Source organism: Ictalurus furcatus, chromosome 28 (genome assembly GCF_023375685.1).
Source record: "Ictalurus furcatus strain D&B chromosome 28, Billie_1.0, whole genome shotgun sequence".
Classification (NCBI taxonomy): domain Eukaryota; kingdom Metazoa; phylum Chordata; class Actinopteri; order Siluriformes; family Ictaluridae; genus Ictalurus; species Ictalurus furcatus.
Window position 1 is genome coordinate 8,630,448 of NC_071282.1, and position 144,179 is coordinate 8,774,626.

General features: G+C 40.7%; 4 protein-coding genes across 9 annotated transcripts; 2 read left to right on the forward strand and 2 right to left on the reverse strand.

The window, feature by feature from the left end:
- Positions 1–1,625: 1,625 nt before the first annotated feature.
- LOC128603287 (uncharacterized) lies at positions 1,626–5,047 on the reverse strand. Its single transcript, XM_053617597.1, has 5 exons — positions 5,006–5,047; positions 2,611–2,692; positions 2,477–2,524; positions 2,196–2,381; positions 1,626–2,086 (listed from the first exon to the last, which is right to left on the reverse strand). Exons 1-5 carry the CDS (start codon positions 5,045–5,047, stop codon positions 1,626–1,628), a joined length of 819 nt encoding a protein of 272 aa, XP_053473572.1.
- A 23,455-nt stretch (positions 5,048–28,502) lies between these two features.
- Positions 28,503–40,843, reverse strand: LOC128603262 (uncharacterized). 3 transcript variants are annotated; one of them, XM_053617574.1, is made up of 4 exons: positions 40,419–40,843; positions 30,991–31,136; positions 30,449–30,928; positions 30,250–30,346 (listed from the first exon to the last, which is right to left on the reverse strand). In XM_053617574.1, the coding sequence occupies exons 1-4, from the start codon at positions 40,512–40,514 to the stop codon at positions 30,259–30,261; spliced, it is 810 nt and encodes a 269-aa protein (XP_053473549.1). In that variant the 5' UTR covers positions 40,515–40,843; the 3' UTR covers positions 30,250–30,258. The 3 variants fall into 3 exon arrangements, with proteins under 3 accessions (XP_053473548.1, XP_053473549.1, XP_053473547.1); XM_053617572.1 differs by having other exon boundaries at positions 30,259–30,928; positions 40,419–40,835; XM_053617573.1 differs by lacking the exon at positions 40,419–40,843 and having other exon boundaries at positions 28,503–30,928; positions 30,991–31,209.
- Positions 31,266–99,919, forward strand: coro1cb (coronin, actin binding protein, 1Cb). Of its 3 annotated transcripts, XM_053617565.1 has the most exons (14): positions 31,266–32,156; positions 32,398–32,613; positions 33,067–33,228; positions 33,370–34,182; positions 48,350–48,549; positions 63,822–63,944; positions 64,072–64,201; positions 75,716–75,897; positions 76,359–76,478; positions 80,925–81,029; positions 84,780–84,925; positions 90,825–90,882; positions 98,255–98,497; positions 98,748–99,919. In XM_053617565.1, exons 1-14 carry the CDS (start codon positions 32,132–32,134, stop codon positions 98,865–98,867), a joined length of 2,643 nt encoding a protein of 880 aa, XP_053473540.1. In that variant the 5' UTR covers positions 31,266–32,131; the 3' UTR covers positions 98,868–99,919. The 3 variants fall into 3 exon arrangements, with proteins under 3 accessions (XP_053473540.1, XP_053473539.1, XP_053473541.1); XM_053617564.1 differs by having other exon boundaries at positions 31,266–32,613; XM_053617566.1 differs by lacking the exons at positions 31,266–32,156; positions 32,398–32,613; positions 33,067–33,228; positions 33,370–34,182 and adding an exon at positions 41,527–41,618.
- A 36,360-nt stretch (positions 99,920–136,279) lies between these two features.
- ungb (uracil DNA glycosylase b) lies at positions 136,280–143,680 on the forward strand. Of its 2 annotated transcripts, none has more exons than XM_053617576.1 (7): positions 136,280–138,806; positions 140,836–141,005; positions 141,112–141,207; positions 141,292–141,389; positions 141,528–141,616; positions 141,911–142,089; positions 142,990–143,680. In XM_053617576.1, the coding sequence occupies exons 2-7, from the start codon at positions 140,910–140,912 to the stop codon at positions 143,128–143,130; spliced, it is 699 nt and encodes a 232-aa protein (XP_053473551.1). In that variant the 5' UTR covers positions 136,280–138,806; positions 140,836–140,909; the 3' UTR covers positions 143,131–143,680. The 2 variants fall into 2 exon arrangements, with proteins under 2 accessions (XP_053473551.1, XP_053473550.1); XM_053617575.1 differs by lacking the exon at positions 136,280–138,806 and adding an exon at positions 140,656–140,689.
- The last annotated feature ends 499 nt before the right edge of the window (positions 143,681–144,179 follow it).

Genomic DNA, 144,179 nt, shown 5'->3' on the forward strand with positions numbered 1-144,179 from the left:
CCAACTCAGCTTTACAATGGATACAGTGTTCTGCAGGGCACACATGTTTTTTTTGGTACTGCTCCGTTGACGTGATATCGCCTATTACATTTCTGACAGTATTTAGTGACATCACACTGAGCGTACTGTTGTCCTGTTTGCGTTTGTTTATGCGCGTTGTAACAGTAGGTTGATCTGCAGTACCGCAAACAATCGTGACATTGCCTCGTTTTGCCAGCGTATTTATGACAATCAGGTGCATTACATACATCGCAAACGTATTTACACCTGTGGTCTCTGCGGCTAGTAAAACCACGATAGCAGTATTCGCACACGTATGGTGTACCGATGAATGCTTTTAGGTTCTTAATCAAGAAATAATGTTCGTTGTGTAAATACAAGAACACGGTCTTATTATGAGGCTCGTCATTGTTCGTAAAGTGTTCCAACAGACCAGAACATGTCCTATGGAACACCACTATTTTAACATGTAACAACCGTTCAAACCGTGTGATGTCATTAAACCCTATCTTTTGTTGTACAGAATACCCTGCAGTTTTCTGTAGAGACGCTGCTAACGACTCGAGTTCACCACATGACGCATGCGGTTGTAGAAAATGGGACAGACAGATCGCAAAACACAGATTGTTAGATATGTTGTTGGGACAGAACAGATTCATTCTGTTTCTGGCAATCACCTCGTTATGAGCTAAATCACGTATCTTTCGATAAGCGCCACCGTGTTTACCGCGAGCTATAGACACGTACAGATCTAGACATTCATCAGCCCGTACGTCAGAATTACTCTGCATAATGTTCTCTAGTTGTTGTGTGAATATGTGCAAATCGTAATCGTTATCAGGTGACAAGACAGCGTTAACGTCAGAGGGTAGACTAGGGCCTCTCAAGGTAATGTTGATTAAGCCCCCATCGCCGGCCAGCAGTCTGGAAAACGACACTATTTCAGACATGATATCATGCAGAAATATAGCGTACGCTGCCAGGTCTGGAGCGGTTATCACACGCATGTTTATACGACGCCGTATCTCCAAACCATTAAATCTGCGTCTCGGTACCACCGTATAATCACCAACAGACCCACCCTCTCTTACGATAGACTCAATAGCGGCTTCGGATAACCCAAAATTTGGTTCCGAAGGATTAAACGATTGACTGTCCGACCCGCACCCCACCTGCTGTGAATTTGAATCGCTGTCTAACAACGAATTTGAACGTATGTCTAACAACGAATTAGGCAGCGGCTCTGTTTGAACCTCAGCCATTGATCTAACAATGTTTAATAAGTCCAACAAAGTATCGGTGGTAGACTGCTGTCTATTCAGATCCTCCATTGTCCGAATTAAACCCTGTAACGTCTCTGTATTGCAACGCTGTTCAAAAGTACACAGACCATCGTCGTCGCATCTTCTAAATTTAATTGCAGCTCCCAGATTACACGAGTTTTCACCACACCGCTTTGACATTTTTATTATTGAAACAAAAACTAGTAAAAATCACACACAGTAAACCAGATACACACCAGCAAATAAACGCACCACACACACACACACACACACACACACACACACACACACACACACACACACACACACACACACAGGGGTATAAAATACTTATTGTACAACTCACCCGAGTTTCTTGTTTTTAACTAACTGTACAAACTGTTTTAACAATTCCGCCGTCAGGTGTTGATTGTGATCAACGCGACGAATCTCCCCAATAAGATGCCTCTGGTTTGCTATGATTTCTTTATGTGTGATGGTATGTTTTTGTAAAGTTTCCACAAGACTTTGATTATAAAGACGCTGATTCTTCTCTATAATGTCCAGACGCTCGGTGACGCTGGCAAAAGTCTTTTCAAAACCAGCAATACGGTCCTCGATGGCCTTGAACCCGGTTCGTATCACCTCCGCCGAGTCTCTGTTATTGTCTATAACATCAGTAGCATCGCGACCAAATGCTTCTTGGTTTGAAGGCAGATCGTCTCCGGGAACCGGGGTAAATACACATGCGTCCCACGAATCTAACAGCTCCTGATTCCAGTTCAAACAAGAGTCTATAGTGCTCGGTTCATTCACAGCTGACTCTGTTTGGGGAAAAAAACACAAAACATTGCTTAGGATACCGGCACTAATTAGGATGATGAAACACTCTTTAAAAAATAAAATAAAAAAATTAAAATACATGCTACACACCGTCTGTCGATCGTGGGGGAGATCTTGATCGTTTACGTTTAGACGTAGCGACACCCGCGCTGTGGACCTGAGCGACTGTTTTACGCTTGGCTTTTCCAGAGCTCGTTGGTATACCGCGTTCAGTGGAAACCGCAGCACTATTTTTGAACTCGGGTGCAGCGATCTTGTCTACAAGATTTGACAAGCCTTGAACAGTAAACAAACGAACACAATACGTAAGAAAACATCTTAAACCACTTTTTAAACATATCAGATAAATATCTCGCTATTACAGATCTTACCCAGCACGGGGTTTTCAAACCTGACTCGCGGGACTTCTGTGTTCGACCCTTTGTGAAAAAAAGAAGTAAAATCATTAAACACATACACATCATACATAGGATCGAACAATTATAAAGAATAACAACGCACGTACCGCTTGCCTTGTTCAGAAACCTGATTTCGTCTACGATGTCCGGGATAGACACAATATCATCATCACCTGTAGCGTTAGATACCTGTTTTATTCACCACAATAAACCATAAATTCGTTTATAAATAAAAACATTCTTAACTATGTGTAATAATAACAATAATAATAATAATAATAATAATAAAAACAAAACACTTACTGTTACGACAGACAGCCATCTCCTCTTTGAAGTATTCTCAAAAATAAAATATAAAGCTTTAAAGGTGAGTTAAAACGAGAATCGACGATTCGCCTAAAATTACACAGCGCTCTGATACACGGCCGCGATCTTAGAGACTTCTGCGTAACTGACCCTACTTTTAAACATAAAGCATACCTATTGTAGGGTGTGTCGTAAAGCAATTAACACCCCCGCAGACACTCATTATCATAAACAATCTGTAGGATCACACCACGACCCCCCTAGTCATAAAAAACTCTTTGGTCAGGAAGAAACAAAGAGCCATAAATTAAGCACTCCTAGAGAAACGCAGGCCTGACAAGGACGAGGCCATAAATTAGCCCTCTAGTTCTACCGCCGTGATTGACATTTTGACAGAACGTACTGGCTACGATGAAAACATGTGAATGGGTGTGTTTAGAGAGAGAGAGAGAGGCGTGTCTGAAAACGCGTATGTGTGGGCGGGGTTTAGCGAGAGTGAGGCGTCTCCGTTTAATTTCATTACTGCTTAACACAGCGACTGGAAGACATCTCTGGAAAATACTTCTCTCCTAGTTTAAACATTACGGAGATTCTTTTAGCCAGCACTTTAACATTTTTACCTCGTAAGGATCTTTGTTTAGAAGCCGTGTAATAGGTGCTATTGTTTTTAAACAGCTCTTTTAACCATTTTTACCTCCTAAAGTTTTTATGTGTTTTTTTTTTTTGGAAACCTAGTAATACGGATTCTTTTTAAACAGCTCTTTTGATCATTTTTTACATCCTAAAGGGTTGTGTTTAGAATGTATGTAATACAAACGATTATTTTAAACAGATTCTTTTTTAAACAGATTCTTTTTTTAAAAAAGACGCTTTAACTCCTAAACTTTTTATTCAAAGGTAAACCGGGATCCCTAAAAAACATAATCAACATTTGTTTTCATTTATTTCACAAAACAAATATTCTACTCATATATGTACACATTCAAACATCATGCTTTTCTAACAATGTGTTTACACAAACGAAATAACGCCACAAAGTAACACAAACACAGCCCCATATTAAAAACATTATTTCTTTTCAGACGTATTTCACCCCACCAAAAACCAAACTCATTAACATAAACACCTTTTGTTGGGAGGGGGGCTATTCCCCCCAACACACACCTCTCCACAACACCCCCAGACACAAAGGAGCCAGATTGACCAGCTGATAAACTCCATAGGGTTACCCCCCCTCACCACCCCTACAGACCTGCCAGTCAGGGAAGCACAGAGGGTCATAAATTATCACACACAACACTTTGATTGACAGTTTGACAGAAAGTGTATGATATAACTACTCCTATACCTAGCTGATTTTGCTGCATTCTGAAACTTAAACAGACAATCTTAAAAAAATCTCAAAGGACACAGTTAAATGATCATGCTTCCATTACAAAATTCAGTAACCAAGGGTTGACCAGGGCAGCAGACATGTATGTTAAAATCACCTAATAATAACATATGATCCTACAAAGGAACAACAGAAGTTAAAAATCCACAAAAATCACTTAAAAAATCACTGTCCAGGTTAGGTGGCCTATAGATCAAAGAACATTATAGCGTGGAAGAGGTGGACTCTAACGCAACAAACTGTACCTCAAACGACGGGTAAATCCCAGCAGAAACTGTCCATACATTAAGTAATTGTTTAAAGACCATAGCAACACCACTGCCCATGCCAGCAGACCTTGGATTACTAATAAAACAACAGTTCGGCAGATAGAGCTCCTCGAAGACTGTTGACTCACCAGTACTAACCCAGGTCTCCGTAAGGAATAAAATATTCAAGTAACGTCTGGCAGAAAAGTCACTTAAGATAAAAGTTTTGTTGCACACGGACCCTAACCCTAGCATTAACTAGGGCCATACGCAGAGGAGACTGAGGTAACGACTCCAGATCCGGTTGAACGAAATCCAGTTGGCAGAGATTTAAACAGTTCACTCCTCTATGACAGCCGTAATCGTGGAGGAGCAAAGCAATTAGATGAGTGTAGGAAGTCCGCGAAAATAGGCAGATGAAAAACATATCTGTAATCCCATGAGCGTCGCGTCAAGTAGAGTCCCTCCAAGCTCATAGTAACCAAGGGAAACTCCATCGATTGTATGGAGGATGCAATTGTCCGTCTGATTCTCACCCGAACACCACCATGATACCCTCTCTTCCTGCGGCGCTTCCTTAGAGGAGGAAAGCAGCATGGTAGCCGGTGAGCGCACTCCACCACGGGTTGGCTGGACGATGATTGAAAACGAGAATGCAGAGCAGGACAAAATTGCAGATGAGCTCCTATACAGCTTTTGATGTTGAGCAAAGCTTGACAAACATAGGTCAACACTGAGTCTACACGATACCAGTGTGGCACGATACAAAGTAAACACAGCACAGATGCCAGACGAATAGACATAACAGATACAGCAGACTGTAACAAACGTGAAAGACAAGGGAGATGGCATGCCTACAGATACACTTGTACCATCTTGGATCAAAGGAGTTAAAACACTTTACCAACAGTGAAGTTTGGAGGTGGAAGCATCATGGTGTGGCTGTTTTTCATCGCGTGGTACTGGCAGACTTCATATAATTGAAGGAAGGATGAATGGAGCCATTTACCGGACGATTCTTGAGAAGAATCTGCTGCCATCCACCAGAATGATGAAGATGAGACGTGGGTGGACCTTCCAGCAGGACAACGATCCAAAGCATACAGTAAAGGAAAATTTCAATTGGTTTCAGAGAAAAAAAATCAAGGCGTTATAATGGCCCAGTCAATCACCTGACTTGAATCAAATTAAACAAGATTTAAAGACAATATGTTTAGAAGAATAGGTCAAAATCACACCTGAATACTGTGGCCGATTAATTTCTTCATACAGGAAGCGTCTTAAAGCTGTCATTACAAACAAAGGCTCCTCCACTAAGTATTAAATAAATTTCACTTAGCGTGTTCAATGCTTTTTTCTGTGTCATTCCACTTTATTACACATAACTTTATTTATGGACTTTACTGTTGTGAACTCTTTATATTTCCGGATTTCTTGAGTTAATACTGATGTCTAGTGAAAATTTCATGTGAATAGCCTCATTGGAAATATATTTACTAAAAAAAATGTTGACACGTCCAGTACTTATTTCCCCCACTGTATATTATTTAAAAACCAATAAAGTGGGATCTATATTTTTTATCAGTTTTATTTTGATAAACATGACAAAATATAACATTAAGATTACATTAAAAGGGTTTTACTGTTATCAAAATACAGATGTGTGAGTGTTAGCGGAACTGAAGGTGTGAGAATAAACATGAAAAGCACGTCAATGTTGTCGTTAGTGAGTCTGGCCAATCATAAAATAGCTGTGTCGTCATCAAAGCTCGTGCAGTCGCTCTGGTGGTCAAGTGTCGGCTGTGGATGGAGAGGAGGCAGGTCGAACCGGCAGGTTGGATGATTCTCACCCGCGTGTAATTGGAGAGTTGATTTGTTTGTGTCTCTTTGTGCTTTCAGTTGCCTCCGGTAGAAGCAAGAGTGAGGCCGTTTCTCAGTATCTGCTCTTATGCATTCTTGTGAACTCGTTCTATGTCATCATCCACCGCCAAAGTTCAATTCCAATGCTCAAGACCACAAGTACAGGGGATGCATGAAATTACCGGTTGTGTTCAATTCAATTCAATTCACTTTTATTTGTATAGCGCTTTTATATATAAATTCAGGATATAGATTTTAAATGTATGAATTTGTCCCTAATGAGCAAGTCAGAGGCAACGTATTCTCAATATACTCATATTCTCAGTATGACCTGAAGGTCATACTGCTGATTAAACCTACCAACTCATTACAATTGACCAACGTATGGCCGAGAAACATCCTCTGGTCCAATATAGGGTCAACATAGTTAAATTTGCAACATTTTGACTTTTGAAGAAATATGAATATCAAAAAACTGTTCAGTTGGTTTTGTGCAGCTCTGTCCATTGATGATATGACACAATTTTGATTAAAAAAAAACTGGACAAAATTTGAATGAGGAGTAGTGAAAAAACTGAATACTGTACATTTCAAAATGGGGACTACTGTAATGAGTGGAGTCTTACTGTAAGACATGCATTGTGATCACCATGAGGAGAGTAATCTGTTGAACTAAATTTCTTTTCTCTAGGACAAAATTTACAACAATTCTAACCTTTTGAAACCATATTTTACTGGATCATAACTTTTAAACAAATATGAATATAAAAATTCTGTTCACCTCTGTCCAATGATCATCTGAGTCAATTTTGGTAAGAATGGGACAAAATTTGAACAATGAGTAGCAAAAAAAATCTGATCTTAATGTAAGGCGGCTGTGGCTCAGGTGGTAGAGCGGGTTGTCCACTAATCATAGGGTTGGTGGTTCGATCAACAATACACCAGTCGTAGGGTTGGCGGATCGATTCCCGGCTCACATGCTGAAGTCTCCTTGGGCAAGACATTGAACCCCAAGTTGCTCCCGATGGCAAGCTAGTGCCTTGCATAGCAGCTCTGCTACCATTGGTGTGTGTGTGTGTGTGTGTGTGTGTGTATGTGAATGGGTGAATGCAAACCAGTGTAAAGTGCTTTGGAACTGCTGTTAAAAAAGCGCTATATAAGTTGCGACCATTTACCATTGTGGTCACCATGAAGATAATCAGATTTTCTTTTAAACTAAATTTCTTTTCTTTTCTTTGAACCAAGTGTTCAACAATTCAAACCATTTCACATATTTACTGGATCATAACTTTTAAACAAATATGAATATCAAAATTCTGTTAAGTGATTTTTGTGTGGCTCTATCCCTTGATGATCTGAGCCATTTTTTGTAATAAATGGACAAAATTTGAATGAGGAGTAGCAAAAAACTGAATACTGTACATTTGTACATGAATGAATAAAAGATAGGTTCAGAAGCACAGCTGAGAATAAAACTGAACAGGAAATTAACAGAACAGAGGTATTTATGTGCATGCCAAGATTTTGAAATGTTAGTGCCATGGTAAGCCAAAAGGACACAACATAGAAAATATAACATAGGGAAATAGAATATATTTAGTATAATGAAAATAGTACAGAAGTTGTGGCACAGCTGATATAAACACTAAACCTTCTACACAGTGTGCTACATAGAGAACATTCCATGTCAACCTGTAAGATTTTTCATGTGTGCTACTATTAAAGGACATACGAGTATGTAATTAATGAATGAGCACCTGAGCTTAATATGCAGTATTTAAGGGAGAGAAAATGGTCATTCTTCTGCATTTCCACAGCAAGTAAGTTTGTTTCAGAGCTGGTCTTGAATTTACTATTATTTCTATCTTTATTTATTTATTTTTTTTAGGTAAATGTGATTTGACAAACCATTACCATACAGTAGCATTAAAATACACATTATACTATCGAACTAAAGTAGTTATGTTGCTGAAAGCATTTAGAACAGCTTAATTTGGTCTGTTGTTGGCAATGAGCATGTGGTCAAAATGGTTGTTCCTTTGAACTCTTTGCTCTTTACACTAATTAAAAGTTTAGACACAGACTTGTAGTAATTCTGGTGTAATGTTTGATGCGTGGTGTCATTCTGCAGCTTATTTGAGGATATTTTAATATATGTTAATCCACTTTAGGGTTAGCAGCATTTATTACAAGTTTTTTTTAGTTTTGTTGTAATAAATTCATGTACAACACCCCTGATTCAAATTGTTTGCATTTTTAATATACTGAATAAATGTTAAAATTGAGGATGTAACAGAGCACATAATCATCAGATCAGTAAATAAGTTATCATTACCTCTGCCTTGTAAATGATTTATGTAAATATGTTTACATTGCTGCTGATAAAATGGGATATTGTAATGAAATATATTTTCTCATTCAGTTTTTCTTACTTGTATGTTAATGTCATTTATGGGATCACTTGTTGTGTATGAATTCCTAGAGTGTGTTATCTGCTTGTGCTGTCTTAAGTTGTTTTAACTTCAGTCTCCTAAGTATATTTTATTTTTGTATTTGTGTGTTACAGATGCCATGACCAAAGAAGAGGTCTCGGCTTGCCAAGAGGCTGTATGCAGAGTGTTGTGCCCCCTCCTTTCAAAAAAAAAAAAAGGGGTGGAAACTCTAAAATTTCAGAAGAAAGTTGCTCTCTAGATTACTCAAGTCTCTCTACAACCTGACTAAAAGTTGCTCTACAATTTCACAACAACCTTGTTCTATACAAACTTCTAAAGTCTTTCAACAACCTTGCTCTCGAAGATACCCTGACTCTGAGCTGAATTCTGTGAATAAAAAGGTTCCTACATAATGTAAAGGGAATTGTATGCCTAATATATCTCTTGAGGGGAATTGTATGCCTATTATATCTCATGAGGAGAACAAATAGCTGTTTTGGGGAGAAAATGCATCACACTGGGGTATGTACATGCATGTGATAAAGTGTAAACATTCTTCTAGTTATTCTCCAGGGTGCAAATTGTGGATATGTTTAACATGTCATCAAAAAATCCTTTGTGGAAAATTTCCTGAAGTGTGTTGCCAACAATATACATTTGGTGGACATTCCAAATCAACTGATATCTTAACACATTGGAACAACATCTTGTTGCATGTAATGTTCCTTTTAAGTTACTGTCTTCCTTGTAGAAAACAACATGGATGCCATAGACCTGTAGTTTGTGTTCCTGTAAATACAACAGCCGTCAAATATTCTTCCATGAAATGAATGTGATGACAAGATTATAAGGATCCAACTGAAATGCAAGTTAACCTATAAAGGGCATTATGAGTACAAGTATGTATACACTGACCATGCTACAAATGCTCTGAAATATTTGATGTCGTGGAAATTAGACAACACTCACAGACTCATCCTCTGAGGTGAAAAGGTTTATTACAGAAAGATAAATACAGGATAGAAGAATGCAGGATAAAATAATGAGAGCACTCTGAGGCACTTGTGCTGAACATCTACTATATATATGAAGCGCAGGGCACAATACACTTCTATGTACCGATAAGGAGCAGGTTGAGGCAGCTCAAACAGGCTTTGTTTCAGGGTCGAACCCTTAACAGAAAAACATGTTTCTGTCTCTGTAAGCAGGTAAACATTCTGTACTAATCTAAATGATATGACATGACCACCTTAGGTGTTATTCTCTGATGAACATGAACAAGAACAAAACTATTACAAAGTAAAAATTTAAAATTTCCCTCACATTTCCCCCTTTTATCATTACAAAATATGCTAACTAAAATTAACAGAGAAATTACTATGCTGTGAATACATCAGAACTTCAGAATCCTTTCACAGTTCAACTGAATTCATCATAAAACAGACATAATGAAGTAAGGTTGTTTTTGCGGATATAAAGTATCCTGTCGGTAAGCAAGCTCATTTAGGATGAAATGAGAGTCATCATGTTCAAAGGAATATTTACAATAGGCATGAAATGGATGTCAATGGGTTGTCAGTGTCGCTGGGAGGATCTAGTACCCAGTCAGGTTTAGGAAGTCAGGTTGGTCATCATAGGGATCATAATCGGTCAACATCAGCGCTTGGTCATTAGTGATTTAAACGAGCATGAGAGACTGCTCCGAACGAGAGAAAAAAATACAAGGCAAAATGAGCAAAACAAGAAGAATCATTGCACCTATTGGTAGACAGACGGTTAATATCCACGAGCCCCATCCCCCCCATGCCAATCAGCCAATCAAAACCCCGTCTCGCTAGTCTGCGGAGGATTGCGTATCACAGACCGCATGTGTTCAATGATAGAATAACCATTATGTGTCTGCGTGACGAGGGGACGTGTTACGTTGTGTGGGTAGCACTGTTGGTAATGATTCTCATGACCAAAGGTGATGCAGAATGGTTTACAGAGGCGATACAGAGGCAGCCAAAATCTTGGCATACAGGCTTTTAACTACTAATTGTCGTCCAATCTGCAGCAATAGTCTACTAAAAAACTTTGCGGGGTTATGTGGAACCTATAGAAATCACGTCGCCTTAGGCACTTAGTCCCAGCACCATGATCAGCTAAATACCAAATTTGGGTAAAAGTGTGTACATCATGCACTCTTTCTGCTGCAATGATGTGATTGGAGTGATTGATCAATAAGTCTTAAACCAATAAACTCCAATATTGTGCTTTGGTTTATCTTTCCAGCTTAAGGGTCTACCCCCGGACCCCCAGTGTTGTCGGGAACGGTCCCAATCATTTGTGAGTTTATTTCTGTGACAGGGCTTACTAACAGATACCACCTGTACCAGGAGAAGGGTGCACGATTAGGAATAGGTTTGTATGTATGAGGGGATGTGCAGGTTGACATCTAATGATTTAGTTGACAGGTTGACATCTAATGATTGATCTAGTGTCTAGCCTGCAACAGTAGTATGGTAGCTTTGGGGCATAAGAGGTGAGGTAGCAAAGTAAGGTCAACTAACCTAAACTTGGAGGAAACTTGGTATGGGTCATCACCATTATGCCCTGAGGTTACCTGCTGTGTTTTGGAACAGCACCACCTACTGGTCACGAGATATGATAAAAGCACATTTTTGCTTATAACTTCTGAACAGTTTGTCATAAAATTAGATTCAGTGGGGCATACCGAGTGCATCGATATGAAAAATTCCTATGTCAGCCATTTTGGATGTCCGCCATTTTGAATGTAATCATACAATGCTGTATTTTATGAATGACTTGCCTAACTCGGGATGTTTCTTTGGCAAGATGCTCTGAAGGGACTCAAAAGGTTTTGTGACAGTGCCAACATGTAGTCAAAAATTATAATGCTATTTCTAAAAATACTAAGAGCTATTGACTCCTTTTTTCTACCGTCATGAGACTGGTCTTGATAGATTCCGTGGTTCAGGCCAAGAACAATGATACCAAACTCCTCCCAGAGATTTAATCAGATCAACATCATAAACAGTCAGTCTAACGTAAAGGCCTTGGCAATGTTAAATTGCAAAGCTTTTGAGTTTTCACTGAAGGGCATGTCTGTGGCGGCCTGACAAATTTCGATATGAAATGAATCACATTTTTGAGGCCTAAACATGCTCGAAAACTCATGCAAATTTGGACACACCTCAAAAGTGGCGATCATTTACATCGGATACAGGTGATACAATGGAGTATGGCAAAATGGCTCGATAGGGCCACCTACAAAATTTCAATGATGTGAGTCTCACGCTACCTTTTACCTACATGTACGAAAATCGGTACACGTGTAATCTGCCAATACGTACAAAAAGTGTCTTAAACTAATACCCTAAACTCAACAGGAAGTCAGCCATTTTGATTTTTCTCTTAAATCTTTGCTCAGATTTAGCTATTTCCAGGCCTCGTATTTTAATGGACTCCTCCTAGAGATTTCATTGGATCGACACCATATTCAGTCAGTCTCATCTAGAGGCCTTGATGATGCTAATTTGCGAAGCTTTTGGGTTTTCGTTGCACAGCGTGGGTGTGGCGGTTTCACAAATTTCTGTTTCATCAAGAAACAGGGAGTTGTTATAACTCATACATGCACTGTCCAATCTGCTCCAAACTTCACAGGTTTGATAAAAGTCCCAGCCTGAAGACATCTTCATGCCAATAATCAGTTATAGATATAGTGCCACCTACTGGCAACATATATAGTGGGGGAAATAAGTATTGAATGCGTCAACATTTTTTTCAGTAAATATATTTCCAATGAGGCTATTCACATTAAATTTTCACCAGACTTTGGTATTACCTCAAGAAATCCACACATAAAAAAAAAATCAAAACATTAAAGTCCATAAATGAAATTATGTGTAATAAAGAGGAATGACACAGGAAAAAGTATTGAACACACTAACTGAAATTTATTTAACACTTAGTGGAGAAAGCTTTGTTTGTAATGACAGCTTCAAGATGCTTCCTTTATGAAGAAATTAATCCACCGCAGTATTCAGGTATGATTTTGGCCCATTCTAAATATATTGTCTTTAAATCTTGTTCAATTGGATTCAAGTCAGGTGATTGACTGGGCCATTCTAACACCATAATTTTTTTCTCTGAAACCAATTGAGAGCTTCCTTCACTGTATGCTTTGGTACGAATCCTGGCCTGAAGACATCTACATGCCAATATTCAGTTATAATCATAGCACCACCTGCTGGCAACAGGAAGTGATATGTTTTACACTGTAATGCACTCTTATCAACATATTAAAATATGCCAGCAAGTGGTAAATATCCTAGCAACATGCTAGAAACATGTTACACCATGCTAGCAACAACTGGCAAAGTGCTAAAGCATGCCATTACTGCCATGAAACAGGAAATTGTTATAACTCAAACAAACAATGTTCAATCTGCACCCAACTTCACATATTTGACACGAATCCGGCCCTTAGGACATCTACAGGCCAATATTCAGTTATAGTCATAGTGTCACCAACTGCCAACAGGAAATAAAATTTTGTACATGGTGATACACTCCTAACAACATATAAGTGCTAAACAGTGCTCACACATTAACATATTTGACACAATTCCTGGCTTGAGGATATCTACATTGTGAATGTTCAGTTATATTCATAGTGCCACCTGCTGCTAACATTACCTGACATGTGAGGGCAGCTGTGGCTCAGGTGGTAGAGCGGGTTGTCTGCTAATCGTAGGGTTGGCGGTTCGATTCCCGCCCCACATGACTCTACATACGAAAGCGTCCTTGGGCAAGACACTGAACCCCAAGTTGCTGGCAAGCTAGCATCTTTCATGGCAGCTCTGCTACCATGGGTGAATGAGAACCAGTGTAAAAAGCTTTGGAACCGCTAAGCTTAAAAAAAGCACTATAGAAGTGATCATTTACATGAACTCAGACATACAATGTTCAATCTGCACCAAACTTCACATATTTTATATGAATCCAGCCCTGAGGACATCTACGTGCCAGTATTTAGTTATATGCCACTTTTTTAAGCATTTGTCATACATGAAAACTTGGCACACACATCAGACCTGCGCAAAATCAAAAAATGATGTGGTGCTTTGGTGTGGTCGAGGAGCTCTACAGTGCCACCAAATGCAGGTTGGGATGAACTTGCTCAGAGGTGCACAAGATTTGTTATGGTTTTTGATCTCATCGTGTAAGACAAAGTTCACTTGGTTAACTTGTCCTGAAAAATGTCAAGACAATGTCGATGCAAAATTGGTAAGGATTTATTGGTATCTTTTATAATGTCGCCATGGCAACCATTGAATGTTATTGTTACTTTCTTTATATATTAGGTGTGTTCTGAGGCACTTGGAGTGTTCAAATTGAATTTATTTTAAGGGGGGTGTGGGGGGGGCCTCTTTTTTGCAATCTTCAAATATGCAGTTTTGGGATGCTCTACAGCACATCCCTTCTACTACAGCCACCTTGGTAATATATAGATTTATATATTTTATCAAGCCGGACAACTTTGTGATTTGCCTGAAGAGTAGTCACCAAACTATACAAATTAAGGTGCAATATTAATCTGAATACGGTCTGTTGATGTGTCATTAAGGGGTTGCTATGGCAATGAATGATGGCATGCCAAATATGAAGTGGTGATTTTGTGACACAATCAAATGGGCTTTATTTTGCCCCCTTTAAAATATGCATTTTTGGTATGCCCCCTTTTCAGCTGCAGTCAACAAACTCTGTACATATATAGTGAGTATAACTTGGTCATGCTTGATCTGATCAGCTTCAAATTGTGTTACCAATGGGCCATTCCTGATTACACCAACATGGCAACTACAAGTCATAGTTATATTATATGGAATATACTGTAAAACATTATATAGTATGAGCTAAATTACTGTAAATTAGCTGGGCTAAGTTGAGTGGGGGACAGAGGGGGGTGATTCTGGGACACCAGAATCACCGTCGAGCCCTCTTGAGGTGTCATGGGCTAGTCGACGAAACACCGAGGATGGAAGGTGCCCACTTGAAGACCCCAAAGATGTACCCTACTTAGCTCAATCCAGACGTTGTATGTGCTGATGCGCTAGGCAGAATAAGCTGATCCCTGGAGCCAGCATTACACTTCAGCCATCAACACCAGACAGAAGAACATTATATGGAAGGAAGCGTAAATGGATGGAGACACATAAGGATCACATTAGTTTACTGTGAAGCTACGTCTTAGTTGGTGCTTATCTTGGCGAGAGCCAAGTTCGCCGGCCTAAAATCAGCATGAAGTTTAACATCTACTCTCATGTAATGGAAATCATGAAGATCTGGATACGTCCAGTGACTGCTGTGAATAGTGCAGCTGGCATCAAGGGAAAGACCTCGTGACAGCCTGGAGAGACAGCTGACTGGAGGAAAGAGACCCCATTGGGGCTGGCAAGGGTTAGCTACCCTTGTTGGCAGTATCCAGCTCTGTGTTTACAGGATGCTGGATACACCCGCCCAAGGCTTCAAAGAAATTAAAGAAAATACCCCTAGAGTCTGCGAGAGCGGGGGCAGGGGCGTAAGATGACTCAACATTGGACAACATGGTTAAGGACTTAGGAACGGAAATGGATATGAGTATGGAGAGTACTTCACAAAAGACTAGTTCAAGATCTGCAGTTAGCAAAGACATGGAACTCCAGGTTTGTGTCTGCGGCTGGAGTAAGGCGACAACGGTCAGGGGTTTGAAGATTCATCAAGGGAGAATGAAATGCTTGAGGGAGAAGGGACAAGGGCCTCGCATTGATCAGTACTTCTTACGAAGTCAGTCAAGTCAGTTGAATGAAACCCAGCGACAGGAAGCAAACCACAGTTCGCAGGATATCAGCACCCCTGTCATAGATGTGAGGAGGACTTGCATGGACACAGTTAGTGATGAACCTAATGATCCTTGTGAACCCGGTCAGACAAACCAGCGTAAGAGAGAAAAGAACCTCAACGGGCACAAGCCTGGAATTAAATGGCCAAGAGCTTGTGAGAAAACTGCATGGGACACAGTAAACACAGATCTCCGTTTTGCATTTTGGAACAGTTGAAAAGAAACTGGATAAATTTGGGGACATCATTTACACATATGGAAGCGAGAGGTTTGGAGTTGAAAAAAAGAAGGAAAAAGTACAAACTATTCCTGGAAAGTCTAGACGGCAGCAGGAGATTGAACGTTTAGATAGAGAAAGGAAACAGCTAAGGAAGCAATGGAGAAGAGCAGAAGAAAGTCAGAAGGAAGGACTTGATCTCTGACAAAGGGTTATAAAAGATAAGCTTGCAACATTGCGTAGAGCTGAGTGCCTATGGAAACGCTACAAAAAGAAGGAGCATGCGAGAACTAACTTTTATAAAGACCCATTCAAATTTGTAAAGAAGTTATTTACCAGTGAGAAGAATGGCGTACTAAAGGCATCTAAGTTTAAGCCGGTGAGATATTTGGAGGAAACGCATACAGATTCAAAAAATCAGGAGCCTATGTCAATTCCTTCAGACATTCCACCTATCAATCCACCAGAATACCAAATGGAGGACTGTATACCTAAGTGGAAAGAAGTAGAGCAAGCTGTGAAAAAAGCAAGGGCTTCATCATCTCCAGGGCCTAATGGAGTTCCGTACAGAGTCTACAAGAGTGCTTCAGGAGTTCTACGAATCTTGTGGAATCTGATGAAAGTAGCATGGAAAAAGCAGGTTGTAACAAGAGCATGGCGCCGAGCAGGTGGAGTCTTTATACCTAAAGAAAAAGATTCTAGCAGCATCAGTCAGTTTCGACCTATCTCCCTATTAAATGTAGAAAGCAAGATTTTCTTCAGCATTATTGCTCAGAGATTGTCAATTTACCTATTAAAGAACTGCTTCATTGACCCTTCAGTACAAAAAGCGGGCATTCCAGGTTTCCCAGGATGCTTAGAACACATCAATGTGATCTGGCAACATATTCAATCAGCTAAAAAGGAGAGGAAGGAGCTCCATGTGACATTTCTGGATTTGGCTAATGCATATGGTTCAGTGCCACATGAACTTCTTTGGGCAGCATTTGATTTTTTCAGTGTACCAATGACAATAACAAATCTAGTGAAAGCCTATTTTGGAGATTTGCAATTTAGTTTTTGAACTTCAGAATTCAGCACTACGTGGCAATGCCTAGAAGTTGGAATAATGGCAGGATGCACCATTTCTCCACTGGCTTTTACCATGGCAATGGAAGTAATTAGGGCATCAAAATGGGTAGTTGGAGGAGAGCGCTTAGCTTCTGGAATACGACTACCACCAATTCGAGCATACAAGGATGGCATGACAACCATGACTACAACAGTAGCCTGCACTAATCGGTTATTGGGCAAATTAACCAATAACATTGAATGGGCACGAATGCAATTCAAGCCCACTAAATCAAGGAGCATCTCTATAATTAAAGGTAAAGTAGTAGATAAAACATTCTTCATTAATGGTGAGGCAATCCCAACAGTGTCTGAGAAGCCAGTGAAGAGCCTTGGGAGATGGTACGACGGGGATCTAAAGGACACAGTTTGTGTGGGAGAAGTTAGACAACAAGTGGTGGAAGGGTTGAAGAGCATAGACAGCAGCACTTTACCAGGTAAATTAAAACTCCGGTGCTTTCAGTTTGGCCTACTGCCAAGGTTGCTGTGGCCACTGACCATGTACAAGGTTTCTTTGACAACAGTAGAGAAGCTGGAAGCTTTAATCAGTACATACATCAGGACATTTCCACGCTACCTCAGCAGAGTGGGACTTTATGGTAAAGGAATACTGCAGCTACCTGTCTCCACTCTAACCGAGGAGTTTAAGTGTGCCAAGGTGTAAGGGAGGCAGCACCTGTTTTGAAAACTGGAAGAAAGTGGGTGGCAAAGAAAGCTGTGCAGGATGCAAAGGCTGCCCTTCAAATTGGTGATATCAAGGAGCAAGTTCAGCATGGAAGAGGGGGTCTTGGTTTCAGTTCAGCTCCTCCTACATGGCACAAGGCAGCCCCAGCGCAACGGAGGAAGCTTGTAATCAACAAGGTGCAAAAGCAGGAGAGGATGAGGTGTATAAAGGCCATTTCCCAGGGCAAGCAGGGAGAATGGATGAGATGGGAGAGTGTTGAACATCGCAAGATTGGCTGGCAAGACCTATGGTCAATGGAACAGAGCAAGATCAGTTTCCTTTTAAGGTCAACGTATGATGTTCTCCCATCACCACAGAACCTAAACCTTTGGGTAGGAGAGGATCCCTCATGTCCTTTGTGTTCATCACCTGCAACATTAAGGTACATTTTGACAGGATGCAAGGTGGCTCCTAGCCAAGGATGGTTTACTTGGCGCCATGACCAGGTGCTGCAATGTTTGGCCTTAGCATTGGAAGACAAGCGTAACATGACCAATAAGTTGCCACCTATTCCAACAAAACAGTACATACAAAAGACAATATTCCTCCGTCCAGGAGAGCAACCACCAAGAAAAGGTGTTAAAACCAATCCTCATCCAGGACAACTGGAAGCTGCTAGAGACTGGAAAATGCTGGCAGATGTTGATCAATGGCTTATTTTTCCACCTGAGATTGCCACCACAAACCTTCAACCAGATATTGTCTTGTGGTCTGGGTCAGCACGCCTTGTTCACCTGGTAGAGTTAACAGTGCCACAATTACAGTACACAATTACAATTACATACACCAGTATTTCTCTCTCTCTCACACACACACACACAGGCACACACACACATGCATAGGCAGGGACACACACAGGGCCCTGTCATTCACTCACATACACTCACACAGTTGCTCATGTTTTCATGCAATTAAAAAAAAAGTTCATGGGTTATTCAACAGAGATCAGGTCTTTTTTATCTAGGTCACAGCAATGACAATTAGGAGAATGTCCAAATAATGTACACAACCAGCTTCGAGATGAGCATTTAGACACAGGCTCTTGTTATAGATCACAACAGCAACAGTTTGGTACTCCAAGTTCGATAGCTATCCCCTCCCCGGGTGGACGACCTCGTGGAGCGACTGGGGATTGCCCGGTTCATATCTACCCTGGACCTAACGACAGGCTACTGGCAAGTGGCGCTGGCACCAGATGCGAGACTGAAGGCGGCCTCAGCACGGCCACCGGTCACTGCCAGTACCGGGTTCTCCCCTTCGGGCTACACAGAGCCTCAACGTTCCAGCGGCTGATGGATATTGTCCTGCGACCCCATCATATGTTTGCGGCCGCCTATTTGGATGATGTGGTCATCCACTCCTCCACTTGGTCGGACCACCTATTCCACCTGGGGGAGGTTCTGAAGGAACTCCGGAAGGCCGGGCTGACAGCCAATCCCAAGAAGTGCCACCTAGGGCTGACCGAGGCACAGTACCTGGGCTACTGTATTGGCCGGGTGTGCTGAAGCCACAGGAGAAGAAAGTCGAGGCAGTGAAGGACTACCCTGAGTCCGCTTCAAAGAAACAGGTACGTGCCTTCTTGGGGTTGGCGGAGTATTACCGCAGGTTAGTGCCTAAATTCTCCTCTGTAGCCACCCCCTTCGAAGACCTTACGAAGAAGGGCCAGCTGGACCGGGTGAAATGGTCTGCGGAGCCGGAGCAGGCATTGCAAGCCCAAAAGGAAGCTCTCGCCCGAGTATTGTGGAACCCGGACTTCACCCTTCCCTTCTCCGTGCACACCGACGCATCCGAGACTGAGCTGGGCGCTGTCCTCTCGCAGACCTTCAACGAAGAAGAACACCCGGTAATCTACATCAACAGGAATGCATATTGTATCTCACCTGCTGAGAGGAGATATGCTGATGTGGAAAGAGAGGCACTAGCTATAAAATGGGCCATCGAAGAGCTCCGTTACTACCTGGCCAGTCAGCACTTCACGCTCGTGACGGACCACGCTCCCTTGCAGCGGATGGCCAAAGCAAAGGACACCAACGCCAGGGTAATGCTATGCTTCCTTGCATTACAAGATTTCTCTTTCCAGGTCCAGAACCAGGCGAGAGCCCAAGACGGGAATGCAGATGGCCTCTCACAACGGGATGCACTCTGGGCCCGACATGCAGCGGCAGTAGGCTCGGAGCTCGGGGGGGGGGGGGGGGGGGTACTGTGGTGACAGGCCGGGTGCCAGGTGACAGGTTTCTGGCACACAAAAAGGAAAGAGCGCTCCTCTCGTGACTGTCACTGGGTGCTGAAGAGACAGCTCTGCTTCAGCTTTGGACAGCTGGCAAGTGTGTGGCGGCGGGGCGGAGCCGCAGAAATACACATGGCTGGCGGCCGATGAGCAGTGCATCCACTCTTCACCATCCAGCAGCCGAGAGGGGAGTACAAAAGGGAGATCCTCCGCTAGCAAAGGGAGAGAGGACTCTCCCGGTGCGTTTACTAACGTGGTTAGTACAAGTTAGTACGCCCTTGGCTGTATCCGCAATGAGGCTGAACGATACACTTTATAAGTGAGGAATGTGTGCTCAGTGATTTCATAAGTTAGAATCACATCAGTTTGTCTAACTTTGATTTTAGTTTCTTTGATTAATATACTGATTACTCTCTTACACATCATACATGACTTTGTTTTCTTATCATATACCAATTGCTTAAAAATATAGCATAATAGTAGATACCTCCATTCGTTTCATACATCTCAATGTTATATGTGTCAAATGCCTGCTTAAAATTTTAAGTAATTAGGTTATTATCAAAAATTCACTTACAGGTTACCACATTGATGCATACTGGTGCTTGATCGGATTTACAGTTGCTGAAAAACAGCTATTTGACCATTGTTTTGCCCCCTTTGTATGACCACGCTCCAGACTGTGCACATGGCCTTTTGAGTCTCATGCAAATCCGTGTATGCACTAATGAGTCATACCACTGAGAAAATTAAGCTCTACCTCATTAGAATTGATTTATGAATCAATGGAAACATGAATTTTGATTGTAGGACTCATGGGTCATGAGATATGGATCAACACATAAAACCCTGCACAATAGCTCCACTATTGGGCCAATTTGGAGTATCTACCGAGTATCTATTAAGTTTCTATTAAGTTTCATGTCTCTAGGACATACAGTTTGGTCTGCACAATTTGTTATAAGGTATAAAAATAAATAAATTAATTAATTTAAAAAAATAATAATAATAAGTTCACTAGGTCAAGGACTAAGAGTACCATCGGCCTAGAAATGCTGTTGGGAATTTATTATTGTTACGATACCTGGTTGGAGGCAAGCGCAGACGAACAGGACTAGAGTGCGAGGATCAGGCGGAAGATGAAACACGGAAAATAGCAGTAGGTCAGGCAATCGGGCGAACAATCCAGACTGTGCTAGGCAGGGAAACCTAATCCAAATACAGATAGTAAATCCAAAAAAACGTAGAAATCTGAAACACAGACAAAGGCTTGGTGAACGACAGAGGTAAGACTGCTGAGCGTTTACTTCACGAGGTTCTGAAGTTAACGAGGCCTTTTATAACCTATGATGAAGTACAGGTGTTTGCACTCAGTACTCTGGCGAACGTGAGCGTGGCCGGGAAGTGTAGTTCTCGTCGGCCATGTTTGTAGTTGGCACTGCATTCTGGAAACTGTAGTTGCGAGTACGCCGCGATGTGACAGAGCCCCCCCACAAAGAGCTCACTCCGGGAGCCGAATCCTTCCAAGGCCTCCCTCTCCTCCGTGGTCTCGGTTTAGTTGGGTGAGCGGCGTGGAAGTCCCTGCGCAGGTTTGGGTCCAGAATGTCCTGAAACGGGATCCAGCACTGCAAGGAGTTCTGTGCGTACTCCGCCCATGGGAGGAATTGGCCCCAGTCCCCCGGGTTGGTGGCACAAAAGGTTTGGAGGAATCTAGCAACTTCTTGGTTAGCCCATTCTACCTGTCCGTTGGCCTGGGGGAGGTAACAGGAGGTGAGATTAACGGTGACACCCATCTTCTCCATGAAGCTGGTCCAGACTTGAGACGTGAATTATGGCCCCCTGTCACTCATGATCTCTTCCGGGATACCGAAGTATCTGAACACATGTTGGAATAGCAGTTTGGCCGTGGCAAAGGCAGACGGGATGGCGGGCAGTGGAATGAGGCGCAGGGACTTTGAAAAACAATCGATGATCACTAGTATTGTGGTTTCCCCCTGCGACTCCGGCAAGTCAGTGATGAAGTCTAGGGCCAATTGGGACCATGGCCGTACGGGGATAGGTAGGAGCACCAGCTTAACGGCTGGGAGAGTATGCGGTACCTTAGCCTGGGCGCGTGTGGAGCACGAGGATACGACGCGCTATACTTCCCTAGACATGTGGGGCCACCAGTATTTCTCGGCCAGTAGTCGGTGGGTGCGATGCATTCCCGGGTGGCCCGTCGCTAGTGCCGTGTGGGTCCAGGTGATGAGCTCCAGTCGGTATCGCTTCAGGACAAATTGCTTGCCGGGAGGACATGCGGCCGGGATTCGTGACCTGGGGAAGCGTGCTAAGGCCTGGTCCAGAGTCCACCCTATGGTGCTAACAATACAGCAGGATACAGCAGGGGCAGGATATAATCTCTGTGGTCCGCTCAGCTCTCAGGGCAGTGGATTTGTGACAGAGCATCGGCCATAGTGTTCTTTGCTCCTGGACTATACGATCAGGTAAACTGGAACCTGGAGAATAACAGGGACCAGCGGGTCTGGCGGGGCGTGAGATGTTTGGCCGTCCTCAGGTACTCAAGGTTTTTATGGTCTGTATAGATAACGAACGGGTGGGTGGCACCCTCCAGCCAGTGCCTCCACTCCTCCAGGGCCAGTTTAACTGCCAGGAGTTCTCGGTTCCCCACATCATAATTGCATTCTGCTGGCAACAACTTGCGGGAGAAGAACGCTATGGGGTGCAGCTTGGGCTTAATTCCGAACCTCTGTGAGAGAATGGCCCCTACCCCTGCCTCAGAGGCATCAACCTCCATGACAAAGGGTCTGGAGGGATCCGGGTGTCTAAGGATGGGAACTGTGGTGAAGGCCCGCTTGAGCTTGTCCAGCGCCTCCTGGGCGGCTGGGGTCCAAAGGAGCCACCTGGGCTTGCCACGAAGAGGGATGTCAGGGGTTGTGCTATCTTACTGAAGTCTCGAATGAACCGTCGGTAAAAGTTCGCGAAGCCAAGGAACCGTTGCAACTCCCTGACGGTTCGGGGCGTGGGCCATTCCACCACCGCTTGGATCTTGCGCTGGTCCATGGTGACCCCCTTCTGGCTGATGATGTATCCTAGGAAGGAGATCGTGTGTTGGTGGAACTCACACTTCTCGGCCTTTACATAAAGCTGATGTTGCAACAGGCGGTGGTGCTAAACGCAGTCTTGCACTCATCCTCCTCCCGAATGCGTATGCATAAATATAACCTAAAACATCAGATTTTCACACAAGTCCTAAAAGTAGATAAAGAGAACCCAATTGAGACAACAGTAGTATACTTGAGGAAAATTACATATCTGTGATTGGCAAAAGTATCTGAACCTCTAGGATTAGCAGTTAATTTGAGGGTGAAATTAGAGTCAGGTTTTTTCAATCAGTGGGATGACAATCAGGTGTGAGTGAGCACCCTGTTTTATTTACAGTGTTGGGTAAGTTACTCAAAAAAAGGAATCCACTACAGATTACTAATTACTACTTTAAAATTAATTGTAATTAATTCACATTACTGATTACTGCATGTAAAAAAGTAATCAGATTACTAATTACTTTACTTTCAAAACATATCAAACATACAAAAATACACTACAAAGTGAAATTCGTAGTTCGTAAAGTAATTTTAGTGCACGTCAATGTATGACATGATCAGAAAAAGTTGTATTTATCATAAAACTTGCCTAGGGTGATGTCACTGTTTGTAGGACTACTAGTCTTTTCTAACTAGACTAGTTTGGTGTCGCTAGCTAAGCGGAGGCACAACTAAGCTATGGGTTCAGGTTATGCCCCTGGCAGCTGGGCAAAATGTGATTTATTTTAAAAATGCATTTACTTAATATTGTTTTTTTAACAATAAATTTCTAACACAAGTAACATAATTTTATTGACATCAGTAACTGTAATCAAATGACATACATTTAAAATGTAATGTGTTACGTTAATGCATTATCAGAAAAAGCAATAAGAATATAGTAATGTGTTACTTTGTAACATATTATACCCAAAAAACAAGGATTTATCAAGTCAGATCTTCATGTTTGGGGAAGTGCATCATTGCATGAACAAAGGAGATTTCTGAGGCCCATAGAAAAAGGGTTGTTGATACTCATCAGGCTGGAAAAGAAATTCAAGACTGTAGCTGCTCCCAAACTTATTCTTCTGGTCAGACTAAAACGTACGCTTCAACTGATGTTTGTCGTTTCTTTTATTGCATTCCTTCACAACTTAAGCGCATTCAATCACCATCAAACACCGTCAAACACCATGAAAAACTGAAATAAAGTACATAACACACTCTCACATGAGCATATTGTACATAAGCATGTTCTTAAGTGTCCATGACTATTCAGTCATCTTGCTCACATATTAAACTAGCATTAATGGCCTTAGGAAACATTTGCACTATTACATTACAATACAAACGTGAAACGCACGACATCACAAACCAACATACCGTGTGCGCCTTCCGACCAGATATCTAGGAGTAGCTGTAACGCTTTACTGTTTAATTATTCTCTTCTTTAGCACCTAACTCCATGTACAGCGTAGCACCAAAAACTGCATGCACATTTTTGCACTGCTATTAGTTAGGCTAATCACATGACCACAGTAACTTAAATTAAATGCACCTCACTAGTTTAACCTGTAGGTGTCACTATTTCTGCAACCCTTGTAAAACAAAACTCACATAGGCAAATTATTATTAATATTTACATTGCATTATTGTAATAACAACAACATAACAAATAAATACTTTAAAGGCTTAAAGAAAGAAAAGACCCATACATGTTTTCAGCGACAGCTACAAAGACCATTCTTACACTCCCCAAGAGTGGTTGACCAACAAAGATCACTCCAAGAGCAAGACATGTAATAGTCCTCAAGGTCAGAAAGGAGCCCAGGGTAACTTCTAAGCAACCAAAGTCCTCTCTCATATTGGCTAATGTTAATGTTCATGAGCCTACTATAAAGAGAATACTGAACAACAATTGTGTGCATGGCAGGTTTGCAAGGAGAAAGTCACTGCAAAAAGAACATTGCTGCCTAGCTGCATTTGCTAAAAATCATGTGGACAAGCCAGGACCACATTGATAAATTATTTTGTAGATGGCATTATGTTTGGAGAAAACACTGCATTCTAGCATAAGAACCTTATCCCATCTATGAAACCTGGTGGTGGTGGTATCATGGTTTGGGCCTGTTTTGCTGAATCTGGGCCAGGATGACTTGCCATCTATGACTGCGTTTACATGGACAACAATAATCCACTCTTAATCTAATTAAGACCATAATTTGATTAAGAAACTACCATGTAAACAGCAATCCTAATCTAATTAAGGTCATAATCTAATTAAGCTCTAATCGAATTAAGACAGGTGGATTACTCCTGTTTTAATCGTATTATGGACATGCATTATAGACATGTAAACACCTTAATCACATTATGAACGTCGTGTGAGCGTTTTCACTGCATTTTGCAACAGGACACGATCACACATGGCTGTTTTACGTTTTACGGCGAACAAGAGAGTTCGGCTATGTCCCAAACTGCATACTTGCCTACTATAGGCCTGTAGTGGGGAAAAATACATGTATCTCGGCTACTATACAGTAGGTAAGTATGCGATTTGAGATGCAGCCCACGGCTTCAAGCAGTCGTCTATTTGCACGTATAGCAGGACTAATAATTAAATGCACTTAAAGCGTTCGTAAAAAATTAAATAAAAACACCCAAAACTGTATACTGTACAATAACGAAGACGAACTGTATGTTGATACGTGAAATTCTGGAGGGACGTCGGACGGCGTGGTGCGGTGACGTAATGACGCGGGCTCTTAATCTAATTATGATCTATAACATGTAAATCGGGTACATGACAGGAGTATTCTAAAAGCGACTCATGTAAACACCTTAATCACATTATTACCTTACTTAGATTAAGGTCAATAATTAGATTACTGCTGTCCATGTAAACGTAGTCACTGATGGAACAATTAATTCTGAAGTATACCCACAAATTCTAAAGGAAAATTTCAATACATCTGTTCATGGACTGAATCTCAAGAGAAAGTGGGTAATGCAGCAAGTAAATGACCCTAAGCACACAAGTTGTTCCACCAAAGAATGGATAAAAAGAATAAAGTTAATGTTTTGGAATGGCCAAGTCTAAGGCCTGACCTTAATCCAGTAAAAAAAATTGTGGAAGGAATGGAAGCAAGCAGTTTATGTGAGTAAAACCACTAACATCCTTGAGTTGAATCTGTTCTGTACTAAGGAATGGGTTACAATTCCTCCAAGCCTCCAGTGTGTAGGACTGTTCAACAGTTACCAGAAAAGTTTAGTTGCAGTTATTGCTACACGAAGGGGTCACACCAGATACTGAAAGCAATGCTTCTCATGCTTTTGCCACTCACAGATATTTAATACTGGATAATTTTCCTCAATAAATAAACAACCGAGTGTAATATTTTTGTCTCATTTGTTTAATTGGGGTTTCTTTGCCTACTTTTAGGACTTGTTTGAAAATCTGATGATGATTTAGGTCATATTCATGTAAAAATATAGAAAAATTAGAAAGCATTCAGAAACTTTCAAGCATCATAGTAATATATGCCTGAGACTTCATTCTTTCATTTAGTATGACATTTATTCAAGTGTAATGTATCCCACCCAAGACATGTAAGAAACAGTGAAAAGTGTGATAACATGGCCCACTCTCTCCTATGCAGTAAAATATCTGTATTTTTATTGTCTTCATTTATCATAAAAGCCTGAATAAGAAACCTTAGGGTAAAACTGGTAAATGATCGCTTTAAGTTCAATTTTAATTTTAATTTTATTTATTTTTGTATAGCGCTTTTTACAATAGACATTGTCTCAAAGCAGCTTTACAGAAATATCAACATGGTATACAGATATTAAAGGTGCGAATTTATCCCAACTGAGCAAGCCACTGAGTGGCGACGGTGGCAAGGAAAAACTCCCTAAGATGTTTTAAGAGGAAGAAACCTTGAGAGGAACCCGACTCAGAAGGGAACCCATCCTCATCTGGGTAACAACAGATAGTGTGAAAAAGTTCATTATGGATTTATATGAAGTCTGTATGGCCTTAGGAGCAGCCGTAGTCCCAGCAGTCTGGAATTAGAGAAGATTTGAGCTCCATCCAGAGGCAGAAAGGATCTGGATCTCTAGTATCTCCATAAATTCATGTGGGGCTCGGCGAAAGGAGAGAGGGAGAAAAAAGATTATTATGACTGCGAAGTAGTAGAACAGAATCTAGTCAGGGTAGGCTTGAGTAAACAAATACGTTTTAAGCCTAGACTTAAACACTGAGACTGTGTCTGAGTCCCGAACACTAATAGGAAGACTGTTCCATAACTGTGGGGCTCTATAAGAGAAAGCTCTTCCCCCTGCTGTAGCCTTCACTATTCGAGGTACCGTCAAATAGCCTGCATCTTTTGATCTAAGTAGGCGTGGCGGATTATATAAAACCAAAAGGTCGCTTAGATATTGTGGCGCGAGACCATTTAGTGCTTTATAGGTTAATAAAAGTATTTTATAGTTAATGCGAGATTTTACTGGGAGCCAATGCAGTATTGATAATATCGGTGTGATATGGTCGTACCTTCTAGTTCTAGTTAGGACTCTAGCAGCTGCATTCTGGACTAACTGGAGCTTATTTATATTCCTACTGGAACATCCAGACAGTAAGGCATTACAGTAATCTAATCTAGAGGTGACGAATGCATGAACTAGTATTTCCGCATCATGTAGTGACAATATGTTTCTTATTTTAGAAATATTTCTGAGATGAAAGAAGGCTATCCTAGTAATATTATCTACATGAGCATCAAATGATAGGCTGGAGTCAATAATCACTCCAAGGTCTTTAACTGCTGCACATGATGAAACAGAAAGACCATCCAGAGTAACCATGTGATCAGAAAGATTACTTCTAGCTACACGTGGGCCTAATAAAAGTATTTCTGTTTTATCAGAATTAAGTAGAAGGAAGTTAGTTAACATCCAATGTCTAATGTCCTTTACACAATCCTCAGCTTTACTAAGCTTCTGTCTGTCCTCTGGCTTCGCTGAAACATACAACTGTGTATCATCAGCATAACAGTGGAAGCTAATTCCATGTTTACGAATAATTTGACCTAGGGGTAGCATATATAAAGTAAAGAGCAGTGGGCCTAAAACAGAACCCTGTGGAACTCCAAAAGTAACCTCAGTACGCATGGAGAATTCACCATTTACATCTACGAACTGATAACGATCGGTCAGATAAGACCTGAGCCAGGAGAGGACTGTTCCCTTAATACCAACAACATTTTCTAATCTATCAAGGAGAATAGTGTGATCTATAGTATCAAAAGCTGCACTAAGGTCGAGTAACACAAGCAGAGAGACACAACCCTGATCGTAGGTCAGTAGAAGGTCATTTACTACTTTAACTAATGCTGTCTCTGTGCTATGATGAGGTCTAAACCCTGACTGATACATTTCATGAATGTTATTCCTATCTAAGTACGAGCATAACTGCTTTGCTACAACCTTTTCTAAAATCTTAGAGATGAAGGGGAGATTTGATATTGGTCTATAGCTGGACAATTGAGACGGGTCAAGATCAGGTTTTTTAATCAAGGGTTTAATAACTGCTAATTTAAGTGATTTAGGTACATAGCCAGTGCTTAGGGAAGAATTGATTATATTTAGAAGTGGTTCAATTACTCCTGGACAAATCTGTTTAAACAAACATATAGGTACGGGATCTAGTATGCAAGTTGATGAATTGGCTGAAGAGATTAATGTAGCTAGTTCGGTCTCTCTAAGCGAAGCAAAATACTCTAAACATTGATCTGATATTGCTACATTGTCATGTAATGGGTTTGTTACAGTACTGTCCGGTTTTAATTTAATGGCCTGTATTTCACGTCTAATATTTTCAACCTTATCGATGAAAAATTTCATGAAATCTTCACTGCTATGTAATGATTGAGTGTTTCTCTCTGTAGTGGTTTTATTCCTAGTTAATTTTGCTACTGTGTTGAAAAGGAATCTAGAATTGTTTTTGTTGTCTCCTATTAAGGCGGAGAAATAGATTTTTCTAGCATCGCCAAGAGATTTCCTATATTTCAGTAGGCTCTCCTTCCATGCTGTTTGAAATATCACCAGTTTGGTTTGATGCCATTTACGTTCTAATTGTCGAGTTGTCTGTTTTAAGGTTCGCGTTTGATCGTTATACCAGGGTGCTAATTTTTTTTCTCTAATTATTTTCCTTTTGAGTGGAGCCACTCTATCTAGCGTGTAGCGGAGTGTTGACTCCAAGCTTTCAGTCGCCTGATCGAGTTCTATGTGATCTGACGGTGATCCAAATCTAATTGATGTTTCTGCGAGGTTATTTATGAAGCTCGGTGCAGTAGCTGATGTGTAGGTACGTTTTACGCGGTAGCGAGGCGAGGTGGAAATATTATGATCAATTCGTATTATGAACGAGATAAGATAATGGTCTGAGACAACTTCAGACTGCGGAAGAATGATAATATTTTCTATACTTAGTCCGTATGTTAGTATGAGGTCAAGAGTGTGACCACCATTATGAGTAGGCCTGATTACGTTCTGATTAATCCCTACTGAATCTAAGATGGACACAACCGCTAATCTTAGAGGGTCTTCCAGGTTATCAAAATGAATATTAAAGTCTCCGACGATTAATGCTTTATCAACAGACACAACCAGGTTTGAGACAAAGTCTGCAAATTCACTAAGAAATTCAGTATATGGCCCTGGGGGTCTGTAAATAATAATTAGAGGAATTGACTTATTTTTTGTGGCTACATAACTTATACTGGTATAAAGAATTTCAAAAGAATTAAATTTATGCTTAGGTTTTTGTGTGACGACTAGATTTTTACTATGGATGAGACCAACACCTCCTCCTCTACCAGTTGAACGAGGCTGATGTACATAACTGTATCCAGGAGGACTGGCTTCATTTAATGCTATGTACTCGTTTGGTTTAATCCAAGTTTCTGTTAAACACATTAAATTACATTCCTGATCAGTAATGATGTCGTTAACAATAAGAGCCTTAGACGCAAGAGATCTAATGTTTAATAGTCCTAGCTTCAGATCAAAAGTGCTGGCTGTGCATTCAATATGATTTAATTTTATGTTAATTAGGTTACGAAGATAGACTTTCCGAGATTTTTTATATATTTGTATAGCTCGGGGAACAGACACAGTCTCTATAGTATGTACTACCGGTGCCGGATTTTTAATTGAACATTGATTATACTGAATGTTGTTATTATTGGAAGATGTACTTACGCTAGGCAGTCACTTGGAGTGTAGCGCCTTGGAAATGTTGTCTGATAGCAGTTCCGCTCCAAGGCTGCTGGGGTGCAGGCCATCAGGACGAAACAACCTAGGACGCTCCCAGAACAGATTCCAGTTATTGACAAACACCAGATTCTGCTCATTACACCAAGAGACTAACCAATCATTTAATGCTAGAAGTCTACTGAACTTTTCTGCTCCACGTCTGTATGTGGGAAGAGGTCCAGAGACGATGATCTTCGCGGTGGGTGATCTGCCTCGTACCGTCTCGATCAGGCTGGAGAAGTCCCTCTTCAGAACCTCCGTCTGCCGCAGCCTGGTGTCGTTCGTCCCCGCGTGCAGCACAACCGCTCCAATGCGCTCGTCCTTCTTCAGGATCCCGGATACCTGCGCAGCGACATCAAGGACACAAGCACCAGAAAAACAGTGTGTGCGCACCTTACCTTTAGATGAGGCTACACGGACGTTCCGCACAATGGAGTCCCCGACGATCACAGCGTTGGGTCTGGTCTGGCGGAGAGGGGCGAAGCGGTTCCTGGTTGGAATCTCGAACACCGGAGGTGGAGAGGGTCCAGCCCGCGCCTTCCGCCGCTGGTTCACCCAAGGCCCGAGGTGTGTTGGCGCCGGCGTGACGGAGACCACGGCTGGGAAAGTCCTAGGTGCACGGTCCCTGCACAGAGAAACACACGGCGTAGAGGGGCTGGGAGTGGAAATACCACGCTGTGTGCTTACCTTGGATATATGGGCAGAGGCACAAGATGTTTCCAGCGCAGTTTGTCGCTCCAGCAGCTGGGCCTGCTTGTCGAGTAGGCCGCGGATCTGCTTCTCCACATCCTCCAGTTCCAGCCGCACCATGTGAAGCTCGAGCGAGTCCTCATCTGCACTCAAAACCGGAGAGACAGCAGACATGTTTGTTTGTTTTTTTTTTTAAACAGAACAGCGGTAAGTGAGAAATGTGAAACGTAAACAAGGCTAGCGGTAGGTGATGCTAGCGGGCTACGGGCTACAAGCTAGTCGCGGATGTTAAAAAAAAAACAAACAAAAAAAACCAGATCAAATTTAGCGACAGCGCAACGTTACGATTGTTTTATCTAAAGTAGTGTCAGTTATATTTATATAACGTAAGGTAAATAATTTTAAAGTATAGAGATTAGAAGAAATTAATGTAATAGCGTTAGCTCGAAGGGTGCTGCTTCCTCAGTCACACTTCAGGTTAAGTCAGCTTTGGGTTTGTGTGTCTTTTAATGTCATTTATGAAACTAGAGAAAACTGAAATAAATTTGTTCAAAAAGACTAGCCTGGTATGTTTTCAAAATCCTGGTAGCTGTGTGCAAACCAGTATATTGAGTTTGTTGAGCCTGTCCCAGGGTCTGGAATGTTTTTGTTGAGAGCCAAGGAATATGTTTGGAGGTTGTGGGTTTTTCCCCTTTAGGTCTAATGTGACCTTCGCACCTGGTGACCAATCTGAGCCAGTTGTCCTGTTCCTGTTTTGGATATGTGACTCACTGGTGCACTGAGAGTCATTTAATTATAGACATTACAACGTGCCTGAGGGAGAGTGATGAGAGAGAGGAACAGGGGAGAGAATGAGATAGGAGGGGATAGTTTAATACTCGTCCAGTATATCATGCTCATATGCTATAAGTAACAGGGACTGATTTGTTCTCTCCACACAGGCCATGGGACAGAAACAGGACAAAGTCCTGGTAACAAACACAGCTTTTGCTAACACAGAGGATTACAAACAAGGAAGAGGAAGAAGTTTAATTTAAGAAACCTGTACAGGACAGTGGCGAATGTGCTCAAATCCGTCCAAAACTGACCAGGCATATATACAAGCACAGCACTGGATGGCTTTTCTGTTCAAGAACAAATGACATCTTCTGCTGATGACAACGGTAAGCCTTCACCCAAACAAAGTGTAAATGCGGTCATTGACAGAGGACTAGAATGTATTTGGTAATGTCTGGAAAGCAGATACACAACTGATCCCAGTACGAGGTCTGTGCAGCTTGGAGTCAGGAACACACTCAAAGGGCACTTATGTACTAAAGTGCTGCACAACATTTAGCACAATGGAAAGGCAAGAGACCGACAGTGCAACATTAATGACCAACATAAGTCTGTCTAATTTCATAGATACTCCCAACATGTCAGAAAATCTATACACTTCAAGAGAGAATGACTGTACACTTCTTGAGACCAATAACATCTCATCAACATCTCACAGACAGAGCAGTAATATAAACAAGGATGAAGACAATATGAATGACACGGAGAAAAGAAAGAGGGATGTGTCTCTACCTATAACAGTCTTGGATGTGTCAGAAAACCAAGACTGCAGTTTAAACAAAGGTAAGGAAAAAGCATTGTGTGTTATTACAGATACATGTAGGACAAATCAGAGGGATTACTTAAGTAAACATAGCTGTTCACAAATAGAGACATCTGCATAATCTGACTTGAGAAACTCTGAAGCTATTACAGATTTCACAAGTTCCGATGAAGTTCTGGTCCAGTTAAAAATTGAGAAAGACTTAGACCTAAAAGGGTCAAGCACATTCCACTCAGACCTGAATCAAAACATTGTTTTGACTGATCATGAAATGATCATGCTCAAACATGGAAAAGAGACATCAACATTTATGGAAAACTATTCAATTACCATATTACCTGGGCATCTAGATTAATTGAGCAATAAAATTACATTGGAATCTCACACAGCCAAATTGTATGAAGGACTAAGGTTGTGTGGGAAAAGAGACTGTGAAATACTTTATGAAAAAGCTGTCTATTCTCCTTCAGCAGAAATTAAAGTAGCCCCTGATAGAGACCTGTATCAGGAAAGCAATCGCTCTCCACTGCAAAAGTTATCAAGTAACTGTAGCATAGAGTCACAAGTTGGAACAGGAGAGGCACCCAAGAAAAGAAGACTTGAGTCAAATAAAGAAGTGAATAATGCCAACAAAGGTAAGACCTACCTTCACTAACAGAGACACTAAATAATTTTTTATTTAATATTTGGGAAATAATATCAGATATGCTTTACAAACATTTTTTTTTCTCTAGGTAACGTGTAAGTAACTAATTTCAAATCTATTTATTTTCCAGATAATGTTGGTGAGAGAGAGATAATGACAGCTTCCTTGGTACAAGAAAAAGACCCTTCCTATTTCACTGCTGTCTTTACACCCCCAGCCCAAATCCACATATTACCTGTCCCTGAAACTAAGATCCAGACCATGATCTCAGATAGCTTGGTTACAGATACTCAAAAAAAAAAATCAGCTAAAAGTAAAGGACCACCACCACCTGTTATGAAGAAGCCAAAAAATCCTTTTGGTAAAGATGTTGCACATGCAATAGATAAGCCTCGGCCATATTCTGAACTTCTACAGAAAAACATCAAAACAGGAAGAAGAGAGTCAGCATTACACTATGTCACTGAGGATTTTGACAAGTCCCATCCAGATCTAGAAAAACAGGCAAAAATGAAAGGCCCTCCACCACCAGTACCAAAGAAACCACTAAATCCATTTGTCGCCATTGAGAGAGATAATGTCTTACCAATCAATGCTTCAATTTCAAAAGACACAACAGACATAATAACATGTGAATCTTGTGACTACAAACCATATATGCACAGAGCTGTGCATGAGGAGGAACCGAAAACAATTTTTGCTATAGACAGAGACAATTTTCCAGTTACTTATAGCAACTCAAATACCTTGGATGAAAATGTTTTTTTGAGTTTCAGACCAGAACTCATTAAGCAAACTGATAATTCGCATAAGAAAAGGATGCAACAAAGCAGCATAGCTAATGTTGGAAACTGGGAAAATAAAGTATTGGAAATGCCCAAAACTTCTGATATCAAAAAGCCTTTTTCATGTCAGATGGAAAGGATACTGTCACCAAAGAAAGGTGAGTCCATATTTATTATTATTATTATTTTTAGACTTTTTATGTCTAATAAAAAATGCTGAGGGGTGTGGTAGAAAGAACCCTTGTTTTCTTTCACTCATTTGTCAGAAATATGCCAACAGAAAAATATGAGTATTAAACACAATCACCCGAGCATAGAACTGGTTGCTGTTTGGTTGGTGACAAACTCCATATTTTTATACCTTGAAACTCTGATTTACCATGTTAATTTTCAAACATTTACTAACATTAACTTTATCAAAGGAAGTTTACATTTTATTTGATACTTGACCGTATCTAATTTATATAAAAATTCCTGAAATAAATACACATATGTATACATGCCGGTCAAAAAGATAAGAGAAGGAATTATTTTTTTAACTACAAAGGTGCAGGGGCGGACTAGCAACAAAAAGCAGCCTGGGAATTTGCTGTCAAGCAGCCCCAATTAGATACATCATAAAAAATATACAAACAGAATCTCTTCATTTGTATTGTTTGTGTTAAGCAAATTTGTTAAACGATTAAAAAAATTTCTAAAGATTTTCCTCCCCATGTTTGTGTGTAAAAATTTAATATCTGTATATAGGCTATATAATGCCGGGGTTGGGGAGAAAAAAAACGTCCCTCAGAAGACTGGCCCACCGCAAAAATTCTAGTCTGTCAGAGCCCCAAAAAGAAATTCATTACTATATTACATATACCAGACTATATACTGGAAGAAGTCACTGAAACTGTGAAATTAGCTTCTAAACCAGGGAGGGCCAGTGCACGGTCCTTCAGAGTTTAGCGGATAGTTTACTTTGGATAAAAGTGTCTGCTAAATGAATAAATGTAAATATGTACATGCAAGCAACATACCCAAAGCTAGTTAAAACAACATAAGAGAAAAACATGAGAGAAAAACATAAGACTAAAGACATAACACCTTGACAAAATCAAGGACAGAAACCCAAAAACATAATGAGACCATGGGTAAGCAAAAAAAAATCACATTGAACTGATCTTAAATCATTGAATCATAATCATGGAAAATAAGGAAAAATATTTCACAATTCCCCTCTTTGGATGACCCTAAAATCATCCATTAAAGCAAGCTTAACCCTTTTACACTATACTACTATACCTTTTAAAAGTACTGTAACCACTGGCAAGGTGATTTTCCATCTACAGAACCTAAAAGAAGGATAGGTCACACCCATTTATCTGCATACCAAGCATGTTAGATTAAACATAAGATCAGATTAAATGTAGACATTAAACACAACTGTGGCTTCTGCTACTTGGGCCTGGATCATGCCCTTAGAGACACATAGGCAGCAACAGCGAAACATGACATAAATTAACAGGAGGGTGACAAAGAACATCAGGAAACCCAGTAGAATTTCCTGGCCATATCACCACCAGAAGCCTAGCCAGGCACCTTATCAAACACTGTTAACTTGAGCAGTAGCATTAACACAATCATGTAACTCACCTAGGTCATTAATGTATTGCCTCAAATTTAGAGTAGGGTCAGACACATCCGTACAGCACTCAGGACCTACCACTGCACGGGTACCTCCTTTTTGTGCCAAGATATAATCTAAAGCAACCCGATTGTGCAAAATCATCATCTGATGTGATTGCAATGTGTTGGATATGATGCCTAAGGATTGTGCAGAATCACTAGCTAATTTCTCGACATCATGAGACAACATACGAATTTGATCAAGGCTAATCATAACACCATAATTAGGAAAAAGGGCACCTAGAAATCTGCTCCAAATCTTGGATCAGTTAGTGATGACTGCGAGATTGTAAGGGGACGTTTCTTGTCATAATGACAGGTATGGATTTGATAACCCACTGAACACATTACTCCATTAACACTGAAGGTAAATGTGGCATCAATATCTGCAAAAAATGTGATGTCTTGAAGTCTCTTTGTGGTATCAATGAAAGATTGATATCCTCTATTAGTGGGTATGAGATCTAAAGTGCCATCTGGATAAAGATTAGCATTAGTAGGCAGACTATAACCTAAACGACCTACAAATGTGTAACACTCACCATTTTTTACCAGATACACTCGACCTTATTACTGTTTACAAGACCACAAAAATTTGGAACAGCTAAAAGTATGTGTGAGGTATCGGTGGGAGGGCAATGCACCAAGATGATATGAGGAGCATGTTTTACAGTTGTAGACACAGATAAGGTTACTTGGGGCTGGAGATGAGTTTGGGGTCACATGGGAGGAAGAAGATAAATCAACAAACATCGACTGTTGAACCTGGCAAGCAGTTAACTATAGGTAGTGCTACCACATAGCCAATAAGTACCCAAAGGGGCTGGAACACGACAGTATTCATTGATTGATTGATAACCAGTGTATCCAAGGACCAGGTTCAGAGATACAATCCTCAATTGAGAGAGCTGTGAACTTTATTTGGATTCGAGACCGAGAAGGATGAGAGAGAGAGATGGTGGAGCCGCATAAAACCATGGTTTTCTACACATGACAGAAATGCAAATAGAGTAATAATATCAGTGACCCTATGAGGAGGAAGGTATGTTTGGTTACAAATTGTGAAACCTGGGATACAACATTGAGTGGTGACTGCTCGTGTAACCTTATGGCATGTGGTGACATTAAATGAGAGAACATCTGTGTGTAGCAAGGCACAAGTTTCACAGGCTGAGATAGCATGTCCTGCCCACACGATGCCAGTAGAGACACGAACTGGATGAGGAATGAAAACCTCGCAGCCTGGGAACAGAGTGTTCTGAGTTAATGTAAACAAAGTTTGGAAAGTGTTTCCCTTATCATCATCAGAGCCTAACACAGAACTGGTCGGATGCTGACACTTTAATATTATCAAAAAAATAAATCTGAGTGGAAGTATTCAAGTATTCCAAATTTCAACTTCCCCATGATATATTTTAAGAATTTCCCACCCCTTATTAAGCATTTCAATACCTGTAAGCACAGAACCTGAATGGTGACCAAAATAGTATAGATTTTCTTGATGTGTCTTTAAGAAAGTCTTAACCTTAATTTGAGATTTTAACTGATATGTCGCCAACTCTTGTATTTTAACTGTGGGAGGTGAATAAGTTGGTTTAGAATGAACTGAACAAGTTACAGGTTGTACACGTGTTCCCCACATTGTAGGGGACTTCTTAAAATACCTGATAAAACAATGTGAAACCAGTGATTGTAACTAATTTGTAATCAGTGATGCTGTCTGAAGGCTCTGTTTGAAGTATAGAATTAAAGGCAGATGCTTGTGTTGTGATTATGGCGAGGATGGAGGAATCTTGCTTCAGCACAGCACGCACAGACAGCGAACAACTTTGAGGCATAGAATGGGGCCAACTGGGAGTCAGAGGGAACCTGATGTATCCGACAGTAGTCTCTTGGCTCTCCCGTAGCACCCGCACCAACTTCAGATATGCCTCACTCGCTTTTTCCTGCTAAACACAAACACACACAAAGGTGAGAGTATCTTGTGAAAGAATTGGGAAACAACTAGGTTTTCTTTTTCTTCTCTCTCTTGCCAGGATTTAACAAGGACTTATGCTAGATGGGTTTTTTTTTTTTAACCACTATAATTGGTTACCATCTCTCTCCCGGCCTAACTTGGGTCGCATTCACTGAGAGGAGGATGGAGCTCTAATCTCATATTGGGGGGGGGGGACCCCCATGGCCTAAATGCCATCAGATCCTCTCAAAGCTCTCCTCTCAGAATCACCAAAACTGTCCCTATTTAGGCAGTAATACCACTTTACAGTGTGAAACATTGGTGAACCAGTGGTGCTCGGGCCCTAATAAACAAAAGGAAAACAACAGGGCCCTGCACCACAGCTGCATGCACCCTCCCGTGTCCACCGGAGGTGCGGCACCTTCTGTGCTTGGGCCCTAATAATAAACATGCCGAAAACAATAGGGCCGAAATAGGGCAGAATTAGTATGAAACATATGAAGTTTGGTGCAGATTGAATATTGTAAGAATACTGTATGTTATTGTAAAACATGATAGTTCATGTTGCCAACAGGTGGTGCTCTGAATATAACTGAATATTGGCATGTATATAGCCTTAGGCCAGGTTTTGTACAAACCAGAGGCGCGGTACCTTCGGTGCTCGGGCCCTAATAAACAGAGCAGATCCAATAGGGCTTCGCACCAGCGGTGCTCGGGTCCTAATGATAATGTTATTTATTGAAGCAAAACATTTATCCAATACCAACTGGGCCTGTGTGAAAATCTATTTGCCCCCATAGGTTTCTTATTCCCCAAATATATTAAACTGCATTCATACTGAGGTTCACTTGGACTAAACGCAACCAGACCTGATTACTGCAAACCCTGTTGATTCAAATCAACACTTCTGTCAACAGCATGAAATTAGTTAAAAGGTCTTACCCAGAACACACTATGCCAAAGTTGAAAGAAAGTCCAGAATTGATGACGAAGAAGGTGATTGAAATACATCAGTCTGGGAAGGGTTACAAAGCCATTTGAAAGGCTCTGGAACTCCAAAGGACCACATTGAGAGCCATTATCTCCAAATGGAAAAACTCGGCACAGCTGTGAACCTTCCGAGAAGTGGCAACATTCCAATTTTTTTTTCAGGAGCACAGAAACTACTCGTCCAGTAGGTCTCAAAAGAGTCAAGGACAACATCAAAGGACCTACAGGCCTCTCTTGCATCTTGGTCACTGTTCATGACTCCACTATCAGAGATACACTGGGCAAAAATGGCATCCATGGAAGAGTGGCGAGGCGAAAACTCTACTGCTAACCCAGAAGAACATTAAGCCTTGTCTGAATTTTTCCAAAACACAACTTGTTGATCCTCAAATCTTTTGGGAGAATGTTCTGTGGACTGAGGAGTCGAAAGTGGAACTGTTTGGAAGACAGGGGTAACTGTCTTATGCCAGGGTTTACTGGCATAAACCAAACACTGAATTCCACAAAAAGAAAATCATACCTACGGTCAAGCATGGTGGTGGCAGTGTGACAGCATGGGATGCTTTGCTGCTTCAGGGCCTGGACAACTTGTAATAATTGAGAGAAACATGAATTCTGCTCTCTACCAGAAAATCCTAAAGGAGAATGTCCGGTTTTCACTCCGTAAATTGAAACGCATGCACACCTGGATTATGCAGCAAGACAATCATGGACAACAATAATCTGATATTAACCCAATTAAGACAATACTCTGATTAAGAAACTAGCATGTAAACAATGATTATTGATTACCTTAATCACACTATTACGGTTGTTTGGGAGTTTTCACTGCATTTTGCGACAGGAGATATACGGCAGTGGTCAACCGTTTGACGGCAAACAAGGGAGTATGCCTGCATCCAAAACCGCATACTTACCTGCTATATAGTTCACAAAATACATGTATTTCGGCTACTATATAGTAGCTAAGTACACGGTTTCGGACGCAGCCCATGGATTCAAGCAGTTGTCTATTTGCAGGTATAGCATGACAAATAATTAACTGCACTTAAAGCTTTCGTAAAATTAAAAATGAAACACCCAAAACTGTATACGGTACCATAACGAAGACAAACTGTATGTTGATACGTAAAATTCAGATCTAAAACTATTTAGTATGAGATATACACAGAAACAGAAGAAATCAGGATGGGGCAAATGCTTTTTTTTCACAGCACTGTACAAAACGGGCTGAGATTATTTAATAAAAGCAGATCTCCATCATTTTCTCCCGCTTCTCACAGTAACTGCTCTCACGACAGGCTGGGCTTCTTTTGGGTCAGAAACCACTACCTCTGGCAAATTCTGTAGTTAAAACAAAAAGCTCATTTTAAAAAATGAGCTTAATTGAGTAACATTAGTGCTTTGCTGCGCTTCATTCAGATCAGAGCTATGATTTGAAGTCTCTGTGCACTTCCCAGCTGCCACTTATACGTGACGCAGCATTAGTATTATTTAAAACAATTAATGACTGTGGTTGTATGACATGACTAAACATTATAGCTTTTACGTGTCAGCCATTATATCTTACTTCCCTGAACTGTGCAATTGTTGAATAATGTGTGAAACCTAAATAATTAGCCAGCTAACTAGCTTATCTTAGCCTAGGTAACTAGCTAATAAAATAACTAGTGTGTTGCTGTAGCTAACTAGCTTCCTAACATTAGACAAAGAGAAGTTAAGTGAAAGCCACACTAATGTCTTCTAAGATGTTAGTTAAAGTGTTGAATAGGTACTTACCATTGAAGCAACGATGATAAACACGCACTGTCTATACAGTAAACCTGCCATTACCAGATGTAATAGAAAGAAACAGTTAAGCAACTTGAATTTCATACAAACTGTCAGCTGATGAAGTGCTCTGACGTAGTAAGAGATGATTGACAGGACGGGGGCGCTTCGGAGGCCAATCAGACTTCAGCTGGGGCCGGCCAATGCCCCTCTGGCCCCACCCCTGGTTCTGTCAGTGCTGTAAGGAAATGTCAATTCTCTAAAATGACCTAATAATAACCATTAGAGAACGTTCTGTATATGTTCTCTTTTGTTTGTTACAAATAAAAAATCTCTGCAACGTTCTGGGAAGGTTAGTTTTTGGTTACAGAAATAAAACCTAATAATAACCATTAGAGAACGTTCTGTAGCTATAGGTTCTCTTTAGGTTGTTACCAAAAAAAAAAAAAAATAATAATAATTTAAAAAATAATTTAAAAAAAAATAAAAAATTGAAAAAAAACCTCCCTGCAATGTTCTGGGAAGGTTAGTTTTTGGTTACAAAAAAAAAAAAGAACCTACAGAAAATGTTCCTAGACCATTATTATTTGGTTCCCAAAAAATAGCCAAAGGTGAAACATATGCTAACGTTAGTGGAACGTTCTGTGTTTGTGGGTTCGATGGACTGGCATCCCATCTGGGGTGAATTCTCCCACCTTGTGCTCTGACCAGGATGAAGATTAATCAATCAATCGATTAATTTAATCGATTGATTAATTGATTGATTACTTTTACTAGTCGTTCTGCTGCGCACTATACAGCCATTAAGGGTTCCCCCAGAGGGACAAACAGAATAATGTAGTAGATGAAACAATTTTTTCATCTGCTCAGAGTGTATTTTCTGCTGCTGGGCCTGCTACTTGATTATGGTTAACCAGATTCATCAGTTACAGCATTTGCGTGGCCTAACATTTCCTGTTCCGAAAATCTAAGAATATTAGGGTTCTTCCAGTGAAAGGTGTGATAAGGATGAGGACTGGGATGTACTGATTGTCATTGTGGAGGAGGGGAAGGGTAGAGAAGCAAAAAGGGCGTTGCTTTATTTCATTCAGATAAAGGAGAAGGGGAAGCTTTTGTAACTAACAGGAATATATTAAGAGATTTGTTGCTGGGAAAAACATCAATGTTTTGATTACCTGTTTCGGAATTTCGGAAACATTTCTATAAAAGGTAAGAGATTATCATTACGGTCTTTGTTTGCTAATACAATCTCTATTTAGCAGGTATCATTGATACAATGTGTGCACAGGGACATGATCAGCTCCAGTTGCGCCCAGCCGGTCTTTGTCTTTCATAGCATTACTCATTTTTATGCAAAAGGCTAAGCAATAAGTTCAAGTTTTCTCTACAGACTGTTATTTACAACTTTGTATATTGCCGCATTAATGATAGTTATCCCCGTCATCTCTCATGCCGGGTGCAGCGTAGCATCATTAGCTACGCTAGCATTCCAAAATCAGATAAAATTAAACGTCAGCTAACCACTTCGCAAGAAAAACACACGCATCGTTAAGCTGATCGATGTGATCACTTATAATACTGAAATCGTAATGCTTGTATCCATTTGTTTGTTCATAGCATAAAGATAGATCTGAGTTCACCCAGGACGCGCAGCCCAATGCAGTGCTTTCACTGGATTGACTCCTCTGTTCGTTTTGCTTGTGAAATCTTCAGCCACCACTTTTAATACCGCCTTCCCTAAAGCGATTTTTAATGAAACTGATTGAAACGGTGTGAAAGCTAGCCACGAAGCAGGATTATGCATAAAAAAAATCGGGATACGCATTATTAATGCAGTGTGCCATCATCATATAGTGGCAAAGGCAGATCTGCAGGTTAAACACAGCCATAGAAATGGATAAAACAGACATAGGGGGAAAAACCCCTGCAGTGTAAGATTACTTCAGCACAGGACTGAGAGGTTATAATAACACGCTTAACAGGCTTCAGGCGTGTCCGCGAAAAGATGCAACGTTTAGCTACATAATCGTAAATTTATATATAATTTAGCTTTAAAGTTGCAAAAAAAATCTTTAATTTACAAAATCATACTACTATAATTATCACATCATATAATTACACTGTTTTAGTTAGCCTATCAATTTATAATAGTAGATGACGTCCATCCATCCATTTCCGTACCACTTATCCTACACAGGGTCCTGGGGGCCTCCTAGGAGCCTGAAGCCTATCCCATGGAACTTGGGCAACATGGCAGGGGTGCCACCCTGGACAGGGTGCCAACCCATTGCAGGGTACAATTGCACACACATTCACACACTGAATGGACTGGGAGGAAACCCCTGAAGCACTGGGAGAACATGCAAGCTCCATACATGCAGGGTGGATGTGAGATTTGAACCCCCAAACCCAGAGGTGCAAGGTGACAGTGCTAACCACTAAGTTAGATGACATTTAGCCACAAATTTGTAAACATACAAATGTTGTATCATTAAGCGACTTAACTAATTGAGCTAACCCAAAATCATCAAAAACACCATAAATCTTTGATGATGGCACCTTTACGGACTTTGTAGGTTTTTGTTCAAATGCAGAAAACAGCTGGGATTTTTAATTTTATTTCATAGCTGACTTAGAAAATGTAATGTTGAATCATGTAATCATTAACAATATAATAAAGGTTTTGTGATTTTTCATCATTGATACTGTTTGTAACTAAACATGCTTGACTATGGTCCTTTTTAAAATCATGATCACAAACTTTCTTCTATTAATTCATCACATTCAAGTGCAGTATAGCTACTTGGCTAATGGTAAAATAGTTGTCAAAAATGTTGGAATTTTGTTGCATACATTAGATGGATATTTATGTAGGGATGCACCGAATGTTCGGCAATTGAAATTATTCGGAATAAGTGAAAAGGCCGAATAAATTTGACCGAACGATGACGTGTTTGATGACGCGACCAAATAGCCTAGAAACCAGAGTGACATGCGCGAAGCTTTAATTGCAGAAAAAATGTCGGCAGTGTGGAAGCATTTTAAAGTGTCAGAGAAAGATGTAAGAATGGCCGTTAAAGAAGTTGGCATATGTCTAGGACAATTATTCATTTGTTGTGGGTCCATCCATTTTTTTGCACTCTTGTCACTGCACTTTTTTGTTGTAGGCTACAGAGTGTTACATTCTTTCAGCAGTCAGTTATAGGCCTAACATAGGCTATTCAAGGGGATCTCAAAGATGACCACATAAAAATATTTTTATTTTACTAATTTATGTATTTAAAGTTATATTGTTGTGTATATTGTTGGTAGCCTATGCCTGCTGGAATGAAAAAAAAATGTTCAGTGTTAAATAAATATTTTGAAATTGTAGTTTTTGTAATTTTATTTTTTCTTTGAAAAGCAAGACAAAATAGTAAAAGTCACATTTTGACTATTTAATTTATGCAATGTTGAAAAAAATGGCAAAATAAATTTAAAAAACGCGAAAAAAGGTGTTCGGTTTTCGGCCTTTGGCCAAGTCTTTCATTTTATTCGGCTTCGCCCAAGAATTTTAATTTCAGTGCATTCCTATATTTATGTATTTTTTTAATATTGTGTCTAATTATGTTTTATATTTATTTTTATTGTGACTAAGAAGTCCTATTGAGATTTAAAAGTTTATATTCAATACCTTTGAAGCAATATAGGCTCATAATTCGTAATATTTCTGCTGTGGTTTCATAAACTACCAAATAAGATGCTGTTAATCATGTTTTAAGTACTTTCACTGCAACTGGCAAAAACATATTTGATATCTGAAAATGTGAAGTTGTAACCAGGTGCCCTGACATACTAAATACTATTGTTTTTTTGTGGTTATCATACCATGAATTTTTGTATTGATCCACTCATAGTGCAGCATGGTGGATCATGGATTAATTGCTTTTATTTGTGGTCTTTTGATGTGGTCTAAATCACACAGATACAGTCAGGTCCATAAGTATTTGGACAGTGACGCACTTTGTAAGTTTGCCTCTTTATACCAACACAATGGATTTGAAATGAAGCAATCGATATTTGACATTCAGCTTTAATTCAAGGGGTTTAACAAAAATATTGCATTAACCGATTAGGTCTTACAGCTGAAAGGGTTTGGCCAAACTAATATACATTGGTGCTTGAAAGTTTAGATTTCTCTACATGTCTGCATAAATATGACCTAAAACAACATCATCAGATTTTCACACAAATCTCAAAAGTAAACAACAAGAACCCAATTAAACAAACGAGACAAAAACATTATACTTGGTCATTTATTTATTGAGGAAAATTATCTAATTGCATATCTGTGAGTGGCAGAAGTATGTGGACTTAAGTCTAGCAGTTTATTTGAAGGTGACAACAGAGTCAGGTGTTTTCAATCAATGAGATGACAATCAGGTGTGTGAGTGCCCTGTTTTATTTAAAGAACAGGGATCTATCAAAGTCTGATCTTCACAGCACATCTGTTGTATATCATGGCATGAACAAAGGAGATTTCTGAGGACCTCAGAAAGAGTTCAGAAAAAGGTCACAAAGGAACCCAGGTTAACTTCTAAGCAACTAAAGGCCTTTCTCACATTAGCTAATGTTAATGTTCATGAGTCCACCATCAGGAAAACACTGGTGTGCAAAGAGAAAGTCACTGCTCTCCAAAAAGAACACTGCTGCCTGTCTGCATTTGCATCATGAGGACAAGCGTCTTGTGGATGTATGAGACCAAAATAGAACCTTTTGGTTTAAATGAGAAGCGTTATGTTTGGAGAAAAGAAAACACTGCATTGCAACATAAGAACCTTATCCCATCTGTGAAACATGGTGGTGGTAGTATCATGGTTTGGGCCTGTTTTGCTGCATCTGGGCCAGGATGGCTTGCCATCATTGAAGGAACAATCAGTTCTGAATTATACAGGAAAATGTCAGGACATCTGTTTGTGAACTAAATCTCAAGACAAAGTGGGTCATGTAGCAAGTCAATGACCCTAAGTACACAGAGTCCAAAGAATGGTGAAAGAAGAATAAAGTTAATGTTTTGGAATGTCAGAGTCCTGACCTTAATCCAATAGAAATGTAGTGGAAAGACCTGAAGCAAGCAGTTCATGTGAGGAAACCCACCAAGATCCTAGAGTTGAAGCTGTTCTGTACTGAGGAATGGATTAAAATGTGCAGGACTGATCAACAGTTACTGTTTAGTTTCAGTTCTTGCGTCACAAGGTGGTCACACCAGGTACTGAAAGCAAAGGTTCACATACTTTTGCCACACACATGTAATATTGGATCATTTTCCTCAATAAATAAATGACAAAGTATAATATTTTTCTCTCATTTGTTTAATTGGGTTCTTTTCTAATTTTTTTTTAAGGTCAAATTTATGCACAAATATAGAAAATTCTAAAGCATATTAGGATAATTTTTAATACTTGGCTGCAAATCCTTTGCAGTCAATGACTGCCTGAAGTCTGGAACCCCTGGACATCAGTAAAATGCTGAGTTTCCTCCCTTGAGGTGTTTTGCCTTTACTGCAACTGTCTTCAGTTACTGCTTGTAGCTGCCAGATGGATAATGACCAAAACACTTCTTAAGGCAAAGAAATGGAATGTTCTTAAATGGCCAAGTCATTCACCTGACTATATCCCAATTGAGCATGCTGTTCAGAAAGACCCACAAACAAGCAGCAACTGAAGACAGATGTACTGTGAAGCACCATCCTATCAGTTTTCCAGCATTTGAACAGCAATCTGAACATAAAATATAGCTCTATACACTTCAGAATTCATCCTGCTACATCTATCAGCAGTCACATCACCAACAAACACCAGTGACCCAGTTCCATTGGCAGCCATACATGCCTATGCCATAACACTTCCTCCACAATGTTTCACAGATGATGTAGTAAGATTTGGATCATGAGCACTTCCTTTCTTTCTCTATACTCTTTCCATTATTTTTGTACAAGTTAATCTTGGTTTCATCTGTTCAAAAAATCTTATTCCAGAACTGGGCAGGCTTTTTTTTATTTTATTTTAATTTTTTTAGATGTTTTCTAGCAAAGTCTACTATGGCTTTTCTGTACTTGAGTGTTACCAGTGGTTTGCATCTTGAGGTAAACTTGAGGTATTTACATTCATGAAGGTGTCTCTTGACTGTAGACTTTGACAATGATATGCCTACCTCCTTAAAGCCTCTGGTATACTTAGTTTTTTTTACGCATACGCTAGCATATTTCCACCGTCGTATGCATAGCCTTTCAAAGTATACTGCATTTGACATGTATGCGTACACAGACTGTCGAAGCATGCACGTTACGACAACTTGCACTACCCCTCCTGGCCTAGAGTCAGTACAGAGCAGTAAAGCAGGTCTTTTGGTGTGAAGGACGACAACAAAGAAGAATCACAACAACACGAAGAACAATGCTTGGGCAATCTCTTGCCACGATTAGCACCCATATACAAATCCTTATACACTTTAAGACTAGAATTATAAAAATGCGGGTACTTTCTAACCTGCACTTGTTTACGTCTCTTCCGTTTATTAAATTTTTTTCTTCAACTACCTTGACAATCAATGACCCTGGGTCAGTGTTGCCACCTTGTGGAACAACTAAATAGTGCGACATAATTAAATGCGCATGTGCGATCTGCACGTACAAAGTACACACTGTTAGAAAAATCGGGCGGCGTGCGTACAGTACATGTGTACTCTGCTGATGATGAAATTTGCATCACACGTGCTATACACTGTTCCTAGCGTACACATAAAAAGTGAAGCATACTTTCAACTTAAGAGTGTTATTAACTTGGCTAGATGTTGTGAAGGGGTTTTTCTTCACCAAGGAAATAATTCTGAGATTACACACTTTAGTTGTCTTCTATGGTCTTCCAGGGCTTTTGGTGTTGCTGAGCTCGCCAGTGCATTCCTTCTTTTTAAGAATGTACCGAATTGTTAATTTGGCCACTCCTAAAGTTCTGCTATCTCCATTGGTCTTGTTTTGTTTTTTTCAGCCTTTGTTTTTTTTTTTCGCTTGCATTAACACCTCTTTGGACTGTATATTAAGTTCCCATGAACAGATACCAAATATAAATTCAACACGTGGAATAAACTCCAGACCGTTTATCTGCTTAATTTGTCATGAAATAACAAGGAAATGGGCCACTCCTGGCCGTGAAGCTGCTTAGCAGTCAGTTTTCCAATTACTTTTGAGCCTGTGAAAATAGAGGGACTCTGTAAAAAAAAAAAAAAAAAAAAAAAAAAAAAAAAAAAAATAGCTGTAATTCCTAAACAATTAAATTGAATTAAAGCTGAAACTCTACACTTAAATCACATCTTGATTGCTTCATTTCAAATCCACTGTGGTGGTTCACAGAGGCAAAATTACTAAAATTGTGTCACCGCCCAAATACTTATGGACCTAACTGTATATGAATGTTTAAGCTGTAAAACTAGCTTTAAAAATTCAGCTGTATTAAACTAGCTGTGATCCTACATGCTTTTTGGGGCTCAATGTTGTGGCCTGTTGGATAAAAATTTATTTATTCATGTCACACATGTAACATTTCACAGATGTCTGTGCCATTTAGAATAAGAGTGACCAATATCTGTGAATAGTTGGTATTTTTCAACTGATTAAACAGGTGGAATCCAGAGTGTCTCTTACTTGGTTTGAATTTAAAAACCTGCACCCACACTGGACCTTTTGCAGGTAATTTTGGACACCCCTGAATTAGTGAGAACTCTTTGATAGAATGCCTCAGATTGCTAACTTGACCAATCTGTCTGTTTTGACGGTTTTACTGTTTGCACTGAGCCTAATTAAAAGTTTTTTTCTCTTGCCCAAAGAAAGTCTGGGGAGAACCAGCATGAACAATAGTTAACAATAACTACTGCTAAATGACTTTCTCTGATCTGTTTTTCTTTAGAGATGATCAGGCGTGTGGTTCGGCAGAGTAAGTTCCGCCACGTTTTTGGCCAGGTGGTGAAAAATGATCAGTGCTATGATGACATCAGGGTGTCACGGGTCACCTGGGACAGCGCTTTCTGTGCTGTCAACCCCAAATTTGTTGCCATCATTGTGGAGGCCAGCGGGGGTGGAGCCTTTATTGTCCTCCCTCTTCAAAAGGTAATCTGTATTTCTGAATATGCAGGTCAAAAAGGTGTGTGTGTGTATGTGTGTGTATTTATTTATTTATTTATTTATTTATTTATTTATTATTGCCCTATATAATATATAATATAATATTATATAATATTAGGGATGCACCGAATGTTCAGCGGCCGAAAATAAGTGAAAAGGCCGAATAAGTTTGACCGAACGATGACGTGTTTGATGATGCGACCAAATAGCCTAGCAACCAGAGTGAGATGCGCAAATGTCACGACCTCCACTTCCAGCAGCCCGCTCAGAGATGAGAGGGTGCGCGCGTGCATGAGTGCTCAGCGAGCGCATGCTCTTCGGATGTTGACAACTGTGACATTGTTTACTCTGGACACGTGCGTTTGTTTTGTTTCTGTTCCGGAGTATTCTGTCACGTCGCGAGACGTAAGGGAGTAGAGTACGGAAGCAGGTAAAGACGTATTTATGTAAGGGCAGGCAGACAAATCCAAATCGTAATCCAAAAAACGTAAAGACAGGCAAAGGGTCGGGCGATCGGCAAACAGGCATAAACGGGGCAAAGCAGGAATCGAAGTCACAGAAAACAGGGTCAAAACAAGAAATATGAACTAGTACTATGGACTGGGAGCGGAAAACCAGCGGAGACTAAATGAACTAATCTATAGTTTAAACTAACTAAATTTATCAAGGGACATAGCTTTAACAATGTATCTAACTATATTATATCTACTCTAATACTCCGCTAGGTGTACAGGGATGCGAGCGGTATATATCCCCAATATAATCAGCCGTATATAACCGAATATAACCATTTTTTGCACTCTTGTCAATGCACTTTTTGTTGTAGGCTACAGAGTGTTTCATTCTTTCAGCAGTCAGTTATAGGCCTAACAGGCTATTCAAGGGGGGCTCAAAGATGACCACATAAAAATATTTTTATTTTACTAATTTATTCATTTAAAGTTATATTGTGCCATATTGGTAGCCTATGCCTGCTGGAATGAAAAAAAAATGTCCAGTGTTAAATAAATATTTTGAAACTGTAGTTTTTGTAATTGATTTTTTCTTTGAAAAGCAAGATAAAATAGTAAAAAGCACATTTTGACTATTTAATTTATGCAATGGTGAAAAAAATGGCAAAATAAATGGAAAATACACAAAAAAACGTATTCGGCTTTCAGCCAAGTTTTTCATCATGTTCAGTTTCGGCTTAAATTTTCAATTCGGTGCATCCCTAATAAATAAATAAATTTCTCTCTCTCTCTCTCTCTCTCTCTCTCTCTCTCTCTATATATATATATATATATATATATATATATATATATATATATATATATATATATATATATATATATATATATATATATATATATATATATATATAATTACACACATATTTAATATTATTAGAGATGTGATAAAGGCAATTTTTCACGATAGTTTAGAAACAGCCGATGATCAGGAGCGATTCTATCCTGTCAATCAAAAGAGGGCGGGAAAACACATCGATTTTGTGCTGTGTGTAAAGATGATGTCTCTTATGTGGAATGACAACAAAACTGCAGTTTGTAAGCTCTTTACTGCTTAAATTTTACAACGAACGCTGCACCATGAAGTAGGAGTTTCGGCATCGAGTCTAATTTTTTTTTTCTCGCACTGAATTAAATCACCAGTACATCGTTGAAAGATTTAAATGAAGATGAGTTGACAAAAAGTATATATTGCACAGGAAAATATATTTGTAGAGTACTATTTCATATCCAGTTAATGTTAATATATAAAAAAGTTTATATTATATATTACCAGTTTGATGTTCAGTGATAAAGTAGAAATGCTTTTGTTTGTGGTGAGTGAATGTGAGCCTAACAGGAGGTGTTTTAGAATTCAGTCAATTACTTCTGTTAATATGAATTAATTTAATTAAATTAAACATTCAGTAAGTTAAGAAATCTTACTTTTATCTTCAGAATTTAGTTAATGTGTTAATGTTAACTTGAGTTTATGAGACCAGTTACTGTGAAACAACTTGTTGAAATGGAGAGGATAAAGTTTTTTTATTTGCATTTCTTTAAGAATTATGGAATTAATTATTATTAAATTAAAAGAAGGCATAAAAGGCAGAACTGTCGATATCGGCTGATATCATTCTGAATAACCGGTTATTGTTATTAGCCGAGAAATTTAGTATCGGTGCGCCTCTAAAATATATAATATATATATATAGTGGCAAGAAAAAGTATGTGAACCTTTTGGAATTTCATGGTTTTATGAATAAATTTGTGATAAAATGTGATCTGATCTTCATCTAAGTCAAGGGTATTGACAAATATAATGTGTCTAAAATAATAACACAAAAAAAATTCTGATCTTTCATGTCTTTATTGAGAACAACCAAAAAAAACCTCATAGTGCTTGTGGAAAAAGTATGTGAACCCTTGAGTTAATGACCTCAAAAAAGCTAATTGGAGTCAGGTTTTAGCACACCTGGAGTCTCATTAAGAAAATGAGTTTGGAGGTGTGGACTACAGCTACTTTGACTGGTAAAAACCCCGCAAACTTTTGGAGTTTGCTCTGCACAAGAAGCACACGCTTATGTGAGCCATGCCTCGCCAAAAAGAGCTTTCAGAGGATCTACGATCAAGAATTGTTGATTTACATAAAGCTGGCAAGGCTTACAAAGTGATTTTCAAAGACTTTAGAAATTCACCAGTCTACATTTAGGCAAACATTCTACAAATGGAGACACTTTGGCACTGTTGCTACTCTACCAAGAAGTGGGTGCCCAGTCAAAATGACACCAACGAAGACATGAATGAGGTAAAGAAACAACCCCGAATGACGGCCAAAGATTTGAAGGCATCACTGGAACTAGCTAACATCTCTGTTCATGAGTCTACAATACGTAAAACATTGAACAAGCAGGGTATCTATGGCAGGACACCACAAAGGAAGTCACTGCTTACTAAAAAGAACATTGCTGCACGCCTGAAGTTTGCAAAAGAGCACATTGACACTCCACAGCAGTATTGGCAAAATGTTTTGTGGACTGATGAAACTAAGATTGAACTATTTGGAAAAACCACACAGCACTACATCTGGCATAGAAAGGGCATGGCATATCATCATGAAAGCATCATCCCAACCGTAAAGTATGGTGGAGGAAACATCATTATTTGAGCCTGCTTTGCTGCATCAGAGCCTGACCAGCTTGCAATCATTGAGGGGAAGATGAATTCCCAAGTATATCAGACAACTCTTCAGGATAATGTGAGAATGTCTGTACGTCAGCTGAAACTGTGTAGAAGTTGGGTGATGCAACAGGACAATGACCCAAAACACCGGAGCAAGTCCACAACAGAATGGCTTCAGAAAAACAAAATCCGCCTTTTGGAGTGGCCAAGTCAGAGCCCAGACCTCAACACAATAGAACTGCTATGGAATGACTTGAAAAGAGCCATACACATGAGACATCCAAAGAATATGACAGAGCTAAAGCAGTTCTGCCAGGAAGAATGGGCTAAAATTCCTCCTGAACGATGTGCAGGTCTGATCCACAGCTACTGGAAGCGCCTGGTTGAGGTTATTGCTGCCGGGGGGGTCAACCAGTTATTAATTCTAAGGGTTCACTTACTTTTTCCACTGCCATTTTGAATGTTGAATGAGTGTGTTCAATAAAGACATGAGGGATCAGAATTTTTGTGTTATTATTTTATGCACATTATATTTGTCAATACCCTTGACTTAGATGAAGATCAGATCACATTTTATGACAAATTTATTCATAAAACCATGAAATTCCAAAAGGTTCACATACTTTTTCTTGCCTGTGTGTGTGTGTGTGTGTGTGTGTGTGTGTGTGTGTGTGTGTATGTATGTGTGTGTGTGTGTGTGTGTGTGTGTGTATATATATATATATATATATATATATATATATATATATATATATATATATATATATATATATATATATATATATATATTAATTACAGTATCTCACAAAAGAGAGTACATCCCTCACATTTTTGTAAATATTTCATTATATTTTTTCATGTGACAACACGGAAGAAATGACACTTTGCTACATTGTAAAGTAGTGAGTGTACAGCTTGTGTAAATTTGCTGTCCCCTCAAAATAACTCGACACACAGCCATTAATGTCTAAACCGCTGGCAACATAAGTGAGTACACCCCTAAGTGAAAATGTCCAAATTAGCCATTTTCCCTCCCCGGTGTCATGTGACTTGTTAGTGTTAAAAGGTCTCAGGTGTGAATGGGGAGCAGGTGTGTTAAATTTGATGTCATCGCTCTCACACTCCCTCATACTGGTCACTGGAAGTTCAACATGGCACCTCATGGCAAAGAACTCTCTGAGGATCTGAAAAAAAGAATTGTTGCTCTACATGAAGATGGCCTAGGCTATAAGAAGATTGCCAAGACCCTGACACTTAGCTGCAGCATGGTGGCCAAGACCATACAGCGGTTTAACAGGACAGGTTCCACTCAGAACAGGCCTCGTCATGGTCGACCAAAGAAGTCGAGTGCTCATGCTCAGCGTCATATCCATTGGTTGTCTTTGGGAAGTAGACGTATGAGTGCTTCCAGCATTGTTGCAGAGGTTGAGGGGATGGGGGGTCAGCCTGTCAGTGCTCAGACCATATGCCACACACTGCATCAAATTGGTCTGCATAGCTGTCATCCCAGAAGGAAGCCTCTTCTAAAGATGATGCACAAGAAAGCCCGAAAACAGTTTGCTGAAGACAAGCAGACTAAGGACATGTATTACTGAAATCATGTCCTGTGGTCTGATGAGACCAAGGTAAACTATTTGGTTCAGATGGTGTCAAGCGTGTGTGGTGGCAACCAGGTGAGGAGTACAAAGACAAGTGTGTCTTGCCTACAGTCAAGCATGGTGGTGGGAGTGTCATGGTCTGGGGCTGCATGAGTGCTCCTGGCACTGGGGAGGAGTTCACTGAGGGAACCATGAATGCCAACATGTACTGTGACATACTGAAGCAGAGCATGATCAGTATGCAGTATTCCAGCATATTAAAGACTCCAAACACACCCCTAAGACGACCACTGCCTTGCTAAAAAAGCTGAGGGTGAAGGTGATGGACTGGCCAAGCATGTCTCCAGACCTAAACCCTATTGAGCATCTGTGGGGCATCCTCAAACAGAACGTGGAGGAGGACCAGTAGTAGAACGACTGCAAAGAATAAAACTTACATTTTTGTATTTAAAATGTTGGGTGGTCTGACATAAAGGGGATGCAAAATTATGCAAAATTCACTAGAAGCACAAGAAGCTTTCACACCTCAAACATCGGATGGTCAGGTAGAGCTGAACTCTCATAGAGCAACTGTTCGGTGGGGATAAAGATGCAGAGGTGGAAAGTAAAAGTAATAATATTAATAATTACTCAAGTACGAGTAATAAAGTATACGATGAGAAGACTACTTAAGTTACTAGTTACTTCGGATGTGATTAAAATCAAGGGAAAATCCTGAATTTCAGACTACACTGAGAACTCTGTGTGCGTGTCGTGAGTGAGTGAGTCTGTCTGTCTGTCTGTCTGTCTCTGTGTCCTGACACTTTCGCTTTTTCCCCCTCTCCAGGACTCTAAAAATGTGAGTGGTTGTTGTGTCAGATTCGCGACCTCATTATGCGTCATTTAAACTAATTATTAAAACTACATATATTCATTAATATTTAAGAGTAACTGAGGAACGGCACAGAATGTAGCGAAGTAAAAGTACATTTCTGCAAGTAAAATTTAACTTGAGTAAGAGTACAAGCATGGAATATTAAATGTATTTTTTTTTTTTTTTCAAAAAGTTACTTTAGTAAATGTAACTTACTAAATGTAGTGCATTACCACCCACCTCTGATTATCCATGAAACCTTGTGAATATGCTTTCTGTAACAGCACATTTGATAAATGTTGCCTCGTTTAAATTAATACATAAAATGTTTGAATATTTGGTTTCATTATTTAACATTTAAAATATATGTTAAAATGATGTTTGATGTATGGAAAAATTTGTTAATGTAACTCAATTCAATCACGTGGTACGAATTTGAATTAAGTAACTTCAATGAGGTTTTTTCAGTGTGAACTTTTGTGTTCACTTTAAACCAGTTTTTAAATAGTAAAACTTTTAATCTAAGAAAAGAACGAAAGTTTCCACTGGCAAGAAAGGAAAAGATGGAATTCATTCAATGTTACTTTCCAGAACTTTCTACAGTTAAATTTTATTTATTTATTTATTTATTTATTTATTTAAAAAAAAGGCTCATTTAAAAAACACTAAACTGAGCTGAGATTCGAACCCCGGTCACTGGAGTATTAAACTTGCATCTTACCACTGCACCATGAAGGGGCGAAGGCCTTGAGGTTAGCTACAGTGTTTTGGAACGGCACCACCTAGTGGTCATGAGTTATGAAAAAAAGGACATTTTTGCTTATAACTTCTGAACAGTTTGTCATAAAATCATCAAATTTGTCTCATTAGAGTCAGTGGGCCATACAGAGTCCAACGAATAAATACAACAATGTATTTTACAATCAACTTGGTGTATTGTTATGAAACTTGGTATGTGTCTTTGGCATGAAGCTCTGAAAAGTTTCAGGACAGTGCCACCTTGTGGTCAAATATTATAATGCTATTTCTATATATGCTAATAGCTATTGACTCCTTTTGCCTACTGTTATGAGACTGGTCTTGATAGTTGCTGTGGTTCATGCTGAGAAAAATTATACCAATTATGTCATGGTCAAGCAAACTTCCTGTCCGCTATTTTTTAAATGTTTTGAAAGCCTACTTTTTTGAACTCCTCCTGGAACGTTTGTCTGAATTGCACGAAAATTGGCCTGCATCATCTAGATTCACTCACGACAAAAAGTTATTCACAGAATTTTGATAAACCATATGCAACAAAGTCTTATACAAACAGTACCGTGAGATGTCAAATCTGCAGCCTAGCCATAGCGAACAAGCTCATTTTGATCTTCCATGGGGACACAGATGTGTAAGTTAAGGAATTAAAACAAAACTGAAAACATTTTACCTCACAAACGGTCACAAATCCCATGACTGGTTCTTCCTCAGACATGTGTATAGTCCTTGATGACTTTTAAACAAGACGCTGTTTTTCTGTGGATTCAAAAGCCTATGTACCCCAGAATGAAAGCTGGGACAGATCACAAATTATGTTGCATACAATGTTCTGGTCTCATCCTGCTAACCCGAGATCACTGTATGCAACATAATACAAGATCGTAAGTTAGAATTCCTAGATTTTAAATTCAATTCAATTTTATTTGTATAGCGCTTTTTACAATAGACATTGTCTCAAAGCAGCTTTACAGAAATATCAACATGGTATACAGATATTAAAGGTGTAAATTTATCCCAACTGAGCAAGCCACTGAGTGGCGACGGTGGCAAGGAAAAACTCCCTAAGATGTTTTAAGAGGAAGAAACCTTGAGAGGAACCCGACTCAGAAGGGAACCCATCCTCATCTGGGTAACAACAGTTAGTGTGAAAAAGTTCATTATGGATTTATATGAAGTCTGTATGGCCTTAGGAGCAGCTGTAGTCCCAGCAGTCTGGAATTAGAGAAGATTTGAGCTCCATCCAGAGGCAGAAAGGATCTGGATCTCTAGTATCTCCATAAATTCGCGTGGGGCTCGGCGAAAGGAGAGAGGGAGAAAAAAGATTATTATGACTGCAACGTAGTAGAACAGAATCTAGTCAGGGTAGGCTTGAGTAAACAAATACGTTTTAAGCCTAGACTTAAACACTGAGACTGTGTCTGAGTCCAGAACACTAATAGGAAGACTGTTCCATAACTGTGGGGCTCTATAAGAGAAAGCTCTTCCCCCTGCTGTAGCCTTCACTATTCGAGGTACCGTCAAATAGCCTGCATCTTTTGATCTAAGTAGGCGTGGCGGATCATATAAAACCAAAAGGTCGCTTAGATATTGTGGCGCGAGACCATTTAGTGCTTTATAGGCTAATAAAAGTATTTTATAGTTAATGCGAGATTTTACTGGGAGCCAATGCAGTATTGATAATATCGGTGTGATATGGTCGTATCTTCTAGTTCTAGTTAGGACTCTAGCAGCTGCATTCTGGACTAACTGGAGCTTATTTATATTCCTACTGGAACATCCAGACAGTAAGGCATTACAGTAATCTAATCTAGAGGTGACGAATGCATGAACTAGTATTTCCGCATCATGTAGTGACAATATGTTTCTTATTTTAGAAATATTTCTGAGATGAAAGAAAGCTATCCTAGTAATATTATCTACATGAGCATCAAATGATAGGCTGGAGTCAATAATCACTCCAAGGTCTTTAACTGCTGTACATGATGAAACAGAAAGACCATCCAGAGTAACCATGTGATCAGAAAGATTACTTCTAGCTACACGTGGGCCTAATAAAAGTATTTCTGTTTTATCAGAATTAAGTAGAAGGAAGTTAGTTAACATTCATTAAAATTCATTAAAATTCATATGTGCTGTATTTAATTGTCCACGATTAATGTAATATGATCAATAAAATCATGTAATGGTAAAAAAAATACGTCTTTTGTCATGCAAGCTTGTATCATTTACATTTATAGATATACAAGGAGACTGACAAGCAAAACAAAACAGACATAAATCTTTATTATTCAAATAATATCCTATTCTTTGACTTAAAGTGATTGTTCACCCAAAAATGAAAAACTCTCGTCAATTACTCACCCTCATGTTTTTTCACAGTGTAGACAGTTGCTTCTTAGATTGTTTTGACATGTTTTTTGAACATATACAAAAATAATGGCATATAAACCTTGTGGTTGTGGTAAAAACAGTAGTTGCAAACAGGAGATCTCATGCATTTCATTAGTAACACCCAGTGGCTAATTACTCTCATAATAATTTTTCCCCCACACTACTCGCGCGTTGCTTGTGCTGCTCCCTAGCTGCTCCGGACTGAGGCTGGCTCTCTTTTTGCAAGCTATGTTACTTGCAGCAGAGAACAGATGCTCAGATGGTGTTGAGGTGCTTGGGATACACAAGTAGGATTTAGCTAATTTTGCCAAGCTGGGATATTTATCTTTACTATCTCTCCACCAATCCAAAGGATTTTCTTCCTTGGCTAGGGGCTTCTCAACAAAGTAAGCCATGACTTTAAAGCAGCATTAACCACCAACTGCAAGGTGTGGCCAGTGCAGCGTACACTGGTCCACCCATGTTTCTCCTCCAGTAATTTTGCAGCAGCCATGATGTTAGCACCATTGTTATGTACAATGGCACAGATTTTCTCAGGAGGGATTTTAAACTTGACTGCTACTTCTTCCAACCACTCTGCAATGTTGGTTGAGGTATGTCTGTCTTCGAGTGGCATGGTGGTAAGACAGACAGACGTCATCTTCCCGTCATTCCCAATGTAATGGCATGTGATGCCAAGGTAAGTTTCAGTGGCAACACTTGTCCATATAGCAATAGTTAAGGACATTCTGTTGTCAGTGGTGTTTATAGCACTCTTAATTTTTTGGAGTGCCTCCTGGTACTTCCTCTCCATCAATTTTGTGAAGTGGGTCCTTGAGGGAAGAATGTATCCTGGGTTGAGTATGCCTATCATTTTTTTTTAATCCTTCATCTTCCACCATTGACATTGGCCGCATGTCAGTTACCAGCATATTGAGAATAGCATCTGTTACAATGGTGGCTTTTTGAGGAGTGCATGGGGGATTTCTCCTCTGAACAAATTCACTCATTGAGAGCTGTTTCTTTCTGAAATAAAAAAAAAAAAAAACAGCAATTGAGTATGCATGAAGCAATTTATATGTAAATTAATATTTTCATTGTTTATAATGATAATTGCTGATGTCAAGTTCACAACCATGATTAATATAAAAAATCTAAATAATATATAATTAATACAACATTTTAACCATTTTTGTTAAATTTCTTTTACACACATGCTGTACTTCAGATGTGACAATATAAACCAAAAATACATGAAATATATAATTCATTCATCTAATTTATATAACATAGTAGAGCTGCAGTAGATCGCATTTGAAAAACATAAAAGTTAACTGTAGAAGACGCGTTATAAAAAGAGAACGGAATGGAGAAACGCAGCAAACTATCAGGCTTGCTTAAAAGGACAGGAACAATTATGCACAAATGCATAAGCATTCAATGAAAACCACTACCATGACTAAAAAATCTTTTACTGCTGCTGTTATCAATTGCCTTTAGATTTAGTGCTTGACTTTGTTCACACCATTTTAATTTAACTTGTTTCTGTGGTAGCGCTCTTTTAATCCATCAATATGCTGCGCAACCTGATGCTTGAGACAAATACATCTAGTGTGACTGTCCTGAAGTTAGTAAACAAAGCTGTTTATACAATAGTATGGAATTAAACTAGACTATACCATTTTCACATGTTCATATAATGTGGATATACTCAGGTTTTTTCTTACCGTGCTGTTGTTTCACGTTCGTCCGTGACACCAACGTATTTTCGTTTCATGTGTTCGTGCATCACTGTGGTACTCCCGTGCCACACAAGCTCAGCTTTGCATAGCATGCAAGTCACCATCTTTGCTCCCATGCCTTAGATGATTTGGGACGCACACTTTTTTTTTTGCCGCTGGGTTATCTGTTTTCTCTGCCATTTCACGTGTGTTTGCGCCTGTGTATTCATGAAAGTGACGTCATATGTAAACGCCCCCCCGTGACGTCAGCAGACCAACTAATTGATAATGACATTCGTTGCCGACGATTTTCATAATCGATTATTATCGATTTTATCGATTAGTTGTTGCAGCCCTAGAATTTAGTTAATGTGCTAATGTTAATTTGAGTAATGTGTTTTCTGTTTATGAGACCAGTTACTGTAAAACAACTTGATGAAATGGAGAGAATAAAGTTTTTATTTGCATTTCCTTCAGAATTGTGGAATTAATTAGTATTAATTTATAAGAAGGCATAAAAGGCAGAACTATCGGTATCGGCCGATGTCACTCTGAATATTCGATTATCGGCTGAGAAATTTTGTATCGGTGCATTTTTATATATATGTGTGTGTGTGTGTGTGTGTGTGTGTGTATATGTCTATATATATATGTATATGTCTGTATATGTCTATATATGTATTCTTTTGTGGAAAAAGTAATATTCTTTCAGTTGCAAGATGTTTGAGGGTTTTCTTGCATATATATACATATAAAACCATGCATATATTAAGTCATCAAAGGAGCCAACTTAACAGGAGAAATAATATAAATAAGTTATTAAAAATGTTTTAAGTAACAGCCAACTTCACTGAGGTAACCTGTGGAATTGCAATGTCTTTATATGGTCAAAGAGGGGTTGCCACACTTTGAAAAATTTACCTGTGTACTCATGCAGTGTGTATTTTATCTTTTCTAATTTACTAAAATGGGGAACATCTCTGATCCAAGCTCCATGGGATGGGAAAGAGGATGACTTCCAATGAAGCAATATTAACTGACTAGCTAATATGTTTAAGAAGGCCACTGTAACCACTGGATCTGGTAGTACCCCACTGTATCTGGTAGTACCCCAAAGAGTGCAGTTGATGCGACTGGGTCAAAGGGCAGCTGAAGTACCTCTGATAATGCTTCAAGAATATTGGACCAATAGTTATGAAGAGATGGGTAAGACCAAAGCATATGATTCAATGAGGCAGGAGCTTGTCGGCACCTATCAGACACGGGGTCAATATCATGAAAAATATGAGAGAGGCTGAGTTTTGTCCATTGAGTGCGATGTATGATTTTGTATTGAATGAGACCATGTTTGGCACATACAGATGAAGAGTGGACCCGGAGGTTACAGGCTGAGAGGGAAATTGGGAGGTTGTGTCCCGGACAAAGCTACGAACCTGTGAAAAAAAATTATGAAAAAAATATTACTTTATGGGATACCAAATTTAACTGAAAGTTGCTGGAAGGATGCAAAGGTGCCATCAATATACAAATCATTAAATGATTTTATGCCATGATTAGACCACATGGAAAAAGCTCCATCTGCTAGAGAGTGATGGAAAGCATGATTTTTGACCATAGGAGCCTGCAATGAACAGGGTTGTAATCTAATGTTACGATTAAATTGGTTCCACATTTTGAGAGTCGTTTTGAGTAAAATATTTTTGCATAATTCTGAGCAGCCTGAGCAACTAGGGGTGTAAACCAAAGCAGCCAGTGAAGATGGCACAAAGGAAGATGCTTACAACCTCAACCAAGGTGGGGCATCATGCAAGCCATCTGCATGCAGCCAATACTGAAGTATGCGGAAGTTGGCCGCCCAGTAATAAAAGTTAAAATATCTGTGAGCTGCAGCATTTAGAGGGAATAATATATTCTTATTAAAGTTCAGCTTGTAGCCAGAGACAGGACCAAATGAGTTAAGAATAGAGAGCACAACGGGTATAGATATATCAGATCTGGAGACATAAAGAAGCAAGTCATCTGCGTAAAGTGATACCCTCTGCTCAATGCCGTCCCTGGTCACCCCTGTGATTTGAGGGTTAGATCAAAGTGCAATTGCAAGAGGCTCAATGGCAATGGCAAATAGCATAGGGGACATCGGGCATCCTTGTGTCTTGCCCCTAAAGAGAGGGAAGTAGCCTGAGTGGCTGTCATTTGTTCTGACAGATGCAAGTGGGGCGGTGGATAGTAAATTGACCCAAGTAATGAACCTTTCTCCAAAGACAAATTTCTCCGAAGTGCAAAAAAGATAGTCCCACTCCGTTAGCATTAGCACCTTAGTTAATATTTTATAGTCCACGTTAAGTAAGGAAATTGGATGGTAGGATCTGCAGGACAGGGGGTCTTTGTTCTTTTTTTTTTTTTTTTTAATATTAATGAGAGAGGCCTGTGACAAAGATTGTGGAATAGAGGTGGTATCCAATGTTTGGGTAAACATATTGAACAGGAGAGGGGCTATTTTAACCATAAACTTCCTATAAAATTTATAGGGAACCCCTCATTTCCAGGGCACTTGGAACACTGCATTGCACTTGCTGCCTGTGAAGTTTATAAACAGTATTAATAGGCGGGACAGTAAGAGTGCTGAAAAAAGAATCGACAATTGAAGGGCTAGCTGACTGGTCAGAAGTATAGAGAGAGGCATAAAAGCCCTTAAATTGATCATTAATTAGCTGAGGATTAGTTGTTAAACCCGTGGATGTTCGAATTTGGTCAATCTTATGGGTCGAGGATGTTTGGCGAAGTTGGTGGGAAACTAATTTACTTGCCTTATCCCCATACTCATAATGAGTATATCGTGATGTAAATAACATGTCTTCAACATGAACAGTAGACAAATTGTCAAACTCCACTTATGCAGAGAGACGATCCTTGTACACCATTGGGGAAGGTGAATTTGCATACATATTAGCGAACTGTAAAATTCGAATAATCAGCTCAGATAATCTCATTTTCCTCTGTTTCCTATCAAAACTAGTATAAGACATAATTTATCCCCTGATGTATGCCTTAAAAGTGTTCAAGAAAAGAGACGGGAAGACATCAGGTATCTCATTAGTGGCTATAAAAACAGAAATTTGAGCAGTCAGAAATGAGACAAATTTGTCATCAGACAGCAATCGTGTGTTGAAACACCAAGATGTACTGAATTTAGGTCCTCCACCTTCTGTTAAATCTAAGAACAGAGGGGCATGGTCTGTTATGACAATAGAACTGCGAGAACATGAGCAGATGGAGGGTATGAGTCTACTGTCTAGGAAAAAATAATCAATATGGGTGTCAGTGTGGTGGACAGGGGAGAAAAATGTGTACTCCCTGCCTGTGGGATTAAAAAAAAAACGCCAGGAGTCTATAACGGAGGATTCTTGAAGAAAAGTTTTGATAACATTAGATTTAGATGGATTGCTAGGTTTACTGGAGGAACGGTCCAAGGGACCCATCAAAAAATTAAAATCCCCCCAAGGACAAAGTGTGAGGACATATCTGGACGCTTAAAAAAAAAAGTGTGAGAAAAGTTGTCATCCCAGTTTGGTACACATACGTTGGGTAGAATCATCTTAGTATTGTGAATGCTTCCAGTGACGATAATATATCTACCATTAGCATCAGAAATTACGTTGGAGAAAATAAAATGTACTGATTTATGTATTAGAATAGCAGCGCCTCTGGCTTTGCTTTGAAAGGCAGAATGATACAGTTGACCAACCCATCCCCTCTGCAACCTAGAGTGGTCCGAAACCTTCAAATGATTCTCTTGCAATCTGATCTCCCAAGTGCTGGAGATGATGTACTCCTACGCTTTATTGGATGGTTTAGACCTTTACAGTTCCAACTACAAAACATGTGTACTTTCAGCTAACTGCCCCTTTAGGTTAGGTTGTTGAGTCATCCTTTGAAAAAAAATAAAAAGCAAGTGTAGCCCTTTAAGTAGCATTAGAAGACCAAGTATAACACATGACAATGAACAAGAACAAAATAAACTAATGAACTTTCTCCCACCCACTGAAGCGTCTTACCAAAAAAGGCGTGCACTTATGCAAGTCCCTGAGTAATTCCTAAAAGACATAAAAGACCACCAGGTCTTTTATGTCTTTTAGGAAATATTCAACAAACTGTCGCCACCTTGGTTCCGAAGGAGCACAATTTGTGACCTACAGTGTCTCTAAAAGAGGCCAGGTGAAAAATAATTAAGTAAATAAAAACAATTATAATATTTAAAAAAAAAAAAATGATAAAAAATAAATAAATACAAAATAATAATATAAAAAATACAAATTAACACAAATAAATAAATAAATAAAGATAAGTAACTAAATAATAAATAGTAATAGTAAATAAACCTTCTCCCTGAACATACACAGAGGGTGATTATTGAAAAACTAAATGAATCCTATTTGAACCATGTATTGAAAAGGTTCATTCAACACAGGCTTACCAATATTGGTTTTAAAAGGATATATTGGTTAAAGTTTGAATGTCAGTGTCAGTATTGTCGGTCCCATTACTCTGTATTGGAAGAGGCGGCCCTTCACTCCTGCTCTATGGATTATTCAAGTTTGTTTCTGCCTGCCTGTTACCTGACCTCTGGTATGAACTGTGACTATGATTATTGACTTCCCTCAATAAACATAACCCAGATCTTAAGCACTTACATCCTGCTTTGTCTCATCTATGCACGTTACATGTTATTTTCTCTGTTGAAGTTTTACTCTGCTTGCTGGAATATAATTTTCCTCGCTTTCTTCTGCAGACAGGTCGTATCGATAAGGCCTACCCAACTGTCTGCGGTCACACAGGCCCTGTGCTGGACATCGACTGGTGCCCTCACAATGATCACATCATTGCCAGCGGGTCTGAAGATTGTACTATAATGGTATGATTTTTAAAACATAGTTGAGTGTAAAATGAACACAGAACAAAGCTCTGTTAGCATAATCCAGGCTGTACAGAGTAAACAGAGTTAATGTGCTGCATTGCACTCCTTATTATCATCCCCCCAGGTATGGCAGATCCCAGAGAACGGACTGACTACTCCACAATCAGAGCCCGTTGTGGTGTTAGAGGGACACTCCAAGCGGGTTGGCATCGTGACATGGCACCCCACAGTCCGTAATGTCCTCCTCAGTGCTGGTAAGCACCCTGCTGGACAGACTTAACTAAACATAAAGTTTTATTTACAGGTAGTTTAGTTGGTAAACTCGAAAGGTTTTTGGAAAGTGGGTTAAGAAATGTTAGTACAAAGGATAGGGACTAATAGTTTCAGCATACGGTGCCTTCTGAAAGCCCCTTGGTGTTTTTCTTGGTGTTTTGTTGCATTACAACCTGCAATTAAAAAATTATTTTTATTTGGATTTTATGTAATGGACTTAATAAAATAGTCAAAATTGTTGTAGTGGAATGAAAAAAATACCTTGTTTTGGAGAAAAAATTTAAACTGAAAAGTTGTGAGTGCATATGTATTCACCCCTTTACACCCCCTAAAAAGATCTGGTCCAACCAGTTAACTACAGAAGTCACATAATCACATGCAGTCAAAGTGTCACATGATCTGTCACATGTCAGTATAAATACACTTGTTCTGAAAAGCTCCTGAGTCTATGCAAGCAACATGAAGACCAAGGAGTGCTCCAAACAGAGTAGAGACAAAGTTGTGTAGAAGTATAGATCAGGGTTGGGTTATAAAAAAAAAAAAAAAAAATCCCAAACTTTGAACATACAACAGAGTTATAATGTTATAATGAAATCCACAAAATGGAAAAAAAATATGGCACCACTACAAACCTGACGAGAGAAGACGTTTCAGAAGTCTCAGACTGCAAGCTTGGCATTAATCAGAGATTCAACAAAGACACCAAAGATAACACTGACTACGTTTACCTGGACAGCAATAATCTAATTATTGACCTTAATCTAAGTAAGGTAATAATGTGATTAAAGTGTTTACATGAGTCGCTTTTAGAATACTCCTGTCATGTACCCGTTTTACGTGTTATTGACCATAATTAGATTAAGAGCCCGCGTCATTACGTCACCGCGCCACGCCGTCCAACGTCCCTCCAGAATTTCACGTATCAACATACAGTTCGTTTTTGTTATGGTACCATATACAATTTTGGGTGTTTTTATTTAAATTTTTTACGAACGCTTCAAGTGCGGTTAATTATTAGTCATGCTATACGTGCAAATAGACGACTGCTTGAAGCCGTGGGCTGCATCTCAAATCGCATACTTACCTACTGTATAGTAGCCGAGGTGCATGTATTTTTCCCCACTACAGGCCTATAGTAGGCAAGTATGCAGTTTGGGACACAGCCGAACTCTCTTGTTCGCCGTAAAACGTAAAACTGCCGTGTGTCGTGTCCTGTCGCAAAAAGCGGTGAAAACGCTCACACGACGTTCATAATGTGATTAAGGTGTTTATATGTCTATAATGCACGTCCATAATACGATTAAAACAGGAGTAATCCACCTGTCTTAATTCGATTAGAGCTTAATAAGATTATGACCATAATTAGATTAAGGTTGCTGTTTACATGGTAGTTTCTTAATCAAATTATGGTCTTAATTAGATTAAGAGTGGATTATTGTTGTCCATGTAAACGCAGTCACTGAAGGAGCTGCAAACATCCACAACAGAGATGGGTGTAGTTATCAGTAGTACCACTTTAAGCCATATATTCCAGAGAGCAGGGCTTTATGGAAGGGTGGCTAGAAAAAAAGCCATTGCTTAAAGAAAAAAAAACATTAAAAACACATTTGGCCAAACAGCATGTGGCAGACTCCCTAAACACATGGAAGAAGGTTCCGATGGTCAGATGAGATTAAAATTAAAATGAACTTTCTGGCCATTATGGCGAATGCTGTGTGTTGCAGACCCAACACACACCTCGAGAACACCTTTTCCACAGTGATGCATTGTAATGGCAGCATCATGCTGTGGGGATGCTTTTCATCAGTAGGGACTGGATGAATGGCTGCTAGCAGTCTTCTAGCAGGTTCAGGCTGCTAGAGATTTGAGACTGGGATGGAGGTTCACTTTCCAGCAGGACAATGACTAGCTACACTATTTAAAGAGAAATATTTAAATGTATTGGAATGGCCTACTCAAAGCCCAGACCTCATTCCAGTTGAGAATCTGTGGTTTGATTGCTGGACACCAACACAACCCATCTAAGTTGAAGGAGCTGGAGCAGTTTTGCCTTGAAGAATAGGCAAAAATCCCAGTGGCTAGATGTGCCAAGCTAATAGAGACATACCCAAAGAGACTTGCAGCTGTATTGCAGCAAAATGTGGCTATACAAAGTATTGAAAAGCTGTCCTTCCTGATTTCATAAATTTTCACCCCTGTAGGGTTAAAACCTGGAATTGTTAACTCATCGACAACTTTAATGGGACACCTGTACTTAATGTGCTTACTCATGGGGTTCTCAAATTTTAAAATCTGAAATCTTACCCCCGCATGGTGGCTTAGTGGTTAGCACGTTTGCCTCACACCTACAGGGTCCGGGGTTCGATTCCCGCCTGGGCCATGTGTGTGCGGAGTTTGCATGTTCTCCCCGTGCTGCGGGGTTTTTGTACCCGGGGTACTCCCGGGTACAAAGATATGCATGGTAGGCTGATTGGCGTGTCTGTAGTGTATGAATGGGTGTGTGATTGATTGATTGTGCCCTGCGATGGACTGGCACCCTGTCCAGGGTGTACCCTGCCTTGTGCCCGATGCTCCCTGGGATTGGCTCCAGGTTCCCCCGTGACCCTGAAGAAGGAGTAAGCGGTAGAAGATGGGTGGATGGATGGAAATCTTACCCCAGCAATTTAAAAACAAAGGAAAAAACATGTTAATTTACATGTAAATTTATCCATTAAAAATGTACATTTATTAAATACACCACAGAAAAAAATGTGTATATAATTAAAGAATACAAAATTCATATTCAAATACTAAGGTCAGCTTTCATGCCACATATGATGCCTAAAGCCTGACTAAAAGATTTAAGGAATGTGATTTTTATGCAAGTATGAGCCTAACTGCTGTGCTTGAACCTTTTCTAGGATCTTACAGATTAAAGGGAGGTTCCTATAGTTAGACTGCCTAAAGCTGCAGTGCTGAACAAAACTCAATTATTGAGCAAGTACATAAAAAAAATCTGTGTTCAAAACTGTATCCTTACCTTACCCTGATTCGTAATGAAAAGCTTATAATAAGGATTTATAAATTGAGCTGTCTGGTCAGATTCCGCTGGAAATGTCAGTTGACGTCATTCATGACATCATTGTCTTTGCGTGTTTACGTCACATTCGTAAACAGAAAGAATAAGAGCTGACTACTATATTGCAGTGTGTGGGGGCTGGTGAAGTTTGTAGCTTGCTTTTGCAACAGTTGTTTAGAATTTAAAATTGTCATCAAGATGGCTGCTTTTAATCTGGATAGTTCTAAACGCCATCATCATTGACATCTGGGGAATCAGCTGTTGTCAAAACCAAGAAGCCTCAAACTGTGGAGAGCCTGCAGTCAAAGCAACAGAGACCATGCTAAAACGAGAATAAACAGCATGGCTTCTGAGAGGTGAGGAAAACGCTGAAATCTGAAATAATGCTGCAGAGATGGCTTTTTTTTTCTGTTGAACAGGTAAGTCATTTCAGTGTCTCAATAGGTAGATAGCTAACATTAGCACACTTGTTTGCTTGATTCAGCTAGGTTTCGAGTTTCTTATTTTATTTGTTTGTATGTTTGTTTTGTTATGGTCAGTGTTGTAAATTGCACTTATTTTCTGCTAGCTATGAGAGAGAGCAACTCACCCCTACTCCAAAAAAAAAAAACGTATCCCCCACCACCTCCGTTGTCAAGTATTGGAGCTAATATACAACACACACAAATACCTGGCTGCGTCCAAAATTGCGTATTACCCTACTGCACAGTAGGCAAAAAGTAGTATGCCAGAGGGGTGTAGTATGTCTGAATTAACAGTAGGCGAAAAATACCCGGATGTCGTACTGCTTCCGGTGAGATTTTGCTGTATGCAACTGATGGACACTACGCGAGTCACAAATCCCATAATGCAACGAGACTGGTGTGGATGAGTTTAAAAAAAAAAATCACTTAAGAGAGCACTTCTGCTATTTTTAAGTATTAAACCTTGGTTAAACAGGACTTGTTTAACAATACCCGAATAAATTGTTCACTTGAAGGTTTAAGCAAGGAAGCAGCTGTCACAGAATTTTAAACCTTTTTTGTGATCTCCATCATGCCTTAGCCAGCCAAGCTAACGGCAGTAAATTTACCTCAGCCTGTTAACAGTGCCCACATTAAATTGCTAATTCAGTTAACTTTCTTGATGTGCATTATGCCATTAATGCGGTTGCTTTAATCTGGTGGTCCCTTTAAGATTTTAGTGTTTATGATGATATCAAAGGTCACATGACAATGCCAACATGGCAGATGTAGTATGTCTATATGATGTAGTATGTCTGTGTGCAAAAGAGAGATGGACATTGCCCTTTGTGCTCCGAGTTTGGTTTATTATTGAAGTTCATGTTTTACGTTCAGCCGGTTCCCGTCTTCTCCTTGCCTGACTTTTATGTTTGTTACACTGGTGCTGAAACCTGGTAAGGAGAAGGAACATGCTTTCGAAGAGCTCTTGTCACTGTAGGTGGATCGCAACGTAGAGGAGGCGGTGGTGCTGGAGCGTTTGCCAAGGTGGATGGAGGAGTCGTTGCCATCTGCAACGACTCTGGGATGCAGAGGGCTGCCGTCTGCCTAAAGGGGAGGAGCGGTTGCTGTCTGCCAGGGGATGGAGAACCTGCTGCTGTCTGCTGGGGAAGCATAGATGTGGCTGCCATCCGCCAGAAAAGGGGAGGAGCCATAGCCGTCTGTTGGGGAAGCGGGGATGTGGCTGCCGTCTGCCGTAAAAAGGAAGGAGCCGCACCCACCTGCTCAGAAGTCCAGTGCCATTGTCGTTGGGGATCACTTCCCAGCTGGCTGAGAACCAAATGACAGCGTGTCTGGGACCAGAGTGGTTTTTCTCTCTCTCCTCTCTTTCACTCTGACTCTCTCTCCAGTTTGCTCCTTCTCTCTCCCCTCTTCCTCCTGGATGCCTTGCCACATATGACTTGTGTCCTTGGTGTTTAGGAAGTGACTGTGGATTCTTTCTGCGTAGTTACGCTTTGCCTCTCTTATAGCCTGGGACAGATTAGCCTTTGCTGTGCGGAGGACTGCCTTGCCATCATCCCTGAAGGCATTGTCTCAGGTTTTCAACAGCTGCACTTCAACAGTCATCCACAGTTTCTGGTTTGCATGTGTGGTGATGGTTTTGAAGGAAGTCATATCATCTATGCACTTGCTGATGTAGATAGTCAATGTTGCTGTGTATTCCTCCAAGTCTGTGGTGCCATATTGAGACATATTCTGTAAATCAAGTAACATTACAATGAAGTCCATTTCAATTCCAGTTTATAACACTACAAAATGTTGAAAAGGTCAAGGGAGGGAATACTTCTGCAAGGCACATCATGCATATAGACTAGGCCACCTCAGAATGTTTTTTTTTTTTCAGAAATCTGTTGACCTTAAATGTAGACTCGTTTTGGCTTGTGGGATATTATTTTGCTGCTTATCCCAAACAAATTCCATTTTGCCCATATTTTCTCCTTTTTCTCATGACATGAACTGAAATTCCTTGGCTGACTGTGGATCTTTTGTGACTTCCTGAATAAGCTGTTTCTGAGCCTTTGAAGACATTTTCCTAGACTGACCATATCCGGGAATGTCCTAATTGTTCCAGTTGTTTTCCATTTGGCTCTTACTGTGAGATGGGGGAGTCCTAGAACTTTAGAAATAGGTCTGTAATTCTTTCCTGATCTATAATTTAACAATTGTTTCCCTCTTTTCTGCTTTTTTTTTTAAATCATAGCATAAGTGACTTTTGTTAGTGGTGAACATTTTACTGTTACTCTGATTCATTAGATTTAACAGAGATGGCTGCAATTAAACCTGTCTGTGTTTACTCAACTGAATTTAACTTAATATTGTGATTTGGTTAATTAATGATATGGGTGTGAGTATCATTATTATTTAAATAAATAAAATTTAAAATGTAAAAATTTAAAGTGTAATCATTTCAAATGTAAACTCTTGGGTTCTCATTTGTCTACAGCACATATACATACGCACGGCTATATTATTAGAATACGAAGTTCTTCGTGTGTGAGGATGAGTATATATTTATGCACTCTCCTGACTATGTGTATGCAGGAACCCCTAGTGGTGTAATCATGAGTAAACTGATAAAGAGGAGTGCTCCTCATACTTATTGTCACTAATATCAGCATAATTGATTGTGTAATTAACGATTTCTTTGCTCACAAGATACTGACAGGTGACAAATGAAATGTCAAGTAAGACCATATAAAAGGCACATGCCACATACAGCTTTGGACAGTGGAACATGTTTTTAAGCAGCACAGGGAACTCTTTGCTGAGAGTGATGTATGGCTTATCAGTAATTTTTCAGTCGTTTGCCCAGAAACATTTTAATTGGTCTCTTTTCTAGGGTTTTAGCCAGACATTTCAAAGAGGAATTGTAGAGAGTTCTTTCATTTCTTTTCCAAATGTGAGCTGAATAAGGACATAACTTCATTTCGCTCATGTCATATCACAGCAAACCGGCGACTCCATTTCCCAGGATGCAACACGAACTACAAACATGGCTGAAAAGGACTACACTTCCCACACACACACGTTGACAGAATACTTCACCGTATATGGAAGCAGCAGGTACGCCAGCATGGCGTTAAGCGGTCGATGCCCATGGACGGCTCCTGGGTGATCAGCACCAAAAGCTCACCTATCTGACTGAGCAGGTCACTTGTCTTTCCCAAAGCAGACCGGTCTTCATGCTGACTCATACCCCATTTCCTCCAATACCAGCACCGGAGAAGTATGCCAGGGATCCTGCACGATGCAAGGGTTTTCTCCTGCAATGGTCCTTGTTCATCACTAGCTATCCCGGCATGCCAGAGACATGTAAGGTCACCTACTTTATGCTGTTCTTAACCGGTAACACTCTCTCCTGGGCAACAGTGGTTTGGGAGCAAGGCGGTGAGCCCACCTCCTCTTATGAACAGTTTACTGGACTATTACGGTGCGTCTTCGATCACACTCCCAACAGGGCTCAGCGAGAAGGAGAGAGAGGCGATGTCGAAAGTTTTGCTGCTTTTACTGTGGAAAAGACAACCATCTCATCCGGCAGTGCCCTCTCAAGTCTCGTCGGGACACCGGGGAGAGGGGACTAGAGACCCCGCTCCCAAAGTCCATCGCAGTTACGGTTACTCTTTCACCAAGCCTTCATTCTGCCAGTTATGGTTGAACACTCAGGGGTGTCTTCTGTTCTCGCAGCACTGATCGACTCCAGAGCAGCGGGGAACTTCATCGATCAAGACACAGTGAACCAGTTCAAAATCCCCATTCGTCCCTTACTGCAACCAAGTAAGATTCAAGCCATTGATGGTGCTCCAATAGGAGGATGGATCATCTCGTTCTGCACAGAACACCTCTTCCTCCAGATCAGCGCACTCCATAAGGAAACCATTGTTCTCAACGTCACTGTTTCTGCCAGACATCCCATCATCCTAGGTCTCCCATGGTTGGGATCCTCGTATTTCATGGACCAACAGACAAATCACTCACTGGTCTCCTTACTGCCATGCACACTGTCTTCAAGCATCAGTTATCATGCTAGCAGCCACAACAGTGGAAAGTCTCAACCAACTCGCTCTAGTTCACATTCCACCTGAGTTATATGACCTCGTTGAGGTATTTAGAAAGGAGAAAGCAAGCGTACTACCACCACAAGACCCACATGACTGTGCAATTGAGCTGCTGCCCAGAACCAACCCACCACATGGATGGGTGTATCCACTCTCACAGACGGAACAGCGAGCCATGGAGGAATATATTCAGGAGGTACTCCAACAAGGGTACATCAGACCCTCTACACCCCCCGCTTCTGCTGGTTTATTTTTTGTGGAGAAGAAGCGAGGCAGCCTCAGGCCATGCATAGATTACCGGGTCCTCAACCAATGCTCTGTCAAGTACCACTATCCTGTCACTTGTGCCTGCAGCCCTCGAACAATTAAGGTCAGCAACCATCTTCACAAATATGGACCTTCGTAGTGCTTACAACCTGGTCCATATCCAGAAGGAAGATGAGTGGAAAACGGCCTTCAGTACCACCTCGGGCCACTATAAGCACCTGATCATGCCATATGGGCTCTCTAGTGCCCCCTCAGTGTTCCAATGTCTCATTAACGACGTCCTAAGAGACCTGCTGCAGTGTCATCACCTACACTGATGACATTTTGATCTACTCCGAATCCCCTGAGGAACATGTCCTCCATGTATGTCAGGTCTTGCAAAGACTCCTGCAGCAGCAGCTCTATGTAAAAGCAAAGAAGTGTGAGTTCTATCAGCAGACCATATCATTCTTGGGCTATATCATCAGCCCTGAGGGGAGTCACCATGGACCAAGGCAAGGTGCAGGCGGTGGTGGAGCGACCCACTCCATGTGACTCCATTTCCCAGGATGCACCACCAACTACAAACATGGTGGAAGAAACACTTCACACACCCACACACGTTCACCTTCTCCAGAGTTCTAATAACACACACGTGTTACCAATCTCACACACACTCACTCCACAGTATATAGAGACTCTTAGAACACAATGTCATTGCGAAGTATACGCTCAGTTGTTATTGTCTCTGTTGTTACCAAGCCTTTACTAAGTGTTGATATTGACTTTATTTACTCCATTGACCTCGATTCTCTGCCTTACCTGTTTTGACCTGTTTGCCTGATTGTATGACCCTTGCCTGTTTAACGTGGATTTTTGCATTACCCTTTGGACTTGTTTTTGGAATAAACTACCTAATTTGCACTTGCTTTTGTCTGCGCCTCCTTTACGTGACGGCTCATGTTGCAATACATTACATTTCCAAACACAACAGTGGGGAAAAAAACAATAATGAGAGATTTTCTCATCACAGCTTGTCTAAATGTAATTAGCTCAATAGAATCCACCCCTGCAACCATAAAATCAAAAAATTATTTTGAAAATATTTATTAGACAAACTAGAACTAAGAGGCCCAAACCTGTTCCAGCATGACAATACCCCTTTGCAGAAAATTGGGTCCATGAAAACATTGTTTGCCAAGATTTGAGTGAAAAGTATTCTAGAAGCCTACACAAAGCCCTGACCTCAACCCCAGTGAACACATCAGCCCAACATCAGTGCCTGGCCTTACTAATGCTCTTGTGGCTGGATGGGCAAATCCCCATAGCCACATTCCAAAGTCTAGTAGAAAGCCTTCCCAGAAAAGTGGAGGTTAATACTTTTATTATTTTTTTTATCCAAATCCATTCAGGCCCTTGGGTCCAAAAATAAAAGAGCAAACACAAAAGTGTAGATATGCATGTGCATTAACAAAAGATCAAAAGGTTAAAAAATAGACAATTTTTCATAGCCTTCTTCGCTCATATTTACCAAGGGTGCCAATATTGGTGGAGGGCAACCAACTTTATCAATGGTAGTATTGAGTCATCATGTTAAGATATTTACTTATTATTTAACTAAGACATAATTTAGGTGTAATTTAGAGAATAACTTTTTGTTTAATGACACAGTAAATTGTATAATTTTGCCTACAGATGGGGAAATGGGCCTCCACAAATGTAACATGTGCTCTGGACATTTGAATTTGTGCACACTTTCACCATTTCCAGCGTGACTTAATGGCTTAGTAAATCACAGTGTGAATGCTAAATTAATTGATTAGCATAACTGCCTCCTTGGCGGCTGGTGGTTAATAAAATGGAGGACGCTTAACTGTCTGTTATGGACTTTATACAGTCATGGGAAAAAGAAAGTACATCCACCTTCAATTCTGTTTTATTTATCTGAACAGAATTTCTATTTTTATTGTGTGGTCCTCACCAACTTCTATAAACAAACAAATATCCTCAGGTGACACAAAAACACAACGGATTTCAATATGTAGTCATTTTTTCCCAAAAAATAAACTAACGTTCAGAATCCAGGTGGGAAAAAATAAGTACACCCTATAATTCAGTAACATGTAGCACCACCTTTAGCAACAATAATTTGAATTAAATATTCTCTGTGTTTCAGTTCATTCATTTATGCACTGCTCTCTTAAGATCCCTCCACAGCATCTCAGTAGGGTCGAGGTCTGGACTTTGACTTGGTCATTCCAACACATTGATGCAGGGTTCATACATGGTGCTTGAAGTGCTTGAATTTGGCTTTTTGAGCTTTATTTTTTGATAGAACACAAATACAATCCTTTCACTTAAAATATGACTCCCTGCTGCAGCCTCTCCCCCTCCTCCCACTATTCACTCACTCATTTTGACAAAGACAGCTCTGGACAGCTTTCAGAGACTTTTTTTTCTTTCTTTCTTTCTTTTTTTTTTTTCCAAAAAAAGAACCTACTGACAAATCTAGTGACTTTTTGGGCTGCTTTCTGTAGAAGAGTCCTGTACTGCCAGAGTACTGCCAGTACTGTCCCACAAGCGCGAGGTCCTATATGGGATAGGCTCCAGGTTTCCCGTGACCCTGAAAAGGAATAAGCGGTAGAAGATGGATGGATGGATGGATAACTCATATTAACATTAACTGGATATGAAACATACTACTCTATAAATATATGTTTTCTGTGATATATATATAATTTTAGCAGTGCAGAGCTTACAAACTGCAGTTTTGTCGTCATTCCACACGAGAGACATCATCTTTACACACAGCATGAAATCAGTGTGTTTTCCTGCCCTCTTTTGATTGACAGGATATAATTGGCCCTGATTATCGGATGGTTTTAAACAATCGCCGATAGCTTGAAAAATTGCCTTTATTGGCCGATGCATTGGTGCATCTCTACTTAAAACATAATGAAATTAAATGTTTCTACATAAAAAAGTACTATAAAGAGCAGTAAACAGAAATGTATGAAATAAAGTCAATATTTGGTGTGACGACCATTTGCTTTAAAATTTTTTAAAAATCTTTAAAAATTAGTAGCCTCCGGTACAATTTGTGCAGTTTTTAAGGAAATTAGCTGGTAAGTTATACCAGTCACATTTCTTCTTGAGACTTTCGCACTTGCTTCTTATTTGTGCAGCAAAACCCAGCAGCCTTCATTATGTTTTTGTCTGAAAAGTCATCTCTTACATAATATGCTGCTTTCCTTACAGACATACAAACTGTTTACTGTAACATTTAATTTTGTGCTGGAAAACTAATGTTTAGAATTCTAAAATGTTTTTTGTACTGACTTGATAATGTAGAAGTTGTAAAATAAAATACTATAACAAAGTTTCTACTAAAGAAAATCGGGTGCCTAAGACTTTTGCACAGTACTGTATTATTACAGACACAAACCTAAATTAAATCAGGGCCTCAGTGTGAAATATAAATAACCTGGAAGGGACCAGATATTTTTACAGCATTAAATTAACTGCTGTTTACGTCCTGTTACATCCAGAGTGTGTTTTAAAATGCTACATGCCTATAAAGTGTAGAGGGTCAGTAAGAGCCTGCAACTGCTGCATGACTATCTTTCCCTTGTTTAGGATGTGATAATGTGATTTTGATCTGGAATGTGGGCACTGGCGAGGCCCTCATCACACTGGATGACATGCACCCAGACATGATCTTCAGCGTGTGCTGGAACCGCAATGGCAGCCTCATCTGTACCGCCTGCAAGGACAAGAAAGTGCGCGTCATTGACCCACGCAAGGCCAAGATCACTGCAGTTAGTAGCGTACAGTTGATCATGTTGATGATTGTTCCAAGATATTAGGCAGTATGATACACTCTCAGAAATAAAGATACAAAACTCTTATTTTCCTTCTTGTTAGGATTGCACCATCAAGGGTACATCTTTTGTACCTTTAATGTGTATAATATTATATTATTAATTTGCTTTTAGGGTAAAGGTTTAAAGGTTCATCAGTGCTCCATAAGGTTCAATTATATACCTAAAGATATATTTAACGGCATACATTACAATATACAAAAGATGGAATAATGAAAATTACAGTTTGGACTTTTATTTCAGAGAGTGTATTCCCTATTCAACCCTTAGATGAACCACTGTGACAAACAATAAACAATGAGGATGAAAACAAAGAAGTATATGTAGCTTAGTGGAAAGTTAGCAGACTTTTTCTCTCGCTGTAGTTTGTTCTTATCTCTTTGCTGTGTCTTTTACAGGAGAAGGATAAAGCTCATGAGGGTGCACGGCCCATGAGGGCCATCTTTCTCGCTGATGGCAACATCTTCACCACTGGCTTTAGCCGCATGAGTGAGAGACAACTGGCCTTATGGAACTCGGTGAGGAATAAGACACACCCCTCTCTGAAGTAAAAGTGTTAAACAGTATATTACTACAATAACAACATGGCCTACTGCATTTTCTAGAAAGCACTAACAGACCTGTCGGCTGGTAGATTCACCAACTGACATTCATGACATGCCGCAAACCACCTGTGTACAATATCTGGCCAATAAAATAATGAGCCATTAGATGGTTGAGTGTTTTATCCCGTCCTAGATGATATATATATATATATATATCCTCATTTGTAAGTCGCTTTGGATAAAAGCATCTGCTAAATGAATAAATGTAAATGTAAATATACACACACATACATGTTTATACCCATAAACATATATAAACACATATAAATAAATAAACACATACATACAGAACGGAGTAGAACAGGGAACTACTGAAAGCTGGCAGTGTGATAATGTAGTGGGAATATGTGCACCTTAAGATTTGATTTAAACGATGAAAGAGTTGAACATTCTCTGAGGTATTGCGGCAAGGTGTTCCAGATCTTTGGAGCAACAGCAAAAAGACATGTATATGCGAGGAACAGAGAGAAGACCAGTATCAGAGGAATGGAGATAGTAAGATGGTAGGTAGAGATGGAGAAGTTCAGAAAGATAGACGGGAGCAAGACCGTGCAGTCCTTTATATGTTAACATGGAGAGTTTAAACTGAATGTGGGCAGATATGGGAAGCCAGTGGAAATTGTACAGAAATGGGGTTATGTGAGCAGATTTTTTAGTGTGAGTCAGTAACCGGACTGCTGAGTTTTACACAAACTATAGCTTATATAGGGAAAGAAATGAAAGACCAATGAACAGAGATTTGCAGTAATCTAAACGTGAGGTTACATTTCCCTAAATAAGCATTGACCAGGGTTTCAGCAACACAAAAGCTAAGGGAAGAACGGAGGCGAGCAATATTACAGAGGTGAAAGAAGGCAGTTTTGGTTATAGATCAAATATGAGAACTAAAGTTCAGTGATGAGTCCATGATAATGCCAAGGTTGCGAACAGTGTCAGATGGAAATATGTCTGTGCCATTAATGGTCAGATAGAGGTCATTAACCTTACTTACAGCACCATTTGTTTGCTGAGGATTTTGGTCTTTGCACTGTTTAGTTTTAGAAAGTTTGCTGACATCCAGTGTTTAATATCACCAAGGCAGTTTATTAGGGAAGAGGGAGGAAGTGGAGTAGAGGGTTTGGAGCTGAGATAGATCTGGGTGTCATCTTTGTAAATATGAAATTGTAGGCTGTGGTGATGGATAATTGAGCCGAGTGGAAGCATATAGATAATAAACAAGATTGGACCTAGAATGGAACCTTGGGGGAACTCCCTGAGAGACAGTAACACTGCGAGATTTGAATTTGCCAATAGAGATGAAATGTCTATTTGTGTGATATGATGTAAACCAGGCCAAAGTTGTATCACAAATACCTAATTTAAACAGAAGACAGGAGAGCAGTATGGTATGATCAACAGTATCAAAGCGGCGGTAAGGTCCAGAAGTACAAGAATGCTAATGGAACCAGAGCTGAATGAAGCAGATCATTGACTACCCTGAGGAGGGCAGTTTCTGTACTCTGTTGTGAGTGGAAGCCAGATTGGAAAGGTTCATATAGACTATTGCTGGATAGATGAGATTGAACTTTCTCCAGGAGCTTAGATAAAAATGGAAGGTTGGAAATGGGTCTGTAGTTGCTAAGGACTTCTGGGTCCAAAGAGGGTTTTTGAGGATGGTAGTAACTGGCAGTTTTAAAGGAGATGGTAACAGAACCTGTGACCAGAGAAGTGTTTATGATATTAGAAAAAGGAGCTGAGAGCGTGAGTAAACATGCCTTGAGAAGTGGAGTAGGAGCGGGGTCAGGAGAGCAAGTAGAGGTGCTGGATTTAGCAAAAAGATCTTTTATGTCTGATGGATCAATTGAGGTGAAACAATGAAAAGGACTAAGATGAGAGAGGGAGGAGCAGGTAGGTTGATTCTCAATTGAGGGATGAGGGGAAAGTTGTTCATAAATGTTATCAATTTTATTCTGAAAGAAGTTAAGAAAATCATTGCCAAGTGTAACCAAGCCTGTAAGAGTGGAGGAGGGTGGCCGAAGACAGATAGGCTGATTTGGTGGCGCAAAGAGCATCTCTGTACTCTTTCATGTGTTCGGTGTATGCTAGTATAATAAATAAATCCGCTTTTGGTTTATTTGAAAATTCAGATTAGCACTATGTCAGACGTAGATAACTCTGGAGCAGACACCAGTAAGCAGGAAACAGAAGAAACACAAACAGATGTAGTCACAAACAAACAGAAAAGCCAGTGAGGAGCAGCAGCCAAAATGCGCACAGCATGCACTTAACCGTAAACCAGAAATTAGGCTCAATTAGCTTTAAGAGTAAAGATTTAAAGGTACATCAGTGTTCTTTAAGGTCCATTTATATACATTAAAATATTTTTAAAGGCATATATTACAAGATACAAAAGATGGACCTTTTGATGATACCACCCCAGCGACAAAGAAAACTACAGTTTGTATCTTTATTTCAGAGTGTGTATTCCCTATTCAACTCTTAGATGAACCACTGTGACCAATAATAAACAATGAGGATGAAAACAAAGACATTTCCCTTCACCAAACGTGCACTTCCTAAAGCCTTGCATTGAATCAGGCTTTGGTGGGCTGAGGTTTGATTAGACATGTACTCCCTGGTATACACAGCAGTATGTGATACATTACTGCTCAATTGGCAGAGGCCTGAGGCACATCACGGATCCAAATCAGAATTCCCACCTCCATGCAGGAACACTGATCCTGGAAATGTCTGGTTTCTCCTCAGTGCCAACACCTGGCCAGGCTTTGCCCCAGCTCCGGTGGACACAGGATGTTCCCCTTGTGAAGAGTGAGAAAGAGTATGGGGAGACACAGAGAGGCAGGGGAGGAAAAGTGAGGTGGAACCAGCAGGGAGCTGGAATCGGGGATAAGAGGGGAGAGACAAGAGAGAGAGCAAGTGAGAAACACCATGGATGTCTGGACTAAGGACCGTTGTCAAATTATCCTCCACCAGCTGCACGGCTTCGACCCACTCTGCTGTTCCTGCTGGGAGTTAAGCTACGAATTGCTCCAGTACCACCACCTCAATGATATGTTCCATGTCCTGCTCCTCTGCCATCACTCACCACTGACAGGAGTCCTTCAGCTGCTGAAGGACTCCTGTGGTGAAGAGCTGGCTGACCTCATGAAGCTGCAGCGACTGGAAGACGAAATTATATTCAAATAATGATCATTCTTTTGCAGTGGTCCCTGGTCCAGGCGTCCATGGTACTTCTCTCTCTTTCTCTCTCTCCCTTCCCTCCCCCTTATCCCTAAGTTCCTGGGGGCCCCAAAACCAAAAATCTGGACCCTGTTTCCACCTCACTTTTCCTCCCCTGACTCTATAAGGTCTCCCCATGCTCTATCTCTCTCTCCACATGGGGAACATCGAGTGGAAGTTGTCCGGCCGACACACTGCAGGACTGGCCTCAAATAAATCGGATATCGGCCCTAAAATTAATAAAAATCTAGCTACTTCACATAAATGCCTGCACATGAGGTTGGAAAGAGGTTAAATTTTCTTTAGAAAAAAACAGGGAATAGTTCCATGACATTCTGTGTATGCCTGAATTATACCATTAATAGCTAGTAAAAACAGAGTATTGCAAAACACAAACTAATTGAACAACCCTTTTCTTCATAGAAACAGTGTTAATTTATTGATTAATAAAATTTTTATGCCCACTGTGATTTGTTGATGCTTTCTAAAATAACACTGTTATTTATTTATATTATATATTTATTTTAAATAAAGGAAGGGGGCATGGTGGCTTAGTGGTTAGCACATTTGCCTCGCACGTCCAAGGTTGGAGGTTTGAATCCCACCTCTGCACTGCGCGCAGAGTTTGCATGTTCTCCCCATACCTCGGGGGTCTCCTCCGGGAACTCCAGTTTCCTCCCCGAGTCCAAAGACATGTATTGTAGGCTGAGTGTGTGAATTTGTGTGCGATTGTGCCCTGCTGTGGGTTCGCACCCCATCCAGGGAGTCCCCTGCCTTGTGCCCCGAGTTCCCTGGGATAGGCTCCAGGCTCCTCCGTGACCCTGCTTAGGATAAGCGGTATGGAAAATGGATGGCTGTATATAAGGGTATCTTAAATACCCTTATATAAATTCACTAGTGGGTGGGACCATGTTTCTACTCACCTAGAGCCATTTAATTAATTGTGCTTAAATCACTCATTTTACTGTTATAAGAGACATGTTTCTTGAATCAGACAGAGATTTGTTCATTATGTGAGTCTGAATCTGCCCTTGTTTGCGTGCAGCTGCATAAGAACCATTGTGTTCTTTAGGTAACATTATATGATGTTTGCTGTATCATGTGCCTAGACACTTAACATTTAATTTATTTAATTTGCAGAAAAACATGGATGAGCCGATCTCAGTACATGAGATGGACACCAGCAATGGAGTACTACTTCCCTTCTATGACCCGGACACCAACATTGTCTATCTTTGTGGAAAGGTAGGAGATTTGTACACATACAGTTCCCTCCACTAATATTGGCACCCTTGGTAAATATGAAAAATTGTCTTTATTGTTTAACTTTTTGATCTTTTGTTAAAAAAATTCACAAAAATACTCTGCTCTCATGGATATCAAACAACTGCAAACACAACACATGTTTATCAAAAAAAACTATTTAATATAGGTGTACAACAATTATTGGCACCCCTATGAATTCATATGAGAAAAATATACTTGAAGTATATTCCAATTGCTATTTTATTTTTTTTTTTAGTACAGCTGGGTGACTAGTAATAGGAACCATGTCTTCCTGTTTCACAGGGGTATGAATATGAGGTAACACCTAGGTCAAATTCCCTTAGTCATTCATAACAATGGGTAAGGTCAAGGAATGTAGCTTGATTTGCAGCTAAAGGTTTTTGAGCTTCAGAAAATGGGAAGTAGCTATAAGAATATAGCAAAAGCATTGAAAATGCCCATTTCCACCATCAGGGCAGTAATTAAGAAGTTCCAGTCAACTGGAAATGTTATGAATAAACCTGGAATTGGACGTGTGTCTATATTGTCTTAATACGCTGTGAAGAGGATGGTTGGAGTGCCCAAAAAATCTCCAAGGATCACAGCTGGAGAATTGCAGAAGTTAGTTATGTCTTGGGGTCAGAAAGTCTCCAAAACTACAATCTGAAGTCACCTACATCACCACAAGTTGTTTGGAAGGGTTTCAAGAAAAAAGTCTCTACTCTCATAGAAAAACAAACTCAAGCATCTTCAGCTTGCCAAACACTACTGGAACTTCAAAGGGGATTGGTTCTATGGTCAGATCAAACCAAAATAGAGCTTTTTGGCAATAAAAACCAGAGGTGGTTTTGGCGCACACAGAGAGGTAGCCATATGGAAAAGTACCTTATGCCCACGGTTAAATATGGTGATGGCTCTTTAATGGTTTGGGTCTGTTTTTCTGCCAGAAGACCTGGACATTTTGTTAGGATACATGGCATCATGGACTCTATCAAATATCAACAGGTATTAAGTGAAAACCTGACTGCCTCTGCCAGAAAGATTAAAATGGGCCATGTTTGGATCTTCCAGCAGGACAATGATCCAAAACATATATCAAAATTAACACAAAAATGGTTTACTGACCACAAAATCAAGGTCCTGCCATAGCCATCCCAGTTCCCTGAATTGAAACCCATAGAAAAACTATGGGGTGAACTGAAGAAAAGAGTCCACCAGCGTTTGAAGGATCTGGAGAGACTCTGTATGGATGAATGGTCTCAGATCACTTGCCATGTATTCACCAACCTCATCAAGCATTATTTGAGAAGACTTAGAGCTGTTATTTTGGCAAAGGAAGGTAGCACAATGTATTGACTAAAAGGGTAAATTTTTGTTAATTTTTTTTTAACAAAAGATCAAAAAGATAAAAAATAAAGACAATTTTTCACAGCCTTCTTTGCTCATATTTACCAAGGGTGCCAAGGGTGGTCTTGCTGTGGTGTAGAAGAAGTGTCTAAAATGCTCTCCTGTTAATTTGGGGTATTTTTCTAGTTTTGAATTGTTAGCTTTTATGATACAGTATGACAAATCAATTATTTGTGTTATGTGTGATGTTTTGGATCTGACTTGCTGTGAATGACATCTGGAGTTCATCCTCCAGATGTACATAAGCAGGAGAGTATATGAACAATGCTGCTCACATTGCTGCAACTTCTGCAAGTGCACACAAAAGTGTACGGCAAGTATAAACCAGTCCCCTGGGCCATGTCACCCAACTGTGGATTATCTTCCTAGATGCACCCTTTCAAACACGTCTTCTGACCTTTTTGACTAGGTGTAGTAAGAAATGCAAGTTCAGCCTTTTAGTCATTTATGTTACATATACAGTTAGGTCCATAGATATTTGGACATTGACAATGTTATTTTAGCTGTCTACCACAGTATACACTGGATATAAAAAGTCTACACACCCCTGTTAAAATATCAGGTTTTTCTAATGTAAAAAAATGAAACCGAGATATATGATTTCAGAGCTTTTCCCACCCTCAGTGTGAAAATAATGTATTATAATTTTGCGAAAAACAATCAGAAATTTTAGGGAAAAATAGGAAAAATAAAAAAGGTTACAATAACCTGGTTGCATAAGTGTGCACACTCTTTTATAACTGGGAATGTGTTATCATACACAATTATCATATGGCTGTCATCAATGAAATTATTCTGATTAACCCCAAATAAAGACCAGCTGCTTCTCCTGAAAAGCTGTCTTTGGTCACCGCCAAACATGTCTGCTGTTACTGTGGCCAAACAACTCTATCTTTGATTCATCTATCCAAAGCACATTATTCCAAAAGGCCTGGTCTTTGCTTATATGCTCATTGGCAAACTGTAATCTTGCTTTAATGTTCTTTCTAGATAGCAAAGGCTTTTTCCTGGCACACGTCCCATGCAGGTCAAATTTGTTCAATCTGTTTCTGATTGTAGAAGTATTCACCTTGACACCAACAGTTGCAAGACTTCCCAGCAGATCCTGTGATGAAATTTTTGGGTTCTTGGAGACTTCTTTTTGCATCAGACAGTCTGCTCTGGGGCTGAATTTGCTGGGACAGCCAGTCCTGCACAAATTGGCAGTTGTTTGAAATCTGTGCTACTTGTAGATGATTTTCCTTACAGTGGAATGATGTATTTCAAATAATTTCCATAGGCCATGCTTATTTTTTCACATTCCTCTATACTCACATTTTTGCTACAGTTGCTGCAGTGAATAAGGTGCAAAACATATTCACACACCCATATAAATAAATGTGAAGTCATGGACATACTGATTTGCGGATGTGCAAAATATGTGAATTCATGCAATGACAGTTGCCCACCTGTAGAATATTTTCTGATAAATACATTTTGTTCTTGGATAATTTTCTAGCACAAACACAAGACAATAACTGCTTGAATCTGTCACTATGAGTCTTTCTGATATCATCCATCATTATATTTCTGTTTATAATTTAAATATGCACGCTGGTCAGCTTCATTGGTAATCAATGTTTCTTATAGATACCTTCATACACTAAGAACAAGCAGGAACTGAAGGCTTAAATTATAAATGTGGAATTAAAAAATATTAGGGTGGTCAAGGCTTGGGGTTGCAGAAAATTAATAATGTTCATTTTGGGTTGTTTGCCCTAAAAGTCTGGGAACCCAAGCATTAGTCTTTTTTTGTTATTTATTCATTTATTTTTATTTAGTATTTTGCTTTTATATTACATCATTTTGTTGCTGACAGCAAAGAAAAAAACACATTCTGTTTCTTCTGTCCGCATTTTCTATTCCCCATTTTTTGGGGGCTCAAAGGCAAGTGCTTGTGTTTAAAGAAGGAGGTAAAGACACTATTGAAATGCCCCATCTATGACACATCTACGCAATAAAAATTTGGCGTGTACTGCATGTAGGTAATTTTAATAATTTGAATGGGGTGCCAGGAAAAATCAACTTCCACCAAATCTAAATACAGCATATAATGTATATATGGAATTAATAGGAAAAAGAGCCTCTTGGAGTGGAGAAATATAATTTGCATAGTGCTAAACTGGCAACTTACCTCACTTTTTAGCAACATTCGTCTTGTAGCTCCAGTAACAAAACGAAATAGGCAAACTTCAGAGACCAATTTCATAAAGAGGGGCATTCAAAAAAGTAACATTTATGTAAATTTTTATTGTTCTGTCTTTTTTTTTTCTCTTCACACAGGGAGACAGCAGCATCCGCTACTTTGAGATTACAGATGAAGCACCATACGTTCATTACCTTAACACCTTCTCCAGCAAAGAACCACAGAGGGGCATGGGCTACATGCCCAAAAGGGGCCTAGACGTTAATAAGTGTGAGATTGCCAGGTACATAGCATCACGTTGTCACACCATATATGTATGTTGGCCTGCAGGAACTGAATTTAATCCGGTCTGCTTGAGTAATTGTGTTGGATTGACCAGTAATTATAAGAACTTAAAGGACCATCAATTTTCATGTATTCTAATGCCTGTGACAAAGCTTTATGCCTCCACTGGAGGGAAACATCACTCCTCTGTGTAGTAATTGTTAGACACTAAATCTGACACACTCTGTAAAAATCAGTGGTTCACATTAAAGCAGTATGATCTAAAGCAAATATTACCATATTTTCCAAGTACAGGGTTCGTACAAGGTGCTTGAAGTGCTTGAATTTGGCTTTTTGAAATTTAAGTACTGGAAAACCTTGAAAATAACCATATTTTATCTAGTGGTGCTTAAAAAGTGCTTGAATTATAAAGTCAATAAACACAAATTGCTAAATAATTAAGTTTATTTTTGATAAACATGAATACAATCCTTTCGCTTAAATATGACTCCCCTCTGCAGCCCCTCCCCACCATCCTCCCGCTATTCACTCACTCATTTTGACAAAGACAGCTTTGGTCCACTTTTCAGACACTTCTAGTGACCTTTTAATTATTTTTTCCAAAAAAGCACCTACTGACAAATCCAGCAACTTTTTGGGCAAACCTTAGCTACTTTCCGTAGAAGAGAGTCGCCAGTACCTGCGAGCGTGAGGTCCTCGTTTCCCACTACAGGCATACCCCTCTCTGTGGCTACCCTGTTCAGTGAGTGGCAGAGAAGAGCAGCACATTCATTCCCTTCTAACTTTCTCTCTGAGCGATCATTTTACATATAGCTGAAATCACACCACACCCGTTGTTTTTAACTTATGTGTATGGTGATTTTGTCAATCGACGTTGTGGTAATAAATCAGGATTTTAGCAGTGTAGAGCAGCAGCTTGGAAATGGCTTGGAAGTGACTGCTGGTTAACATGTTCTCTTAATGGGCTGTGTTTCAGTCACTATTTCATACTTGTTCCATTGTCTGATAACAGAAAAAGAACAATATGTAAATAAGAACAGCTTTATTGGGAATTCAGCTGTTAAAATACAGTATGTGAGCATAGAGAGTAGGAGAGAAGCAAACAAGGCACTAGGCAGAATGTAAATACAACACGATGACATAATGAATATGCTAATTAGCACATGATGACCATGGCTGGACTGGGACAAAAAATCAGCCCTGGCATTTTTGGTCCAGGCAGCCCATCACTACAATCCAGAATCATTCCAGACACCATCCATATATATCTCCGCGTATAAAAATTTTCCGCCATCTTGGATTTTTTTGTAAAATATACTTTTGCAATCAGGACCAAAACAGTGCCAAACAATTCTATGGAGTTTCAATATCAAAAGTTATCAAAAAAAAGTTTGAACTTTCGACTTGAGACTTTCGACTACAGTATGTGAAAACACCGGAAGTAGGCGTAGCCGGTTTTACGTAAATGGCTACAACTCTTGAACAAAATTAGATATCTTCACCAAAATTGGCATGCTTATGTTTGAGGACAATATATGGTCGCCCAGAAAAGTTGGAGCAGTTTTGCCACATGATGGTGCTATAATACTGAAAAAACCTGAAATTGGCTGTAACTATGGAACCGTTGATCCAGTTGACTTCAAAATATGCATACAGTGTCTTTGTCGCAGTTGCCATCACTGCCTATGAGCACATTCACGTATGTTGAAAAACATGGCCATCATCAGCCAATCAAATTTCAGTAGACATTAGACAAGGTTACCAATGGCTGATCGGAATGAAACTTGGTGGGCCTATTTGACTCTTGGTCTAAGAGGTTTCTGCAAAGTTTGAAAGAAATCAGCCACTAGGTGGCGGTATCACGATATTTGTTGGTGTTAACGGTTGTATATAATGCAGTGTTTTGAACAAACATAACTAATATATATCAAATGATAGGCCTTCTCATTCTAAACATATTTGCCTCAGGAACCACTGGTGTCTGTCAAACCCTTAGGAAAATATTTCAGATAATGTTAAAAACCTACTTTTGCAAACTGTCCATAGGTTTTTTTTTTACAAAAAAAACTAAAAATAGCTGTATAAATGGTTTGTAAATGATGGTATATTAGCCAATGTTTCACACATACACATGTTTTTTTATATCACAAGTTAGATCTCCTCATTGTGAACAACTTTGCTCCCAGGACCTCTACTGTCAATCAAATCGTTGGGAACAGGAGAAGATTCAAACACAGTGTGAGGATCCATGTGCAGAAGTCCATAATCCAAATATAAAAGTCAATAAACCAAAGTCCAAATGGCAATAATTACAGTAATCAAGACCAAAGGGAGATCCAAGAGACAGAATATCAAGATCAAAGCAAGGGTCTTATACGAAAAGCTGACAAGATATAGCATGACAAAGAACTTGAAAGTTACCAGGAAGTAAGTGTGAATGGCAGAGATTGCAGGAGGAAAACTGACTGACTGCTGTCACAAAATGGAGGTTAGGATGCATGCAAGTGCAGTTAAAGACGTTTACTAGACAGAGAAAGGCAAACAGACAAATCCAAAACATTAATCCAAAGCATGGTCCAAAAACATGCAAAAGGTCTGGCGATCGGCAAACGGGCATAAACAGAGCAAGGCAAAACACAAAACGAGAAATGAGAAACAAAGTCAATAAACCGGAATCGAGAACGAGAACTATGGAACAACCGTTTGGTAATGAGAGAAACTCAATACTATGCAAAGTGCTCAGAGACACGAGGGGTTTATATAACAAACGTAATTATGGGGTAAACACAGCACAGCTGAAAATAATGATGACATGTTTGGAAAACAACCAATTACAAAACAGTGGTGGAGACAGAACATAACTATAACAAAAGCACGTGTCCAATATAAACAAAGTCAATGTCATTCAAGACCGAAAAGCATGCATTCGCTAAGGGCTCGCACACCGCGCTCATGCACGAGCTTGCGCTTCAGTTTTCTGAGCACTCTGCAATACTGCAGCGCTGACTCAAGGGGAAATCGTGACAGAGCCCCGCCCCAAGGGTGCTCCTCCCAGAGCACCAGAATACACTCCCCTAGTGGTCCTGGCCCTTTGGGCAAAATGTCTTTAGCTGAACCGGGAGACTGAGCGGCGTACTCAGTGGAGCAGAAAGGCAGAGCGACGTCCTCAGCAGAGCAGGAAGGCAGAGTGACGTCCTCATAGAACCTTGGCATAGTGGCATCCATGGCAGAGTAGGGAAGCAAAACAGAGCTCTTGGCTGCAATGGGAGGCGGAGAAACTTCGTCAATAGAACAGGGTGGCTGAGTGGCATCCTCAGCTGTATTGGGATGCCGAGCAACGTCCTCAGTCACGCAGAGAATCTGAGCATCATTCTCCATCAACTTTGCAGGCTGAACTCGGTTGGCTATGTCAGCAGACTTAGGGGTATGCAGAGCTTGGTTGGCTGTGTCATCAGTTTCAGGCATGAGGAGTACTCGGTTGATCGTGTCGTCAGTGTCAGGCATGAGAAGAACTTGGTTAGTCATGACGTCTGCTTCAGGCATGAGCAGAACTTGGTTTTCCGTGTCAGCAGACTCGGGCGTGAGCAGAACTTGGTGGTCCTTGTCAGCAGACTCGGGCGGGAGCAGAACTTGGTTGGTTGTGTCGGCAGACCCGGGCTTGAACAGAACTTGGTTGTCCATGTCGTCGACTTCAGGAGTGAGCAGAACCTGGTTGGTCGTGACTTTGGTTTCAGGTGTGAGGAGAACTTGGTTGTTCGTGTCAACAGATTCTGGCGTGAGCATAACTTGGTTGGTCGTGGCTTCGGTTTCAGCCGTGAGCAGAGCCTGGTTAGTCATGACGTTGGTTTCAGACTGGAACTTGGCGTGGAAGGTCACATCATCGATCTCAGACTGGAATGTGGCATGGGAGGTCACCTTGTCGTCCCCAGAAAGGAACTTGGCCTGGGAGGTTGCCTCATCGACCTCGGACAGGAACGTGTCGTGAGAGGCCTTCTCTTCGACCTCGGACAGGAACTTGGATTTGGTCACCTCTTTGACCTCGGACATGAACTTGGCTTGAGAGGTCGTCTCTTCGACCTCGGACAGGAACTTGGCTTGAAAGTTTGTCTCTTCGACGTTGGACAAGAATGTGGCTTGAGAGGTTGCCTCTTTGACCTCGGACATGAACTTGGCTTGAGAGATCATCTCTTCAACCTCGGACAGGAACTTGGCTTGAGAGGTCGTCTCTTCGACCTCGGACAGGAATTTGGCTTGGGAAGTCACCTCGTTGACCTCTAGCAGAAACTTGATTTTATGCTGGAGCTCTGGAGATGAGACAACCTCATGGGTCTCAGGCTGAAACTCTGGGGATGAGACCGCCTCATGGGTCTCCTGTTGGAGCTCTGGGGATGAAAATGCTTCATGGGTCTCATTCTGGAGCTCAGCAGGTGAGACCACCTCGTGGGTCTCAGGATGGAGCGCTGAAGATGAGGTCGCCTCATTGACCTCCGGCTGGAGCTCAGCAGGTGCTCTCTTGTGGAGCTATTTGTGAGTACCCCAGCTGCTCTTGAAACATCCCAGAGAGCAGAAACATGATCCTTGGATCCCAAGTTTCCTGCATGTGGGACACTGTAGCTGGGCCTCTTTACCGCAGCCCTCGGTCTTGCAGGTCGGTGTCACCTCCACCACCCCTGTCGGCCGGGGGCTGAAACTGAGCTGTGGCGGCTGCCCTGTCAATCCACATAGTAGGTGTGGAATGGCAGGTCAGGATTTGTCCCACTGACTCTGACTCCCCTCAGAAGTTGATCCAGGTTATTGCTCTGCCCTGGATGCCCAAACTCCATCAAGAATAGTTCGCAAACTGAGTTACATTACTGAGGGCACTGGACCCTGTACTGGCCAGATGCTCCACCCATTCACGCGCCGGGCCCTAAAATCCGGGACACAATGAACCCACGCCACTGTTTCTTGTCTGGCTTGGGGTTCACCAGGCTCAAAAAGTATATTTGGCTGTGGAACAAGAACTGCCTCAGGTAGTCACTCAATCCAAAATTCGTCTCCGGGAGGTCTATGGCAGTCCACTGGGGAAACTGGACTGACATGAAGGGTGACCAGACATTCCCATGTACACTGCCGTGATGCTCTCCTCGCTCTCCTGCTGCATCCGTGTTGGAGGCATAGTATTATGTCACAAAATGGAGGTTAGGACAGATACAAGTGCAGTTATAGATGGTTATTAGACGGAGAGAAGCAAACAGACAAATCCAAAACGGTAATCCAAAGCATGCTCAAAAAACATGCAAAAGTTCAGGCGATTGGCAAATGGGCATAAACAGGCCAAGGCAAAACACAAAACGAGAAACGAGAAACAAAGTCAATAAACCGGAATTGAGAAACATGAGGGTTTTATATAACAAAGGTAATCATGGGTCAAACACAGGACAGCTGAAAACAATGATGGCACAAATTCGGAAAACAACCAATTACAAAACAGGGGCAGAGACAGAACATAACCATAACAAAAGCATGTGCCCAATGTAAACAAAGTCAATGTCATGAAGACCGAAAAGCATGCGTTCACTAAGGGCTCGCGCACCCGGCTCATGCACGAGCTTGCGCTTCAGTTTTTCGAGCATGCTACAGTACTGCAGCGCTGACTCAAGGGGAAATTGTGACAACTGCAGGCTAGTGTCTAGATCTTACTTTATGTTTCGTTTTCACAAGCCAATCAAAAAACCCCAATGGATAAGACCAGATTCTCGTCTTAAATTATTTGGCTCAAATATGCTGCTTCATTCAGAAATATATCACACTGAGGAATAAAAAGACATTTAAATTTACATTTAATGTCATCATTAAAGCTGATCTGACTACTGTCTGTTGTGTGATTTGATGTGAACTCATCTTTATATTCAAAGGTTTTATAAACTTCATGAGAGGAAGTGTGAGCCAATTATCATGACTGTCCCAAGAAAGGTACTACTTACTGCAAATATGAAACTGTATTAACATTGTACTATTACTGTATAGATATGCATCATAAACAGTATAGATTTTTATATTTAGTCAGCATGTTAACCAGCATGCCAATGCCTGACAATTACCGCTACAGTATTGTGTGTGTGTGTATGTATATGTGTGATGTATGAATATATACATGCACTGTCCACTTTAATAGAAACACCTGTACACCTGCATATTTATGCAGTTATCCAATCAGCCAATCGTGTGGCAGCAGGTCAATGCATAAAATCAGGCCGATTCAGGTCAAGAGCTTCAGTAAATGTTTACATCAAACATCAGAATGGGGAAAAAGTGTTTAACTGTGGCCTGGTTGTTGGTGCCAGACGATCTGGTTTGAGAATTTCAGAAACTGCTGATGTCCTGGGAATTTCCCTGAATGGTTTGAAAAACAAAAAACATCCTGTGTGGAGACAACACTGAGTGAGCAACAGTTCCTTGGGTGGAAATATCTTTATATCAAATATATTTGAGAAGAGAGGTCAGAGGAAAATGGCCAGACTGGTTTAAACTGCCAGGAAGGACATAGTAGCTCATATAATCACTCTTTACAACTGTGGTGAGCAGAAGGGCATCTAAGCATACACACAACATCAAACCTTGTGGTGGAAGGGCTACAACAGCAGAAGACCACATCGGGTTCCACTCCTGTCAGCCAAGAACAGGAATCAGAGACTATCATAGGCACAGGCTCACCCAAACTGGACAGTTGAAGATTAGAAAAAAAAAAATCACCTGGTCTTTTTCCAGTCTGTCCAGTTTCATTGAGTCTGTGCCCACGATAGCCTCACATTCTTGTTCTTGACTGACAGGAATGGAACCTGATGTGGTCTTTTGCTGTTGTAGCCTATCAACCTCAAGGTCTGATAGGTTGTGCATTCTGAGATTTCTGCTCACCACAGCTGTAAAGAGTGTTTATTTGAGTTACAATAGATTTCTCTTAGCTCAGACCAGTATGGTCATTCTCTTCTGATCTCTCAACAACAAGGTGTTTCAGCCTGCAGACCCTCTGCACACCGGATGTTTTTTGTTTTTCAAACCATTCTGGGAAATTCCCAGGAGATCAGCAGTTTCTGAAATTCTCAAACCAGATCATCTGGCACCAACAACCAAATCACAGAGATCACACTTTTTCCCCATTCTGATGTTTGATGTAAACATTAACTGAAGTTCTTGACCTGAATCGGCATCATTTTATGCATTCTACTGCTACCACATGATTGGCTGATTGGATAATGAGTGTGTATAGGTGTTCCTTGTAATATATATATATATATATATATATATATATATATATATATATATATATATATAAATATAGTCCATTGCAAACAGCTGAAAGTCTGTAAATTTTGACAATAAACCTAATTTGCAATGGGGGTTGAATAATTTTGATTGCAACTCTGTGTGTGTGTAGTTCCGAATCAAAATTTTTGAACCCCCACTGCAAATCAGGTTTATTGTCAAAATGCTTTCAGCTGTTTGCAATGGACAAATCAAACAAAATCCATTGAAATACTTCAACACAACGAAAGCTTCAAGTGGGTTCCCCAAATTCAACTGAAAATGCAACTTATGACTTATGCGAATTATTCAAACTCCTTAATAGAATCTCTGACAACAACATAAATATGCAAAACATGAGTTGTCTCAAACACACCTGATGCAACTAATCAAGGGCTTCATAAGTTGCACCTGGTGTGCTTGGCTGGAACACATGAAATACCTGAACTGGCTAGGGGTAGACAATGTATGAAATACCTGGACAGGGCAGAAAAAGTAAGCTATCAATGCCTGCAACCAGATTACTGAGAAAGCAGGTTGTGAAAAAACCCTCGAGTGCCTGCAGAAGACCTGCAGCAAGATTTGGAGGCAACAGGCACTGAGGCTTCATTGAGCACAGTAGGGTGCATACTAAATGCAGAAGGTTTCCATGCCAGAACTCCAAGACATACACCAGTACTGACCCAAAAGCACAAGAAAGGTCAGCTCAAAATCTCATAAATAAGCCACAGAAATTTTGGAATTCTGTTCTGTGGTGCGATGAAACAAAACTGGAACTTTTCGGCACGATGGATCAGCGGTATGTCTGGAGGAAGAAGAATGAAGAAAGAACCCTCTGTCCACAGTCAAGCATAGTGGTGGCTCAGTGATGCTCTGGGGTTGCTTTGCATTGAAGTATCAGTAAATCCTAGAAGAAAACGTCAAGCCATCTGTGAGGAAGCTGAAGCTTAGTCATTATTGGACCTTCCAACAGATCAATGATCTCAAGCATGCTTCAAATTCCACCAAGGCTTGGTTGCAGAAGAAGTCCTGGAAGATTCTACAGGGCCATCACAGTCACCTGATGTGAACCCGATCGAAAATCTCTGGTGGGATTTGAAGAAGGCAGTTGCAGTATGCAAATCCAAGAATATTACTCAACTGGAGGCCATTGCTCATGAGGAATGGGCTAAGATTCCTCAGGAACGCTGCCAGAAGCTATCCATCTCGTTCACAGCAGGTCATAACAGCAAAAGGGTTCTCTACTAAGTACTAAAGATGCTTGCCATGAAGGGGTGAATAATTTTGAAGTGGGAAAAGTCATTATAAGTTGCATTTTCAGTTGAATTTGAGGAAACCACTTGAAGCATTTGTTGTGTTGACCTATTTCAATTGCTTTTGTTTGAGTTGTTCATTGCAAACAGCTGAAAGTCTATAAATTTTGACAATAAACCTGATTTGCAATGGGGGTTCAAAAATTTTGATTGCAACTGCGTGTGTGTATGTAAGTGTGTGTGTAATAAATAGTGCCCTCCACTAATATTGGCACCCTTGGTAAATATGAGCAAAGAAGGCTGTGAAAAATTGTCTTTATTGTTTTCACAAAAATACTCTGCTCTCATGGATATCAAACAAGTGAAAACAAAATACAGGTTTATCAAAACAAATCTTTGTTAAATATAGGTGTGCAACAATTATTGGCCCCCTTTTAGTCAATATTTTGTGCTACCGCCCTTTGCCAAGATAACAGCTCTGAGTCTGAGTCTCCTATAATGCCCGATGAGGTTGGAGAATACATGGCAAGGGATCCAAGACCATTTCGCCATACAGAATCTCTCCAGATCCTTCAAATTTCGAGAACATTCCTCTTCAGTTCATCCCACAGGTTTTCTATGGGTTTCAAGTCAGGGGATTGGTATGGCCATGGCAGGACCTTGATTTTGTGGCCAGTAAACCATTTTTGTGTTGATTTTGATATATGTTTTGGATCATTGTCCTGCTGGAAGATCCAACCACGGCTCATTTTAAGCTTTCTGGCAGAGGCAGTCAGGTTTTCATTTAATATTTGCTGATATTTGATGGAGTCCATGATGCCATGTATCCTAACAAAATGTCTAGGTTCTCTGGCAGAAAAATAGCCCCAAAACATAAAAAAGCGCCCCACCACATTGAACCATGGGCATGAGGTACTTTTCCATAACCCATTGTTATGAATGACTAAGGGAATTTGCCCTAATGTTACATCATATTTATACCCCTGTGAAACAAGAAGTCATGCTTAAACAATTTCCTGCTCCTAGTCACCCAGGTGTACTAAAAAAATTAAAATATCAATGGGAATATACTTCAAATATATTTTTCTCTTATGAATTCATAGGGGTGCCAATAATTGTCACACCTATATTTCATAAAGATTTTTTTTCATAAACCTGTGTTTTGCTTGCACTTGTTTGATATCCATGAGAGCAGAGTATTTTTGTGAATTTTTTAACAAAAAAATCAAAAGTTTAAACAATAAGGACCATTTTTCACAGATTTCTTTGCTTAGATTTACCAAGGGTGCCAATATTAGTGGAGGGCACTGTACATATGTGTGTGTATATATGTATACACACACATTCCTTGAGGAAAATGATCCAATATTAGATATCTGTGAGTGGCAAAAATATGTGAACCTTTGCGTTCAGTATCTGGCATGATCCCCTTTTTTAAATAACCGTTGATCAGTCCTGCACATTGACTTGGAGGAATTATAGTCCTTTCCTCAGTACAGAACAGCTTCAACACTGGGATGTTGGTGGATTTCCTCAGATGAACTCCTTGCTTCAGGTCCTTCTACAGCATTTCTGTTGGATTAAGGTCAAGACTTTGACTTGGTCATTCCAAAACATTAAGTTTATTCTTCTTTGGTAGAACAACTTGTGTGCTTAGCATCATTGTCTTGCTGCATGACCCACTTTATCCTCAGATTCAGTTTACAGACAGATGTCCTGACATTTTCCTTTAGAATTCACTGGTATAATTCAGAATTCATTGTTCAAGCTGTCCTGGCCCAGACGCAGCAATACAGGGTCAAACCATTATACTACCACTACAGTGTTTCAGATGGGATAAGGGTCTTATGCTAGAATGTAGTGTTTTCCTTCCTCCAAACATAACACTTCTCATTTAAACCAAAAAGTTTTATTTTGGTCTTATCCATCCATAACACATTTTTCCAATTTTCTAACTTGTCCACGTGATTTTTATCAAAGTGCAGGTGGGCAGCAATGTTCTTTTTGGAAAGCAGTGGCTTTCTCCTTGCAACACTGCCATGCACATCATTGTTGCTCAGTGTTCTCCTGATGGTGGACTCATGAACATTAACATTAGCGAGCAATGTGAGAGAGGCCTTTAATTGCTTGGAAGTCACCCTGGATTCCTTTGTGACCTCGCCGGACTATTATATGTTTTGCTCTTGATGTGATCTTTGTTGGTCAACGACTTCTTGGGAGGGTAACAATGTCCTTGAATTTCCTCCATTTGTAAATAATCTGTCTGACTGTGGATTGGTGGAGTCCATTTACAGATGGCTTTGTAACCTTTTCCAGCTTGATGAGCATCACCAACTCTTTTTCTGAGGTCCTTAGAAATCTCCTTTGTTCATGCCATGATACACTACCACAAACATGTGTTGTGAATATCAGACTCTGATAGATCCCTGGTCTTCAAATAAAACAGGGTGCTCAGTTACACCTGATTGTCATCCCATTGATTGAAAACACCTGACTAATTTCACCTTTAAATTAACTGCTAATCCTAGAGGTTCACATACTTTTGCCACTCACAGATATGTAATATTGGATATATTATTTTCATTAATAAATAAATGACCAAGTATAATATTTTTTTCTCTTTTGTTTAATTGGGTTCTCTTTGTTTACTTTAAGGACTTGTGAAAATTTTATGTTGTTTTAGGTCATATATATGCAGATATATAGAAATTTCTACAAACTTTCAATCACCACTGTGTGTGTGTGTATGTACACACACATTATATATATATATATATATATATATATATATATATATATATATATATATATATATATATATATATATATATATATATCTCATGTGGAAAAAAAAGGAAAGTACACTCTCCTTCAGTTCTATGTCTTTAATTATCAGGACCTAAATAATAACACTTGTGTGATCCTCACCAACGTCTATAAACAACAAATATCCTCAGGTGACCACAGAAAAACACAACAGATTTAAATATGTAGTCATTTTTCCCAATGTGAACCAACATTCAGAAACCGGGTGGGAAAAAATAAGTACACCCTCCCTATTTCCACAATTATTATGAGAGTAATTAGCCACTAGGTGTTACTAATGAAATGCATGAGATTAGTTCATCACCAAGAAGTGTGACTAACTCTATAAAAGCTGAACTTTTGGCAATTTGGTGTTCTGGAGCACTCGGGTATGTGTCTACATTTTGCCAAGAAGAAATGACATCAGCCATGACCCCAAAGAAGCTATTGTTGCTGCTCATCAATCTGGAAAAGGTTTTAAGGCCATTTTCAAACAATTTGAAGTTCACCATTCTACAGTGATAAGGATTGTTTACAAATGGAGAGAGGCTTCGAGCCAACTGCCAAGCTTCCCAGAAGTCGGGGTCTCAGCAAATTCAGTCAAAGGTCAGACCATTTAATGTTTAGTGATACAGTATAAAGAAAAATCCAAGAGCAACATAATGTGACCTGCAGGCCTCTGTAAGCACATTAAATGTTTACGTTCATGAACGCACATTCAAGAAAAGACTGAACAAGCCTGGCTTTCATGGAAGGTGGTTAGGAAAACTTTCAAAATTGAATAAGAACAAACCACAAAAGTCCCGGAACAATACTTTCATCATAAACCCCTCATACTAACTGTTAAGCATGGTGGTAGAGAGGTGATGATTTGGGCTTGTTTGCAGACACAGGACCTGGGGAAACTTGCAGTCATTGAGACAACAAAGAACTCCACTTTATACCAGAATATTCATGGACAACTGTGAGACCATCTGTCCAGCAGCTGAAGCTGGGCCAAAATTGGGCCATGCAACAGGACAATAATCCCAGGCACACCAGCAAATCAATATCTCAATGACTAAAGAATAAAAAAATTAAGATGTTGGAAAGTCCAAGTCCCATTGAGATGCTGTGGTGGGATCTTATGAGAGCTGTACATAAATTAATGCCCTAAAATAGATGAGCTGAAGCAATGTTAAGAAAAGTGGGCCAAAATTTCTCCAATATGATTTGAGAGACTGATAAACACTTACAGAAAACATTTGCTTACTTCAAATTATTGTTGCTAATGGTGGTTCTACATGTTACTAGGCCAGGGGTTCCCAAACCTTTCCAGGGGAAGGCCCCCCAAATGGCATTATCATTTGACCGAGGCCCCCCTTTTGCAAGATGTCTTTAAAACACATTAAAAATACAGACTTCTGAATATATCCCCCCCTTTTTTTATTAATAATTACATCTTGCATCTTTACATTACATTAGGAATTTTATATATATATATATATATATATATATATATATATATATATATATATATATAAATCATGTATTTATTTATTTTTGACACCAAGTTGTTGAGGCCCCTCGGGCGCCCCTTGGCGGCCCCCACTTTGAAAACCACTGTACTAGGCTGTATTTATTTTTTCCCACCTGGTTTCTGAATGTTGGTTTACTTTTTGTAATGATTTATAATGAAATCTGTTCCATTTTTGTTGTTGTTGTTGTTGTTGTTGTTGTTGTCACCTTAGGTTATTTGTTTCTTTAGAGTAGTTGATGAGTACCACACAATTGTTATTTAGACCTTGATGAATAAAAACGTTGACTTTAAGGAGTGTACTTTCTTTTTTCCCCATGATTATTTATTTTATATATATTCATCTATACTTAACTATAGTGTTTAACCTAACCTATAAAAATAGCAACCCAGTGTCTTTTTATTACAAAACCTATGATCACAGTGTATAACATACAGATGCTTTTGTATTCATGCTTACCACCCACAGTCAGACCTATTCCAGGATGATCTGTATCCAGACACAGCAGGACCAGATTGGGCCTTGGAAGCAGAGGAGTGGTTTGAAGGGAAGAACGGTGATCCTATCCTAATTTCCCTCAAACATGGCTATGTCCCTGGCAAGAACCGTGACCTCAAGGTGGTCAAAAAGAATGTTCTGGACAACAAGTCACCCAAGAAGGTGGAGGAGATGTCAGCTCTTCAAAAGCCTGCCTCTCCTCAGCTCACTAGAGTAAGTATTGAGTAATGCCATCATATAAACTCATCAGTTAAATGATTGGTCTCCCCCAAACATTTACATGTACTGTGCTTCTAATTTCTGCATACATTGCAATTGCACATAATAGCAAGTTTAGAGACCAGTTTATAAACTCGTGCAAATGAAATTAGTGCTGTACATCAAATGTTTGTGAGCTTGATGATTACTGTACATTTACAAAGATTGTATACTTTAGAATGTTCTCTCCTCTTTTCTTTTGCAGAAAAATGAAGTGAAGTTGGAGGAGCTGCTCCGAGAAGTGAAATCACTCAGGGACCTGGTGACACTTCAGGACAGGCGAATTGCCAAACTTGAAGAGCAGGTGGCCAAAGTGGTAATTTGAGGTGCTGCTACAGGTCTGAGTCAACATCTTCGTATATGAAGAGATACATTTCAGAGGGCCAGTCACTGCCAAAAAAAATCGCAATTCAACTTGATCATTCCTCTTGGTGTTTTTTCTTGTGACTATGACTTGAAGCAACATTCCAATATGGACGTTTTCATCTTGCCTCCCCTGAGCATTCATTAGAATAGAAAAAAAAGAGATGAATTTTGCTCTGTGTTGTGTTTTTTGATGGTCTAGTGGGTTTAACTGATAATATTTAAAATTTTTAGATTTAATGATTTTCATCCTTTTTTGGTTTTTTAAAATTGTGATCCTTTGAATTTTTGCATCAAGTGCCAAGTCCCCTAGTGTTTTCTGTGAGTGTATCAGTATTACTGTTCTTTTCATTCTTTGTGCTGCCAATTGTGAGGGTGCACTTGACCTGCCTATTGTTTTGCTTTTATTTTAATTCTTTTTCTGGCTGAATTTTACACTGTCTATTAATCTTTTCAAGACTGGAGATTAAGAAGTTTTAGCCTCTCTCTGTGCACCTTGGCTATAGTGGTTAAAAGGTTATATGACTGTGTCACAGAAATTAATCAGATAAAAAAAAAAAAAGACCTAGCACTGCAGGTAAAAGCAGCACTGAACAGCATGGTGCCTAATTGAGAAGCACTCTCCATACACCACGATTTCTGATTAATTCCCTGCTGGTCACTGAAGTGGATTTCTATTCCACGCTAATTATAATAAATGCATTACACTTAGATGATTTTGATATATTTATCAAGTTCTCCAAAAGCAATAAAGCAAAGGTGTTCGAGTGAGAATGTAATTTTTTTTCACTGATCTATCTCTAATCAGTAGTTGTTTTTTACTGATAGGACTCCCAGCAGTTCATTTGACTAATAACTTATACATAAAGGTATCATATGAAAGTAAAGCTATAATCATTAGGGATAAATTCATACATTTAAAATCTATATCCTGAATTTATATATTTCTGTAAAGTTACTTTGGGAAAATGCCCATTATTAAAAGCACTATACAATAAAGCTGAATTGAATTGAATTGTCCCCCTTATGAAAAACACTTTAAATACTGCTGCTATTTGTTCATTTAAACTATTTGTTCATTACAACTCACCTGCTTATTAATAGTCCAGTCACTTTGTTGATTTGAAATGTAAGTACAGTCAGGTCCATAAATATTTGGACAGTGACAAAGTTATTGTTATTTTGCCTGTCCAGCACAGTATATAGGATTTTAAATTAAATGTAGGATGATTTACAGCACTTTTTATATGTGGAAACATAACTGTGATGAATGCCAGAATAATTCTATTCCTTGGTGAAGAAAAACCTCTTCACAACAGCTGGCTAGATCAAGAACAAACAGATCAAGCAGGAAATGAAGACAGCTGCAGTAAAGGCCTAGCAGAGCATTACCAGGGAAGAGCCCAAGTGTCTGGTCATGCCAATGGGTGCCAGACTGGTAGTCATTCAATGCAAAGGATTTTGAAAATTTAAAAAAAAAAAAAAAAAAGAAAATATAATTGATTATTAGTTTGTCCAATTTCTTCTGGTCTCTTAAAAAGTGCTGTAATTCGGTCCATGTTTCAAAATTGAAATACAAAATACAAATAGACATGTTCATTATTTTTTTTGTTTTAATATTGACAATTATAATACTAATTAACTATGTTTAAAACCCATTTTTTGCTCAAAAATGCAAAATATTTTAAATATGCCTCATATATATTTTCTTGCCCACTTATTCTTTGAATTGAAGATATTTCAATTTATGACATGCTTGCAAAATGTTCTGACCGGTATCACAGCGCAAGTTACCTAAGGGACAGTCTGGCAGTTCCACCCACTGAGTTAAAACGTTGACGTTGTCCAAGCATGAATTAAAATGGCATGAGTTGTAACATACAAAAGTCATTTAAAAGTACACATTTTTACATTCTAAAGGCTGTAGCAGATTCACAATGAGATTCACCTCACCTAATGTTTTAGAGATATAATTCACCTAAATGGTTTTTTTTTTCACATTCCAAAAGATGTAGAAGGCTCCTCGTGGGCAGAATGTACTACAGGTGAGATTTTGCCAATACCTCCCTTTATACAAATACAATACTCTTATTTATTACAATAATAATATACAATTATTTTAATAGGTCAGGCATCTCATAAGCTGCGTTTACATGGACAACAATAATCCACTCTTAACCGATTAAGACCATACTTTGATTAAGAATCTACCATGTAAACAGCAATTTTTACTTACCTTAATCTAATTAAGGTCATACTCGAATTAAGCTCTAATCGAATTAAGACAGGTGGAGTACTCCTGTTTTAGTCGCATTATGGACGTGTATTACAGACATGTAAACACCTTAATCACATTATGAACGTCATGTGAGAGTTTTTACCGCATTTTGCGACAGGACACGATCACACACGGCAGTTTTCAACATTTTACGGCAAACAAGAGAGTTCGGCTACGTCCCAAACCGCATACTTGCCTACTATAGGCCTGTAGTGGGGAAAAATACATGTATCTCGGCTACTATATAGACGGTAAGTACGCGGTTTGAGACGCAGCCCACGGCTTCAAGCAGTTGTCTATTAGCACGTATAGCATGACAAATAATTAACTGCACTTAAAGTGTTCGTAAAAAAAAATTAAATAAAAACACCCAAAAGTGTATACAGTACCATAACGAAGACGAACTGTATGTTGACGCGTGAAATTCTGGAGGGACGTCGGACGGCGTGGCACGGTGAAGTAATGACGCGGGCTGTTAATCTAATTATGTTCTATAACATGTAAAATGGGAACATGACAGGAGTATTCTAAAAGCGACTCATGTAAACACCTTAATCACATTATTATCTTAATCAGAGTAAGGTCAATAATTAGATTACTGCTGTCCATGTAAACGTAGTCATTGTGAGCATGCTACAGCCTTTAGAATGTAAAATGTGTGTTTTTAAATTACCTTTGTATGTTAATAGTTATAAGTAATTTTAATTAATGTGTGGAAAACGTCAATGTTTCGGGCCAGCTCTAGGCATGGGCGGTCAGAGCTCACCCAAATGTCTGTCTTGCCCACTGAGTCAGAACATAGGCAAAAACAACATTAATCTTTTTTATTATTATTATTTTTTTATTTTATTTTAACGAATTGTGTATTGGTTAAAAGCAATCTGAGGCAGGTGGTGTGTTGAGAAGTTTGAGGAAGGGCTGTAGACTGCCACAACCAATCACAAAATAACGGCAGAAAACTGCAATACTTTTCAATGTTTTTATTGGCTGAAAGTAATGGTGCGTTTTACACTCATGAGGTGGCTTCAGACTGCCCACCTTCTTTACCTTGCAAGAACTGGGCCTGTTGATGTTTTAACTAAGTTGGTGGAATTGACAGATGGTCCCTTAGGCAACATTCACTGTGATATGGGTCAGAATGGTACTCTTAAATATGCATCTCTAATATGCACTGGTATTTTTGAGTAAATGTTTTATGTTCGTGTATAATAATTGAATATTAATTAAACCAATGGTGGTATTGATATATGTGTAAGACTGTCGCCTCTATAGAACAAGGGCAGGGGAAAGTGAATATCCAACGAAAATCGAACCTAAAACTAACTTTACCGCGATGAAAAACCCGGCTAATTTTCCCAGTGGACATGTCATTCTCCCTTACTGTAACCCTTTTACACCACGGTCCCTCTTACTGCCTTTGAGAAGCACGTAATGAACTTTTCAGAGCGAAGGATGTCTGACGAAGCCACTGATGGATTCTGCACGATTTCAGTTAGTTAAATTACACTTGGGTTATGTGAGCAGGCCACAAAATGAAATAACTCCAACTCAAAAAATATGACAGGAAGAAAGTATAAATGAGGCATGTTTTAAATCTTTTGCATTTTTGAGCAAAAGTTGGGTTTAAACATAGTTAATTAGGAAATTCATTTTCAATATTAAAACAAAAAATTGATGAATGTGTTGTGATTTGTATTTTGTTTTCAATTTTGTAACCAAAAACGAATGAACGCAACGTGCATGAACCTAATTCCTACACCGTTCACCAAATTTGAATGTACATTCACTAAAAAAGCTGAAAGTCTGCATTTTTGAGCTCATGTTTATTATTTAATTTAAGCTCCAGTATACTGTGGTAGACAGCTAAAAAGAATAATTTAGTCCAAATATTTATGGACCTGACTGTATATATTCAAAAAGGCTGAAGTATGTCTATGTTCTACCTTATACACCATTTTCAAATCATTCTAGTCACATAATAATAAAAGACTGATTTTAAACCCACTTTTCTCTGAGCTGACATCTGAACTTGGCCTCCTTGAAGCAGTGGCTACCAACTGGCCCTTACCATTGTAAATGACCCACCCACAATAAACTCTGTTCATAATATGTTATGGATTCAACTGTGTGATGTATTCAGCTTTGATGACGGTGTCTTGCCTTTAAATGCAATAACATTAGTAATTGTAAAAGTAGCTTTTTAACAGCTTATTCATGAAAACGAGGAAAGAAAATGAGAAAAAGTATCATCAGTAGACTACAGATAATGTACTTTGAGCTGGTATAATTTCATCATTTATCTCTTTAAGGTTTTTTGTCTTCTTGTAATTTTGTTTTGGCCAACTCTTTCACACAGTTAGGCTTCACTATCATACGAAAGCTACAAACTGGGGAGGATGAAGTCTATCAAGTGAATATGAGATAGACACATGAAGCCAGCCAACCTCATGTTTTCAAACTACTGCTCATGCTGCATCAAGGGGCGGTGTAGCACTCAGTGGAAAGGTGGACTTCTGGCCCTTGGACTCTTGAATTCTTAGAGCTCAGGGACCATGTTACAAGTGCACACTCTAAAATTAAAAAAAAAAACTGCTTATCATCTGTCACGACTCATGACGTAAGGAAGATAGGACGGATGCAAATGCAGTTTGACAGTTTTATTAAATAAGAGAGACAGGCAGGTAAATCCAAAACGTGATCCAAAAACGTAGTCCAAAACATGCAAGAGGTCAGGCGATCGGCAAACAGGCATAAACGGGGCAAGGCAGGAAAGTATGTCGTGGTCACGGAAAACAGGGTCAATACACAAAACATGAAACATAAGCTATGACTATGAATTGGGAGCGGAGAAACCAGCGTGAACCAAACAGACGAATCTAAACATGAAACATGACATGGACAAGAACTATGACTATGACTGTGACAATGACTATGACTATGACTAACTGTGGTAAAGAATCAATACTAAGGTTCTAATCTAATCTACTATACTATATCTATCCAAGTTTCTTATCTATCTATATCTAACATTCTGCGCCGTGTGCTGGGAGGCGCACGGTATATATACAAACATAATCAGCGTCGTAATAGCTAACGGCTGAGGGCAATTCAGACACACGTGAAACAACAACCAATGACAGAACTAGGAGGAGACATAACAGAAACAAACAAATGCACGTGTCAAAATGTCACAATTGTCAACAAGGGAAAAGCAGGTGCTCGCTCACCTGCTCGTGCAGACGCTCACATGCTCCACAGCGCGTGGCCTAGCTCCCGGAGCGCCATGAAACGTCCACCTCCATTGGCGGTCCTGGCCCCCTGGGCAAAATGTCCCAAGCTGAACCAGGAGACCGCACGGCGGTCTTAGCACAACAAAAAAGCAGAGCGACGTTCACAGCAAAGCAGGAAAGCATAGTGACGTCCTCGGCCAAACAGGAAAGCAGAGCGACATTCTCAGCAGAGCAGGATAGCAGAGGAAAAATCCTCAGCTGAGCAAGAAAACAGAGCACCATACTCAACGGAGCAGGAAAGCGGAGAGACGTCCTCGGCGGAACAGGAAAGCGGAGAGACGTCCTCGGCGGAACAGGAAAGCGGAGAGATGTCCTCAGCAGTGCAGGACAGCGGAGCGACGTCCTCGGCTGAACAGGAAAGCAGAGCGACGTCCTCAGCAGAACAGGAAGGCAGAGCGACGTCCTCGGCTGAACAGGAAGGCAGAGCGACGTCCTCAGCGGAGCAGGGAAACAGAGCAACGTACTCAGCAGTGCAGGAAAGCGGAGAGACGTCCTCAGCAGTGCAGGACAACGGAGTGACGTCCTCGGCTGAACAGGAAAGCAGAGCGACGTTCTCAGCAGAACAGGAAAGCAGAGCGACGTCCTCGGCTGAACAGGAAGGCAGAGCGACGTCCTCGGCGGAGCAGGAAAACAGAGCAACGTACTCAGCAGTGCAGGAAAGCGGAGAGACGTCCTCGGCTGAACAGGAAAGCAGAGCGACGTACTCAGCAGAGCCTGCAGGCTCTCTGTTTCGTAATAGCTGACTGATTGGTTGTCTGTTTCAGCAAACTCGGGTGTGAGCAGAACTTGGTCGAACGTATTTTCTGACTCTGGCGTAAGCATAACTTGGTTGGTCAGGTCAGCAGACGTGGACATGAGCAGAGCTTGGTTGTCCGTCTCAGTACACGTGGACATGAGCAGAGCTTGGTTGTCCGTCTCAGTAGACTTGGTCTTGAGCAGAATTTGGTGGGCCGTGTCAGTAGACTTGGGCTTGAGCAGAACTTGGTCGGTCGTATCAGTAGACTTGGGCTTGAGCAGAACTTGGTCGGCCGTGTCAGTAGACTTGGGCTTGAGCAGAACTTGGTCGGCCGTGTCAGTAGACTTGGGCTTGAGCAGAACTTGGTCGGCCATATCAGCAGACTTGGGCTTGAGCAGAACTTGGTCGGACACATTTACTGACTCTGGCGTGAATATACCTTGGTTGGCCGTCTCTTCGACCTGGGACAGTAACGTGTCTTGGGAGGCTGTCTCTTTGACCTGGGACATGAACATGACTTGGGAAGTCACCTCGTTGACCTCTAGCAGGAACGTGACCTTATGCTGGAGTTCTGGTGCTGAGACCTCCTCGTAGGTCTCAGGCTGGGGCTCTGGTTCTGAGACCTCCTCGTAGATCTCAGGCTGGGGCTGGGAGGTTGCCACATGGACCTCTGGCTGGAGCTCGGCGGGTGAGACCACCTCATAGGTCTCAGGTTCGAGCTCTGAGGTCGCCACGTTAACCTCGGGCTGGAGCTCCGAAGCTGAGACCTCCTCGTGGGTCTCAAGCTGGAGCTTTGGAGCGGAGACCTCCGACGGGAGCTCCGAGGTCACCCTGTTGACCTCGGGCTGGATCTCTGCACGGGCTCTCCGGTGGAGTTTTTTATGCTCCCGCCAGCTGCTCTTGAAGCATTCGTGAGAGCAGTAGAACGCTCCCTTTAGACCCAGTTTTTTGCAGGTCAGGCATTGTAGCTTGGTTTCCCTCCTGCAGCCCTAAGACATGCATGTCGGTGCCACCTCCACCACGTTGGCTGGAACCTGAAGCGGATCGGTGGAGGCTGCCCGGTCAATCCCCTCATAATAGAGGTTAAATGGCAGGTCAGCCTGAGGCTGTCCATTGACTCTCCACCCCAGTAAATCCAGACCATGAAGCTGCCCTGGCTGCGTGAACTCCTCCATAAAAAGTTCTGTGAACTGTGTGACATCATGGAGGGCAGAGGACCCTGTGCTCACCAGCTGCTCTGCCCAGTCACGGGCCGGACCACAAAACCTGGACACCAAGAACCTGATCCACTGTCTCTTAGAAGGCTTGGGATACGCCAGGCTGCAGAAATATTCCTGGCAGCTGAAGAGGAACTCCAGCGGGTAGATCCCCAATACCGTTGTTTCCAGCGGAAGTTCGACGGCGCACCTTTGGGGGAGCTGCACGGACAAAAAATGCGGCCAGTAATCCGAGCGTTTCCCGATGAGGTACTGTCCTGCTACTTCCATGGTTCTTGTAGCGTGATGTCTCCCCTGTCTTCCTGCTGCATCCATGTAGAGGCGGAATATTTTGTCACGACTCGTGACGTAAGGAAGATAGGACGGATGCAAATGCAGTTTGACAGTTTTATTAAATAAGAGAGACATAGGCAGGTAAATCCAAAACGTGATCCAAAACATGCAAGAGGTCAGGCGATCGGCAAACAGGCATAAATGGGGCAAGGCAGGAAACTATGTTGTGGCCATGGAAAACAGGGTCGAGATACAAAACATGAAACATAACCTATGACTATGAACTGGGAGCGGAGAAACCAGCGTGAACCAAACAGACAAATCTAAACATGACATGGACAAGAACTATGACTATGACAATGACTAAGACTATGACTATGACTAACTGTGGTAAAAAAATCAATACTAAGGTTCTACTCTAATCTACTCTTATCTATCTATCTATCTATCTATGTATGTATGTATGTATGTATGTATGTATGTATGTATGTTTCTCATCTATCTATATCTAATATTCCGCGCCGTGTGCTGGGAGGCGCGCGGTATATATACAAACATAATCAGCGTCATAATAGCTGACGGCTGAGGGCAATTCAGACACACGTGAAACAACAACCAATGAGAGAACGGGGAGGAGACATAACAGAAACAAACAAATGCACGTGTCGAAATGTCACGATTGTCAACAAGGGAAAAGCAGGTGCTCGCACACTCACATGCTCCACAGCGTGCTGCTTAAAGGGGAAATTGTGACATCATCTTTCTCACAAATCATCACATACCAGTCAGAATAAGTTTGGGCTGATAATTTTAAATACTAAATTAGGTTGATATCTGGTATAAATGAGACTGGTCAGAATGCGTATGTGAATTGTTCATACTGAATAAGTGTCAATAATGTGCATGCGCAATGACTTGATATTATATCAAAACATGTGCCTGTTAAAATCATGGTGCAAGTATGTGGCAAAATTCTTTTTTCAAAATATGAAACACAAAGTTATTTTTTTATACAACTGACTATTGGTCAATCATCCTCTGACAATGGACCAATTACCAGCATTGCTTTTTAAATTGTTTAAGAAATTAAAACAAAATCTAACATCTAACATAAAAAAGGCAACCTGAATGAACACAAAATACAATTTTTAAATGATATTATTTATTGAAGCAAAGAAGTTAACCAATACCAACTGGGCCTGTGTGAAAATGCATTTGCTCCCGTAATTACTAATTCCCCAAATCTATGAAACTGCATTCATAACAGGGCTCAGATGGACTGGACGCAACCAGGCCTAATTACTACCAGCCCTGTTCAATGAACAGTTAAATAGAACTTCATCAGCATCAAGATAGAAGATCATACCCATTAACACACTATGCCAAAGTTGAAAGAAATTCCAGAAATGATGAGGAAAAAGATGATTGGAATACATCAGTATGGGAAGGGTTACAAAGCTATTTCAAAGGCTCTGGGACTCCAAAGGACCACAGTGAGAGCCACTGTCTACAAATGGAAAAACTCTGCACAGTAATGCAGCTTCCAAGAAGTGGCAAACCTTCGAAAATTCCTGCAAGAGCACAGCAACTACTCATCCCAGAAGTCAAAAAGAGCCAAGGACAACACTGAAGGAACTACAGGCCTCTTTTGCATCAATAAAGGTCACTGTTCATGACTCCACCATCAGAAAGACACTGGGCAAAAATGGCACCCGTGGAAGAGTTGCAAGGCGAAAACCACTGCTTACCCAGAAGAACATTAAGGCTCGTCTGAATTTTGCCAAAACGCACCTCGATTAACCTTTTGGGATAATGACTGATGAGTCAAAAGTGGAACTGTTGGGAACACAGGGTTCCCATTACATCTGCCATAAACCAAACACATAATTCCACAAAAACAACATCATACCTATGGTCAAGCATGATGGTGGAAGTGTGATGGTGTGGGGATGCTTTGCTGCTTCAGGGCCTGGGCAACTTGCAATAACTGAGCGAAACATGAATTCTGCTCTCTACCAGAAAATCCCAAAGGAGAATATCCGGTATTGAGTCTATAAATTGAAATTCAAGCGTAACTGGATTATGCAAAAAGTCAATGATACAAAGGATAGGAGTAAGTCCAACTCTGAATGGCTCAAAAAAGCTAAATTTAAGTTTTGGAGTGGTCTAGTCAAAGTCCTGATTCAAACCCAATTGAGATGCTGTGGCAGGACCTTAAAAGGGCAGTTCATGCTCAAAAACCCTCCAATGTGACTGAGCTAAAGCAGTTCTGCAAAGTGGGCCAAAATTATACCACAGTGCTGTGAAAGACTGATCTCCAGTTATTGGAAGTGTTTGGTTGCAGTTATTGCTGCTAAAGGTGGCACAACTAGATGTTAAGTTTAAGGAGGCAATTAGTTTTTCCCATGGATGATAAGTGTTGGATAACTCGTTTCAATAAAAATATATATATTAAAACTGCATTGTATTATGTTGTATTTTGTTTGAAGATCTAAAACTATTTAGTATGAGATATACAAAAGAACAGAATAAATCAGGAAATACTTTTTCACAGCACTGAAAACATTTCTTTTAATAAATAAATACAAGCGCTCTAGTGTGGATCCTTACCCACTGTACATTCAAATTCTATATTTTTATATTTCTAAGAAAAATCTCCCCATCTAGCTAGTTACCTAGCTAACATTATCTCCTATTATTGCTATTGCTAAGCATGCTATTGTTCAACCTTGCTTAAGAAACAGGGTTTGGATGAAGGTTGCTTTAATAATTATCGGCCTGTCTCTACGTTATCGTTCCTGTCAAAGCTGTTAGAAAAAGTTGTGCAGTCACAATTGATCCTGTTTTTAAATTCAGCTAAGTTATTGGAACCTTTCCAATCTCGTTTCATTGCTTATCATAGCAAAGAATCTGCGTTGCTAAAAGTGTCCAATGACATTTTTTTGGCAGTGGATGCTGGTAAAAATACTGTCTTGATGCTACTAGATCTTTCAACTGCCTTTGATACTATAGATCATAACATACTTCTTTGGCATTTCGGGCATTTGATTGTAATCAAGGGTACCACCTTACAATGGTTCAGCTCATATCTTAAAGACAGGTCCTTTTCAGTAGCGTTGGGTAATTTCTCCTCATCCTCTGCTCCCATGTTTGCGGTGTACCTCAAGGCTCCAATCTGGGCCCACGTCTTTTTAACTTAGATATGCATCCGTTGGGGAATATTATTAGAGCACACAATGTCTCTTTTCATTTATATGCTGATGATACCCAGTTGTACATACCGTTGAAAGCTGTCGACTCCATTCAACCATTGTTCGTTGTCTCGACGATATTAAAAAATGGTTAACAAATAACTTTCTCCCACTTAATGAAGACAAAACTGAAATAATTGTTTTTGGTCCCCCCAGATTGAGAGATGGTCTCATTAATGAGCTTCGTAATCACTTCATAATCACACTCAATTTCTTCCCAGGTTAGGAACCTTGGTATCATCCTGGACTCAGAACATACTTAACCAAGCAAATAAATTCGGTCATTAAGAATAATTTTTATCAATTACGGATTATTTCTAAACTTAAAACCTTTTTGTCGTTCCAAGATTTGGAGAAGATAACTCATGCTTTCATCACATCATGTTTAGATTATTGCAATTCATTGTAGCTGGGTCTTCCTCAGTCATCTCTTGTTCGCCTCCAGATGGTTCAGAATGCAGCTGCAAGGCTGTTAACCAAGGCAAAGGAATATGATCATGTCACCCCAATTTTAGCATTACTCCAATGGCTCCCGGTCCTGTTTAGGATCCAGTTTAAGATTCTGTTGTTTGTTTTTAAATCTCTTAATGATCAAGCTTCTAATCTCAAAGATCTTCTTACACCACATTCATCTAGCAGATTTTTAAGATCTTCTGTATGTCCCTCAATCCTGTTTATAAACTAAGGGGGAAAAAGCTTTTAGACTGGGGAGGCAGCATTAGACTGGAGATGCAAAAAAAAAAAAAAAAAAAACTCAACAAACTTAACAGAAGATTGATCTTGGGCTTCTCTCTGGCTGCTCTCAAGGTGGTGGTGGAAAAGAGGACACTCAAAAAACTCACAGCTATTCTGGACAATGAACAGCATCCCCTCCATGACATACTAGTTTAAAGAATGAGGAATGAGGAACGATAACACTGTACAACAGCTCATCATTGTGCTGGGACACTATTTGTACTGAGCCAATCTGAGGAGCTCACTGGATGATAACTGAACTACCACCATTCATTATCCATATCCATATCCATGTACCGGTGCATCTAAAAAAAATTGAATATCGTGGAAAAGTAATTTTTTTCTGTAATTTAATTAAAAAAGTGGAACTTTCATATATTCTAGATTCATTACACATAAAATGAAATGCTTCAAGTCTTTTGTTTGTTTTGATCTTGATGATTATCTCAAAATATTAGAATAAAGAATTTATAATACAGAAATGTCGATCTGAGAAGAGCTCTAATCAGCTAATTAACTCAAAATACCTGTAAAGGTTTCCTGAGCCTTTAATCTCTCAGTCTGGTTAAGTACACACAACCACAATCATAGGGTAGATGAAAGTAAATTTTGCATTTCATTTGGATATCAAGATCCCAGAGTCTGGAGGAAGACTGGAGAGGCATAGAATCCACTTTGCTTATAGTCCAGTGTGAAGTTTCCACAGTCAGTGATGATTTGGGGTGGCATGTCATCTGCTGGTGTTGGTCCACTGTGTTTTCTCAAGTCGAGAGTCAAAGCTACCATCTGCTGACAAGTTTTATGGTGATGCTGATTTCCTTTCCCAGCAAGACTTCTAGGAACTGGTTTGCTGACCATGGTATTACTAGTTCTGCATCATATCAAAGAGTGCTTGAAGATAATGTGAGGCCATCTGTCCAAAAGTTGAAATTCAAATAAAGGTGGACCTTTCAACAGGATAATGATCCTAAGCACACTAACAAATCCACCAAGGTATGGCTCAAAAAGAAGAAATGGAGGGTTATGGAACGGTCTAGTCAAAGCCCTGATTTGAATCTCATTGAAATGTTATAAGGGGGATTTGAAACAGGCAGTACATGCAAAAAATGCTCAAACATTTTGCAAAAGAATATTGCATGAAGATGATGGCAGAGACTGCTGGACAATTATGCAAAATGCCTACAAAAAGTTATTTCTGCTAAAGGGGGCAATACTAGCATCTGAGGCCAAGGGAGTACTTACTTTTTCTACTGAAGAATATCACGTCTATTGATATTTCTGTTCAATAAATGATTGAAAAAGCTATTTTTCATGGTGGTTTTGTTCAAGTGTATCCACTTTATTAATAGGCACTGTTTCAAAGATGATCAAATGTTTGCTTACCAAATATGTAAATAATAATAATAATAATAATAATAATAACTAGGCCGGTACATTTCCTGAAGAAAACATGAGTGGTGCTTGATGCGGCGAAACCCGGATGGGGCGCCAATACTTTCGAGAGCCGACCATCAAGGGCGCCAGTACTTTTGAGAGCTGGCCGTGCGGGGTGCCAATACTTTTGAGAGCCGGCCAGATAGGGTGCCAATACTTCCGAGAGCTCACAGATCGGGTGCCAATACATTTTAGAGCCGAATGTGTACGGAGGCAAAACTTTTAGAGCTTTCTCTTTAGGGCGCCAATATTTTCGATACCCCATGCAAGTCTATGGGAAATTTTCCGACTTTGAGCTTCCATAGCGGGAATTCCAGCATTCCGATCGCTTATAAAAGTCATAGCACACCGCTCAAATCCTCAGTAAGCCGATCGAGTCGACACCTCAACCATCGATCTCCGACAAATGGTGCAGGACTAGTTACACGACGGGAAAAAAGTGGAAGAAGAAGAAGAATAACTAGAACGGTACATTTCCTGAAGAAAATGTGAGTGGTGCTTGCATGGCAAAATTTGGATCGGACACCGATACTTTTGAGAGCCGACAGCGTAGGGCGCCAATACTTTCGAGAGCCAGACGGATAGGTTGCTAGCGGGTTTTAGCATGATGCTCGCATGTTTTAGCATGATGCTAGCATGTTTAAGCATGTGTTAGCGTCATGCTAGCACATGTTAGAATCATGCTAGCATGTTTTAGCATTATGCTAGCATGTTTTAGCATCATGCAGCATGTTTTAGCATCATGCTAGCATGTGTTAGCATAATGCTAGCATGTTTTAGCATTATGCTAGCATGTTTTAGCATCATGCAGCATGTTTTAGCATCATACTAACATGTTTTAGCATGTTGCTAGCATGTGGTAGCACTATACTGGCCGTGTAGTGTGGTGGATAAAAAATGTCATAAAATAAACATAAGGGAGACCTAGCATCCAGCAAAGGGGAGAAGAAGAAAAGACGGGCACCAAGACACACAGAAGCAGTGTGAGGCGGATATTGACTGATAGTGAATATTGAATTGGATTCACACTTTAAAGATCTTAGATCTTTAAAAGTAATACACTATGGTTTATTAGTCAAAAAGTCAAAAAGAAGTATACGAGCTGAGGAGTGCTAACACACACACACACACACAGACACACGCTCGTACAGTCAAGGGCGGGCAAGTAGACATAACATACACACACACTCTCTCTCTCACACACACACATACTACTATAACTTTACAAGAATAATAAAAAGGAATATTAAGATATTATAAGGGTAATATCTTATAATAATAATATATATACTCTTCATAAAAAACAGAATAATAGGATATGTGGGACAGTAATGATATTATGAAGTAGGAAGTACAGTAAACCGTGTTTTCAAGCAGTATAACTATATATAAAATAGAGATATAGAGCAAATATGAAAATAAATTATAAACTAGAAATGCAGGCTCACAAGGAAGGCCTTAATTTTAAGAAAGAACCATGAGGAGCCATTTATAAGGGTGGCTGAGTCAAGCTGTCCCCCCCAATCCCCCCCCCTCGAGATAACAGTAAGACCAAGGTCACTCTAGATTGTTTTGCCTTTCCACTTTTGATTTTACGGGTAATTCAAATCGCTTGGTTTCGATTCTCTGGGTTACTGAAATCCTCTGGTTTTGATTCTCTGGGTTACTGAGAATCCCTTGGTTTTGAGTCTCTGGGTTATTGAAATCCCGTGGTTTTGACTTTCTGGGTTATTAGAAATCCCTTGGTTCTGATTTTATGTGTAATTTGAAACCCCTGGTTTTGATTCTATGTGTAAGTGGAATAGCCCTTTTCTGGAACATAAGAGTAAGGTAGATGAGCTCTTTTTTAACCCTATTGGTAGTGAGATCATAGTCTTCTTGAAACATATGGGTTATTGACTGTGTAAGTACAGTATAAATACTGGAGCTTAAGCTCAGGGTATCGGATCACCTCTGAGAATTCTCATCGGTGTGGATCTCGTGTGGTGGAACAGAACCAATAAAGCTGGACCCTTGCTTCTTCTCACTCACGGCTGGTGTATTTTTTTCTATCTCCAACTGGGCTCAGAGGTAGATGTGAGTATTGGCTTCTATGTTGAATTTTAAGTGTTTTTGGGTAATAGGCTAAATTTGAGCCTACATTTGGCACCCCAGATGGGACTGGGCTAAGATCTATATGTCTGGAATCTCTCCCGTGGGACTTCGCTCTCTAAGCAACAGATAGGCCGTGTAGGAAAAAGGCATTGCAGATGCCTGTTATTTCAAAGCTCTGTTTTAGTGGTCTGTTGTTACGATTGGGAAGCCCCGGGGTGGGAAGAAAGACTAAGTTGGTCTCCAAAAGAACCTAGAGTGAGTGAGAAGAGGTAAGAGAAGTGTAGATTGTAGAAGATTTTAATTTTGTAATTGTATAAGGGCTGTGAATAGGGTTCATAAGACTGTGTAATGAAATTGTATATGTGTTGTGTGAGTGAAAGTCCTGCAATACCGCTGGAGGGAAAAAATAAAAAAAGGGGAAAAACACTCCAGGGCTGGATAGAGGCAGGTGGATATGAGGCCTCAGACCCCAGATACCGGCTACTAAGGGTGTGGCGACTGCTTAGTGGGGACCCCTAATACCGCTGGTGAAAGATTCCAGGTCTGATATAGAGAGGGGAATAAATCCTGGGCCCAGGTCCGGGTCGCGCAATACAGCGTGCCCGGTGTATGAATGGAATGTGTAATAACAAATGTGTGTGCTTATAATATATGTGCTTATAATGTGCTCTGAACATGAGCTTCATACGTAAAGAGATATGTGTGTTGGATAAGTTGGATAAGATTTAAAAAAAAATAAATAAATTTTGGAGAAAATTGCATTTAATTTATGTGACTGTAAGCTTCATACATACGGAGCTGGTGTGAAGGCGCTTTATACTCTGAGACCACAATTGTGTGTATGTAATAACTAAATATGTGTAATAGTGTGTGATATAATATGTGTATGTGAGCTTGCGGGCGGTGTTTATAAAAAGGAGGTGTGTGTGTGTTCCTATCTGTTCTTATCTGCGCAAGCGGGCCTGCTGTCTGTGTGGGAGAAAAAAAAAAAGGAAAAGGAAAAAATGTGTGTGTGTGCGCACTTCAGATTGAGCTTTTGTGTGAGATTTTTTTAATGTTTTGAATCTGGTACAGACTTTCTGTGAGTCGTGCGAGACTGTGTGTAGTGTAATTAATTTGGTATCAATAACTGCTGTATGAGTGTTTTAAAAATTGGGGAGCATGCACGAACATTGTAAATATTTTAGACATCTGTCAGACTGCCCATTGTGTGAATAAGAACTTCTAGACCTGTAATATATAACAAAATTGTTGCGAAATCAGTGCGTCAGTCCATTGGGACCTTTCAGTTATATTCCATAAATTATGAAGGTGTTGTTCAGTTAAATGACAAATAATAATAATATAATTTAATTTAAAATAATTTTTCCCCTGTTGTATTCCTTCCTGAAAACACTTATGATAAGTGAAAATGTACAGGCCCCAAAAATTGGGTAATATTGAACAGGGGTTGTAAATATTATGTCTAAGAACATTGTAAACATGTAAGAATTGCCGGATTGGCCGTGGTGTGAGTTACCTAAAGTTAAACTTAAGATTCATAAGATTAATTGAATCATCTTACTTAATTAATTAATCGTCTTAATTAAATTGAATGTATGTACTCTGAGTGTATGTGAGTCCCTAGGGAGGCTGGCTGGACCAAGTACGGACGGAAGGGAAAAGCAGGCATAAATCGGTACGAGATAGGCTAAGCAGGCTGGAACAGCAGGACAAGGTAGGAGGAAAACATTTGGCTGTGAGGGATAACTTAGTGGATTTAGGGGGGCATGTACAAAAGACTCTAAGGGCTGAGAGGTGTGAGACACGACCAGAGTTATGGCTGAATGTAAGAAAAAGATGAGCCCGATAGAGAGGGTGATAAGCAAACACTGTACAGATGAAAAGGACATTAGGCATTATTGTAAAAAATGGAGTGAGAAGACTAGTGGTGAGTGGAAATGGCCCGAGGAAGGTACTCTTGATGAACAGCTATGCCAGATAATGAAAGAGAGATTAGCTGTATGGAATGAACAGAAAAAAGGCTTGAGAGTGAGGGAGAAATGTGTGAAGACAGAGAAGATAGTGGACTGGTTTGTGAAGGCAGGGAAAGAGGAGAAGGAGAAGGATAGACGGCAGAGAGAACGAGCAGAGGCGGTGGTACGGAAGAAAGAAGAAAGGGAAGCAAGCCTAGGAAAAAAGATAAAAGAGGCCATTCAGAAGGAATGGGCCGAGGCCCCGCCCTCATATAACCCTCAGTACCGCCCTCCAGTGAGACCTGTCGGAAGTGCCCCACCTGCCGGGCTTTACATGATGCAAGACCTGGAGGACAGAGAAGATGAATGTAAAGAAACCGAGGTGGACATACGGGGAACATTCACCGGATACCAAAGAATGAGGCATCGCATGTGGGAGGATGGAGAACCTATCAAAATGGAAGAAGGAGCTGCCGGATACGAGGATAGCACCCCGGTCGAGGGCATAAGCCCACGGCTGGACCTCCCACAGGTAGGCAACAAAGAGAGGGACAGGGAACTACAGGAGTATATGAAAAACTGGACCCACACTCCGGGGTGGCCGGAGCATGGGGAGAGTCCCACCAGCACTAGCACCCCGAGGCCAGGGCCACGGCCGATGGTGCACAAGCAAATAGACAAGAAACTGGAGGAAATACAGGAGCGGGAGGAGCATAATACCAGTGATAATCAAGAAGGTCGTAGGAGTGAGAGAGGGCACGAGGGTGAAAACGGAGCACGAGGGGCTCCACATACCAGAGGAGGAGAAAAAGGTGAGCCGAGAGACAATGTGGTGCTCTCCCCATATGCTATCGAGGAGGATAAGGAATTGGAGGGCAGGATTCGACGGCTAGAGGACGGGATATCATACGGCGTGGGTAAAAGGGATGAATTGAAAAATCTCGCAGGTCAAGCGTTCCAAATGGCGACGGCTGTGAAAAATAAGTATGCGCACAAGCCCCGTCTGGGAGAATCGAAATCACAGAGGTCGAGAAGAGTACTGAACCAGTCAGCAGGAAAACATGTGAAGAGCCTGAGTAAGGCCTCAAAGGTCCTAATATACCACCAGCAGAAGAAGAAGCAAGTGAGTTCAGACATGGATCTGAACGAACAAGGGGGGACTGAGAGCGAGGGGACTGAAACAGACAACGAAGGAAAAGTTGAACAAGACGTCAGTGAGGAGGAGGAGGAGGAGCCTAGAGAAGCTAGATCACTACGGAGCAGGGCAAGCCTGAAGCCCCCAGTGAGATTCGAACCTGGTATCACAGCGTACTTAGCGCATGCCCGCTCCCAGTCGGAGCCCAGCCTTAATCAGGTTGGGTGGTCACCCCCAGGTCAGATGATGCCCCTCATGGTTAAAGGAAAAACCCTACAGTATGCACCCTGGAGTTTCATGGACCTAACGGGCCTGATCCAACGACTACCCAACATGTGTAAAGGGGGGCAGAAATGGATTACACAATTTGAGGAAAAAACATCAGGACAGCACCTGGCGATTGGCGATATCAAAGTCATTCTCTGCCAAACCGTGGGCAAGGGACGAGTGGAAGAACTTTTCGATGGGGAAGAACACAGGGATTTGATAGACGACCCCAAGGCTGACGCCATCCCGTTTGGCCTGTACCGACAAGAAATATGGGACGCTGTGAGGAGTATGTTTCCAGCTAAGATGGACCCTGGGAAGCTCAAAAATATAAAACTGAAAGACGAAGAAAACGTGATAACCTTCATACAAGAGTTTCAAGATAAATGGAGGGATGAAACGGGTGCCAAATGGGACGATTCAGTGGCAAGTGTGGGACTGTTCAAACTGCTGTTGAAGAAGGCTCTCCCTGGGGAGGTACAGCAGAAGTTAGAGGAAGTGGTGGGGCTCAACGCAATGGAATGGGCTTCATTTCTGGCACATGTGACTCATCACGTGGAGCAACACAGAAAGCTGAAAAAAGAAGCTAAAGATGCCACTGAAACCCTAATGAACCAACTCTGTAAGGCACAGCTCGGCGAACTGACCAGGACTAAACAGGAAGAGAAGGAACGGAGGAAGGAACACATTAAACAGGCGGCAGTAATGGTGCCCCATCCACAAGCGGCAGCCCCAGCACAGGCTGACCCTTTGCTGCTGGCCAGTGGATACCAGGCCCACCCACGACCGCAAGTCCCACACATAACTACTATGCTGCACCCCGCCCAGATGGATTACACATATCATATGAGGGCCCCCATGTACCCGGGGATGCCACCTGCCTGGGGGAGGGGAGGAGGATATGGACGGGGTTGAGCTTTGCAAAGACCAAATATGGCAGTTGAAGGGTGTTGGGGATGCGGCGATCCTAGCCACTTCAGGAGAAATTGTCCACGTGTCCCACGACCAACTTGGGGAGACCGCGTGGATAGGGCTGAAAGAAGAGGTCAGGTGCTTGGACCGAGAGCGCCGGAGAGCTATGGAATGCCGCCTCGGTGTCAACCGCTACCCCCAGTACCCCCAGGTGGCCCCATGTATGGCCCCTATGGGGAGCCGGGACCCAGCCAGAGTTGAGGAGGCCTAGAGAAGCCGGGGGGGGGGAGCTCATGCAGTCCGTCACCACACTGCACCCAGAACAAGAGCCAACTGTTACAGTGACGATCAGAAACACCTTGGAAGCGCCTTTTATGATCGACACTGGAGCTACATATTCAAGCATAGGGAAAGAAGGTTCACAGCTCCCCCTCACCTGTAAGGCTATTCAAACTATGGGCTTCTCAGGAAAAATACAGACCTTACGATTCACCGAGCCTCAAGAACTAACTCTGGATGGCGTGACAATACAAGCACCCCTGTTATATTCGCCAGGAGCGCCTGTTAACCTACTGGGACGTGATGCCCTGTGTAAGTTGGGAGCTCAGATACAGTGCGAGGCGACTGGGATTTGGGTGTCGTTCCCCAAATCAATATCCATACAATTCCTACTGTTGCACGAACCACCTAGCACCGCCCGTAATGTGAGGATGGCATACTGGCTAGAGATGTCTGATCCAGCTAACTCAGAACTCTGGCACAGATACGCAGAATGGAAACCATGGTTACAGTACATGCGGCCCGATTGCAGAGAAGTGGAGGCCCCTTTATATTGCACTATTAAAAATGATGACGGTGGACGAGACCAGGAATATGCTCAGCTTTGGGAAGACATGGAACAGGGACAAGTAATGGACATTAAAACCATGGAAATAATAAGCGGCCCACAGGGAGTGGCGGCTATGATAAAGCTCCCAGATAGAATCACTAACTGGTATCAGCTGGAAGGGACAGCGCCCCATGTCACACTCATGGTCACCAAAGGCCTGGAACGGGAAGATGTAGGGCCAATGATAGGGCAGGCAAAAGAAGTAAAAGAGCGGAAGCCAACTACCAATCCATCGTTGCACAAGTCGCCTGATGGAAAGTTTGTGCGAATCTCAGTAACAGCAGTTGATACCGCCGTGGCCACTAGTGTCTGCATATGCACGAGCACAGACCGGAGTGGTTTACAAATGGCAGTTAAGGCAGCAAAAGATCAGGACAATGAGGAAATACTGAAAACTATTCCAGAACAGCTATGGACAAAACATCCGACCGACGTAGGGTTGGTTAAATCCGCCGACCTAGCTCAGATTAAGGTAAAAGAGAATGCAAGGTTGCCCTACCAGAAACAGTATCCGTTGTCAGTGCAAGCTAGAGAAGGCATACGGCCCACAATACACGGATTGGTTGAGGCCGGAGTACTAATCTCCACGCGAAGTCAGTGCAATACCCCATTTTTCCAGTTAGAAAACCTGACTCAGAGAAGTGGGGGCTAGTACATGATTTGCGTGCTATTAACCAAATCGTGATACCGGAAACACCAGTAGTGCCAGACCCACACACCCTATTGTCGAACATTCCAGAAGGGACCAAATGGTATACCGTCATAGACTTATGCTCAGCATTTTTTAGCGTGCCACTGCACCCAGACTCACAGCATTTGTTTGCTTTCACGTACGAAGGGCAGCAGTACACATACACTAGACTTCCGCAGGGATACTGTGAAAGCCCATCCATATTTAATCAGGTACTGGCTCAAGACCTCTCAGCCCTGGAGTGCCGTAGCACCATCTTGCATATGTCGACGACCTTTTGATTTGTAGTGCGTCCAAAGAACAATGCCAATACGACTCTCTAAAGGTTCTAAGAATGTTGGCCGAAAATGGCCACAAAGTAAGTAAAGAAAAGTTGCAATTTTGTAGACAAAAAGTGGAATACCTAGGTCGGGTGTTAGAGGGAGAAAGCCGTACTATAGCGCCAAAGCATGTAGAGGCCATACGCAAGGCCCCACAGCCAACCACCGTGCGACAGATGTTGGCGTTTCTAGGAATGGCGGGGTTCAGTCGCCCATGGATATGTGAGTTTGCGCTAAGGGTCCAACCATTACGGGATATGATTAAGGCAGCAGACCAATCACAGCCAAATGCCCCCCTCGTCTGGACTCCTGAAGCTCTAGCTGCACTCGCAGATATTAAAATGGCCTTAATGACCGCTCCTGCATTGGCTAACCCAGATTATAGCAAACCGTTTCACCTCTATGTATCCGAAAGAAAGGGGTACGCATCGGCTGTCCTAACTCAGCAGCAGCAAGGGATGGGAAAGCAGGCCATCGCCTATTACAGCACGGCTCTCGATAACGTAGAAAAAGGCATGCCACCCTGTTATCGGTCTTTGGCAGCGGCCGCATTTGCATATCAGAAAGCGTCCTCAATCACCATGGGGCACCCAGTTACATTATATATGACCCATGCACTGCATGCACTCCTAACGAGTCAGACCTTTGTGATAACGAACTCCCGTCAAACGGGATATGACTCCATTCTGTCAGCCCCGGAGCTTACTATAGAACGGTGCACCACGGTGAATCCGGCCGATAAACTGGTAACCCCGATAGATGGTGTACCCCATGAGTGCGTAGCGGAATCAGAGAAATTTTTGAAAGCACGTTCGGATTTGGAGAACTGCCCTATTGATAATGCCAAGCATACGTATTTTGTGGACGGTTCCTGTTATCGTACTGATACGGGCAATAAGGCTGGGTTGGCAGTAGTAGAAGCACGACAAAACCCGGCGACGTTTGAGGTAGTGATGAGTGTTCCGCTCCCCCAACCCTGCTCGGCCCAGCTAGCTGAACTACGGGCGTTGACAGCTGCATGTAATTTGGGCCGTAATGAGAGTTGCACTATATATACGGACTCAGCCTATGCTCATGGAGTCTGCCATGTGTTTGGACCAATCTGGGCTCAAAGGGGATTCCAGCAGGCAGATGGGTCCGCCGTGACTCACGGGGAAGCGATTTCAGATTTACTATATGCTATGACATTGCCCACAAAATTAGCTGTAATGAAATGCAGGGCACATAGGACTGATGACTCCTTTATCACTAAAGGGAACACACTGGCGGATGAGGCAGCTAAGAAAGCTGCCGTAGGGCCTGGGCAGATGATGGCCCTAACTCAGCCCGGGGAAAGTCCGCTGCGGCATCCGCAGGTAGACAATGTGGCCCACTTAGTGGAGCTGCAGAACACCGCAGGTGTGGCTGAAGTATCGGCATGGATAAAACGGGGGGCGAAAAAAGAGGCGGGTACTGGATTATGGCGCAGCATAGAAGGATTGTGTATAGCCCCAGCCTGTTACCTCCCGCGCTTGATGAAAGAAGCCCATGGCTTGGATCACGCCCATAGGACCGAAACTATCCGAAAAATCCGTCAGGAATGGTGGTCCCCATTTCTGGCCAGTATGGTGTACTATGCGTTGAAAAGATGTGAGGTGTGTATCAAGAACAATGTGCGAAAGAACTTTACTGCCCCTTTAGGACATATTCCCCCGCCGACGGGGCCGTTCCGGCATATAATGATGGATTATGTAGACATGGGAGCAGACAACCGGAAAGAAGGGAAGCGCTACATTCTAGTAATAGTAGACCGCTTCAGCAGGTGGGTGGAGGCAGCTGCGACTTCCAAGGAAGACGCGAGGGCCGCGGCTAAATTTTTATGGAGCGAGGTCATTCCCCAGTTCGGTATTCCAGATTTTCTGAGTTCGGACAACGGCACCCACTTTGTGAATAACGTCATTGACAATGTGGCATCTGCCTTGGGGATAGATCATAAGCTAGGCTGTGTATATCATCCTCAATCCCAGGGCATGGTAGAACGAGTGAACGGTACCCTAGTTAATAAACTGGCAAAAATATGCGAGAGCTCTCGCCTAAACTGGGTACAGGCCTTACCACTGGCATTGATGAAGATGCGTTCACAGACCAATCGTATGACGCACTTGACTCCTCATGAAATGCTTACTGGGCGCCCAATGCCTATGGCGTTCACCCGAGGTCCATACACAGGGCCGTCTTTAGCACAATTGGAGGACGAGATGCAGGATTATGTGCGAACCCTCACCCAAATCCATAGACATTTGTATTCACAGGTTCGTGAGGCAGTCCATGGAGAGAACGAGGTACGGGAGGACGTGCGCCTAGTGGCACCGGGGGACCAGGTATACATTCGTGTTTTCAAGAGAAAGAGCCCCCTTGCGGGACGTCGGGAAGGACCGTTCACCATGGTTGCTGCAACCCCCACGGCTGTGAAAGTAGAGGGGAGGAATTACTGGTATCACTTGAACCACTGCAGCAGCGCCGAACCAGGTAAGGGACCGCTACTGCAAGACACTACCGACGAACAACCATCGACCTCAAGACTAGTCAGTACAAGGAAGCCCATTGGGGCAGTGGTGTTCACTGACAGTGACAGTGATTCGGATGCATCCCTGAGCCCTGCCTACGGCACTCGAGCCCAGACTAAGCGGCGGGCTGTGGAAAAACTAGATAAACTGTCTCAGTCTGATGCCAGTAGCCCTACCGTTCTCACGCCCCGAGTAGAAGTGACGGGTGTCGTAGTTACCAGCCCACAGGAAGTTGTAACCCCAACGGAGGAGGATTTTCTGTCTATGTTTGCCACTCTCTGTCAGGACCTTGACGACCCCGCTTTGCCTCTGAGCCTAATCGACTCGGATACGCTACAGTCCCTAGCAGCACAGTTGAACTTACCTGAGCTTACTCCTGAACTTCAGTTTCCGCATGAATCCTTGCGCACTCCCCTACCACCGGTTCCGGAGGGGACCGGTGGGACGAGCTCCACAGAATAGTAGCACATATGGGGGTAGAGTGATTTTTGCAGCAGGGCTAATAGCACTCTTCTTCTTCTACGACCCAATGTTTAAACGGACTATTCATACCTTCAATAATGCCCTGGATTCCTATCACACGTTACGCCCACTAGTGGCTGCTACTTCCCGCACAGCCCCCTAGCCCCATATTAGGCATGTTCGATCCTGGACGGCCCCTGGCTCAACTATAGGTTCCCGTAGCTCGATTTGCGCGTTAGCTCTCCTTAGACTCGCCCATGAAGAGTCCCTGATTGGCAGAAGTCCCTATTTGGCCTCATTCATTTTCTCCCAAGCTCGAACTGTGGAGATTTGGGTAGGACATCTTAGAATTACTGGTAGGGCACGGACGAGTAGGTGCTCCTTCGAGCTGCCCACTATTGGCCCCCTGTGGCTACCGTTCCTTTGCTCGGCTACGGCGTGTTCTTACCATGATACTACAGGGTCACCTTTCGCATCCCGGGCTCTCCACCCCCTCCTCATTGCCCAGATGGTAACTCCGCTCGCACATAAATTAATGAAATTACAATACTATTCAATCTCTACCGCTAACACCTCGCTCATGGAGGAGCAGAGTAACATGTATATGGCATGGATGGTCCATACTGCTCGATCTGTGACAGATCGCTCGTGTCTCGTATGTCATGATCGTAGCCTCACCCCCCATTTTATGCTGCCTATGGGGAACCTCACGGAATGCCTCACCACCCCCTATTCTGTTGATTTTTTGTGTCCTACTGTGTGCCTCCTTGGGGCCCTTTCTGCTGACTTTGGCCCATCGTGGATGTACAATGCAAGCTCCTCATGCCTGTTTCACCCTGTAACCACCCAAGTGTCGACTTTTGTCCGCGTCCTTCTCCTTGTGGCTCTGTGTGATCCCCTGCGCACGGCGGATGGTGATGTCCTCAGCCTCCTTTTCTGGCCAGTATGTTGTTAAGGGTGAGGCGTTACCGCCTCAACGGGGGGTGGTGATTGAGACCATGCGACGGGAGACAATGAGCAGCGACAGCAGCGACAGCAGCGACACCAGCGAGACCGTCTACGAGAACGTGAGACGGGACATGAGCCAGGACTGATGGGAAAGGGGGCACAAGGACCCGTTTGTACAAGGTAGTGGCCAAATGGGCCTATCCGAGAAAAACGGGACCTATTGGTGTTTTCTATGTGTTCATCTGTGTTGCAGATCTACTGAAGCCTGAGGGGTGAGAAGAAGATGTGATGATCCATACCCTGGGTGTAAGTGCTAGCCTAACCTCTCCCCAAAGGGTGGTTCTCTACAGTACGTAAAGTGCTTGAGCCGAAGACAACCGGAATACAGAGGGATACTGCCGATAGAGATGTCGATTGTTATAAAATGTTGTGATATGTGATATGATATGTAATGGGGTATGACCTGTGATGTGCAACAAAGTGTGATGTAATCAGGCACGAGAAAAGTATAATGGTGCTGTCGAGCACACAGTGCTGGCAGGGTGGGAATTTTTCCTCATAGGAGGTTTTTTCGCCCACCCCTGACTGTGAAGGATTGGGGTTTGTTTTTTGGGGGGAAGCAAGACTCTGCAGGTCCCGACAAATACAAAATTGTGGGCTGACAGGCCTAGTTGAGAAAGATAGGGACGTGTAGATCCAATCAAGTAGTTACTGTAGTGGCCACTCATACGTAAACTAGTGACGGCAATAGTAGTAGTAATGAATGATTAGGGGAACTCAGTTAATCACACTTATAATCGATGCAGGTAAACAAACGTATAATCAAGGTAGTTAGATTCGAAATAAGATATATATATATAGTTGAAAGGAGAAGTAAGTTAAGGGTTAAGAGTTATGGCTAGGTACATCTACATGGGTCTGGCGCAAAGTGGACGTAGGGGGGTCCTAAGGCCCATTCTCCAGCTGCCAATCTACTATGAGACCCTGGGGCGCACAATGCTAGCACGTCTCCCACCAGGTCTACAAAACCTCCTCAGCTCCTATTCTGATCAGTGTTGCGTAGAAGTGGTTAATGTAAGGGACCCATTTGATTACGGGGACGGGTGCAGGGATTATGGCTTCGTTAGAGTAATCCTCCGACAGCTAGCGGGGGACGGCGATGGGGTGCGGCAGAACCAGTTCCTCCACAGATACCCGCTTAATTAAGGTAGTGTATGAGGCTTTATAGCCTCAGAGGGGGGAAATGTGGTGGATAAAAAATGTCATAAAATAAACATAAGGGAGACCTAGCATCCAGCAAAGGGGAGAAGAAGAAAAGACGGGCACCAAGACACACAGAAGCAGTGTGAGGCGGATATTGACTGATAGTGAATATTGAATTGGATTCACACTTTAAAGATCTTAGATCTTTAAAAGTAATACACTATGGTTTATTAGTCAAAAAGTCAAAAAGAAGTATACGAGCTGAGGAGTGCTAACACACACACACACACACACACACACACACACAGACACACGCTCGTACAGTCAAGGGCGGGCAAGTAGACATAACATACACACACACTCTCTCTCTCTCACACACACATACTACTATAACTTTACAAGAATAATAAAAAGGAATATTAAGATATTATAAGGGTAATATCTTATAATAATAATATATATACTCTTCATAAAAAACAGAATAATAGGATATGTGGGACAGTAATGATATTATGAAGTAGGAAGTACAGTAAACCGTGTTTTCAAGCAGTATAACTATATATAAAATAGAGATATAGAGCAAATATGAAAATAAATTATAAACTAGAAATGCAGGCTCGCAAGGAAGGCCTTAATTTTAAGAAAGAAGCATGAGGAGCCATTTATAAGGGTGGCTGAGTCAAGCTGCCCCCCCCCGCGAGATAACAGTAAGACCAAGGTCACTCTAGATTGTTTTGTCTTTCCACTTTTGATTTTACGGGTAATTCAAATCCCTTGGTTTCAAATCTCTGGGTTACTGAAATCCTCTGGTTTTGATTCTCTGGGTTACTGAAATCCCTTAGTTTTGAGTCTCTGGGTTATTGAAATCCCGTGGTTTTGACTTTCTGGGTTATTAGAAATCCCTTGGTTCTGATTTTATGTGTAATTTGAAACCCCTGGTTTTGATTCTATGTGTAAGTGGAATAGCCCTTTTCTGGAACATAAGAGTAAGGTAGATGAGCTCTTTTTTAACCCTATTGGTAGTGAGATCATAGTCTTCTTGAAACATATGGGTTATTGACTGTGTAAGTACAGTATAAATACTGGAGCTTAAGCTCAGGGTATCGGATCACCTCTGAGAATTCTCATCGGTGTGGATCTCGTGTGGTGGAACAGAACCAATAAACCTGGACCCTTGCTTCTTCTCACTCACGGCTGGTGTATTTTTTTCTATCTCCAACTGGGCTCAGAGGTAGATGTGAGTATTGGCTTCTATGTTGAATTTTAAGTGTTTTTGGGTAATAGGCTAAATTTGAGCCTACAGTAGGGTGCCAATACTTTTAAAGCTGGACATATAGGGCACCAATACTTTTGAGAGCCCAACGCGTAGGGCGCCAATACTTTTGAGAGCCGACAGTGTAGGGCACCAATACTTTCACCAGTGCTTTTCAAGCACCACTAACTAGACCGGTACATTTCCTGAAGAAAATGTGAGTGGTGCTTGACGTGGTGAAACCAGGATGGGGTGCCAATACTTTCAAGAGTTGCCTGCATAGGGCGCCAATACTTTCGAGAGCCGGACAGTTAGGGCGCCAGCACTTTTAGAGCTGGCTGTGTAGTGCTCCAATACTTTTAGAGCCGACCGTCAAGGGCACCAGTACTTTTGAGAGCTGGCCGTGCAGGGTGCCAATACTTTTGAGAGCCGGCCAGATAGGGTGCCAATACTTCTGAGAGCCGGACAGATCTTGTGCCAATACATTTTACAGCTGAATGTGTACCGAGGCAATACTTTTAGCTTCCATACCGGGAATGCCGACATTCCGATCGCTTCCAAAAGTCATAGCACACCTCTCCTCAATAAGCCGATCGATTTGACATCTCACCCGTCGATCTCCGACAAATGGTGCGGGACTAGTTATGCGCTGTAAGAAAGTGGAATAAGAATAATTATAACTAGAACAGTACATCTCCTGAAGAAAATGTGAGTGGTGCTTGCGGTGGCGAAACAGGGACGGGGCACCAATACTTTCGAGAGCCGCCAGCTTAGGGCGCCAATACTTTCGAGAGCCGGACAGATACGGCATCAGCACTGTTAGAGCCGGCATTGTAGTGCGCCAATACTTTTTAGAGCCGACAGTCAAGGGCGCCAGTACTTTTGAGAGCTGGCCGTGAGGGGTGCCAATACTTTTGCGAGCCGGCCAGATAGGGTGCCAATACTTCTGAGAGCCGACAAGATCACGTGCCAATACATTTTAGAGCCGAATGTGTACGGAGGCAAAACTTTTAGAGTTTTCTGTTTAGAGGGCCAATACTTTCGAAACCCAATGCAAGTCTATGGGAAATTTTCCGACTTTGAGCTTCTGTAGCAGGAATTCCGGCATTCCAATCGCTTATAAAAGTCATAGCACACTTCTCCTCAATAAGCCAATCGATTTGACACCTCAACCGTCGATCTCTGACAAACGGTGTGGGACTAGTTACGCGCCGAAAAAAAAGTGGAAGAAGAAGAATAATTATAATAATAACTAGACCGGTACATTTCCTGAAGAAAATGTGAGTGGTGCTTGACGTGGCGAAACAGGGATGGGGTGATAATACTTTCGAGAGCCGCTCACGTAGGGCACCAATACTTTCGAGAGCCGGACAGATAGGGCGCCAGCACTTTTAGAGCTGGCTGTGTAGTGCTCCAATACTTTTAGAGCCGACCATCAAGGGCACCAGTACTTTTGAGAGCTGGCCGTGCGGGGTGCCAATACTTTTGAGCACCAGCCGGATAGGGTGCCAATTTGAAGGGTGTGTTTGGGGCAGCCTGACAAATTTCGATATGAAACGAATCACATTTTTGAGGCCTAAACATGCTTGAAAACTCATGCAACTTTGGACACACCTCAAAAGGGGTGAACAATTACATCTGATACAAGGTGTAGAATTGAGTGTTGCAAAATGGCTCGATAGCGCCACCTACAATATTTCAATAATGTGCACCTATGTTTCACCTACATGTACAAAATTTGGTAAACATGTAAACTGCGAAACCGTACAGAAAAGTCTCTTGAAGCCATGCCCTAAACTCAACAGGAAGTCAGCGATTTTGATTTCTCTCTTAAATTTTTGCTCAGATTTGGCCATTTCCAGGCCTCATGTTTTAACAAACTCCTCCTGGAGATTTCATCAGATCAACATCATATTTGGTCAGTCTCATCTAAAGGCATGGACAATGCTAAATTGCGAAGCTTTCGAGTTTTCGCTGCATGGCGTGGGCATGGCAGTCTCATAAATTTGATGTTTCGCCATGAAAAAGAAAGTTGTTACAACTCAAAGATACAATGTCCAATCTGCTCCAAACTTCACATGTCTGATAAAAGTCCTGGCCTGATGACATTTACCTGCCATAATTCAGTTACAGTCATAGCGCCAACTACTGGCAACAGGAAGTGACATGTTTTACACTGAATAATTCCTAGCAACATATAAAAATATGCCAGCAAATTCTAAACATGCTAGCAAAATGCTAGAAACATGTTAAAACATGCTTAGCTAAATGCTAAAGCATGCTATTACTGCTATTAAACAGGAAGTTATTATAACTCAAACATACAATGCCAAATCTTCCCAGAACTTCATGTTTGATATGAATCTTGGCCTGAAGATATCTACATGCCACTATTCAGTTATAGTCGTAGCTTCACCTGCTGGCAACAGGAAGTGACATGTTTTACACTGATGTATTCCTAGCAACATATAAAAATATGCCAGCAAATTCTAAACATGCTACAACATGCTAACACCACTTATCTAAGTGCTAAAGCAAGCTATTAATGCCACGAAACAGGAAATTGTTATAACTCAAACATACAATGTTCAATCTGCACCAAACTTCACATATTTCTGGCTTGAAGACTTCTACATGCCAATATTCAGTTATAGTCATAGCGCCATCTGCTGCCAACAGGAAGTGACATGTTTTTCACTGATGTATTTCAAGCAAAATATAAAAATATGCCAGCAAATTCTAAACATGCTAGCAACACTTAGCTATGTGTTAAAGTGTGTTATTACTGCTATTAAACAGGAAGTTGTTATAACTCAAGCATACAATGCCTAATCTTCCCAAAATATGTTTGATATGAATCATAGCCGGAAGTGCTGCCTACAGGAAACAGGAAGTGACGTTTGCACTAACTCAGTCATAATGTTCAATCTGCAACAAACTTCACATGTTCGATACAAATCCTGGCCTGAAGACATCTACATGCCAATATTAAGTTAAAGTAATAGCGCGACCTCCTGGCAACAGGATGTGCCATGTTTTACACTGTGATGCACTCCTATCAACATATTAAATTATGCCAGCAAATGGTAAATATGCTAGCAAGATGTTAGAAACATCTTACACCCGTGCTCCAGTGCCTGGAGGAGGCGCCGCATGAGTGGCAGCCTGTTGCAGCAGCTCTGATCTTTTTTGGTTAAGTTTAGTATATTTCCCTTGTTTTTTGTGCTTTTTTCTACCCTAATCTTCGTCGTTGCGTATGCTGATGGTAAATGGCACGCTTATATAGCGCTTTTATCCAAAGCGCTTTACACTGTGTCTCATTCACCCATTCATACACACACTCACACACCAATGGTAGCAGAGCTGCCATGCAAGGCGCTAACTTGCCATCAGGAGCAACTTGGGGTTCAGTGTCTTGCCCAAGGACACTTCGGCATGTGGAGTCATGCGGGCCGGGAATCAAACCGCCAACCCTACGATTAGCGGACAACCCGCTCTACCAACTGAGCCACAGCTGCCCGATATGGATATGGATATGCAATTGTGGAGGTTAGCAATATTTATTTTTCTGTTGGTTGGACTGTACCAACGCACATCTCCATGTATACTGAGGTTAAATTTGGTGTTCCACAAGGTTCTGTTTTAGGCCCACTGCTTTTTACTTTATATATGCTACCTCAAATTATTCATAAACATGGAATTAGCTTCCACTGTTATGCTGATGATACACACTTGTATGTTTCAGCAAAGCCAGACGACAGACAGCAGCTTAATAAAGTTGAGAAATGTGTAAAAGACATTAGACATTGGATGCTTATTAACTTCCTCTTACTTAATTCTGATAAGACAGAAGTACTTGTACTAGGACCACATGCAGCTAGAAGTAAGCTTTCTGATCACATATTAATCTGAACCTGGATGGTCTTTCCGTTTCGTCCTGTGCAGCAGTAAAAAACCTTGGAGTGATTATTGACTCCAGTCTATCATTTCATGCTCATGTAGATAATATTACTAGGATAGAAATATTGCTAAGATAAGAAATATAATGTCACTACATGATTCAGAAATTTTAGTTCATGCTTTCGTCACCTCTAGATTATTGTAAAGCCATACTGTCTGGATGTTCCAGTAGGTGCATAAACAAACTCCAGTTAGTCCAGAATGCAGCTTCTAGAGTCCTACCTAGAACCAGAAGGTACAACCACATCACCCTGATCTTATCAACACTGCATTGGCTCCCAGTAAAATCACGCATTAATTATAAAATACTATTATTGATTTATAAGGCACTAAATGGTCTCGCACCACAATATCTAAACGAACTTTTGGTTTTCTATGATCCGCCATGCCTACTTAGATCAAAAGGTGCAGGCTATTTGATGGTACCTCGAATAGCGAAGGATACACCAGGGGAAGAGATTTCTTTTACAAAGCCCCACAGTTATGGAATAGCCTTCCAATTAATGTTCGGGACTCAGACACAGTCTCAGTGTTTAAGTCTAGGCTTAAAACGTATTTGTTTACTCAAGCCTACCATGAGTAGACTTTTTTCTGTTACATAATGCACAGTCTTAACAATCTCTTCCTCTCTACTTCTGCCGAGCCACACACAATTTTATGGAGATACTAGAGATCCTGATCTTTTCTGCTCTCTGGACCTGCCAGATCCATTCAGATGCCCTACCTCTGGATGGAGCTCTCATCTACTCCAATTCCAGATGGACACACTTGCTGTGGTTGCTGGGACTGCGGTCTGGGACCGGGACTGCGGTCTGGGACCGGGACTGCAATTACAGCATGCAGTTTTGCACTCGGGTCTCCCTTGATCAGTGGACTAGTTCAGCAAACAGACTTCATATTAAACCATAATGAACTTTCCTTGACGTTTACACTATCCGTTGTTACCCAGATGAAGATGGGTTCCCTTCTGAGTCTGGTTCCTCTCAAGGTTTCTGCCTCTTAACATCTTAGGGAGTTTTTCCTTGCCACCATTGCGACCGGCTTGGTCAACTGGGATAAATTCACACATTTAAAAGCTGTATCCCATGTTTATATGTTTCTGTAAACCTGCTTCGAGACAATGTCCATTGTAAAAAGTAGGGATGCACTGAAATGAAAATTCTTGGCCGAAGCCGAAACCGAATATAATGAAAAACTTGGCCGAACGCCGAAACCGAATACGTTTTTTTGCGTTTTTTCCATTTATTTTGCCATTTTTTTCACCATTGCTTAAATTAAATAGTCAAAATGTGCTTCTTACTATTTTGTTTTGCTTTTCAAAGAAAAAAATCAATTTCAAAATATTTATTTAATACTAAACATTTTTTTTTCATTCCAGCAGGCATAGGCTACCAATAAGGCACAGTATAACTTTAAATAAATAAATGAGTAAAATAAAAATATTTTTATGTGGTCATCTTTGAGCCCCCCTTGAATAGCCTATGTTAGGCCTATAACTGACTGCTGAAAGAATATAACACTCTGTAGCCTACAACAAAAAAGTGCATTAAAAAGTGCATTGACAAGAGTGCAAAAAATGGTTCTATTCGGTTATATAAGGCTGATTATATTGGGGATATATATCGCTCGCGTCTCGTGGTGCACTAAGGATATTGAGTTGCTAGCAGTTAGCATGTGGCCATATTACCTGCCAAGGGAGTTCTCGCACATCATCGTGATAATTGTCTACATCCTCCCCTCGGCTGATGCTACAGTGGCATGTGATCTTCTACACACTATTGTGTCACAGCTGCAGACATTGCACCCACAGTTTGCCTGTCTACATTTCTTTGGTGAATTAACATCCAACACAAGGTATGTGAAAAAAATGGTCTGAGGAGACCAGTGAGGCACTAAGAGACGGTTTTGAGTCTACGGACTGGGAAATGCTTTGTAGTTCGCATGGAGAGGACATTGACCATCTCACTCACTGTGTAACAGGCTACATTAAATTCTGTGTGGAGAACACCATGCCTAAGAAGAAGGTTCTGTGTTTTTCCAAAAACAAACCCTGGGTGACTCCTGAGCTCAAAGCCCTGCTAAAGGAAAAAAAGAGACTGTTTGGATTGGGGGACAAAGAAGAGCTGAGGAGGGTTCAAAAACAGCTCAGAGGGGAGATAAGGAAAGGAAAAGACAGCTACAGAAAAAAAGTTGGAGGAGCAGAACAACAGGGAGGTCTGGAGGGGACTGAAAACAATCTCAGGTCAGAACAAAGACAGTGGGAGGGGCCTGGTATCCGGTGACTGTGACAGGGCAGATGAATTAAATCTATTTTATAATAGATTTTATTCAGTTCCATCTCCTCCCCCCTCCTACCAGACCTCAGACCTGTCAGTGACTCAACCTTTCCCTCTTGGACCATTAGGCACCCCCTCGTCCCCCTTCAGGGCTTCAGAGACATCATCACCACCCAATTCACACCTCAGGGCTTCTGAGATATTAGCATCACACAGTTCATATCTCTCCACCGCTCACCATCCCTCACTCGAGGAGGTTTCACTCCCCTCCCCCCATACCACTCAACAGGGATCATCAATAACTCCCCCCTGCAGTCTCCCTCTGACAGTCAATCAGGTGAAGAAAGAGCTAAAGAAGATCAAGGCAAGAAAGGCCCCGGGCCCGGATGGAATCAGCTCCAGACTGCTTAAAGACTGTGCAGATCAGCTCAGTGAGGTCATCCTGCACATCTTTAACCTGAGACTGGAGCAAGTTCCAATACTTTGGAAGACTTCCTGTGTGGTTCCAGTATCCAAAATTGCGCATCATAGGGAGTCCAACCACTTCAGAACAGTAGCCTCAACTTCACACCTGACGAAGTCCATGGAGAGGATTGTACTGCAACAGCTGCAGACCCTGATGAGCTCAGAGCTAGACCCTCTACAGTTCGCTTACCGACCAGGCATTGGGGTTGATGACGCCATTATTTACCTGATGCACAGATCACTGCTAGACCTGGAGAATACTGGAGGCATTGAGAGGATCATGCTTTTTTTATTTTTCCAGTGCTTTCAATACAATTCAGCCATCACTACTTAGGGGGAAGCTTTTGGGAGCTGGAGTTGACCGCTATCTGGCTGCATGGATCATCAACTATCTCACTGACAGACCACAGTATGTGAGGCTCCAGGACTGTATGTCTGATGTGGTGGTTAGCAGCACGGGAGCACCACAGGGTACAGTGCTCACTCCCTTTGTCTTCACCCTGTACACAGTGGACTTCAGGCATAACAATAGCAGTTGCCACATACAGAAGTTCTCTGATGATACGGTCATTGTTGGATGAGTATCAGAGGAGAATGATCAGGAATTCCGGGAGGTCATCGTTGACTTTGTCAACTGGTGTGAATTAAACCACCTCTGCCTCAACGGCATCAAGATAAAGGAGATGGTAGCCGACCTCCGCAGGAGGCCACCCCGGTCTATGCCAGTAAGCATCCAGGGTGTTGACATAGAGAGGGTGGAGACGTATAAATTCCTGGGTGTTCACCTCAACAATAAACTGGACTGGTCCATAAACACAGATGTACTGTATAAAAAGGGCTGTCCTGGTCTACCTTCTGGACAGTATAGAGGTGGTGGGGGAGAGGAGGATGTTAGCTAAGCTGGCGTCTATCATGGGCAATTCCTCTTACCCATGCATGAGACATTGGGATCCCTGAGCAGCTCCTTCAGCAGCAGACTGCTGCACCCTCAGTGCAAGCAAGAGCGCTACATCAGGTACTTCATCCCTACAGCAGTCAGACTCTTTAATACAAAAAACAACATAATGTAGCACTGCTAGCTGTTTTGCATCATCAACCTACACATTCACAATAATTCTGCAATATGAACATTTATTCATTTATTATTTGTTGCCCAACCTCTAATGTTAACTGTGCAATAATCTCCTTTCTGTATATAAACAAGGTGTTACTCATCTTTATATATTCATATTTGTATTGATCTGTACATACATTGAGGTGTTTGTTCATAGTGTACATATTACCATTATTGTTATTTACTACTATTATTATTATTTTTATATTCCTATTGTATATATTTTCTAGGCATTTTTTTTCAATTCTATTCGTATTTAATATGTATTCTTTCCTATCTGTTTATTGTGTAATTGAGCTGCTGTAACGAGGGAATTTCCCCAGTTTGGGATCAATAAAGTTCTTCTTTATTGATATAGTTATTTAATAATAAAGATCTTATCTTAAAGCATGCTATAAATGCCACAAAAAGGAAGTTGTTATAACTCAGACATACAATGTTCAGTCTTCACCAAACTTCACATGTTTTGTACAAAACCTGGCCTGAGGCTATCTACATTCAAATCTTCAGTTGTAGTCATAGCACCACCTGCTGCCAAGATGAAGTGGCATGTTTTACACTGATGTATTTCAAACAACATATTAAAATATGCCAGCAATTTCTATACATGCTAGCAACATGCTCGCAACCCTTAGTTAAGGGCTAAAGCATGCGATTACTGCTATTTGTCATGATTTGGAGATGGATGCAAATACAGATAATTTGACTTAATAAAGACCAAAACAAAAACACAAAAGACAGTAAAACCTTAAGGTAAAACACTATAGCAAAGACTAAACATAAACCAAAGACCTAAACACAGCAACAAAGACAACAGCAAAGAAAGACAAACGTAAGACGAGGAATGCAGTGCAAACTGTGGCTATATACACTGGAGTGCTCCTTAACAGGAACTTGAGTCAGGTGCAGGTGGGCATGTGACTGTGATGTAGTGAGGTGCAGTGGCTGCTGGGAACTGTAGTCCAAAGTTCCTTCTCTGATACATGACACTATTAAACAGGAAGTTGTTACAACTCAAGCATACAATGCCTAATCTTCCCAAAACGTCACAGGTCTGAACACATCTACAGGCCAAAAGTCTCTTGGACCCATGCCCTAAACTCAACAGGAAGTCAACCATTTTTATTTTTTTGCCATTTCCAATCTGTTCCAAACTTCACATGTTTGATAAAAGTCCATCTACATCTACATTCCAATATTTAGTTATAGTCATAACACCACCTGCTGCCAACATGGACTGACATGTTTTACACTAACTCAGACATAATGTTCAATCTGCACCAAATTTCACATATTTGATAGGAATCCTGCCCTGAAGACATCTACATGTATAAAATATAAAGTGTAATCAATGTGTGTAACTACAAAGTTTACTAATGTTTGAATATGTTAATAAAGTATAATCTAATATGTATAACCAACATTTAGAATTATTACTTAGAAGCATAATCTAAATCCATAGTGCACTTGTTGATCAAGTTATATAAGTGTGTATTGAGTTAGATGAATTATTTGTCTTACTGAACAGTTTCATTATTTGTCTTACTGAATTGTTTTTCTGTATCAGCCTGTATCTTTCTGCACAGCAGTCATAATCTAGAACTATAAAATACTTTCTAACAAGTGACATTCTAAGTCTGTGAATTTGGAACCTTGTGTTTTGTCTAAAGCAGCTTTACTCTATGGCAGTAAATTAGCTATTAGACACTCACCAGAACTGGGTTTCCAACCAAAGCCCTTTAAGCTGGCAAATCAGTGCCAAAATAAAAGATAAGACTTCTAGGAGGAAGGGTACCAGGCTGGAGCTGTAGCGTGAATAATGGGACAAAGTAAAAACCCTGTTCTGGTAAAACATTTAAGAAAATACAACTGACACTGCATGTGTTGATATATAATATGTAAGGTATCATATGGATATGAATAATTAATTAAGGCAATGGAGATTGGTTTGTTTCTAGAAAGAAAAGGTGAATAATTTTACTGCTTCAGAAAAGTATATAAAGACATGTTTCTGTATGTATAATTTAGACTTTCTGCAAACTGTCTCACTTTATTGTTTCAATAAAGTTTAATTACATTTTGAAATCTACTAACCCTCTGTCTCTGAAGTTTTTTGTTAGGCTGGAAAGATTTTTAGCCACGACACATGCCAATATTCAGTTATACTCAGCGCAACCTATTAGCAACAGGAAGTGTCATGTTTTACACAGTGATGCACTGCTATCAACATATTAAAATATGCCAGCAAGTGGTAAATATGCTAACAACATGCTAGAAACATGTTACACAATGCTAGCAACACTTAGCTAAATGTTAAACCGTGCTATTACTGCTATTAAACAGGAACTCAAGCATACAATGCCTAATCTTCCCAAAACTTCACGTTTGATACAAAGACATCTACATGCCAATATTCAGTTATACTCATGGCACCACCTGCTGCCAACATGAACTGACGTTTTAGACTAACTCAGACATACAGTGTTTATTCTGCACCAAACTTCACATATTTGATATGAATCCTGCCCTGAAGACATCTACGTGCAAATATTCAGTTATAGTCATAGCGCCACTTACTGGCAACAGGAAAATAGGTCAAAAATAACTATATAAATTCTAAAAAATAGAATGGCATTCCCCTGGCAGAGCAGTGACAATGTGCACCCGGTTGCAAGGGCCTATTTATCGCTGCTTGCAGCTTTAATTATTACTCTTTTCCTAAATAAATTGCATTTTTGAGGGCCTAACCATACCCGATGTTACAACCCGCGATATTCCGCGGGTATGTATTGTGTTGTTTTTTTAGTGTGTATAAATCTGTGCAGGGCGAGACATTCGAGATTCCAGTCTGAGCCTTCCTGCCCTGCCTTGGATACTGCTCCCTCACCTTTGTGTGCTGCTCTGCCCCCAAGATGACATCATAAATGGGCGACAGTATTTAACTGTGAGAGAAGCCAGTGCTGACAGGTTCGTTTTGCCAATGCTCACTCTTTCTGCTTGTGTGATTGTGCTGTTAGTCTAACTATGAGTTTGAGTTGCCCTTTGATTTCTGGTTGCTGGTTGTATATAGTTACATTGCTGTATTTTTTCTTTGTACATATCAAACATTGTATATATTTCACTGGTAGTAGAGGTTTGACTGCCATTTCTGTTAGGAGTGTGTTCTAATCTCTGTTTTTGGTTAGGTAGTGTAGGGAAGCTAATTGTCTTTTGTTTATTTTTGTTTTTAGGTAAGTTAGTTTCCCTCCACAGCAGTTTTTGTTTGTTGTTTTGGCTTTGGTCCACCCTGAAGTTTTCCCCAGATTATCTGTGGTGTATAGCAGATGTGTGTACATAGCCTTTAAATACTACAATATACCACCCTTTTGAGCCACTTCTGTGTGTCATCTGTCTGTTACTTCAAATATCACTTACTCCACCTTACATTACCCTATGCCTTTAATTATGCTGTGCAACCTAACCCTAGACTGATTCGTAACAGAACTGGGGGCACGTCTGGGATCGTCAACAGTTGTACTTGGTGTTTTTTTTTTTACTTGGTTTTTTTTTTTTTTTGTGCATGTTATGGTTGGTTTGAGAGCTCCTTTTTTCATAAGGGTTATTATATTGTGGTTTGGTTGTTATTTGTGAGCATGGCAGGGTTTGATTTGACTATGTTTACGCTTTGTCCTACCTTAGAGGAGTTTGATAAGTGTAGGAAAGGTGTTACTTTTATATCACAGATTTCTTTAATATTTCGGTGCCATGGTTAGATAATAAGAAGGTGGTTAAGGCTGTTCTGTATGAGGCACTAGCAGCTCAGCATGTCTTACCTGAGCATGACGTGCTTCTGGGTGTTGCCCATCTGCCAATCCTGGCTTTTGTCGCAGCAGAGGCCGTTCCAGAGGTTGGAGGTGGGTTGGGGGCCTATTTAGACCATGAATCGCCGGTAGCCAGTTCAGTAGACCCTGGTTGGCAACTTGTTTTGAAGGAGCTGGAGTTGGAAATTAAGTGGCAAGAGTATCAGACGCAGTTGCTGTGCATTCGGGAGAGGCAGTTGGACACTGAGGGGGAAAAGCTCGACCTTGCTGCTCAGAGTCGTAAGCCAGTGACTCATCCACAGAAGTTCTGCTCTTCTGCAGCAGGTTTCCCTGCTCCCGTTGGTGCTGATGTCCCCAATGCACTGGTATCACCATTTGCGCCGATTCAGTCTTCACCTGTAAGTCAGCCTGCTTTTGATGTTAGCCGACATGTTGGTTTAGTGCCTGCTTTAGAGAGGATGAAGTTGATGCATATTTTCCTTTGTTTGAGAGAATAATGACTATGCTAAACTGGCCAAAAAGTTTGTTGATGCTTTTATTGCAGTGCAAATTGTCAGGAAAAGCACAGGAAGCATGCTCTGCCCTCACTCTAGAACAAAGTTTAAATTACAAGGTTGTTAAGGCTACTGTTCTCCGTGCATATGAGTGCGGGCCTGAAGCTTACAGGCAGAGTTTTAGAAAAACTGTTAAATCAGCCAGAAAGATTTATGTTGCGGTTGCTCTGGAAAAATCCACCTTGTTTGATAAATAGTGCTCGGCAAGTGGTGTGAAGAGTTTGGAACAGCTTAAACAGCTGATGGGCTTGGAGGAATTTAAGTCTTGTCTTCCTGACCAGTTAGTATATTTGAATGAGCAAAATATAGATGTTCTGTCTAAAACTGCCATTTTAGCAGATATGACACAAAACTATGTTTAGTGCCTCTTCTTTGCTTAAGGTAATAGCGCCACCTACTGGCAACAGGAAAATATGTCAAAAAAAATTATATAAACTCATTAAAAAAACCCTGGCAGAGTAGCTCCAACATGCACCCGGGTACACACCCTGTGCTGCTTGCAGCTTTAATTTGATTTGTTTTGGAATAAAAAAAAAAACACACATGTGACAAAAACAAAAGGACATCATCAGGGGAAAAAAGTGGAAGACCAATCACCAGACCTTAAACCAATTTAGCATACATTTCACCTCCTGAAGTGAGAACCCACCCAAAACAAACAACAACTGAAAGAAACGGTATGACAAGCCTGGATAAGCATCACAGAAGAAGATTGCAACAGTTTGGTAATGTTAGTGGGTCGCAAGGTTTATGTAGTTATTGCAAGCAAAGGATACACAACCAAATATTAAGTGTAATTTACTTTAATTTACTTTAAGGCTATCTATTCCTATACATTTGCTCATCTACAAATTGGGTCGTCTGCCCCCACATCTAGATATATATATCCTGAAATAAAAGTTGAAATTCTGAACTATAGTCTCATGTTCATCTTTTTTTTTTTTTTTTTAATCTCAAACCCACATGTCTTCAGTGTATAGCAAAAACAAAAGAATTGGCCTTGCTGTTCCAAAAATTTTGGCAGGGACAGTATATTACATTGAAGGTGGAAAATTGTCTATGATTTATCTTGGTTTAATTTTTTTGACATTATATATATTGTAGATTTGCTTTAAAAACAGGAAGCAGCATCAAGTGCTAGAACACTTCAAAGGTTTTGTGGTCCCTGAGGGAAAGTAGGAAAGTGAATGTTTTAATAAGCACAAATATGCTCTTTTATAATGTGGTCAGTCAGTAAAGTTGCTTACAAATTCTAATGGATATTTTTTTATATATAAATAATACACCCTCACATGAAGCTGATGGATGTTTCCACAGAGAAAGTGCTGTAGATGCAGCTTAGACAGTGCACTTTTTGATGCATAGCTGCAGAATTTCATAAATCTGTGTGGAAACAGAATTAATAGCCAAAATATATATTTCTATAAAGTCTAGACACTGGACAGAAAGCAGAATATCTGATTTGTTCAACTGACATAGGAACACTCACAAGCTAATCCTAATTCTTGCATATTAATGCTGGTAATTTGTATCCCACTCTCTAACATGCACAAAGCAGATAAGAGGGTGACGGATGCAGTTCTGGTTTAAACCTCACTGCTATTTCAGGGCTGGCTTGAAGTTTCACTTTCGATTCTGAGTTGAAGAGCATATATATTTGCATGACTCGTGCAGAGTGCAGAAAAATTTCCAGCAGCATATAACACTTATGGAACTTATGTCACAAGGTATGGAAATAAACATGGACATAGATTAAGTTAAGCTGCGTTGGCCATTATAGAGAAAAGTGATTTAACTTAAATTAGGATCCACTTGTATATGATATCTTTGATTTATTTGATGTTTTTTCTTTGTTGAATAACACTGTCAAAAGAAAAAAATTGTAGCAGTGGCCCACAGCTTACTGTTGAGCAGCTGAAGCGAATAGAGCAGAAGAGACATGAAGCTATGAGGAGGCTTGCTGCTCGCAATGATCCTATGCCCATTGGAGAGAGCTGGAGCATCCACATCGGTACTGAATTCGGCAAACCTTACTTCACTGAGGTATATGACAACACACACTCAACATTCAAATTCAAAGCCATGAGCCGTTGTACTGTTATGAGTCACAGTGTCAAAACTCTTGTATGTAATGGCTTCTCTTCTTTAGCTGATGTCTTTTGTCACTGAGGAGAGGAAACATTTTACTGTCTATCCAAGCAAAGAGCAAGTCTTCTTTTGGACACACGTGTGTGCATTTGAGGCTGTAAGTTTTTTAATGAATAATATAAAAAAGAAAAGTTGCATACGAGTTCATCAGGTTGTTAAATTGTTTTGCCCTGGTATTCAGGTGAAAGTGGTCATCCTTGGCCAAGACCCATATCCCAGACAAGGTCAGGCTCATGGTCTGTGCTTCAGTGTACTGAGGCCTTCACCACCACCTCCAAGGTATACAACTTAAGTTAAGTTTCCCTCAGGGACCACATGTGGATGCATTTTGTCCTTTCCTGGATTTTTGTGTTAATATATTAACCAAATGGATGCTGCTCAAATCTTTATTCACTGTTTAGTAACCATTTGTTTCAGCCTGGAAAATATATTCACTGAACTTGCAATAGATATCAAAGATTTCCAACACCCTGGCCATGGAGACCTGACAGGATGGGCTAAACAAGGTTAATGACTTAAAATTGTCATCTGCATCGATCACAAGATAATGCAAACATATATGCATCACCTATAAATTAGCATACTCAGCAATACAGTTAAATCTACCATTATTTTAAGTGAAAATAGTGTAATAATTTAGTATACAAGTATTTCATTGGACTACTTAAATACGTTGGTGGGGGGGGGGGATGTTGGGGGATAAGCCATTTAAAATATGCAGTTTTGCCAAAAACCACAACCATTCCTACACCTCATGTAAAAGATTCTCAAGGAAAGTCTCATTTTTCTTCTGCTGTCAGGTGTTCTGCTTCTGAACTCTGTCCTAACCGTGAGAAGCAGAGAGCCGACATCCCATCAGGGTTGGGGATGGGAGGAGTTCACTGATGCTGTGGTTCGGAGCCTAAGTAGGAATTTAAAAGGCCTGGTCTTCCTGCTGTGGGGATCATATGCTCAGAGAAAAGGCAAATTAATCGACAGAGTAAGTTTACAGAACCAGATTGCTAAAATGGTGTCCATGTTTTATAACTTCTACAATTCAATTTACATTCACTCTTTCGTCTGCCAAGTATTATTTAGAATTCATACTAGAAGTGACATTGTGTTACCTTTTTAAAAAGTTTTATTATTGTACTGTATTTATTAGGCTTCTCATCCCAGTAATGGACTGATCATTTCATGAAAATCAGTTGCCATCTAGTCACTTTGGGCCATATTCTGAGCCAGTGACTTAAGTCCAAGAGTTACATCAATATTTATGTGGGAAAAGTTACTCATACTGAGAATCATCCATGCTTAAGTCAAATTTCTGGGTGCTTCATTGATATCGTGCAAATGACCTGCATGTAATTCACATGCAGGCTAGCAAATTGTAGAAGAATCCAAGAGAGGGTTTTTAATAGTATATAAACCACTGCTTTAAAAAAAACAAGTGCTTACCTTTAAATTATATATGAATGAACAGATGGCAATGACTTAGTAATGCGAGGGAACGAGAGGTGTGATCATTGTGTTGTGACCCTTCTGCCCCCCACCCAGCTGCTGTATGCGTATATACGGGGTTTTGCACAAACCACCACTCGCTTGGAGGAAATGAGCTATCGCATATATTACGGAAACCACCACACGCCACTGCTCCTCTTTAGGTTAAGATTCTGAAGCTAGAAAAGTTTAAATGCACAACATGGTGATCACGATTAATTGAGGCATGTTTCTCTTTTTGGGAAAGTTCATCCTGTGCACATAGCTCTCCATTACATCTGAGGTGTGAATACCCATGTGTGTAATTTCTGTAGGCCTGTTAACTGCTCATTATGCGTGCAACTCTGAATATGGCACTTTGCTGTGGAACTGTGGCTAATAACATTTCTCTTATTTACAGTCACAGCATCATGTCCTTGAGACAAGCCATCCCTCACCATACTCTGCTCACATGGGCTTTTTTGGATGCAGACACTTCTCAAAAACTAACATCTTACTTATGGCAGCTGGAAAGACACCTATTGATTGGAATGCACTGTGACCAATGTACTTTTTAGTAATATTTTTAAATGATACTATGGGTTTATAAATTTTCAGTATAATCATAATGTTAAATGTTTGGGCAAAATGTTACTGAGTCTATATGAGATACGTAGTTTTACAACATGTCAAAGAAACAATGCTCCCTCTCTGCTGTGCTACACTATTATCCAGAAAATCATTTATTAAATAAGCAGTGTTGTATAAATTGTACAACTTGGATGCAGTTTGCCTTAGTCTGCCTTGGGATATTGTTAATACATTACCAATCTCATTTCTTGATTGAGTGGTTTTCCATCCTTCCTTAATGTTTATATAAACAAAGTCTTTTTCCTCTGCCAGACGTGACTGGTAAGTAGAGTAAGCAATTAATTAATGTGTGCAATAAATACATATCCTGTTCTAGTCCTTCTATATTTCATCCAAAAATGGGTTAAAATACATAGTCCCACATGAACATGTTCACACCAAGGTCTACAACACAGTCAAAAAACTGTGTGCCTCTTCTATTCCAAATCACCTGATATACTACAGTACACACAGGTGTTTAATTTATCCCCTTGAGTCTGCTTCCACTCAGAGGCCAATCATAATATTGCCACAGAAATGGCTCCAACACACTGGCCCCTTAATTTTTTATGGGCCATTCCAATAACTATTCAAAATGTGTACTGGTCAATCTCAGGTAACTTTTTTATTTATTTATTTATTTATTTATTTATTTTTTTTTTTACAAGGTTTGTAAGTGGAAAATGGTTGCATTTTATTCAGTCCTGTTACAAAACTAATGTCATTTAAAAAAAAGTATATTTAAAAGCGTGTCAACTAATTCCTCTGTTTTCCCCTCAAGAAAGTATTTATTTTAAAGAAATGGTTAGTTACATGTTCAAATAATTCATATTTGTGACTAAAAATTGCAATATATGCATGTAAGTTGTATTTTTCCAAAAAAAATGCAAAGCCATTTTAAAAGAGACCCAAAACGCAAGTTTATCAATTTTTTTTCATCATGTAATTTATTAAACAGTTAGATAAGTGATTGACCAAATA

Bases quoted from the DNA above. Each gene is read 5' to 3' on its own strand.
- LOC128603287 (XM_053617597.1), bottom strand. From the start codon at position 5,047: ATGCTGCTTTCCTCCTCTAAGGAAGCGCCGCAGGAAGAGAGG. The intron at 2,693-5,005 runs GTATCATGGTGG...TGAATAAAACAG, and splicing joins AAGCGCCGCAGGAAGAGAGG to GTATCTAACGCTACAGGTGA. The intron at 2,087-2,195 runs GTGTGTAGCATG...TTCCCCAAACAG, and splicing joins TCCCCCACGATCGACAGACG to AGTCAGCTGTGAATGAACCG.
- coro1cb (XM_053617564.1), top strand. From the start codon at position 32,334: ATGGAAAGGCAAGAGACCGACAGTGCAACATTAATGACCAACATAAGT. The intron at 34,183-48,349 runs GTGAGTCCATAT...GTTTTTCTTTAG, and splicing joins GATACTGTCACCAAAGAAAG to AGATGATCAGGCGTGTGGTT. The intron at 98,498-98,747 runs GTAAGTATTGAG...TTTCTTTTGCAG, and splicing joins CCTCTCCTCAGCTCACTAGA to AAAAATGAAGTGAAGTTGGA.
- LOC128603262 (XM_053617572.1), bottom strand. From the start codon at position 40,514: ATGAAATTCAAGTTGCTTAACTGTTTCTTTCTATTACATCTGGTAATG. The intron at 31,137-40,418 runs GTAAGTACCTAT...TTTTGAGTGCAG, and splicing joins TTATCATCGTTGCTTCAATG to ATGAGGACTCGCTCGAGCTT. The intron at 30,929-30,990 runs GTAAGCACACAG...TTCTCTGTGCAG, and splicing joins CCTCTGCCCATATATCCAAG to GGACCGTGCACCTAGGACTT.
- ungb (XM_053617575.1), top strand. The intron at 141,006-141,111 runs GTATATGACAAC...TCTCTTCTTTAG, and splicing joins GCAAACCTTACTTCACTGAG to CTGATGTCTTTTGTCACTGA. The intron at 142,090-142,989 runs GTAAGTTTACAG...TCTTATTTACAG, and splicing joins AAGGCAAATTAATCGACAGA to TCACAGCATCATGTCCTTGA.